Here is a 114,589-nt window from a genome sequence, read left to right as displayed (position 1 = left end):
TGTCAGTGCTGGGACTGACTGGCTGTGGGGACATGTCCCACTACCCTTAAAATCTTCTGTTGTAAATAACAGATCTCTGACTGCAAACTCACATTTGAGGAACATATACATATTGTACATATAATGAAAATATACCAGAGTGTTAAGTATGCTGCATAGTAGAGAAAACAAAAATACCCTGCTGCTGTTAAATGAGGAACGGGACTTTATAGATGTTTGTTTGTCTTGGCTCATGATCAAACAAATGACATTTTCTAGACAAATAAGTTAGCTCATGGTCAATCCATTCTTTAAAAGTGACAGGAACAAAGGGGAATCAAGGCAAGATTGACCTGAAATACAGGGTAACTTCACACAGCTCAGTCTGCAGAAAGAGACAGCTGGCAGCAGAGTCTCTTTTGCTAGAGGTTGATAGCCTGGATGCCAAATGTGTAACACAATGTGGCTGCAAATAGAGAGTCATGGAAACAGGCACCAGGGACAAAGATTATTTCATATTGGAAGGCAAGATCAGTATTTAGAGATACCTACAGGAAAACCATTCTGTTTTTGTAATACTTATTGAGTCTTGCAACTGAAAACTTAAAATCTAAGGGGCTGTGATTGTGATACCACCAAGGCCAGCAATGGATATTGCCTTTGGTCTGTGCCAGGCACATCCAGACAGCAGTAGCAAGTGCCTGGGAGCCACCAACCTCTGTCCAGCAATGCCACCATGGGGCCTGTCTCCATCTGCCCATGGCTCTGCCCTGCTGGGGAGGTGCCCAGCGCACATGGCTGGGACTGCAGACATTTGCAGGCTTTAGGAAGATACAAGCAGCCCCAACACACCAACACATTTTTTTTTCCTCCAGGACAAAGAGCAACCTGAATTTTCAATTGTTGTTCCACCCTCAACTCCCCTTCCTCCCAGCACTGCAAAGAAACATAAAATGTAACAGAAACAGCACTAAGATAAACCATCTTTTGTTTGGTTAAGTTTTATTCATGTGTAGGGGGGGTAGTATCAGCTTTAGCAATCCAAACAAACCCAATGGGTAGAATTTCGGTGAATCTTTTGCCAAATCAGCACAGCTACCTGTGGCTGTTTCATCTGAAACTCCTGCCACTGCTGACAAGTGGCTGAGCAAGGGGCAGCAGATGTGTAGCGCTGGTGCATGGGTCCCACAACTCATCTGAGGTGGAGGAACACTGCATGGGCTGCAGTCTGGGTTTCTAATGTGAATGGATGCTGCTCCAGCTGCTCACACTGCCGAGGGGGAGAGGAGTCAGGCACTAAAGGCAGCATCTGACCTAAGGCACGGACGTCAAATGCCGAGACCCAAAAAAGGAGAATTACCAAGGTATAATGAATCCCAGGGAAAAAGCAAGTTTGAGAGGTGGTGCAAGGAACAGTAGGTGAAATTAGTGGCCACACAGGCATCAGTCAAATTCCCTTTTATATAAGCTGGTTGGAGCAAGCTAATTTAAAGAGAATTTCCATGGCACTCAGGAAACAAAGTTTAACAAAACCCAAACCATGGAAAATAATGATGGAAAGGAAAACTGTAGGAAATGAGGTGGAAACAAGCACACAAGAAGAAAAAAAGATAGCCAGACCAGGCATGATAAAAACTGTAGGAAACAAGCACACAAGAAGAAAAAAAGATAGCCAGACAGGCATGATTAGGATTAGTTTTCCCCACACACAACTGCTATCTTTTCAGCCTGGCGCAGTTGAGCATTTTTATTCTTCCTGATCTTTTGCAAATCTGAGTGCTGAGCTGCTCTGCTGCTTTATCCTGAGAGCTGCAGTGTCCATGAACTATTCAGGAAAAATTGTTTCACCAATGTAAACATATAAATATTTAACCAAACTATATCATCTGGGACAAGGATCACTGCAAAGTCCTTAAAACTTAGAGAGGAACAACACAATGTCATTTAGGTCCAGAGTTGCAGTAAAAGGTCTTCTTCACACATGTGTTGAAGATCATTACATTAACTTAAGACAGAATAAATCCTATTACAGCTCAGTAGTAATCCTTTCTGTGAACAGCTTTTGCAAATCCCACTCTGTCATTCCCACGGTCAAAAATACAGTAAAATGCAGACATGAAGACATCTCCTAAAATCCAGAGCGAGCCCGTGCGAGTGGGGATGTCGAGAGACTGAAAGCCGCTCATGCAGAAGGTTTGGTCATCAATAGACTCCTGGAAGGGAAAGCACATGTGCCTGCAGCAGCCTGCTCCATCCCCAGCCCGGGGAGTGAGGAGCAGGGAAGCTGCAGACGCACACCTTTATGATGTAGTGCTCTGCTGCCAGCTTGTATTCGCGGTGTCCGATCGTGAAGCTAATGTGAGGCAAGCTCGACAGTCTTCTGCAGTCTACGAGAAACTGGAAACAATGCACTGACTGAGGTGGGATCGCTTTGTCTTTCTGCAAGTACTGCTCTTGGAATTCAAGGCTTTTGGAGTAGGTAATAGTGAATTTACTACAGAGAAACAGCATCAGGCTGGCTTACAGCCTAACAGTGCCCTCCAGCTTTCCTGTACTCAGTCAAACCAGCCTAGCAGCCCAGACCACTGCACCCCAGGGACCCTGGGCTGATGAAAATCCTTGCAAGTCCCAAAATAAAGGAGGTGAAGGGGCTCTGATATCCTCCCTGTGTGACTCAAAGGCAAAACTAAGCATGTGAGCCCCAGCCAGCCTACATCAGCAAGGTCTGCTGAGCAAAAGTTCTCCAAAGCTCTGGCCTTGACAGGGCAGAGGGAGCTGCTCCAGCCACAGATGGAGCAGCCTATGGGTGCAGCTCACCCCAGGTCCTCCCATAATACCATCATTTCAGGGGAAAAAAAAAGCTAGTGAGGAGCACAGCACTTTATGCTTATACTTTGCCCTGAAGTGGGATTTAAAGAGTTTAGTAGAAGGACTAAACTCTGGAATGGTCATTATTGTACCTAAATAATATATTCAGTTACAGTAATGGAGAAGATAATTTCCTGGCCTTTCTAGTTATTTCATGAAACAACTGGTGTGGGAAATGGAACTGCAGAATGCTCCAAGTCCCAGAGGAACCTTTGCTGTAAACTGTAGTGTTTTAAGTCATTTTTTAGAGGCTTCCTACAAGGAAAAATCTGCTTTTTGCTGTTTTTCAATCTATTTTATGAAAACATAACCCTACATCTTGTGTGCACTTACCAACTGTCATACCATTAGAACAAAACAAATCATGGGACAAGGGTACAAAAAGCCAGTAAAATGATTTGTAGGATTCAAGAAGCAAGACATAACTCTTTTACATAGCTATTACAGAATAGTACATCCAGAACAAATCAATCCTTGCACTGAAAAGAGATAAAAAGAGGTAAAACCCAGGATGGATACACTCACTTTTACTGGGATAAATTTGAATCAATATGTGCAGTCTGTCTATGATTGCTAAAAATCAGTCACAGAAACTCTCATTTTCAGGATGCTTTTTTGTGAAATCTGAGATGCCAGATGAATGTTCTTAGATCAGCACTGGTGTATATATGAACCTACACAGAAATGACCCATTCCTTGTTTGTGTTAGGCTGGTATAAGTACATTGGAAATATGTATTTTATCTATGTACATTAGCATGAACCATTATAAAATCAACTTGTTATGAGAGCATACTCTTCGGCATGCATCTAAAAATTTGAACAAAATCAAGACTAAAGGTTTGACTGAGAAAGAATCAGGAGCCTCAGGAGTTACACAGAGGTCACTGCCAGTCCTCCTCCTACAAATGAAAGTGAATTAAGAGTCCACTTTTGTCTTTGCTCTTTGTCCAGGGCACTGGGCACCTGCAATACTATTAATTTTCTTCCAAGAGTAGCTTTGGGTCAGGATCAAGACAAACTGAGATCAGCTCAGTTGGTTAGAACATGGTGCTAAGAACACCAAGGTTTGATCCCTGTACAGGCCATTCGCCTGAGAGTTGGACTTGATGATCCTTGTGGGTCCCTTCCAATTCAGAATATTCTGTGAAATGCAAAGTTAACAAAAGCCACACACGGCTTGTTAACAAAGTTAACAAAAGCTCAGCTTTGCTTGAGCACTGGAGCTGTGGCAGTGTGCTGGTGCCCTGTGGGAGTGAGCCAAGGGTCAGCAATAGGCATGGTAAAATAAACTGCTCTTTCCCTGGAGGCAGGACAGGAAGGAGTGGTGAGCAAGGGAGATGCAGAAGACAGCAGCAGGGAAGAAAGAAAAACCAGCAAAGGGTCAGTGGAGTAAGGTTCAGGAGGAAGAGTAAGAGCCAGCAAGCCTTGTCCTGTACCCTGGAAGGAGCCAGCATTGTGAGTGACACTGATGTGCATCCTTCCCAGGAACTCTGGCATGTCACCAACTGCTCCACAGCAAGCTGACAGTGAGAGGCCCTGTCAGTGAAGCCACTATGGAGCTGTCATTAAAATACCATTCCCTTTCCATCTGATGCTGACATGGCTGGCCATCAGCACCAAATCCCTCCTGGCTTGGCAGAGCCAATATCTAGAGTTAGGGACCTCAAAAATCCTCGGAGCTTCCAAAAGAAAATTATCTCTCACGCAAAGTACAGATCAATTCCTCAAACAGATGTTCCCATTGCTTCTTTACACACCAGTACAGAAGATGAAGTGAAATTTGGGAAAAGGACTGGGACAAGGCATATAGGTCAAAAGCAGCTTGGCTCAGATCTCAGGAAATAAGTCTTTCTCTGACACCTGTCTAAGCCATCATTCCTGTTATTTTCCAACTCTTTGCACCATATCCCAGTTTCTCTTCCTCTCTAGCTGTTTTCTGGCTGCACAGTTTTTACCTCTCCAGTATCTGATGGACTTGCCCCAATATATGCCTGCAATCGCCTGATTTGTGAAGAGGGGCCGGTGATAAGAGAAGTGCCTGAGTCAACGATGGCCTCGCAGCCGTGGGAGCAAAATGCCACCCGGCCCTGGATCTTTATGCTGCAAATGAAAAAAGAAAAAGCAGCTTTAAGCAAATGGCATATACACTGTGACCAAAACACTGCATTATTGCTAGCTAAAGTACCAGAGTAATGACTGAAGTTCATCCCAGACAACAAGTGACAGGACAAGAGGAAAAGGCCTCAGGTTGCACCAGGGTAGATTTAGACTGGACATTAGGAAACATTTCTTCACAGAAAGCATTGCAAAGCATTGGAACAGGCTGCTCAGGGAAGTGGTAGGGTCACCATCCTTGAGAGTGTTCAAAAGGTGTGAATGGGGCTCTGGAGGACATGGTTTAGTGATGTACTTGGTAGTGGTGCTGGGTTGGCAGTTGTACTCAATGATCTTAAAGATCTTTTCCAACCCTAATGATTCTGTGTTTCTATGATCAAAACTAGCTTAGATTAAAACTTAGTAGATTAAAACTTAATAGATTAAAACTAGCCAGGCTTTGCTAAAGAAAGGAATGTCTGTGGACCCACTTTTCTCTCTCGAGACTCCTACAACTCTAATCATGTGCTTCCTGCTGATGAATTTGTCCTCACCCCCAGGTATGTGGTCTCATCAATTTAGGCAGTGTGCTAGAGGTGGGACAAAGGAACACTGGCTACTTTGACCAAAGTTAGCAGGGCAGATGAAAGCAGGATCCAGAGCTGGATTCTCTTCCTGGGTGCCTTAACCTCTTAACTGAACAGTCCACCAAGACCCATCTAGACCACGGGTGTATGATATTAAAGTATGATATGTCATACTAACATGCTCTCCCAGATACCAGCTACCCACATCACAGCAGATTTAGAGAACTAACAAACCCCAATCTCATCCTGGTGAACCCCTCTTTGAGGGGCACGGGGCTAGAACACTGCAGCTGAGCCCTCCTGCACCTGTGTCACCAGGTGTTCCTGTCTCTGGGGGCTTAGCTAGAGAGGTGAATTTCACCAGTTTTTTATACATACATACATACATACTTGTTCATGTGTATTTGCCAGTAGCTTTTCTCAGTGACTGGGACCCAGTGGATTGAACCTTTGTAGAGAGAGTGGTCTATTCCCCCCAGAATCAACTCACCACCATTCTCAGTGTCGTCTCCTCTGAAAGCAGAAAACAGGTTAACACAGACATGGGAGTGTGCCAGTATGCACCAATGAGGTTACACTTAAAAAGCAAAAGTCAAATCACAGGATTTAGGCCCTTTCTAAATTCAGATATGGATGGCTGAAAGGGATTATTACTAAATTATCACTGTATGTGTTCCAACCTAGACCCTCCAAACAATCTCTGAGAAGACTTAATGTTGACACCAAGGTAGGCATGGGGAGCAGGCTGAGCCAGCTGCTACTCTCATCTCAGAGGAAACAGTAAAGAAATAGGTGGAATTGCAGCTGGGTCCAGACTAGGGAACAGTATTTTTCTGAAATGTGGCTATTTGGGTGTAGCACATCACTTCTGCTCATCTACATGAGCCAGAGGGAAACCTCTGGCAACTGACATGGTGAGTCTGAGCTGGGAACTTTCATTTATGACCAGCTCCAACAAGAATAAATCTCTGTCCAAAAAGTCATGGTGCTCCCCATAACATTTTTTCTTTTCATGTCATAATCTTCAATGTCAAATTGAAAACAAAAAAAAAAAACAATACAAAGAAATTTTTTAATGGGGGAAATTTTTTTCTAGGGTTGAAGCTTTATACAGATGCATACAGTTGTTTCTATCAACAGTTAAAAAAAAATATTTACTTCTTTTTCAGCAATGTCATTTTAAAGACAGACCTTTTCAGATAGAAAGAGAAGACTGGCTCCTCTACCAGGTTCTGGTTCATGATGCTGTCAAACACAGGCAGAGCATTGCCCACTGCTAAGGAGGGGTAGCCTAAGCCCAGTACACCATCAAAGTGGGCAAGGACAAAAGTTGTTCCTGGCTCAAACACAGACTCGCCGAAGTCCTGTCCCTTGATGGAGATGTTACTTATCTGTTTGGTAAAAAAAGAAGGCAACAAACAACCAAGCAAAGAACAACCACAACTGAAAGTAATGACACCACCAATAAAAAGAAATTAGCCATGTTTCTGATCCATATCAATGGATTCATTCAGTTTATAAAGCCTGGCTATCTTTGTGTGACTTGCATCAACACAGCACATGCCCATTTGGCAGGTAGGCAGCACTGATTCCTTAGAATGCCTTAATTATGTGGCTGCTTCTTCATAAGCCCAGAAGAGGATCCAAGAAGACAAGTAGAAATGAAAATAAAATGTGAGGCATTTGTGTTGGTAGCCCAAAGCTGGAGCAGAACCCACACTTTTCAGCACTCAGCCTGGTGGGATCTCACCTTGCCCTTGCCTAAACCAGGCAAGGTTTTCCAGGGCAAGGCCAGTATCTGAAGTGCCCTGCAAACAGCTGATGTGGAGGCTGACACCCATTTTAGGCGAACACTCACCTGCAGTGTGTCTTTGCCAGCAATGCCCAGGAGATGTCCTGAGCCATACTGCAGGGAGAAGGCTTCCCCTCCGTGCTCATATGAATCTGACTTGAAGGACTTAAATTTCTGGTGCACCCCTACACAAAAAAAAATGACACCTCTACACTGAGGGGAGGTCCTGGCAACCCCCACTCCCCAATGCAGAATAAGATGAGATGTAGGAGAACCAGATTTTTGTTTCTCTCAAGAGAAAAGTGAAGAAGTACTGCAGGAACCTCAGTTTACCTGCAGACAGTTTTTCTGTACCTGAGAGATAATTTTGCATTTTAGAGAAAAAAAAACAGAACAGAAATGGGCATTTACAGCTGTGTTGTTATGTCTCCCAGGTCTATTTTCACACCTTTTACCTCAAGGTGCAGAGGGACTCTGGGCAGGTGCAGCCGGCGCCTGCCCTGGCTGCAGAGTGACATGAGGGACAGAGGAGCAAACTGGGGAGAGGAGAGCAGCCCTGAGGGAAGCTCCAAATCCTCCCCTTGCAGATCCCTGCTACACGCAAGCTTCTTGGGAAAGGAGAACTGGGCAAGCTCTCTGGCCCCAAGACAAGAGAAGCATCGGGAGAAGAACATTTCTTACTGCAGGCCTCGCTGATGCAGTACGCGGACGGGACCCAGAAGTTGGAGGAGCCGGTGTCAAAGACGACGGTGAACCGCTGGGGCGGGGTCCCCACGCTCACCACGCCGTAGTACTGCGCCTGTGCGAGGAACAGCGCGCTCAGCCCCGCGCGGCCTCCCGCCGGCCCCGCCCTGAGGAGCGGCCCTGACTGGGAGCGCGCCACAGCCCCTCAGCGGCTCCGTGCCGTTCCGTTTGAGCGGGAAGGCGCGCCGCAGGAACGTGTCTGGTTCCACCAGCGGCTTCAAGCACCAGGCTTTGCTCCAGCTGAATGAACAACGGTGTGCCATTTTAAAAGCCTTTTAAGCAAACGTTCAGTTGGGTTCCTGTTGTATTGCACTACATTTAGTTATTTAGTTATTTGCACTGGGTGTTTGGTAATTTTCACTGTTCACATGATTTGTATCCTGTCATCACACGGTCTTCCCCTTTCCCCCTGAGTGTCAGTGTGCTGGTCTCTCCCTGGTTTGTCCCTCCTCTCACCCCTCCTCACTGGTATCCCATGAGCTGTTGTCCCCTTCCTCCGCCTCCCTTCCCCTCAGCTCAAAATCTCCTCTTTTTTCCACCTGGGGAGTCACCTGGGCGATCTGGTGTCTCCTATCTGGGAAGTAAAATTAGGACTTTGTCCCCACGTGGGGAAGAGCTCTTCTCTTCTTTTGCCTTTTGTCCTGTGTAAGATCGTGTGGACTGGAGTCCATAGCTAGCCGGATTGGACCCGAACAGCCCGCCGGGCACGATTTCTTACACGTTCCCTATGGAGTCAACAATCCCTCTTGCACTGGCTTCAGAGGTGGCAAGGTCATCCTCAAGATGAAACTCACACATGCCCACACAGACCTTCAGGCTGTTCCTTGCTGATGTCAATAAGAAAACAGTGTTGCAAAGTCAGGATAACCTGCCTCTGCCAGCTTCAGAGGGCTCTGACCAGTGGCACAAACACTGTCTTATGTGGCTGCCCTTTTTCCTTTGTAATTAGCAGCTATTATAGCAAGTCAAAAAGTATTGTGTTGCACAAACTGTTCCTGATGTACTGGACAAAGTTCACCCAGCAGATGAAACCACTGGCCATCCCTGGATACCAATTGAGACTGAGATAATCTGTGAACACGTGAATGCTGGAGTGAAGTGCTTATCCACATCCCGAATACAAGTGTCTAAGTGCTCCTATCTGGCCCTGGAAGAGCACTTCAGCATTAAGAGACCTATTTTTAGGAGGAGGTATTCCTGGAATTCAACCACAGATAGAAAAGCAATAGCTAGTGCCAAACTTTTTTGAGCAATACAAGTATTTGAATATGTACCTTCAAGTGCATACTCGTTAATTAATAAACTGACGTTTCTGACAGTCTGAATGAGATAATCTTGAAAAGGCAAGAGAGCATTCCATTTAAGAGAATATCCAACTATACAGTAGGATTCTATTTCTTCCTGCATTAAACAAACCTAAGTGAAGTTCATTAAAAAAAAACGAAACAAAACCAAAAAACGTACACACTGCAATAAAACCATTCCTGGTGCTACCTGAAGATGCTGGGGAAGTGGGTTTTGCTTTGTTGTTTTGAGATTTTCATTTATCCCTCTTTGAAATAAGCTTTAGAGCAGGTTGAAGTGTTTCAGTGTCCTTTGTTCTTTTTCACATACTTATTTCTTTATGGCCCTCAAGTGTCAGTAAGTTCTTGCTGAATTAATTTGGCCTTCCCTTCGATTCCATTCCCTGTTCAGGTGAAGACTTCACAACATTTCTGCAGCTTAGTTTCCCTTCAGATAAGCATAGCAGAAAAACCAAATAAAACAGAAAACAGAGTCCATCCAAATGGACAAAATTCTAAAACCAGGAAAGACGGCTTACAAAATGGTAGACCTGCTGACTTGCCTGTCTGAGATCCAGAGAAATTAATATTTTTTTCCTTTTTCAGTTTGGATGGTAAATCCTCCCAGGTCAGTCTCTAATACCTAATACATATTAAACTCCAGAGATAAAAACAGAAAAATAAAAAACTCCACTTAAGTCTTTATCATCACTGATTTGTGACTCCACCTGATCAAATAAATGAGATTTGGAGGATTTTTTTATAATACAGAAGCATCCAAGTATCCAGTAAATAGAACATGACTAAATGAAGCAATCAGATTCTGCTGTGAAAAACCCTGTAGTTCGCCAAGACTGGTACAGGCAAACCTCCCATATTTCTTTGGGGACCCAACCGAGTCCACTACAGATCTATACAAAAGTAAAACTTGTCACAGGACTACCACTGCTACCCTACGTCAGCTTTCTACTCAGGTCCCGTGTTATCCTCGATCTAGACATGCTTTATTTTGCAGATTGCAACCTGGTTTTTTATGATCTAGTATTTATATCATAAAGCAACAAGACACCACAAGCCCTATAATTTCATTGTTCAAATGTGCTGGGAAAAAAACCCTGCCTCCATTAGAACAATGAGTCCTAATGATTGCATTACCAAAACTGTACTTACATTCATGTAATCATACAGCCTTTCTGAAGCAGTTCCTACTGATAAAGCAATATCTGCAGGGAAACAATGCAGATACCTCCGGGCAAATACATCAGGGTGGTGATTCCTCCAAAATTCCTCTAATTCTCCCTTTTCCTTCAGCTGTTTCTTGATAGATTTGAATCGAATCAAGGGGATTCTATGCAAAAAACAAAACAAAACAAAACAAAAAAAACCTGATTGTCCTTTCTAGAACTGTCATATAGTCCATTTTTTTTTAAAAGGTTTCTTTTTTGAGACCTCAAGTAGCAACAAGCACAGGTCATCCCATGAAGCCAGCTGAGATGTGTGCCAGTGAAGCCAGACGAGTTTTCTTACCGTTCCACAGCCACAATGAGCGGGATGTAAACCACAGCCAACAGTATTGCCCTCATGGCTCCAAGAGGTTCAGAGTCTAATGACACTCCTTTGCTCAGAAGTCCCTTTTTTATGACCTGTTGTCAGCTGAGGGCCGCTCGCCAGGTCAATCAATCGCAGGAGGTCAGTGCTTTGGCAGAAAACGGATTCATTTACTCTCAGACTAACCGCTGGTTTGTGCAAATAGTGGTGTCCAATGGAGCTACTCAGGCACAGATAACCAGGGCACAGTCTAGACCAAACAGACATTTAACTAACAACCCTTAATGTCTTTCACATAAATATGATATATGGGGTGAGCTTGGCTCCTGCTAGAATGAGAAAGAGGAAGCTGTCCAAGGACTTGCTGCTTTTCAAGCTTGCTTTAGTGAGATGTTGCTCAGAAGTGTTCAATGCAGAGAGAGAGGACATAATATATATCCATTTCCCTTTCGCATGGAGACATTTCAGCAGGGCTGAGACTTTTGGTGGGCTTGTGACAAGTCACCCCCTAACATATGAAATTTAATTCCCTATCTATGGGAGAGCTCCAGTCTAAACATAAATGTGACTGTCATGCCATAAAATGGATCTTCAAAATAAAAAACACAACAGTACAATAATGCAACATATAGTAAAAACCAGCAACAATTTTGCACACATTTCAGCAAGATATTTGGAAGAGCTCTCTTGGATTTACTTTCCTGCAAGTTTCCTGGGGTTAGTGGCTCCCACCCCTGCATGTGGGTTCAAGTCAAGCCTGCAGAGAAGTAATGGTGTCAAAAAGAGGCTGATTTGGCAGTGCACAGCCCCCATCAGCTGCCCAGGAGGAAGCAGAGCACTGAGTCTGCAGTTTACTTACAAGACTTTTGAATCTTTCTTCTGCACAAGAAAGAGCAACCACATACTGCAGCCTAGCATATATTAAAGCTAACTTTGAATAATCAGCCATTTTTGTTCAAAAGGCTATGGTAGGATGCTGGGAAAAGAGACACCACTTTTTTTTGCCTTGCAACACACCATGTATTTAAAATAAACTGCTCACTATGCAAAGGTGAACTGGAACTAAAGAATTCTCCCAAAAGAAAACAGATGTGCAACAGCACAGCCAGGAGCGAATGTCAAAGGACATGGAGGAGGCAGGAGTCGTCATCTTCGCTCCAGCAGGAATGTCAAGAAAAAACAGGAGAAAAACCCAATCACCCAGCATTTGTGAGCCAAGAAGGGGTTTAAATGCCCATCACAGAGTTCAAATAAATACAAAGCAAACAAAAATTGCTCCTTTAAGTCACTTCCCTTGCTATGTCAGACTGATTGAGGAGGGGTATGAGAGTCTTAAATCAATAAGTTTAGAGCTCTATTTATTAGTTCCCCCAGATTTTGAAATACAGTTTGCGTTTTCCAACATACCTCCAAAACTGTAAGGGCTAAAAAAATACAGCAAAAACTGAGCCTGGTGTCATCAGCTGCAGGCAGAGCTTTGGATCTGAAAAAGCACCAGCATCTCTATTATAACATCTTGTTTCATAAAATAATAGAATCTCAAAAATGCATCTTTTTAATTTATTTTTATTTTATTCTATTTTTTTTCAATTATCTGTCTCTCAGTAATATTCCCCATTTCTCCTGAACTCAGAGGTTTTACTCAAGTTATCAGCAAATGATCACATGTTCTGTCCCACAGTCATCCCAGCCACTGAGCTGCAAGATCTGGGTGCTGGAAATGGGAATGGTGAGCAAAGATGCAGCCATTTGGGAAATCTAGAAAGAAAAGGCATTTCTCAAGGAGCCCCCACCTGTCACTTGATGCACAGCAGAGCAGATGTCGTGCCCTTGGGTAGGGCAGTGTCGCTTTGACAAGAGCAAGACAATGCCTGTGCTGAGTGCCTTTATCACTTGAACTTTTCCTCAAATGCTACAAATGCTTCTGGGAAGTCGATAATGTTCCTGTTGGAGAGCACCATGGTAACTTTGAAGACATGAAGCTTTCAAAAGACCGCCTGTGTCTGCTGTGAGGACTGCCTTTGCCTTAGTGCCTCCACTGAGTGGCTGATTCTCAGAAAGAACGCGACTGTTCATTTTACTGCAAGTGTAGTCCTTCATTAATCCACACACAGAGGTTATTCTTTCCCACATTCTCTGATCTCACTCTGTGTTCCAAGCAGACATTAATTTAGCTAACAGAGGTACAAAATGCAGCAACAAAAAGTCATTGTGACCTTTTTTGATAAGCTGGAATAATCATTAAACTACAGTGCAGAGGATCCCTAAGAAATAGTTATCTGCAGTTTAAAAGTTCCATTAAGGAGAAATAATTCAAGTAGAAAAAAAAATCCTTATCTGTATCTTCAGACGTAAAGTACTTTGCTAAGTTATTTGTCTACATATGGATTATTGAGAAAAAATATGCCTAAACTGTACCATTAATATATTCTTAGCTATGCTCTTGTGTTGTTATGATTAGTAGGTTATCTGAAAAAATTTGTCTAAAAGACAAGACTTTGCTGTGGATGTATATTCATTATTAATTATGCCAAATGCATTTGGTTTTCCACGCCTGTAGTCTACAGTGCCTTAAGGGGAGGGACCCTCGCCTTCAAAAGGTGCCATGGCTGTTTAGAAATTAAAAACAAATACAACAACCTGCTGACACATTCCCCACCGTGGTCCTCTGACAGGGGACAGAGTATCAAAGCAGTAAAGAAGTGTCTAAAAGGAGATGCTCATACAGTGCAAGTTGGCTTCTTGCTTCTGGGATGCCATGCACAGCATGTCCCACCATCAGAGAGGGAACTTTCAGGCCCTCTATTCCACAGCACCACTACAGGTTACTGTGACATTGTCTTTGTTCTCCAGGCTTGATACTCTGCCCAGCTTCTCTATCCAAAACTTATTTTGTGGCACTCAGGTCTCAGCACTCACTGCTCTCCATCCTGCTGCAATACTCTTTCCCAGGTGTCCTCTCTATTGTTCTCCTCCGTACACTTTATAGCATCACTGCTGCATGGCACAGCCACTCATCTTGTGGGGAAAAGACTCATAAACAGCCTGTAGCCTATACTCAGTTGATAGCTAAGGGCTGCTTTACATTTGAAAGCAAGTGGTAGTAGAGAGTCTATATAACTAGATTTGACCAAGAAATCCAGAGGCCACCTTAAGTGGTGCCTTTTCCTCAATATTGTTTGTTCTGCCTTTTGTCTTTCAAGGGTGCGTGGCTCTCAGCAGTCATGGATTTTGGTAGTATAGCACCTAATACCCCAAAACTAATTGCAGATTGTTCAAAGAAAGTATTCTCCCTAAATTACAGTAAGTGTGGAAAATAACAGCAATGAGCTGTAGATATCAAAGCAAAAAGCCAGGTTTTTTTTTTTTAAAAAAGGCTATTTTACCTTAAAACACTCTGCCAACTTTCACATCCCAAGTTCATGGTAGAGCTATGGCCAACACAGAGGCAGGACAACCACAGAAAGGGTTGGGTTGGAAGGAATCTTAAAGATCATGTAGTTCCAACCTCCCTGACATGGGCAGGGACAAATATGAGTCCCCATATTCCAGGAAAGCCTGGAACAGCAGAAGCTCAACATGTCAAACTATGCAGATGTTCCTGTATACATAGGAATGCTCCTAGAAATTAGAACTGACTAGCAAAATGGATCATGATGTGACTAGAACAGTTTACACTGTCACATCTAAATAGCCGTAACTTTTCAAAATCAGACTTATTTCACTCATAACAAGTGAGAATCTTGATGGAATCCATGGGAGTTTCTTGACAGGTTTTGGTACAGACACAGGAACTGCAGCAGCACAGTTGGAAAGAGGGAGGGAGAACAACCTCGGCAATTTGTGATAGCATATTACCTTGGGATTCAGACAAGGAGTAAAACAATGAAATTAAAAAGGCCCTACAGACAAGAAGAAAAACGTAATGAAAAAGGTCCTACACAATCAAGAGTGCCAGAGGCTATAATAAATACCATTAAATTAGGAACATAAACAGTAGAACTGCTCAAGATAGCAGTTTGCCAAGTATTTGTGTTAAAGCTTTAAGATAAGTACTGGATGGCAAGTTACACTCTGAAATCCAAGTATTTGGCACCTTTCAAAATACATCCCTGAAAGTGCCACTCATTTTGAAAGTCAGTCATGTCTTGACAGGTATTTTAAACAACAATTTGATTATATCTGACATTTCTGCTGAAAGTTTCATGGAAGTTAAATATCTGAGCTTAAAACTTTGGTCTGCTGTGGTGTTTACTTTCCCAAGCCGATCCTTGCTGCCTGCATTGGCTACACTGACAGCACAGCTGCAGCAAGAAGTGAGGGGCTGGGGATTGGCATGACCCTAATTTTGTATGGGGCAAAATCAAAGAACATTTACAGTGTGCAAGAGGAGGAAAGAAGGAATGTTTTCAGGGGGAGGGCAAGCAAGTAGGAGTGTGGGTGAGAGAGGGAGCCCTGGGCCCTGAGTCGTCCTGTCCATAATCCCCATCACCAAACACTCATTCAGTTATCAGAAGCATTTCAGAGCCCTTGAGATTAATGGCTGGTACCATGTAAACAGAGCCTTATATTGGGAAGAACGAGTTACCAACAGGCCAGTGTGCAGCAGGAGACCAAGGCAGCCTCCTGTCCCTTGCAGTCCCAGCCATCCCAAAACAAAATCCTGAGATGGGCAACAGTCTGAAAGCCATACTTGCTTTTGTGCCCTCTAGCAAGTGCCAGAAGTACCTCCTAGAAGATCTAGAAGAGATGCCAGTGGATAAAATGGTCGATCTGAGTGGCAGGCAGATGAGGCGGCTGCCTGTGCACATTTGCTCTTTCAGGGAACTGGTTAAGCTGTACCTGAGTGACAACAACCTGAACCATCTGCCCCCCGAGCTGGAGCAGCTGCAAAACCTGCAAATCTTGGCACTGGACTTCAACAACTTCAAAGCACTGCCCCTAGTTGTGTGCACGCTGAAGCAGCTGTGCATCCTCTACCTGGGCAACAACAAGCTCTGCAGCCTGCCCCTGGAGCTCCGGCTCCTGCAGAACCTGAAGACCCTCTGGATCGAGTCCAACTGCCTGCAGTACCTGCCTGAGGTGGTGTGCGAGCTCAGCCTGCTCAAGACGCTGCATGCCGGCTCCAACGCCCTGCGCAGCCTCCCTCCCCAGCTGCAGTGCCTGCAGGAGCTGCGCACCATCTGGCTGTCAGGAAACCTGCTGTCCGAGTTCCCTGCCGTGCTCCTGGACATGCCCTTCCTGGAGGTGATCGACGTGGATCGCAATTCCATCCGCTTCTTCCCCAGCCTTGCTCACCTTCCTGGCCTGAAGCTGGTGATCTACGACCACAACCCCTGCAGGAATGCACCCAAGGTGGCCAAAGGGGTGCGCAGGGTGGGCAGATGGTCAGAGGAGAGCCCCGAGCCCCGCAAGCGATCCGGGGCAGTGATAGAAATCACGCTTGACGAGAAACCATTGCTACCTCCTGCCGCCAAGACTGAGCCAGAAGCCGAGCCCTGCTGACACTCAGCTGCCCCTTTTGGCCAAGGTGGCAGCACTCTCCCACTGCTGCCCAACCTCTACCTCTCCCGTGCTTGCTGGTGTCCAGGGAGCACCACGCCACCTGACAATCATTAGGAGTACGTGCACCAGCTTGGAGACAATGTGACAGCAAAACTCTTGTACAGACACCTGTCTGTGCAGCACCCAGCACTCTCCCTAGAACAGACTTCTTCCCTCTCCCGCTCCTCCCATGCTGGGACCACACACATTTCTCAACAAAGACTCAGTTTAGATGTTTGCCATGGGTGGTTTGCATGGAGCACACAGGGACTTGCTGCTCCTCACCTGTGGGCTCACTCTTCTCCCTTCCACCTTGCTGAGGTGTCCCAGCTCAGCTGGAAGCCACTGCTCAAGGTGATCACTGCTGAGACACACAGCTCCAAAGCAACCCACAGCACTGGTCTCAAATTACTTTATCTGAAATGCAGCAATACCTTGAAGGTTTCCCTGTCTGCTGAGTGGGAAGTTGTAGCAGATTGCCAGCTGCACTATCAAGGAAACAGCACATATGTACAGGGGGCTCTCCTCTTTCTTCCGGCAAAATTTGTGACAACTGTTTCATCACTGCTAAGCAGCATCCAGATGATGGTGAGGAAAGCTGTAGGCTTTGCTGCTGGGTTTTGTTACTGACAACACTGCCTCTGAGGGCAGCTGTACAGGACAAGCTTTCATGCAGACGCAAAGAAGAAAATCAAAGCCTGACTAAAAAGGAAAAGCCACAAGAGCTGCAGAGGTAAACTTGCATGAAAAAAATCCAGGGCTGTGAGCTGTCAATATAAACTTGCAAATAACCTGATGAGGCAAACTTCTCAGATTATTTCAGCTGGGTATTTCTCAAGCTTGCAACTTGGACCAATACAGATCCCCTTAAAAATGCACTTTCTTCCTAAGCTTTGCTTTAATTGAGTAACAGAAATCTGGCTCAAAGTGACATTTTAGACTCCATAGCATGGTTGAATTAGGTGGCAGGTTGTTTAACGAGGGTGGAAAGCCCCTGGTGGCACCCTCTTCAAGTAGAACTGTCTCACCAGCGCAGCCTCCAGAAGCAGCAGTTGACTTCCCAGAAAAGGTTTGATTCCATGCCAGTTCGTGACTGTTTAATGTCATCTACATGCTTGAAAAATTATCTGGAAATATATAGACTCTGCTAGCACTTGTTGTCTTGTAAAATGAAGTCCAAACTTGCATCTGGCTGGCACTCATGTAGTGTGCTCCTAGTGAAATTAAATAAAAGTATACTAGCATCTTGCCAGGTTAAAAAATGCTTCTTTGGAATTAACAGCAAATTCTTTATCTAGTCTTGTTCCAACAATTTCTTCCTACAGAAATGAAAGCAGGATGTGAGTTAGGGGTGCTATTTTAATCTCAGAGGTCAGTATTTTATATCCCACAGAACTGAGCTGGTACTGTATTTATCTGAGCGGATGGAGAAGAGCATGCTTTCACTGGCTTATCAATGGTCTGTGTTTCACTCAGCCCTCTCCATACAGCACTTCTGGAGAGCTGAAGTGTCTCTGTCAAGAGTTAAGGGGAGGATTCTGTAAGCAGATTCCCTTCATTTTAAGAAGTCTAAGGGGGAAAAACCTTTGCACACATACTTGCTTACTTCAACTTAATCATTCTGCTTTGGCAGACTTGTCCTGGTGTTTGTACACTTGCAAGGGCAAAAAAGGTCACAAGGCCTGACAGGCACCGTTCTGGGCTCCCACAGACAGGGCCCCTGCTTGTCTGTGCTTAGTCCTCACAGATCTGCATGCAGACTGCTGCAGGCATCACAGGCTTCCTTCCAACCTAGGCACAAAGATACCCATCCAGTCAAGAAACATGTTGCTTTCGCAGCAACTAATACAATAGGAAAGTGAATATAAAGACAGGATTCAACAGATGTGAAAGGGGTGGGGCAGAGAGGGCAGGAAGTGAATGTTATGGAGCCTGGCCTATTTTCTTCTAAGTGTCCACAATTATAAGTGTTTGTAAAGTCAGCCCAATACTTTACAGATCAACACTCAGACTGTTTGGTCCAGAATGTTGTTCTCTCTCCCAACCTGCACATTCCTCTCAACTCCCCTGAGCAAAATGTAAAATTTGTGGTGTAAAAGGCTGTAAGATCACTTAGTTGTAGTTCTGGGCATTGACTGAGGTTCCTCGCCCACTCTCTCTTCCATCATCAAAAAAAAAAAAAAAAAAAAGAAAAAAAAAAGAAAGAGTAATATTCCAGTATCACTAGAAAAAGATACCACCTAACTTCAGAGCCTATTTCTAGCACCCCAACTCAAAACCTATGCAGCCAGGACTGGAATACACATCTCATACTAACACAGCAGGTCAACACGATCCAGCGAGCCACAAGGGCTTAGTCACTCCCCAAAGTGAGGATGAGCCTGAGGATGTGCACCACAGCTCTCCTCGTGGATCTGCCCTTCCTGGTTCTACAGAAAGAATACAACTTTGGGGAATCTGAGTTATTTATTTTTTTTTTTTTTTATTTCTGTGTATTTTAAGTGGAACCTGGAAGGAACAGAATGAATAGGGTTGTATAAAACTCCTTGTTTATATACCCCTGAAAGTGAATTCTTCCACACAACACATAAAAGCTCCAGTAAGTAAAAACCAACTGAAGACAGTGCCATTGATGGAGATCTGTTTGTCTCAAGCTTCTGTTCCATAACCTCACAAAAACTAGACCATTAAAAAAAATTACTAGGTGAGATCTGGTCCACACATCCTCAGGTACTGAAGAAAATTTAACAGGGGCGATGGTCTGGTACACGTTTTCTGGGGAGAAAAAGAAAAATCAGAAAATTCCCAGCATGCTGATGTCCACCAGCCCCTCCTCACCCACTCCTATTTTTAATCTTTAGTTAGTATTTTGTGTTCAGTGACAGCTTTATCTCACAGCACAAAAACCAGTACCACCTCAAAGCTAACACACCACCCATGACACGCTAAAAAAAATCTTTTGATTCAAAAAGCAGTGAAAACTACCTGGTAGCAGGCCCGCAGGTCTGCCTATGAGTGCAATTCTTCTCAAACCTTTTAAGAAACATGTTTATGTTTTAGCTGCAGATTCTATCTCAGAAGCAGCTGGACATTTCACTACAATTCTTGCCAAAAGAAAAAAGAAAGCATGATCCCTTACATTTTGGTCAGGCACTTGTGCAGATGTTTCGTGGTGACCTAAGATTAACTAGGCAGTACTCAGGCACAGTAATTTAAGTTTGCTGATGGCTCTAAAGGCCTGATGATACTGCTAATGCAGTAAAATTATCTAATATGAACATCAGCATGTCACATGTCAGGTTCCCCTTCAAGTAAAGCATTTGTAGGCCAAGACTTTTCTGCACCCTAATTCTTCCACAGAAGGAGGTTTACTCTACACCACTGTGACTGACCATACCTTGGGGCTGCTTTAATGATGTCATCTACACGAAGAATCATTTCTGCTGCTTCAGCTGCACTCAGCAAAACTTGTCTCTTGACCTGGAAACTTTCTGTTACTCCCAAAAGTGACATGTCCCCAATGACACCCTCCTTCATATCTGGAAGAAGAAATAAATCAAGAGGTAGTTTTTTGGTTTTGTTTTTTTAACTCAGCAGCTTTTTAAGGAAATCACAAGAAGCTGAGAGCATAGCAACTCACCTGCTCAAATGAACTATACTGATGGTTAGGAAAATAAATCAAGTCTTCTACCTCAAGACTCATGATTTAAACCTAATGTTGCAATTACATAGAAACACTTGATGATAAAAACTTTATACACTGTGATGGGGAGACAAGATCCCAACAGGACATTAGCACTATGTCCTTGGGTACATTAACTTCAGGGCTCTTCTCCACAACTCTGTGGTTGTTGCTCGGTTGGGTTTTTTCTGGGGGGTGGGGGGAAAGGGGCCAAGGGAAGGATGTTTGGTTCTTCTGGTTCTGTTTTAGCTGGTTGCTGATTTTAAAACAATGTTTTTCTTTTTAAGCTTCCTATAACTAGACTCAGTGTAAGGGAAGTGGTTTTAGAGGTGAAAACCATCCATTTAAGAAACAAAGATTTTCACTCTATTGTCAAAAGCCTGGTAAAACAGAAAAGGAATGTAGTGCTGTACACCAAGTTCTACACAAAGCAAACAAATCAACATACTCAGTTCTCCCTGCTGAATATACGTGACAGACATACATGAACAACCTTAATGAGCCTAGAGGACCTGGCCAAACAGCAGTTCAAACACAGAAGTAAAACTGGTCCCCTTACCTAGTCCATAAGTAGTCTTCCCTTCACTATGAGCAGCTCTGAGCTGAGCAACCAAATCAGCACTGTCATAGCCAGCATTATCAGCTATTATTGTTGGGATCTAAGGGGATAAACACAGGTTATTTTTAATTAACATAGGGACTGATCGTTAGCAAACATGAAACATACTTTGATGTTTTAAAGATGCTTCAGAAACATGCCAGATGATCTGCTCCTGTGACAAGTAAAAAACCCAAACTACCTTTCTAAGAATTTCAAGACTCTATTGTAAGAAAGTACCTACGAGCACAGAAGCATGCTAGCAGAGTTGTACGCTCATTTTACATGGACAGAAGTAAAAAAAGAATCTTGTAATTTTATCATTTCAGACTACAGCTGGAGAAATGTTTTCATTTAAAAGCACAAGTCTGCTGGTAAGCATTAACTACCTGACCATTCTGTTCACTGTTTCCACGACAGCAGTGCAAACCTGCATGTGCTGACTGAAGAGGTAATGCCAAGTATTACTATGCTCTTGAATTTAATTTTGTTGGGAGAAAGGTTTTCCCTAATTCAAATTGCAGAAAGTCAATTTTTTCTCAACCTGACAGCCTGTTATCACAATTCTATTAATGTTTCTTGCAACACTCTCATTTCTATTAAGATGCAATCTCCAATGCAAGACCAGAAACTTGTAGCTAGTACTAGAGTATGAATATACCCAAACAGCACTAGAGCATTAATGGAACAGAAGGGCTGCTCTTTTCTAAATCAGCTGTCAACTACACAAGATGAGATTTTTATTTCTGCAGCACTTTTAACTAGCAGGTAAGGTGAGCAAGAAACAATTAGAGGAGGGTCAGCATATGACCATTTACAATTCTGTAACATGCAGAATTATTAAAACAGCAGTACTTTTTTCATAAGACAAAAAAACAATTTGCCCCCTTTGTTTATCCAAGCTGTGTTGCTAAACTTCATTTTTTTTACTTTGGACACGCAGAATTTTTAAAGTGAAGCAAATATCTGATGTCACAAGCTAGTAAACTTCATGGAACTTTGTCTCTTAGTCCAGCAGTATGATTAAATAAACCTACCATTCGTAAAGCCTTAGCAAAGGACTCCATTGCAACAGACTCTTTGCCAGGTGTTCTGACAGCAAGTTCTGCAACAGCATTAGCCATCAGCATCTCTGAACAACCTATTCATTGAAGACACACAGATGTTACATATCTAACTTTCAGTAATAGGAAATGTGCGACGTGTACAAATAATCTGATATTCACCTCCACCATACACAGTTCTTGTGTCCTTCACAGTCTGGGCCAGGACACACAGAGCATCATGCAGAGACCTTTCTGCTTCATCTAGAATCTGCTGTGTGGCTCCACGCAAAACTATGGTGCAAGCTTCACCTAGACAGCACAAATGTAAAAGGATTAAAAGGAGAAACCAGAACACAGAAATGGGCTGTCACAAAGCATTTACCATGGTTTTGCTATCGCTGCAGTCAAGTTCTCTATTACTTAATTTTGGGAGCAAAAGAAAGCATGATGACATTTCAAAGACAGAACAAAATTATGAGCACAGTGCTACTGCTTTGGTTCCACAACACCTTATTTAACTCAACAGAAAATTAGTATCACCTCAAAACTCCTTGAAAACTTAAGAGCACTGGATTTACCAGAACAAGCTCTTAAGTATGACATATTGATACTTTTCTTGTCAACTGAATTTCCCAAAGCAGAAACCTTGGTTCCATCCTTAAAAATTATTATATGTTTATTTATATAACGAAACATCCACAGTTTCAACCATGGAATTGTACAGGACTTTTACTGAAAAGCAAGGCCTTTATAGAAACAGTTATATAAATCATTACAGAATTCCTATGCCTCGCTGGAAACTGAACAGCATTAGCAGAGGGTTAACACAAATGTTACAATACACTGCTAGTGATAAAACACTTACCCATTGCTACTCCAGAGAAATGAATGAGTTTATCTTCTCCAATCATGACTTCTTCAATAAGCTTGCAGCTTCCTAGTTTTACTAGTTCAGGATGATCAAAGGTTGAAGCAATTTCACCACCTACAAGTGTAAGATCATAAAGAAATCAGAGCTTACAATGAAAACATCCTTTCAGGCAAGGTCTAACCAAGGGCAGTGGGTGGTGGGTGTGAAAAAATGGTCTTATAATTGCCCCAAAATAAATTTAAATTAACCATACTGATAAGCCAAGACTTTCTCATTTCAGCATGTGGTACAGAAACCTTTAACCAATGCTGAGAAATCCTTAAAACACCAATGTTTTGTTTCACATCACAAGGACTAAAATGCTTGTGAGTTGTTTATTCTGACAACAGAATAAACATGCATGTTTGCTAGCATTAAAATGTCAGTATGTTTTACGTTGTCACAGTATTTACTGATTAAGTATTTATAAAATACTAAATGAAGTCTCTTATGCTTTAAAACTTGAGCTTGTGATAGTATTCATTTTGCCTGCCTGATGACAGCTGAGAACCAGCGGCCATCATTCTATTCTCCTGCACCCAAGTCTCATTCCATGCTGTAGCAGCAATACTGTGCACAATCTGTAAACTGCCATATCATAAACAAGTGCTACAAAGACCAAAATGTCTTTGAACACGACATCGTTCTAGTTCTTGTTCCAGGTCTTTCCTCTTCCTATTAGGAAACTCCTTACATGTATGCATTCCCAATGTGTGCCCAATTATCCCACAGTAGCTTGCAGCACTGTGTAGTTGCAGCACCACAAGAAAAACCAAGACTTGTAGCAGAGTTTGTGTACATTAACAACTTGTCCTTTTTTCAGCTATACTACTCAAACCAGTGTGATCTGGTGATAAGGGCCATTTGCTCTGCATAGAAAGTCTGCTTTCAATTTGTTCCAGAATCTCAGCCATGATGTTTCTCTCAATCATTTATTTGCCTGTGTCTATGTGCCTACTGATAGTTACAAGCAATTGCTACTTCAGTTTTGCTAAGATAAGCAAGTCAGTGTCTTTTTCTTTCGCCTGCAAAGCAAATTCATCCTCCTGATCACTTTCAAAATCAACTATGATGTCCCAGTTAACTATCTATGACTTCAGCAATGAGAATTATCTGTAGCATTCCAGAGGTTTCATTTTCATTAGTTACTAGAATCCCATTTATACTGACCACTACTTAAAATATCCAGGTTGTTCAGGCTATTTGAGATCCGCCTCAAGTCAACAACTCAGGCCCACATTTTTAACAAAGGATGACTCTTTAGTCTTCTCTATCATTACAGTCAAACAACAGCCATTTAAACAAATCGTTATCACAGAATCAAGAACTGTTAGTATTAACTTGTAGACTTTTTCTTTCTGTGGCTAGGTTTCATCTTTTCCTTAGAAAACAAACGTATTAAAATCTTATCAAGCAAGAACTGAAAATATTTTTAAAATATGGAAGAAAATTACTAACTGGCAATAAATTGCTAAATTATATCCCATGTTTTGCATTACGATCCTTTATTCACAGATGCTGAAGCAGTATGTTTAAGTAAGTTTACTGTTTACCAATGATGAAACAAATAACGTGCCCCTCCAAGTTTCATACAACAAAATACTCTACACACCTGTGACAAGAGCCAGACGCTCTACACCAGCAAAGTCTGCATGTTCAATAGCCATGACACCAGCAGCTCCAAAGAGATGTTCAGGGTAGTTGTAGATCAGCTGTCTAAAATTAAAACACATCTCACCATCACATACAGGACAAACCTTTAAAAATAACACAGTAACAAAAGACACCAGATACTCAGTTGCATGGACACAGGACAGATTTCTGAAAGCTACTGAAGCAGTCAATGGATGAGGCATCTGCTACACATGGAATGTTACACAACACAGAAGAAAACATACTAACAGGAAAACATGCAAAGCTAAGGAAAAAAAAAATCAAACTATGATGTTTTTTGAAATATCCTTTCTCTGAAGAAACTAAGCACAGGCAGCCATATGCTTTAAGGTCTAAGTCCTTTGATCCTAAGTGCCTGCTGGACACTTAACTGCCTGTTCTAGCAGAGTGAACTAGAACATGGAAAGTAACGTAACTTTCCCTTTTTCCAAGAAATATGTACCTGTTAATAAAGCAATTTATCCCATGTTTAAGAATACGATCCACTTTCTCCTTCATTTTTTCTTTTTCTGCCTGTTCTATTTCTGCCACTTTTGCTGTGGAGTCCACTCTAACACGAGAGCCAAAAATCTAAATCAAAGAGAAAAGAGCTCAGTCTCAAAATTCAATTTACAAAAATACAGTTTCTCAACAGCAGTTCTGTCACATACCTTAATCTTGTCTGTATCCATACCAGTATTTGCAATAAGAATCTTTGCATTTTCAATTCTTTTTGGCTGATTTACACCAATCTTCTTGTCAAGCAAAAAGCCTGTAGTAACAGAAAGGTCTTGTAAACTTTGAATTAAAAGTAGAGCAATTACTAGTTATTACGAAATCCCCCATCTTTAGTATTCAATTTAATAACAACAACGTAACAGTGTTTCCTATAACAAATTTCCACAGATGCGTAACCTTTAGCAGCTTTATTTCTCAAGTGCATACACAGTCAACACTCAAAGACTTACCTTCATCTAAGTAGGAATCAGCCAAACTTCCACCAAGTTTCTTAATGACATGGATAGCCTCCAAATTACCAGAACCTTTCAACCTAAGAACAGCTTCCACAGCTAGCTTGACAAAGTGATCCTTATGGTGAGTAAGTAATTTTGATGAAAGAGTTGTTCCCGCAATGTTCATCAAGTCTTCACGGAACTTCACTTCATCATTACTAAAATAAAGACAGTTCAGTTAAAGTGGAAAGTCTGAAAGCCTTAACTACCACTAGCTACCACCAGGAGTCTCTGCCCACTTCTTCTAGCCTGTATCTATATGTGCCATATTTTCTTCTGAGGAACGCTGCACAGAATCCCTCCTCTGTCCCAGAACACAACCTTCTATTTGAAATACAAGTATTGTTAGGAGAATTTTTGCATTCAGCTTTAGAAAGTTTGTGCTCTCAAAGTGCTGGGCATGGGAAATAGTTATATTTAAAATGTGAGTACAAAATCTGAAATAACAGCTCAGATCTTTGGGCCAGCGAGCAAATTACAGCTTGCATTTCATTTCTGCACATAAGGAATTTTAAAGCTTCTTTAACTCATTTGAAAAAATTCCCAGTATTTTTTCTCACCTGTTAAAATTCAGGAACTCAGCCTTCACACTGCTTTAATAAGAGTGAAGAATTTACCAATGGACTGCAATTTGCATTGATGTTTTGATCTTGAGTAGTTTTTTACAAAGAGTTACAGCAAGACAGCAAGAGTTACACTACTAACCCATGATCCACAGCTGCTTTCAGAAGTGCCTCTCTTGAAGCCTTTGTGGCTGCTCTCCAGCCTGCAATGATGGTTTGAGGATGAATCTTCCTCGCAATCAGTAATTCTGCCTCCTATTTAAATGAAACCAATAATTATTTCCCCAAAAAAAGTATAGTTACACTAACTAGAAAAGACATGTTCATTTATGGATGCAACTTAAAGAGTAGTTGAAAAAAGCTATCTTCATTTTTCTGTGGAACTTGGTAAGCTGACATTCCTCAAGATGCTCTGCATTCCAGTTACTGGACCTGAGATGGTCACTTTCTGACACAGCTCTGCAAGGAAGAATTACTCATTTCTCTTTCACAGTAATTTCAGGTTTAGAGTATTGCAGCGTAAATTTTTCCATAAGCATAAGTTCCATACAGAGTTTAAAGGAACAGTATGAATTCACATCTTGAACAAAGAACAGAATTTAGCAGGATTTTTTTTCTACGGTAACGGATTTCAGAGGACTGAGCCTCACAACTAAGCAGTGCTGCATGCTGCTCAGTGCAATAGCCAGGAAGTGAGCTGTAAGAGTTGACTTAGAATACTTGAGAGTTTATAAAAAATAATATAAGGACCAATAATGTAAAATAATACCCCCAAAAAATTATGATGCAATACCTAAGGGTTGTTTTTTTTCCCCCTACCAATTTCAACAGCAACAGAGCAAGCTATTCCTTTCTAGGCTTTGGGAGCCCTTTCACAAACACAGGATAACACACCTCCTACTGGTGGCACCACAGAACATGTCACTGACAAACATCTGAAAAAACAGAATACATCACCCTCAGTAGTTCAGCTGCCAACACTGTGACAGATGTAGTTCCATCGCCAACTTCATCATCTTGAACCTTTGACATATCTGAAGAAGGAAAACACAGCATTAATGCTATTTTTCTCATGCATTAATTTCAACAAGAAAAACAGACCTTACTCTTTGTGTAAAGAGGGAACTCTAAAAAAAAAAAAACAAACCAGGAAAACAAGAGATGCAAATTAAATTCGGCATTCCTCAAACTCCTGCTCTTCATCTGCAACCTAGAGACCATTTCAGCCTGGTGATGGTCAGGATCCTCCCCTCTGTTCCCCATCCTGATAATGGTTATCAAAAGAACAGCTGGATAGAAGCTCTAAGGTACAGATACAGGTTCAGAGACTATAATAACCAGGTCTGCTGCATGAACTGCTGATAAAATGGGGCACAGCAAACACAAATCATTAGGAAACCTGACACCCAAAAGTTCAGGCTCCTGCTTGTCACTAGTAATGGACCACTGGCACAGCAGAACAGTCACTCACAATGGTAAACTCTGTACAGAAGTACAGTGCTCACTGAGTGACAGAGATTTCAATCTGGGAGAAACAGACAGAACTTCTGCTGCTGCACAGATTTCTGTTCCAAATTTTATCACTGCAAAATGAGGAGTATACAGCTGTCTTTTGTCCCTTCTGACTCCTGGAACAAAGCAGGGTTAAGAGAAAAGAAAATAAAAAAAAACAGTTTTGAAGAGCAGCACACACCATAATTTTACTTTTGCAGAATGCCACAACTCTTGCAGTACCCTGCCCTTCTTACTTCAGGATTTCTGCCCCTCCTCCCTTCAATTTTTCACAGTATTTCAAGAACACTTTTCTAAGAACAAATAAAAACACCACAACAGAGTTACAAATTAAGAAATATCAAGCCTTTAAGAACTCACCAACCAAGACCTTGGCAGCTGGGTTGTCAACTCCAATAGCTTTCAGGATAGTTGCACCATCGTTGGTAACTGTGACAGAGCTGTCTCTCCCGGAACTTAAAAGAATCTTGTCCTACAAGATGGGAGATTTAGTGTACTGCTTGAAAAGGCACTGTGACTATTAAAGCTGAATTAATGGGCATGGCTCCTGAGAGCCTGCCGCTGACTTACCATGCCTTTAGGCCCCAGGGTGCTCTTGACCAGGTCACCAATGGCAATGGCACCAACAAAGGATGACTGAAATGAAAATAAGCATACCTCAGGGAACAATTTATTTCTACTCTAGTACAAGAATTATACACTATCCTATAGCTTCCCACACTTTAACCAACCCTTCCACCTTGTTCAATGGTGGCTTAACTGAACTTAAGGCAAGTTTCCTAACTGCTAAATTTTGACAAGCAGTTCAAATATACTTAAATCTCCCAGAAACCGTAAGTCTGTCTCAAAGCCAGAAGAAATGCCACCCAATAAACACCAATCTTCTGAGCTTCAGTAGAGGTACATTGGTTTTGACAATGAAGATTTTCTCTAATTTTTAGTATAAACAAAACTCCCTTCTGCTCACAGACATACAAGAAGAACAGCCAGTTAGAGACAGAAGCTCCATATCACGATATAGTGAAAGTATTTTTAGTAGTAGAAAAGACAAAGTTTAATTACCTCAAGTAGTACCAGTTTCTTAGAGAATTAAACTTACCAACCGAGCTGTTTCTGCCTTCTCTTCATCTGCACCTGCCTTGAAAATGTTCACAGGAGCAAGGGAAATAGATGCCTACAACACAGTTAATGTAAAAATATTATTCTAGCTTCAGTAAAACTATGTGTTCTAAAAGCAAATCCCTGACCCTAACAACTTAAAACAATGTTATTTTAAATAAAATTACTTCCATACCCCATTTTGTTGTGGTAACAGGTATATTTCAGAAATAGTCAAGGTTCTTAAAAAATCTGTGCTGCAATCTCAGAGCCCCGTGAGGGATGACAAGGCGGGGTGCAGCTGCTCGCAGACTGCAGCGCCCACAGGGCCCCGAGCAGCACATCCCCTCATGGCTGCTGCTCTGCCCTGCGCTACAGCCCGACGGCACACACACCAGCAGAACCAAAAGAAGTCTATTTACTGACCATACTGAGCCTTTAGCATTTTGATACCCGAGCCGAACTCGCTTTTTTTTTTTTTTTTTTTCATATCAATGCAAATTAATCATAGCGGTAACCAATACCCGCTTTTAAGGACCAACATTTGCAGAGCACCCAAGGCCTTAAATGAAGAAGGATCAAACACCCGAACACAGGTACCAGCGCTCTCGGAGTCGCCCCGCCCCGCCCCAGCTCTCCAGAACCTTCGGGGCCTCCCCGCCGCCCGCAGCCCCCGGCAGCACTGCGCGGGGAAACGCAGGGCGCGGCCTCCAGGCCTCGCGCGCCCGCCCGCCCGCCTGGAGCGCAGCCCCGCCCGGCCTCGCCGCTCCCGGCCCGGCCCTGGGCCAAGCCGCCGCCGCCGCCCCGCCGCTCACCATGGTGCCGGTGCCGCCGGGACCCGCCGTCCGCCCTCCCTCCCTCCCTCAGCAGAGAAGCAGCGCCGCGCCGCAGCCCCACGAGCTCCTCCGGAATGGCGTCACAGCGGCCGCCGCTTCCGGCCGCGCGCGGCCTGCTGGGAGCCGCAGTCCGGCCTCGCGCCCTCAGCGGCCGCGGCGCCGCCTCGGGGGCCGGCGTGGGCTCTGTGGCTGCGAGCCCGGTTAGGGAGAAATTCCTTACGCGGGGCGGAGAGGCACTGGAACAGTTTGCCCAGAGAAAGTGTGCGTGCCCTGTCCCTGGCAGTGTCCAGGATGGGACTCTGAGCAGCCTGGTCGAGTGGAAGGTGTCCCTGCCCATGGCAGGGGTTTGGGGCCAAATGATTGTTAAGGTCCCTTCCAACTCAAAGCTGTTTTATGATTCTGCGGTTCTCTGGTATTCCTGGAGGTCAATTTTCAGACAGGCCAAAAGCAATTTTAGTTAGTGCTTGTGGTCTCCAGAGCGCTTGCCAGCCCATCCCCGGGGCTGCCCTGAGGCCAGATCCAGTGACAGCCGTGAGCAGGAGGTGCCCAGCGCAGTCCCACCAATACACTGCAATTCAATGCAGAAAAATTGGTGACTATTCCCCTGGCAGCTTTTAACCTTAAACTTAAACCTTGCTTTGTCACTGCTTTTCCTCTACACAAAAAGCCCGTTACCTGGTCATAGAAAAAAAAAAAAACAAACACACAAACAAAACCAACCACCAACCTGCATTATTTTGTATGACTCGTCTTCAAGAATTAATTCCAGCTGGTATCCCTCTTCTTGCTGCTAGGTACTAAACTCTTGGGATATATGGAAAGTTGTTCTAGATTCAAACTGGCCAGAGACAGAAATCCATCCCAATGGAGACAGCAAAAAAAACCATGACTAAAATTCTGCCAACTCTCACCTGTATTGCTAATTTTGTCAATACCTGGTTAGTATTAGTTCTTGAGTATGTTAGGCCTTTCGTCCTCTTTTCTTCAGAGTTAGATGCACTTCCTTCCACAACCCAGTTCTGAAACTAGACTACTAATTTAATTTAAATATCTTTAGTTTTCGTCACAGTTACACCAAAAACTATTTAAGTTTTGGCTAGGGAAAATAATACAACTAAAACAATGTAAACAACTTCTCTCAGAATCACAGCTTTCATAAAGATATGCACTGAAGTAATAATTCATTTTAGTTCATGTTTGCTGCTACTGTGGTGAGTTGGGAGAAAAAATCAGACTTATCCAAGTGATGGCCTTTGAAAGATCCAACAGTCACAGAAAAACTACAGCAAACTAGTAAATTGGGTTTAAGGGGCTTTTGACCATTGCTAAGCAAAGGTGTGACAGAAAACCAGCAGAAATGAAACAAGATCTTGGAGATGAATTTACAGACTTCAGATCACCATGATCAGTTTTGGGAGCTTTTTTACTACTGAGTAGTGAGTGGAATAGGGAGGAGGGCAGAGAGAGGTACAGGAAGCAATGATTTAAAGAAAAGCAAAAAAGATTATACAAACGAAACACAATACAGTGACACTAACACTGCAAACTACTGAAGCAATCCACAGACAACTCTTAATGTAAAATCAATAGTTTATTGCCATGCTACAATTTTTTTTTTTTCCAAATGAAGTTGGCACTGGTAAGGGGGAAAATGTACATAACACATTTTTTTTAAAAATGCACATTTGGTAAGCTTTCTCTATAACAACAGCTTAAAAGAAGTGAAATTATTTTTTAAGATTAATGTGGAATGGCATAAAAATACACTCTTTCTGCATAGTATAAGAAATACGGAATGTTTGTAAAAACAAATTCATTGAACAGGGAAAATTACTTGAAATTTTATAAACAATTTGGCAATGGTACTCCCACTGTTTAGACTTTTTTATATAAAAGAAATAAAAATCTAGAAAGCTACCTTTATACAAAGTTGCTATATTTATGCCTTTAAGTAGGAAAAAACATTTTATAATGCAAATTAGGACATACAATAATCTTACAATATGATACAATGTAATGACAAGAAAGGAACATACAACATAAGGTTTTGGCCTTTGTAGAAATGTCTATTTCTGCATTTAATGAACGCATTTGTGGCACACTGGTGACTGCTGTATCTGCACTAGCAGTCAGCGTTGGCGCTGGTGCGGTGCGCAGCTGGCCTGCGGTGTGGCTGGCACACAGACTGCTTTCCAGGAGACCAAAGGTGATGCTGCAGTGAAGCGAGATGTGAAAAAGGCAACGTGCCTGCTGGTCGAGCCATCTGGACTGTGGGACACCATACAACACTCTTTCCTCTCATACCAGAGCATTTCTTATACATTCAGTTATTGAGTACCAAAGTCTTACAAGTGAGAACATCCGTGTTTGCGATTTGGCAAAATTTCAAAATACAAAGTTAGTACCAAATATATAATATATTATATATAAAATGTGGGTGTATGATATACACACATATTCCAATGCAAAAAAACCTGCATTATTATGGAGTTAAATTCACTGACATCCATTCCTAAATAACATTATCATTAAAAAACAGGTAATCCTGATCTTTCACACATTTTAGAATCACTTCCTCTTTCATACACAACAGTTAAAGCAATATATATGCAACTATGACTAAGAAATCAAAATTCCCATAATTATCTGAACTCTGACCACAACAAATAGGATTTGGTTTTCAGTACATGTAATTAAATATATTTATATTTTTACATCTTTTTAGACCATTCCTGAAGAACTTGACCAAGCATGTCCTCAGGTGTAACAGAGCTGTTACGCCCGCAGTACTTGATCTTGCAGGAACACATCCAGTGGCCCTTGAAGTCAACAGGAATTATTTCTTCGTCTTCAAAGGACACTGCATGCAGACCGAACAAGCTCTGGAAGGGTCACCTCGCTAACAAGGAAAATTTCCTGATGACATCAAAGTCCTTGTCAGACTTCCTTTCAAGTGCCAGGGGGAAGGAGCAGAGCAAAGGACACTCTGGGCTGTCTGGGTCGCTTGGCAGGCGGTGCTGGGAACAGCCGTACACGGCACAGCCCCAGCACCAGGGACTGGCAGGGTGAGCTTCACGGCACCTTTCACACTAAGGCTTCTCATGGAAAGCAGGCAGCTGCTTCCCCCACACTCCTCACTTGGCAATTCAGTCACTACAGGTCTCAGACAGGAGCTCTGGCTGGGACCCCAAGGCATTTAGTACTTTGTAGACACAGAGGAAGACGGTCCCTGTTCTGAAGGGCTTGAGACTATTTTTTTAATCATAGTTTTTACATAATCTCCTTTCTATATACACATATTTGCTACATAAAATAGAATTACACCAAAGTAATGGATATAGTGGAAAACATTGTCACAATATATGTATATTACCACACTAAATAATCACTAAAACTGCAAGAAAAATTTCAAAAATGCCCTTCATAATGTATAAAAATATAGAAATGTCCAACACTTGTTTCATCAACCTTATTTCTCATATTCTATTTCTACCTGTACACCTACATACTTCCAAACAAAATACTGCGTTAATCTGGAGTAAACACCGTGTTAGGAAATATCCTCATAAGACATCTGACAGACTTACTCACATACCTTACAGCACAGCACAAGAAATAATGTATACATGGTCAGAGTTGCAGATGCTAAGTTGCTCTTTTTTTTTCTTCTTATTCACTCATCTTGTCCAAAAGAGGAAGTAATTCCTAAAGATCGTGAAAGAACCTCAACATGATTTCCTTTTTTCATAATCTTCTGTACGAAGGACATCAGCAAACCTGACTCCATCTTAACGCAGTTTTTTGTGGTGGAATTTCTTCTGGATTTTTTTTTCTTGGAGTGTATATGAATTAAAAATAAAGATATAATAAATGAACTTAGGTTTATATTAAGTAAATACTGTCAAATATAAATGCCTGAATTGCTGCCTCAAGGAAGAGATGGGAAAGATCATGTCATTAAATTCCAAAAATACCTAGCTCTATCTATCACAATGAAGGACAAGACTCCTTTAGGGGAAATAGGAGAATTTCAGTTTTAAGTCCACTACTAGTTCCTACTCCATTAGTTTCATCTTATTTGCAGCCATTAAATAAATTAGTACAGTGCAGAAATGGAATTTCATCATTGATCTCACCTTACATGAAGCGAGGAATACTGCTTAAAAATAGACATCAAATCAGATACATCATTGTATGCTCAAACTAGTAACTGACATGAATCAGAATTTCCACTTTTACTTCACTGACAGTGAATAAGAACAATCTGCTCTCTCTTGAATCTCTCTCATTGAGAAGCGGAGAAATATAAAACAAAAACAAGAACAGCCAGATTTTGAGCCAATACACGGTGTTACAAAACCAGCAAAATCAGCTGCTGATCCATCACCTATAAAAAGCAGCCCTGTTTTGACATTGGTTTGGACTTTGTACACTTTACACATTTCCGTGATCCTTTTTACACCCAAGCTCTAGTCAGAGGTGCAAACACACACAAATATCCAAACATCGGGTAGGGGGGGTGGTTGGGGGAAGAACATTTCATCAATTTATTATATGAACTTTCTACTTCAACACTTATATTTTCTATAAAAGCTCTGAAGACTTTAATAGGAATAGTGCTTCAATGCACATCATCAGATTCAACCCCTGTTAAATGTAGAACATAATTATTGGGAGAAACAAAAGATGTTCTAATGAGTGTCATGGTTTTCAGAATGGTCTTTTTCAATATTGTTTTAGGAACTTAGCAAAAAACACCACAAAAATTAAAACAATTGGTCCTCCTTCTGACATTATTTTGAGGAAAAGATTATTTTCCTGATATAACAATGGAATAAATTCTCATTCCCTGTATTTCTAGCACAATATTATGTACTTTTGGTCACTTTTTTGTGTTCTTGAACAACTCCATTTCCTTGTTTAAAAGATACAGTAATGTATGTCTTTCCCAAATCATTGCACTAAAGGAATACCTACAATTAAAGGTTTCCCCTTGTCAAATGTGTTTGAAGGGCAGCAACCGACTGCACATTATGGATGAAAAGTAGAATTGGATGGAGATACTACCATTTTTACAGGACCTAGTTTATGTAAACTTAACATGCCACATTTACTAAAGAAAATGGTTACATATTTCTACTTTCTCAGTCTATACACCTGTGGGTCCAAAATAAATATGATCTAAATACCATGGAGAGATTTCAGCTGAAAACTGAATCCTAGCTTACAGACACTAAATCTAACATCACAGCCTTTAAAAGAGACTGAATTGAAAAAATATTTACCAAGTCTCAAAGGGTAAAGTGCATTGCAACTGCGTCTACTTCAAGGGGCAGAAAATAAGGAATGCTAAAGACGAGTAGTGAGGGTGACAGGGACTACCCAGCATGTTTGCAGCGTACACAAAACGAGAAAGCATTATCCCACCTGTGAAACGTAACAGGTTAAAAAAGTAGTCCTGGAAAATATGTCATCAGACTTCTTAATATAATTAAGGCTACAGAAGGTTGAAATTTCAGTATGTTCTCAATTCTGGGGACCAGAGCTAAGAAAACATTGTGAAACTTGCAACAACGTAAAAAATTTGCTCAGATTATTCTTTTTATCTGAGACTATTTAAAATAAATGCATAGGACAGTGCACTGGAACTAAGGAGGGATATGGCTGGTTGCTGAAATTTCAGAAGGTCACTTAGGATCTACCCAAAGCCTCTGCTTCCCTATTTAGTAGTTAAGAATATTATTACTTCCCTGCCTCACAGGTGTGTTTTAAGGGTCCAGTTAATTAGTCCAAACTATACAGATGAGGACCATATATTGCTAAGCAGCTAGCTAGATCAAGCAGGTTTGCCTCAAAATATGCAGCTCACAAATTCAAGTGAGCTATACGCTAAGAACAAGAATCACACCAATATTATTAACCCAGTAAGTATTTTGCAATACATGGTAATTTCTCTTCAGTACAGACCAGGAGGTCCATAAGGTGAGGCAATGGCAAAGATGTGAGGGAGCAGTTACAGAATCACAGAATCAGTAGGCTTGGGAAAGACCTCTGAGACCATTGAAGCCAACTTCTGACCGAGCACCTCCCTGTCAACGAGACCATGGCACCAACTGCCATGTCCAGTCTTTCCTTGAACACCTCCAGGGACAGTGACTCCACCACCTCCCTGGGCAGCACACTCCAATGCCTAATCAGCCTTCCTGTGAAGAATTTCTTGCTAACATCTACCCAGCACAGCTTAAGCCCATGTCCTCTTGTCCTGTTGCTGGCTGACTGGGAGAAGAGACCAACACCCCACCTGGCTACAACCTTTAAAATACCTAGCTCTAGGTAGTCTTTACTTTCTTGAGTACCAAGGTCTCCTCACAAGTCAGCAAGTCTATCACAAGAGTATGCAGAAGCTGACCATGAAATAATTAATAAGGTTTTTTATAAAAAATCTCTTTTAAGTTCCTCACAATGGTCTCAATGGCTCCCATCTTTTACTTCAGCAAATTATGTTCTTTGTCCATCTGGTATTTCAGTACCATACAGTCTGTAAAGAACTGTATGGTACTGATAATGAAAGCCAGAGTGAAAAGGTGGCTTGATGCCACCTATTGGTATGGCCAGAGACATCTATTTCAGGTGCTGCTACTACTGCTTCACTACTAAATGAGAGAAGACCAAAGAAAAAAGTTGTAGGAACAGAAATACACACCAATTTAAAAGACAGAAAATAACTGTAGTTTGGTTTTTATAAAACTTCAATTCAAATATTGCATGGAGACCCTTAATGCTTTTACGATCTCCAAATGGCTTTTCTTACATGTTTTTCCTCACAGTTCAAGGGTTATTTTAACATCACACCAGTTCACACAAGTGTCAGTTCCTTTGCAATCACAGGCTCAAGAGCAATCTCTTCTGCTGCTAGTACCAAGGTGCACCTGCAATACTGCCAGAATTCTAAGATTATTCAGAGTATTAATAAACAAAACAGAAAAAAAAAAGTCTAAGGGTGCCTCTGGCATATTCAACAAACAGCATTCTACCTGGATGTACCTGTAACACTGAGCAGCCATCATTGTAACCAAATTCACCAACTGCAAAAGGAAAACAAGTATGCTCATAGATAATACTACCTTCAGATAATTTACTACGTATCTTTTTAAATTAAGTACACTATCACCTATGGATGCACATTGCTAGAACGTACAACTTCCTATAAAGATCTATCAAGTCCAGTACCCTGCCTCCCATGTAACCTGTGTTTGATGCTTTAGAGGAAGACAATAACTGCATAATAAACCTTTCCAGTTGTGCAATAATGCATGCTGCTGGAGAGCTGGGATATTTCTGTCAGGCATAAAAAAGTAGAACACTGGACGAAGACAACCATTTGACCTTCAAGAGTCTTGCTTTGTCAAATGCCGAGACTAAGACAAATACATAGATGATCCTGAACAATTAAAGCTATGTACAAAATTTTGACTTTTAAAACAAGACATTATGGAACAAATAAAAAGGAAACACACAAATGCAAAGAATAGAAGGCACACTGAACTAAGAAATGACAAGAGAGCCTTAATTCATACAGCCCACCTGTGAATTCCTTCACAAAAAACCCCAAAACTCTAATGAGATAAAAATTTTGTCAGATTTCAGAGGGAATTTGATATGTCACTTGGAATTCTATTCCAATGGAAGGAGCTTAAGGTTGGTTTTTGATGTGTTTATAGCTCTGATCAACAGCCATCAATGAGACCTCTCAAATATTACATAAGTTAAGAAAACTGTCAGGAATTAGGCCTTCTTGCCCACAGACAAAAAAGGTGTGGTGTTTATATTCCTTGAGATGAACCAATACATCCTGTGTATGTCAAACTGAGTGAATTAGCATATTACACACAATTCATTCTGGAGGAACCACTTCAATGAGGAATGAACGTCAGATATGTATATTGAAAGATTAAGTTTACCTGCTAATAATGCACATATCAAGAGGCTTTAAAAAGTGTTATAAATGCCATTAATGAGTATAGGCACCAGACCAGAATATTTATAAATTCAAAACTGGCATGTCACTCAGACTCTAATCAATTAAAGAGGCACTGTGAAAGGTGGCGATGCTGCTATGCAGTAATTACTTCTACTGTAGAATGAAATAGTGTTACCTAAAATGAATACTTGCTCTACATTAATTCCCTTTAGTAAGACAAGTACATGAAGTATGCAGAAAAAAGTTCTATTAGTCTATAAAAGGCGTTAGTGTTAAGAAATGCAAAGTACTCGCATCTTCAATTTTATAAACTTCACAAAAGGTGCAAATGATTCAATGCTCCCCAGGCTCACATAGGCAGATCAGTACTGTTATGTCTAGTTTTCCTAGAAGTACCATCATCTCGGGGCAGTGCTTTTTGCAAGCTTGACATAGCAGCAGTTCTTTCAATGTCTATCACAGCATACAGCTCTGTGCGCCTGGTTGGAGTTTGCGGAAGTGGAGTGGTGGGGGTTTTTGGAGTCTGAGGGTTGTCAGAGTCACTACCACCTTCCAAGTCAACCTGTATATAGTTGAGCTGCCTGTGTTCTAAACTGGGACGCCTAATGTCAAAGTTAAAGACTGTTGGGGTACAGTCCCGACGTCGTGTAAATTCTACTTTATGAGCACTTGCTGGTACTGTTACATTCTCTGTATTGACATAGTTATGCATTAGATCTAGGTTATTGTGGTAGCCATTCAGAGACGGGGTCTTTGGTCCTAAACTGTCATCTTCATCTCTGCTCAGCTTCCGGGCTTCCCAAACAGGAGGCAAGGATGGCAAGTTCTCATAGTTCAGCAGCGCAGTTCTCCTCTGAGCAGAGTTGTTAATGTTCTGGGTGTCTGAGGTACTGGTTGATGTCAAGCGACCTCTCCTGACCCCTGAGGCACTAGGAATTGATAACCTATTTATATTTTCATACACCAATTTATTACCAGATGGTGTCTCTCTACGTTCATCACTGTCATACCCAGTGTCCCATTCAGTGTTGTTTGTGCTGCTGCCACTAACTTGATCTCTCCCAAGTTGTTCCAGTTTCTCTCTTTCCATTAACTGCCTTTGAACAGGTGTTGGTCCTAAAACAAACTTCACTCCTTCAGGCTCCAGGAGAACCTGAGCATCTCTGTCATCAGTACACATCTGATCTTCTTTCACTTTAGTAGTTTCAGTGTTTGAAAGCTTTGATTCCAGTGGCACATGCACACTTGATCGATTCTTTCTTTCCTCTTGTACTCCAGTAGTGTTTACGTAAGTGTGCACCTACAACAGAAAGAAAAAAAAGAAATTCAAACACTATTGTGACTTCTCCCCACCAAATTTATTAGTTTCTTAACTCCCCACTTTTCTAACCAAAATATCTGAAAAGCAAAACTTGTGCTGGCAGGTGTTTAAGAGCAAAAGTCACCTCTCTTGCATTTTGTTGAACTGTAGTCAATTTTAGGTTTTTTCCCTGAAATTTTGTTATTAGTTATGTTAATGTTCCTCTAAAGAAAAAAGAGAATTTATATCTTACACTGATAATTATTTTTATTTGATGTTTTATCTCAGTTGTGCTGTAGTTCTAGAATTTGGCTCTAATCAAGGCCACCTTGGGCTGCTCCAACTTAGCTCACAACTTTACCTGGGCAGATCACTACTGAGATCACACAGAGCTCTACTTTGTTGTCCCTTATCAGTGACCAACAATTACTTTGGCTAAGTTTATGTTTGTAACTTCCACACTGCAAGGAAACCTACTGTCCCTACAAGGAAAAAAAACACCCAACCAAAAAGAAAACTACAGAGAGACCTAAGAAAACCCTTGGTCTCTTGCCTTGTACTACTCCAGGAACAAAAAGAGAGATTCAGTCTACAGGAAGAACTATCCATTCTTTCTTCAAGAGCCAACAGCCTCCTAAGAACAGGAACTTGTAGAAAAATATACAATTCCGTATGAAGTGTGGCATTCAGAATTAAAAAGAAGAGGAGTTGGCACTGTATGTCACTAAGAAAGGCAGAGATACCATCCTAGGTTATATCCCTCCAATTTCCACAGTGGACCAATACAAGGCTGAATGGGAAAAACTGGATTTCTTCTCTAAATTTTAATTCTATGTCTGGATACTCAAACAGCAAAAGTAGTATTTCACAGCAGCAGTCATGTAGCTTGCCAATCTCTCTGTCAGCTGAGGTGCCATTTACCAGATTACTTGACTCTTCCACTGGTTTTTTAAACTCACTCACTATTCAGTAACTCCAAAGACAACACCCGAGCTCTTCTGTAAGGGCTCCTAACAAATCCTTTCCCACAAGACAGTTCACAGCACTCTGCTCTGGCCACCTTCTCTGGTTTCCAACACTGTTTCTTGTCACACATGAAAGTCTTCCTAAACCACATGATATTTTTAAACTTGACTATCATTTTCATCAGCAACCTGAATGATGAGAGAGAAGATACCCTGAGAGCTTACAGTCTATCCAGACCGGCAGGGTTTCCACTGAGAGGGACCTCTACAGCCTGGAGAACTGACCTCACAGAAACCTTATGAAGTCCAGCAACAGCAAACAGAAAATACGGTGCTTGGTATGAAACAACACCAACAGTACAGGCTGGATACCAACTGTTTGAAAACAGCCTTGCAGCAAAACTTCAGGGGTCCAGGTGGATGGCAAGTTGAATGTGAGTCAGCAGTCTGCTCTTGCAGCAATGAAAACCAAACATGCACTGGTTTGTGCTAGCAATAGCACAGCCAGCAAGTTAAGGAAAGTCACTATTACCATTAATTCAGCTCTCACAAGACTGAGCCTGAGCTCCAGAGTACATGACAGACAGCACCATACTGAGGCTAGTCCAGTGGAGGGCTATGACTAGAGAGGAGCTGGAGCACATGACATACAAGGAGAAGCTGAGGACACCATCTTCGTTCCATTTTAAGAGAATGCAGTGAACCACCTAATAGGTATTTTCAACTACCTAACAGATAAAGCAAAGACACAGCCAGATCTTTTTTGAGGATGTTCAGCAAAAGGCCAACACCAGATGTAACAGGCAAAAATCTGGTAACACATTAGAAAAAAATGATTTCACAAGAGAAGTGGTGAAACACTAGAACACATGCCTCAGATTCTGAGGAATCCCTTTGCCTGTAGTATTCAAAACATGACCAGGACAATGCTCCGTGCAGCTGTCTCAAACTCAAAACTTTGATAGAGAGGACTGGAGGTCCTTTCTAACGTAAATTATTCCATTACTTCTATTTGGCAAATAGAAGACTTACATATAAAGAAGCTTTTTGACCAGGATCTCTCATTATAATGTAAAATTACTTATGTTTAAAAATAGCTACTGAAATTTTTGAAAAGAGTATAATGTAAACACATACCTTCTGTATCTTTATTTTTGTATAAAATACAAATTCCTCAGCAAGCCATTCTACAAAGCATCATTTTAAAGAGGAAGGCAAACACTTTTCTGAGGCAGTTAAAATACTTTAGGAATACATTACACCTGATACTGAAATGCAAGTGAAAGCCTACAGAACAATCATCAGAAAAATCTGAAGTAATGTAGAACCTCAGTGGTACAAAGGGAAAAAAACACCCACTTGCTCCTCTGCTACAAGTAAAGGATGTGTTGACTCTTCACCGACAGAGGGGAGGCGTGCGCTGCCGACAGAAGGATGTCTGCTGGAAGGGTGTGATGAAGCATCTCCAAAAGATGGGTATCTGGGATAGCCGTTGGGTAAACTTTGTGCATTGAATCCAGGAGCTGATTCAATTAGAAAACAGACAAAACCATATTAAAATAGAACACTTTAATGTATATGAATAAGATATAAAGTATTTTAAGTTTAATTTTCAAAAGAGAAAGTAAAATATGTAAAACAATATTAAATATTCACAAAGCTCAACTTTGCTTGCAGGAAAGAAATGGAAAACAGAACAGCATCCCAGTATTTAACCAGAACACATTTATAAAGCAACCACTGAAAACTAGGTGTATTACACACCCAGTAAAATCCCTCCAACTTCTCTTTCACCCATTAACATCTCCCCCTGACAAACTAGAGACTCCTTTATCTAAGCTTCCATTTCTCTGAAATCATCAATAAACTGGAATTCCTAGATTCAAATATCAAGCCATCTGCCTGAGATTTCAAAAATACCAGAAAATCTTAGGTAAATACTTCACTCATCCATTCACCTACTCGTAGCAAAAGAAAGATTCCAAATGAACTGCACATGTGATTTAAACATTATTTTTTTCCCTTAATAAAAAGTTTGAAATATTTCTCAACGTTAACATTTTTCTGAAATGCTACAGGTAATCAGGTAAATCATATCATAAAGCAATTCAACAGGTGCATTCATAAGTGTTCTTATGCATCAACTAAGTTCCCAAAATTTACTTCTTGAAGATAATCCTCAGCAAGTACCTTGAGAGAATGCATTACTAGTAACTAGCCTCTCAGCTTTAAATTAGCCTTCTTTTTAATTACTTGAAGATTAAATTCAAATCAAATGCTATTTTCAGTTAAGTACCACATTACACTCAGGTATGTGATCTGACAGTAGAACCATACTTACTGGTAGGTGTTCGAGGGGTTCTTGGTACTTCCAACTCAGTTTGATGATTATTCCTTTCTACTACTGGCTCTTCTACCACATTAATGCTATTATTCTGCATTATCTCTTGTAACATGTTAAATAGCTCTTCTGCCCGGGCGCACTTAAAGGCAAAGATTCCTATAAATACATGCAAAAAAAAAAAATCAAAATCCTGTAACTCAGAAACATGCCTTACAATATATATAACTCCCAAGAAATAGAACTGGAATCCACATAATGAATGCCTGTTAAAGAAGCAAAAGTGTTATGAAATTTTTATTGCCCCAAAACACACAAAATTACTGTGACAACCTTTAAAGTGGTTATCTAATAGAAGAATAAACCCATGCACCAAAAGTTAAATTAGAACAGAAAACTGGTTCAGTTAGGAGCAAAACTAAGTCTTGAGCGCTAAATGAGGGGAAAAAAACAAGTTGGTTTTTTTGGTTTTAGCTAATATAAAGGATGCCTGTTAAATAAATATGTATTTTTAAAAATTAAATGAAACTACGGTGGTGCTACAAAGCTGTATATCCTAAATCAGACTTCTATTAAACTACCATAAAAATAAGATACCTGCACAACAGAAAAGGATTTAAGATACCTGCACAACAGAAAGGATTTAAACACTGGAAAGAAGTTGAGTTTCTTTCAGAAGACTAAAATGAAAAGCTAGGAAGACAAACTGTGTGAAACAGACAGTAACAAACTAATTGCTTTAGGCTAAAGGATAGACACAGAACACAAAGTTAGCAGCAATACCGTGTATTTTGCGTGTGTATTGTGCCACTTTGCCTTTGAACAGCAGGGAGTGTCCCAACTTACCCTCACCAGCAAAGTCGCAGCTTTGGATTATTCTTCCATTGAAAGCATGAAGTTAAAGTTGACACGCTTGTTAAACGTGGGTGCAGGTGCTCATTTTTTAAAGTGAGTATTACAATCTTAAAACACTCTTTACTGAAAACTACCTTTCTCTATAGCCACTTCTGTAAGTGCAGTTATGTGAATATGCTGGCAATTACTACCATCATATATTTATTTAGGGATGCAGAGCTGTGACAGATCAGAACCACCAGAAATGCTTCACATGGCAGAAATTCACACAACCCCAGCTGGGAATACACCAAATGGGCTACAAGGAATGATGCTTAGCTATCAATATGCAGCTGCTGCACTGAATAAGCTTCATGTTTGCAACACTGCAGCTATATAACTTCTACTACCATATGTCCCTGACCCCTAATCCAGGCATGTACAATAGTCCATGTTTAATATTTAGTGTATTTCTGAACATTCACACTGGATATTGAATCTTAATGGACAAAACACAGAATTTTTTTAAAAATCGAGGTTCACAAACTTTAAAAAGCTCCCAGTATGTTTCTGAGAAATCCAGCTGCCTTTAAACACATTCATATTAAATACAATGTGATCTGTCACACAACATGGTGACATACCAACTTCTCCAGGTTTTATATCCTGAATTATCTGTTAGATGTGCTCCCAAGACGTGTCTGGAAGGTTTTTAATACCTAGCACAAACTCAATGTCTCACCATCATTGCTTCTTACAACTTAACAATAGAAATAACTTGATATTAAAGGAAAAACAGAAACAAGAATACTGACTAATGCAAGAAGTTGCTGGGAAGTATTCAGGGAATTCTCAAATGAAAAACTTCTTGGTCATCCCATGAAGCGAAGATGAAGTTTTGCAACTGTGCCCACAAAACCCACTGTAGTTCTCAGGAACAATATTCCATTGCAAAAGGGCAGCAGAGAACATTTTCTGCCAGATTTCTTTTCCCCCCAATATTCACAGTATTTTAGTATTACACAAAGAAGGCAAGAAACAAAAGAGGGAGGAAAGGGTTGCTGCTTACACAGCCTGCTTAATCTTGTTTATAAAAAAAGAAAAATTAGAAGGAAAGCAGAGAAGTCAATTAGACTTGGTGTAAGATTTTGCAGACTTGCTAATAGATTGCAGAGAACAACCCTCTAATTAGTATTTCAATTAAGTATTATTAGTATCTGTTTTCAATGCTCAGAAGAAACAGTAAATTCAACTGCAAAACCTATTAAAGTTATTATCTTCAAAACAAAGTTTATTACTTTAAAAATTATGAAAATTTGGTTTAGTATGGAGTATACTTCAATGTTTGAAAATATCTCCATTTCTCATTAGGAGATGAACTGAGAGTGCCTTTAAACTCTCATTAAAAAAAAAAAAACAAAAACTTGTCTTCCTTTACCTCTGCTTGGACAATGAACATGGACTAGGTTTATATGTGATCCAAGTCTTCCATCTTTCTGACTTTTTAACAGTGAAATTAAAAAAAAAACCTGTGATTTCTAAATGTCTAAAATTATTGATAAGAACACTGGTAAATGCCAAAAATCCAGAAGAACATTGGAACTTAACTTCACAACATATGAATTCCAACCACATACAGCTATTTCAAAGTAGGAAGATGCAAAACAAGGCTGAGAGCTCAACAGAAACAGCTGTTTCCTCAGGGACTGCTGCAGGGAAAAGTGAAACACCTGAATATTCTCAGAGGGAACCAACCCTGGCCAAGGCATGGTCTGGGTATTGGAAAGGTAACCCTCTTTTTCTTATGAAAGCCATTCAAAAAATAACTGAGCACAGCTGAAGTATACACACCTCATACAAAAATGTCAGAATTTGAGAATTATGTAATTAATATTAATGAAAGTGGTATTTGCTTTAGGAAGAGGATGAAATACAAGTACATTACTGAAGACAATAATAAGCTGGGGACATCCTGTTTATATCAGTGCTCCAGGCTTTTAAAACTTTAAAAACAGAGAATTCGTTGAATTCTGAGGGGATTCCTCCACAGTTTCTGATTCTACTGCCTCCCCCTGAAAGTCAAGTCAACCTCTGAGGCAGGAGAATTTCCCTGTGAAAACCACCTCCTAAGTTGACCAAAAGAATACTCACACAGAAGCTTGAAGTCCTCCAGACCTACAAATGCCAAAAACTATGTGCAACTCAAATCCTCATTCTACCAGAAGACCATTCCTCATAAGGTATTTTTTTCCATAAACCACATTCAGATACAGATCTTTGTAACTCTTGCCAAAGGACTGGCAAATATCTTCCACCATCAAATAAATTTCCAAAAAGCTTTATATACAACATTTCCACATACCTTGTCCAGTTTGACACCTTCGACCACTTTCAAAAGAGAAAAGATTTGAGTCATAGCCATAGCGACGGAGACAGAGGTAGTGCCATTTTACAGAGTCCCTTTTACGGGTGTACAAAACTAGTTCTGTATCTGTAAGTTCCATTATGCCAGAACCCAGTTCATTACCATCATCATCCACATTAATAACCTATAAAAAAGAAATTAAAAAGCATTAGGTAATTACTCTTTTGAGAAACAACACCACTTTTAATAGTCTTAATGCCTGGCTGGTAGACTCCATCTGTGCTATTGTATTAGTTAAAATCCTTGAAGTGAATGTTTAAAAAAAAAACAAAAAAAGAACTTAACAAACTAGTTTCTGTGCTACCCTACCCAGAATTTAAAAAATTAAAATACTTATTTAAAAACAATACAAATGAGGCTGCCTAACATTACTGTAAAATCTGATGAGAAATTTAAAGTAGAAGAGATTTGTAAGTTAAATATTTTTTTAAACTGGTTTTATGTACATATTCTAGTATTCCCACAAGGATAAGGCATACCCCAGATAATGGAATCTTTCAGAGCCCCATTTCTAAAAAAAAAATATTTGCTTTGTCATCTAACCCTGCTTACAGTTGGGAAAAGGAATGAGAAAGGGTAAGTGGCTCCAAGATAAAGCTTCCTTCACATACATGTATAGTCTTGCACTGTGCTGAATCACCCAACAGTTTTAGACATTTTACTGCCTTTTTTAAGTCAACAAACAATTCAAATACCTTATAGTTATCTTGTGTGAAAAGATGTGTATAAAGCTAAACTCTTGCTCTTTCTGCTTTTAAGCCAGTTTTGAGATCATCTGCATTCTTTATAGAATTTGGACAATATATCTTTTCCCTCTATTTTACCTCACAATGCTGCTTTTAGTAGGATTCTTTCTTAATCAATAAAAAAGCTACCAAAAAAAATCCCTACAAAATTAATGTTACTCCTTAAAAAATACATTTTCAACTTGAAATCTAGTCAATTGAAAAGAATTAGGAATCGTTTCATCTGCCTGTGAGGCTTATGCCCATTTCCTCATTTTGCAGATTACATTCCTTCACCTCTCCCTCCCCCACCCCTCCTGCTAAACAAACAATAGAGAAATTCTACAAGGAGAAAAACAGGAACTAATTACACAAAGTGATGCATAAAGAGCAAGAAAACAGAAAAATATTTTATCCTTCAGCTTTCTTAACTGATAATATTAAACATTTCCAGAAATTCCCATGGCTTTAAAGCTCATTTCATTGTTGCCCTAAGGCAACACTTGAATCAATTTTCACTACGGAAGCATTACATTCTTTTGTCAACTCAGAGACAGTTTGGAGCACAGAAGCAAATCTGACTTGTGTGACCTATGCAAAGGTATGTTGACTTACAGTCACTGACTTCAGCTGCTTCATGCTTAGCATGTCAAACACATGAACGAGTGTTCACAGGCTTATAAATTCCAGAGATTTTTGAGACAAAAGAGCACTTAGAAATAAAATTTCTCCACATAAAGGACAAAAGTTTTCAAAATGTATAATCAGTGGCAATCTTCAAGTAAAATCAGCAGTCCTAAAATTTTCTAGTGATGACTCCACATTCAGGTTCTTAATCAGACTTCCCCAAAAGCTATTTATTCCCTTATGCCAAGGACTCCATCCCTAACATAACCTTCTATAACCTTCCATAGACAACACCCCTTAACTGGGTTCTACCAATTGAAATGGAGATGCATGAAAATCACAGGCTCCTTCTTTTTCCTGAAGATCCAAACTGTCCTAAAAAGCCTACCCTGTCTAGGGACCGCTGAGAAGAGAGGGTCTCTCAAAGGCGCAAGAGAAACCTGTAGCCACAGCACCTGCAACTCTGCAGTGTTTCAACTGGTCAGAAATTTGCACTCTGTTTTCATTACTTTTTTTTTTTAATCACAGACCTAGTCTGTAAGAAAGCAACAAAATAGTTCACAGCACATCACACCAGCTGCATACCTTAAACTTGTTTCGGTGGTTATCTGGGACAGTTTCTTTATCTGGACAGCTACAACAGCTACCCATGACTTCTTTAGAAGACCATCTGATCTCTAAAGGGAAAAAAAAAAACAAAAACCAACCAATAAAATGATCATTTAGTTGAAGTAAAAATGAAGTAACATCAACAAACAACCCAATTCAAATTAGTCTGACATACAATTCTTCATAATGAATCTTCTAATGACATTTAATAAAAAAGTCAATGTAGATACTACAAATATGATAGTTAATTTGGATTTGACAGTAAGGAGTGGCAACACTGAGCTGTAAAAGTCCTACCAATAACTCAACTTGAGGTTACTACCAAACAGTCTCATTTGATTTGTCACCTTAATTCCCACGGTAGCAGCTTGGGGGAAAACAAAACCCAGCCACTTATTGTGTGAGATTTTCATTTCCTAAACCAGGCTTTTACACATGGCAGCTATCTGGATGCCAGTTCCATCTATATGAGCACTCCTTGGCTCAGGAGCACAGCACTAGAGACAGCCCTAGAAGCCCTGGGCGGTAGCAGGTTACCAGGCACAGGCAACACAAAGAGCCCATATGGCAGTCCTGAAAGACTGCCCTGGCTCTGGCAGCTCCAGGGGCTCCGGGAGGGGTGCCAGGCCTGCAGGCAGCCCTCTGCTGGCAGCCACGCAGTGAGGCTCTGTGCTTCCAATTTAGAATATTTCCCATGTGGCAGTGTATATCAAACGATGTAATCAAAGACAAGGGAAGGAAAAAAAACCACGTTCAACACAAATATTTTAAAACTTGGGGTTTCCTTATTTCTACTAAGTTCCATTTGGAATAAATTGTGTTACACATTCGTGTTAAAACAGTAAAATACTCAAGTAACACTGAACAGCATAGCTAAAGGAATGAAACAAAAAAAAACTACCTTGATATTTTTGGTCTTTTCATTTAAAGATTTCTGTGTGTATGGCAAAACTTTCACAAAACGGTTTAATAAAATGTTCACAGAATGAAGTCTCACAACTTGCTGTTTCATGCTCTGCCACCATGAAAAAAGGGTTGTCTCTGTTCTTAAATGCAAGAAAGTCTGACAACAGAAAAACTTAACCCATTCACATCATCTTTATATTGGATAAGAACTAAAATTTCCACTACACAAATGAAAAATGGCACAAAATCCTGGAAGAGAGCTATTAAGTCAACAAGAGATATAACATTAGAAATCAATGTTATATCAATCAAACAAAAGAAGAAAGAAGACAGTATGGGCTGATAAGTTTTCCTGACTAGAGGAAAAAAATCCAATGCCATCATCTTAAGAAAACCATGACTTGGTTTCTAGACAGGCATTTGTATTAGTATGCAGCAGTAGCTTCCATGTAGCTCTTTAGCCTGCTAAGGGATAAGATGCAAAGAATACAATGAAGAGCAGCTAACTCTTCTTCCACTTTTTTTCATCAGAAAAGCCACTCTAAAGAGATATTCCTACTCTACTGTACAAATCAGCCACCAAGAATCCCCTGCAGAGGTAACAACACTGCTCCAATTAATTCATTGATAAAGAAGCAAAATACCAGACACCTAATCAAAATCATTAATTCTTTAATGTAATTTCTGGCCGTAAAATGAAAACATGCATTATATTGACAAAGACTTTTTTCCCAACTCAAAATTAAACTGGGTGTTGCTTGTTTGCTTCTATTGCTGCAGAGAGAAGCTGGGCTACACACAACCTTTTTTTTTTTTCCCCCACTGTGAAGTTTTAAAATTTTTATAATAGTAGTAGCAGTAGTTGTAGTAGTTCTTCCTCTTCTGTTCAGAAAGGGAGTTACAGGTGATAACACCTGATTCTGGTTTCCTACCCTGGCACCCCTCAGTGCCTCACTACAGTAATGTTCAGATATTGTTCTTGTCAGCCTGCTACCACTTTAGCCTGAGAATGCCCTGCTATGAAGGGCCACAGGTGACAATAGCCTCAGTGCAGATTCACAGTGAATACTCCATACAATGTAGCTGCACACGCCTCAAGCAGCCTTCGGGCACAAATGCATGCACTTAATAAAGCCCAGACTTAGACCTCCTCAAATGTTTTTCGTAGTGCAAGCAGAACTACATAGCTGCATGCTGCTAGTATCAGACTTTCAATGCATTCTGCATGAAATAGCTGACCAAGTCTGTTGACTACAGGTGCCTGCTTCTTTAAAAAACTTTTTAAAAACCCCAGAACTTAAAATGCAAAGCACTTTGGAGAAAAAAAAAAATCACTAGAGTTGCAAGGAGAAAGCTGTAGTATATTGTGTATATCAAGATGTTTGAAGCACTGCCTCTATACCTCAGGAACAACAAAGAGTATATAATCAATAATCATACAAGCTTGATATTTTGTCTCAAGTATGCTCTAATATTAATATTTCAGAAAACCAAGAAATGAAATGCAGCTTCAAAGGACAGATGTGAACCAAGGCTATGAGGAAGAAATTAAACAGCTAAGGAACTGGCAGAATTAAAATCACTCACCTAGATTTGGCCATTAATATTCCCAGCCTCTGCTGCAGCATCAGGGCTTCTGTCATACTCAAAGTGTCATGCTGTCTTGTCACAGAACTAATCATTGGACCTAGAACTAGAAGGGTAAATTAAAATAACATTTTTTCCTTGTTTTTAAGATGCCAGTTAGTAAACTAACAAAAATACATGCTTTTGTTTATAATTATTTTGTGAGTATTATGTCAAGCAAGGTCTTAATGATGTTTTAGATAAAACTGACCTCTGAGTTGCCCTGCCATTTCAATGCTATGGAAGAAAATAATCTGGCATTCCTTTCTGCAATGTAGCCTGTCACACTGGGGACTCCATTCATTCTCCACTCACTGTACCCAGTTCACTGTGGAAATGACAGATGTGAAGCTCCTGTTATCCTCAGTGCATACCAAACCAAACCAAACCAAACCAAACCAAACCACAGCAGACAAACAGAGGAACATGTACAACTCACTCTATTTAACTCCCTCTTGCTTATCCTACTGAACATACACAAATGCTGACTTGTATGGCTAACACATCACCCTTTCTCTGCTTCTCTCATGATTCTTGCTCCATGACATTAACCATAAATTGCTTGCTTTTACTTCCCCATCCCCTGGATTATTCTCACACTAGCTATGCACTCACATTTAACACCTAAAGCTAACTGCTGCTTCCATCACGCTAACAGCTGGCAGTCTCTGTTCTCAGTTTGTAAAACTGCCAAACAAGCACTTGATGTTTCCTTTGATGCTGCTTATTAAACTCAAGAGAAGAGCTAATTTCTCAGAATAATACTTTATGTCTATGCAAACTTCTTTGAGACCACTGCAGCTCTGCTTATACATTTTTTGCTGCAATTCTTTGTACTCATCAGCTGTCCCCTGTATTGCCCTTGGATTAAAATCATCTTGGCAACCAAAGCACTCTGATTCTTGCATAATATCACCTGTAATGTAGTCCTAATTTCATCCCAGGTCCTCGCATGACTGTATCAGTTGCAGAACCCTCTTACTTGTGAAGAAATTGTGCAAGAGATTACCAGAAATTCAACACTGGCAAATGCAAAAATAACACTCTTAGCAAAGGAGCTCTATCTGTTAGGAAAGATCAGTCACACAGTCATGCAGTCCAACACAAATTCTAGCTGGCCAGCTATCATAAAGCAAATGAAACATAACTGTGTGGAAACACTTGAAAGTACCAAACCAAAAATACAATTCTATTGTATGAATCCATAGCGTACCCACAGATGTAGTAATGCATGCCATCACACCTCCCCTCGCAAAAAGGACACAGTAAAAGCAGAAATGTGCTACTTAGACAACTCGGCCTGAAAAAAGGAGCACACACAGCATGAGTACAGAATTCTAAGTGACTAAGAGAGAATAAATAAATCACAATTATTTTCCAAATGCAACCATTAGGGAACAGCAGTTGACATGATTAAGGGGGGTTCAAACACATAAAAGTTCTTTTTTGCACATGGTCTGCAGCTAAGCTTTGTGATCTGCAATGTCTTGTGAGAATGAGTTCCAAAATGTTAAATATTCAGAAAGTAAATTGGACAAATGCAAGCTCCACAAAGAACTTTAAAACTCAACAATGTCATAAAAAAGTCAAAAGTACTTCTTGCTCAAAAAGTCTCTAAGGTGCAGATACTTAGAAGGGTGTTAAGGAATGATCATAAAATGCTCCTTCTTACTACTTCCTTCCCTATATATTTACTACTGGCTCTCAGAATTTACTATTTACTGTCAGAAACAGGATACTGGACAAACTGATACTTCAAGTGTGACCCAATAAAGCCATTCTGATTAACATATATGGATGATATCAACTCAGCATAAATTTGTGAGTGCTCTGCAATAAGACATTTAAAAAAAGGAAATCATTAACAACTTATATTTAAGTTGAAACTAAACCCTAGATTTCACAAAGGTACCGAAAGGTAAACTTACTGAACTGCTTGACAGAGATGTACTTTTGCATACAGTTGTGTACCTATCCCTCTGCAAGGTCAAGCTTTGGTTATGGGATGACCCTACCCAATCTAGCTGGAATTATTAAACTGAGATTTTGGTCGGGTTCGATTTCTGCTGGCTTAGCGTACCAAACCAGCTAGCAGAGAGTCTAGCAAGTACCAGAGCCAGCTGGGGACAGAATCACAGCCTTAGCCACATCCACACAGTTTTCAGAAAAATTAGCCACTTTACTAACTACTGGGATTGAAGTTTACCAAATCCTCTACTAAAATTTTCAGAACAGGCGAATGGAAAGAGGAAGCAGAAAACCTGACCCACCCACTCTGGTGAAATCTTAGGAGGAAGTCATTAGAAAAATAATTAAAATAAAAATTTTCACAGGCAAACTATCCTAATACAGGTATGTTTGCACTGGTCTTTACCTTGGTATTTTTCTAGCACAGTTTTAAGCCTTTTATATGGTTTGGCTACCTAAAGCAGAGTAGCCTATTTCAGTTACCTAAGAATGATTCTTAAACAATCTAAACAGAGTTTTATAATGGATTAAAGAAAGCACACAAACTTGCAGCACCTAACTTCTTTTAAATGTAAAGCAATAACAAAATTCTCCAAAAAGCTCCTTGCAATCACAAGTTGGCTGTTTATTCAGTTCAGGACTTTTAAAAATTTTCCCAGATTGCAAAATATTTACCCAAACTTAAACATACAAGAAGAAGCAGACATTTCCAAGTCACAACCCTAAGTTATGTCTACAATGTCAAATTTAGTAGCTGTAATTTCCCACTCACAAAGCATCAGTGATGGCTGGGTGCACTCCTGCAAGGAGGGTGAAAGGGATGGAGGGTATCTTCTGCTTGTCCCTAACTCATTCATTACTGCATGGCAAAGGAAAAAATTCCAGGCAAGGCAAACCAGGACCAGCACTCATCTAAACCTTGTTAATGGGAGTGAAAGGTAGGAACTGCTGTAGCTTCACTAAGATTTATTACTTGTCTTTGCGAAGTAAAATGTGGCTCTTTCCCTCACAGATCAAGCAGGGCCAACAAATTATGCTAATCTCTCAGAAGTCGAGGAAGACAAGGCATCAGTGTAAACAAGAGTGGCTACTTTAAAAAGAACAACACAGCCCAAAGCTTGCAGATATTCTAACATTTGCAATTCTGCAGTCTCTCCAGGCTGGGAATGATCCGAACAAGGTGTGTATTCCCCTTGCACAAGGAAGGCCACAGTAGTCACCCCATTTAAGTCAGCTCATGGCTGCAAAGCTGATCTAAAAGCTGGTTTTAACTTAGTTCTGCATGCTTTGGTTGCAGAATCGAACATTAACTTCAGGAGGTATTTTTCACAGAGATAAATTTCTCTCACAAACCTCCTAAAAATCAGGGAGAGAAAAAACCCCAAACCACAGCACACCTCAGAAGAGGCAGGGAGAAGCAAGGGTGCTTTGTGTGTTAACCCATTTTTGCACAGTCTTTTCAAAGGAAAAAGTGGCCTTCCAAAGCACTAGCTTGCCACAGTGCTAGGTCCTCTGCTATGTCTTTCCATTTAGTGTGTAAGAAACAGAGTCCAAACGTTGGTTGTCTAAATTGCATCTAAACTAGACACTAGGAGTAAATGTCACAAATAATGCGCTAGACAATTGAACACACTGAAAGAGGCAAAACTAACTTGGATAACTTCCTGCCAAAGTCAAAATTCCTGGCTCTCAAGAATTTGGATGTTGACATTTCTAGAGGAATTCAGAGAAGAACCCCAAATTTAGTATTACGGTGAGCTTCAGCACACCTGCTCATCCTGCAATCTCACATGCAAATAGGAAATACTCGAAGAAATCACAGCCAAATCCCTACAGATACATTCTAACTCGTTTTCTCAGTTTCTGAGCACTTGTTGATGTCAATGGCTTTTCTACAGCAGGTGATAATTTCACCTGGAAGGTGTTGCCTCAGAGATTAAACTGAAACTGAGAGTATAAACCTGATCATTTCAGGTTATACATAGAAAATTTCTAAATAACTCATTACACCCTCTCCTCATTAACCGGAGTAGTCGGCAAAGCACCTTTTAGCTTTCCATACAAAAGAAACTTTGTATGAAAGTGTAAGACAGAAGACAAATAAGAGAAACCAAGTTCACATGCAAGAAAAATGTTATTTAGCAAGACAATGACTGTTTTATTGGCATGCTATTAATTTCAAAATATAGGTGAAGGATGCTGAATGGTACTGCAGTCAGTCTTTTGAATTTTGCTGGTAGCTGAAAACTGCCCATTTCACAACTGGCTAGTGCAACAGATGAAATGGATAACCTCTGTACCTAATGTGATATATCCTACGTCTTTAGAGTTGTGATGTAATCCATGCTGGCAAATTCTACATGATTTAAGAATCCTGGTATCCTACTCAGACTTAAAATAACCTATACTTTGACCTTCTGTTTATTTTGGCTAGCATGTCTTCACTGCCATGAAGCCAAGTTTTTCAATTGGAAAACAAAATGTTTCTGGTACACGGGACTCCCACGTACCAGACCTCACATGCACATAAGAGATGAAGCAATAAAATAAAGCTAGTAATCACTGAGTGTGGCCTTAAAATCCAAGAGCTTTATTTCCCCAATGGTCAAAAAAAGAACTTCTTTGCTTTATAATTACCAAAAAGAAAAAAAGTAAAATCTGTACATCAGCAAAGACTGACTTGAATGTTTGGAGTCACAACAGACAAAAGAGGTGCCAAAGCTGGAATGTTGTCCCATGGAAACACAGGGATTTAATGGCATATGAGTGTTTAGAAGAACAGGAAGAAACCCCATGAGAAATACAGCAAAAGAAGCACAAAATGTTCTCCTTGCCTGGCCACACCTGCCACCATCATTCAAACCTACTCATCTTCTTTCAGGTGTTCTGGAAGGCTCCTGCCTTGCACAGTCTGACAAACAACAACGTAACAACAATTCACACCCGAGAAGCAAACGTGTTTTGGGAAGAAGGCACCTTGATAGTAAAGCAAACTGAACCAGGGTCAGACACAGTCCTTGCCCTTCATCCACTTGGCAACGATTACTAAGAAAATTAATATTGAAGGTGCCTCAGTACCTTAGAAGGATGAAAAAAGCAGTAGTAACAAACCATAGCAGAGTTTAAAACTACAGTGAAGGAGATCCAAGAAGAAACTAAACATGCTGAGAAATAGTTTGATGCCGCTGGCTGCAATTAGGGAAAACAAAGTACTAAGGGTTGAGGTGAAGTTGCAGAATCTAGGTTATAACTTTGCTTATTCTAACAGGTGGAGTTTTCACTCAATATTTTTATTAAATGAGCATGTTGTCAGACTTATGATTAAAACACAGCAATAAATGTACACCCTTTCTCTCTTTAGCCCTTTCCAAAGGAAAAAAACAAAAACAAAACAACAAAACTGACATAACCCAAGCTAAACTATAAAAGCTTTCTGGCTCCAATGAAAACAAAATTATTGCAACCACACACCAGCTTGAGCAGACCAGCTTGCCATTTCAGTGCAGTGCCCTCAGAGCCTCTCTGAACACGCCCTGAGGAGGCTGATGCAGGATCACACCAGAACTCGCCCTCTCAGCAGCATTCCTTCGCTGGCACCTTCTGCTGCTGCCAACTGCCTGCTCTTCAAACTCTGAGGAGACTTTTTTTCCCTTACTCTTGCTTTTTAACACTCAGATCACTTCACAACTTGGCCTGTTTTGCTGTATATGTTTCCATATATTTGGATTCAAAATGAACAACTTTTTATTTCATATTTATTAGTGCCATATAAAAATAGCCAATATAATTTAATAAAACTAAAATTGAATAAAATGAAACGCTGGAGCCTTGTTGTTTGTTTAAATTCAGAACTAGCAACTGATCTTGAAGAGTCATTATGCAAAAATTTGAAACGGTATGCTACTATTAAATTAATTCTCTACAGTCCTCCTTAAAAGTGATAATTTCAGCAAAATGCTCAAATTTAGGTGAGATAGCTAAACATTTGCAGGAACACTGTTCAACAGTAATTCCTTAAAAAAACACATGCTCATTCTGACAGAAAAGCTTTTATATTCACCACAATTACCACAGAAGTGAAGATTAAAGACCAGGTCAAGTAGCTGAGCTCAGATGAGCAGAGAAAGAACTGCAGCAGGCAGCAATGTTGTGCCAACCCTAAATACCTGAAGGCGTTTAAGACCAATATACGTAACACCAATCCTACAATTCTCCACTTTGCTCTAGCATGACATTCTAAGAACTGCATTCCCTTACCCTCAGATGTGATACCCCCATACTTTGGCCTGTCCCAATGCAATATAAAGGGTAATCACACTTTTCCTTTCAGGTACTAGGTTGGTACAACTGTTCTATTCAACAAGTACACACAGACACACATACACATACAGCCTTAAACGGAGTTTCAAATTTTTACCTCAGTGCATTTTGAAAACTCTAGGTCTTTAATGAACATGAACCTTGAACAGGAGCAAACGCTGTTTGCTTCACCATCCCCATTAGCCCCTCTGAGGATGTGGGACATCGTTACTTGTTCTGCTCTTTAATCGCTCTCCAAAAAATGATCCTCTTACACTAAACTTCCAGAGAAACAAGACTTATGTTTTACTTGGTATCATTTTTAAAACAACTTACACACATGCAAATATTATTCAATTTCTTAGTAAAACAATTTCTCCACGTCCACACCACCATATTGTTTTCTGTGAATGTCTGCCAGATTAACTGCATCCTTTTAAAAGGAATAGCAGAACATCAAACTCCAAACCATGACATTACGTTAAACAAGCAAGCGTTATAAATTATTTTATCCTCGGAAAATCTGAATCTCTTTTAAAACGTCCTCTAAGAAACAGCATATACTGAAAGCATCATTTTTACACAACAATAAACCAGCAAAAATGGGACTGAAGTTTTAAGAGCTGTGCTGTGGAAATGCTTTTTGGATACAGGATCAAGGAGTAAGGCAAGGAGATGGGAAAATATAGTGGAAGGCTACAAAAATTAAGTAATGGGGCCAAGGAAGAAGAGAGAATCTAACTTAATTCTTGAAAAGGAAGCCTGACTTGAAATTGTTTAAATAGTGAGTCAGTTCTCCAATATTTAACCACAAATGCCTCGTACAACTTGAGGCCTGCTGCTCTTGCCAAGTTTTCAAAAGCCAGTAAAGTGCCAAATCTTGTCATTAAGTAAATGGCATTGAGTTTATATTTTGCAATATTTTAATCCTTGAAATATTGTTTGTTCAAACATTTCAGGAAGGGTTAAGTTCTGCTTTCATGTTTTTGACATGTTTTACACACAATTTTCTAATACATTAATAGAAACTACTCTGGAAAGCCTACAAGGTCTTTCTTACTGAAATATTAAGCCGGTTCAGTAAGAAGTTATCAAAACTGAGACCATGCCACTGTGTTTTATTTAAATAAATAAATAAACAAACACAGTTTGTATATCATTTTAGTATGTATTCTCAATATGTGCTCTTCTTCATCTAGCCATTGCTTCCACTATCAGCAAGTTCTCAGCACTTGGATACGGGGAATCTGGCCTTACCTGAACATCAAGCTTTTATATATGGTTTTTATTTCTTGGAAAACTGACAACCAAATCCTCCCAAGATCTCATTAAAGCTATTAAAAAATAGCTTGCCTTCTTTAATTACCATTTTTCCATTTTCCACACAGAACTCTTCCCATCACTTTTGAAAGGCTCACGATTTTCTTAGTTCTGTTTACATATCTCCTCATGTGCTTCTTGTACATATTTTTCTTCCAACTTTAAGGAGACATTCCTAATAATCATTTAAACTTACCTACCCTGTGGCCCCAAATCATTGCATAAAAGGGAAAGATTAACAACAGCTCTAAATCTCAGCACCTCTAAATCAAAACTATGATTGGTCACTGAAGCAAAATCCACAGTCTTAGGCTATCTTTTGTCACCACTGAACTACAGCTGCCAAAAAACAGTTTTAAATTAAATTTATTTTCTTTGCATTCACAGTGAAGAAGAGCATAAAAACACTTAGTTAATGTGGCTGATTTACTAAATCATGGTAACTTGATTGCATAGACGTCTGTCTGTGCTTTGGGCTACACCAACTCATTAAAATTCTCATTATTAGGACGTGCATGGCAGATTTAAGTAAACCCGGTTATAATCACATTTTTGCATCCAAGCAATTACTTTCTCCTTTTCACTGTTGAATCTCTTACAGTCAATTTTATGTCATTAAACAACTACATCTTTGAGTACTTCTTTGTTAGTGATTTAACACCCTCCCCACTAGCCTAGTTGATCCATGCCCTAAAAATTATTTTTCTATTTGAGATGGAAGCTACTAGTATTTTAAAAAGCTATAAAAGTAGTACTAGGAGAACACGTATCAATAGAAATGTGGATGTCAGCACGTGCATGTCAATATCCATACACCAGAACAAGGAGCAGGACAAAGATTAAAGCTCAGCTTGCCCAGATAAAGAAGAACACCGTTCCCACAGGAGTGCTCCCAGCAGCAAGGCCTGATCACAACAGCCACCAGTGGAGGAGCCTGCAGCCTAACACGAGTTTGCATCTTCCTGTGTATATTGTTCCTTTTCCTGCTACCGCATCCCCAAAACAGACTACTGACACATAGTTAAGACATATGAAATAAATAAAACAGAAAATTAACAGATGCCCCTCCTGTGCCTCATGGAAGCTGAAGATTGAGAAAAGCATATCACAACATCTCATGACGATTAAAACACTTATAAAAGATCATGCAAAAATCATTTTGACATTACCAGTCAATAAGGATGCCAGAGATGCCATTAAGATTTTACAGCTTTTTTCTTGTCCTGTGTCACTCACAAGGGATGCTGACTAAACCACTTTGGCACAAGTCTGGCTGCAAGTGGACACAAGAGTGCAAGCAAATTAAATCTGTCAGAGAATGCATCTCAGGTAACTTGAAAATCAGAGAAAGAAATATCACCTTGCCCTGCCATAGGGTCTTGTACTGAATTTTGTTATGCCATTCTTCCTAAAAAGATAAAACTAATTATCTGATTCTTATGGTAAAATAACTATCATAGAACCGTTGGTTTCACTACAAAGTTAGCCTGAGTAACCACTTGCTCTATTTTATTTTTTCAACATAATGAATTGTAATATAAGAATGAACTTACAGCTTGCAAATGCAGCCACTATTTAGAATTCCTCAATACCATCAGCTGTGGACCTCATTATTTGCTACTATTTACGAAATTAATTTTTTTTCCCTGGGTCAGCTTTTCGAATTTCTGTTACCAACTCTATTTCCTGGAAGAGTATGGCCTGGGATGACAGGATTTGAGATGGTGGGAAAAGGGAGGGAAAAAACCAATCTGATTTTCTTCTTTTTTATGAAAAATTTAACTCATCCCAAGACATTACTGCAGCTTAATCTTCAGGCATTTTACTGTCCCACACATTTAGATTGGAAGACTGTTTGTAGAGTGAAGGTGCCCATTTTGAAGAAAGGATGTTTTTAGAAGCACTGGTACATTTGACTACACAGAAAAATCATATTCTCTTTCTTGCACTGAAATTGTCTCCTATTGTCATAAGTGGCAGATATTTAAGGATAAAAAATTACCTTTCAAGATTTTAATTTTTGTAACACATGCATGTTCTCTAATCAACAACTATGATGCCAGAATGTGTGCATTACATGCTCTCACAAAGCAGTCATATCCAAGATTCGGATTTATAATTTCCTATGAAGACAAAATAAGCAAGAGTGACACAACTAGGTTAAAAAAGGAAAAAAAAACCAACCTCCTATGTGAAAGGCCTAAAGAAGTGCCCTGAACTTTCCCAGCGCAGGCACAGTAGCCTTAAGTTTCAGCTTCAGACAAACTTCACACACCTTCTCTCCTCCTTGGCCATGGGGAATTCCAAGCACTGCAGAGTGTCAAATAGCACCTGAAACACTGTAGCCCTCAAAGCCTGCATACAGATGTTTTGTTTCTCTACAACTGCATTCAGTGGTGATCTTTAGGTACCAGTTCACGCTGCTATATGTTTCTGTACTATTTTGTGACTCAATCTTTTGAGCTGCAAATTTCTGTAAGTTCTAGATAATAAGAAAGAGGTTGATGTAGTTTAAATACCACACTAAAACTCCAAACCCTTTTGCATATGGAAAATAAACTGATTTGATTTATAGCTAGCATGAACGAGCTTGCCCTTGCCCATCTATTTTGTTAGCATCTGATGGCTATATTGAAGGCCCATTTTCTCTCATGAAGAATTAATTCTACAAACTGCTGAAGATGCCAAAACTTTACTACCATTACTAACCATGACTACATCAAAGCAGCACCCACAGCACTCTTTGAAAATGCTATCAATTACACAACAGGGTCTTGTCTTTACTTGGAACTGAAGCCTTCAAAATTTACCCTCCAAAGCTACACAGTTTGTGCTTTTTTTCTGATGAACTTCCACAGTGGAAAACACACATATTTGAAGGTAGGGGGACCAGCATGCGTTGAGTACTCTACATTAATTCTTCATATTTATATAATTTTCTCTTTCACAAATCACTATTCAAACTGATCACACTCTGTGATACTGTATGCCAGCGTGCCATTTAATAGTGAAGTAGTACCCCTTGGCAGAGATCATTAGCTTATAAGGTCCAAAGAGTAGCTCTGCTGTTAATCTTTTATTATTAAACTTCAAAAAGGCCTTGCAAGCAAGAAACCAAAACAAACAGAATACTGAAACTCTGCAAATCCTGCAGCCCTCCATGTGAGTTGTGGATTCTGAGGCAGTATTGGCTAAAGCAGATGAGTTGTCTCCTTTATGAAGAGTCCCTATTCATAAGTTAGCCACCATCTCCTAAACCAGCCATCTTCAAAATGAAGCTCGCAATCTCAAGGTTCATTTCATCTTCCCATCCCTCTTCTTCTCTCCTGCAGTTCAAGCAGCTCTTTGCAGGAGGCAGTGGAGAATTGCAATGAGATAAACTGACTTATGTTCCTCCTCCAGCTAATACATCTCTACCTAAATGTATGTAAAATACCATTTATTTCTACTGAGAAATGAAATACAAAATAATAAAATCCCATAACTCCCTGAATTCCAGCTGTCTCAGGTCTTCCTTTCTAGAAATATTTTTTCAGTTATCCATCACTTCCAAACATCAGCAGGTCACTCATAACTCACAACTGCTCATTGTTTTCCTTGCTCAGCTATTTTTTTTAACCTGGACTAGCTTCCTGATCAGGTTCACCACATTCAAAGTTCATCACAAGTCAGGGGCTTGCACTGTTTACACCAACAGCCACAAAGAGAAATGCTCTTTGAAACCCTACCTACAGATACATCTTTGTAGTTACTTATTCCATGTTCCAGTTAAGTAATCAGTCACACCTTACTGTCAATGAAAAGTCACAGAAAACCTGAAAGAAAGGACAGAATAAAGAAGAATTCGGATTTAGGCAGGTTCTTTTAAACAGAATAATGAAAAGAAAGTTATGGTTCTGACCAATCCATGGGATTTGGAGCTTAATTTTAAAGCAGTTACAACAAACAAAATGGATACCACTCCAACACAACGATTTTCCAGAAGAGGACAGGTAAGTTTAGTTAGATAGTTCAATCAGCCAATTTGCTGTTTCAGAGTATTAAAGTCTGCCCAGAAAGGACACAAAACCTAGTCATTTGCAGATGCTGAAAGTACAGCCCTTTGTGGGTAAAAACTCTGCAGTCTCTAGCAAACCAGCACCACTTGTTTAAAAACATGAAATACAATATGACTTGGCACAAATCCCATTTAAATAACAAACCCATAAAGCCTGCTGGCACTTACTTAGAAAGGAGTGGAAAAAAACCAAAATCTATTCTAATTCACTCAATTCTAAGAACTAGATTCATATTTTAAATGTAGTATTTATACATGACTCAACATCTTAAACTAGACTTCAAGTAGAGAGGAATGCAAGTTAAAAACCAAATCCAACAGATAACTGACTTACTAAGCCCCTTCTAGATTTACTCTCTAGGTGAAAATTCAAAGCAGTAACACATATAAAGTACTGATTTCCTCTCTTAAATTTCTCTACTCCAGCTTATTAGCATTTCTGCAGTGAACTATATATTTTACCAGCTTTTTTTGAAATAAGGGAAATTGCTTCTTACCACTGTTAATATTCAAAATCCTGTAAAGTAGTTACAGCATCTTCTCACTCCCTACGGCACATTTCAACTGCTCAGGGAAGTCCAAGGAATGAAACACAGAAAGTCTAAACCAGCTAAAGTGAACTACCACTGTCCACAGAAGAGACTGGCTTTTACTAGTTACCATAAAAAAATACAGTAATTTAAAAGTAATTTCTGCTGATACCCATGTATTTTATGTGTGAAGAAATGCAGTTATTTTTGAGGTGCTCTCTTGTGTATAAGAGACATGGGATATTACCAGATTCCTGAGCTGTTTTATCTTAAACAAGTTCTAGGATTAGAAGTTATAGTTAATAAATATTTACACACAAAAATTATTGGCTACATGGAAAAAAGTCTATATTTCAAGATGAAATAACTTGATAAAATGTTTGAAAATGAAAAAAACCTTTTAAACCCATTAATAATAAAAACTACCAAATAATTAAACACAGAATAAATACATGGTAATTAATGTCTGCAATAAGATGACAAGAAAACTGGTGGAGCTTTGATGTCTTGAAGAGCTCCAAGATCAAGGTTAAAAAACTTCCTGGAATACATAATTAGGCAGAAAGTTAACAGGTTGCAATAAATGGGTGAGATGTAGTGTCTTACCAGAACACAGAGGAGTCAAGATAGGTTCATGCAGGCTAGTCTTAAGCAACTTATAATAAAGAATAAACACTGGCATTAAAAAATGCAACCAAACAAGAAAAAAAATCCCTTTCTCCAATACTTATTGATTTTCAAAAGAAGTTTCAGAATAAAAACTACATTTGAACTTTGTGCTGAAATATACTCCTGGCAAGAACTAAATTCTAGCATAAAACCATGTGACATACTAGACTGACATAAATGACCGAATTACTGAAGATCTTAAAAAATGGAACCATAGAAATAAAACCAATAAACAGCAATACTTCGAAAGTATGTAGATGTTTGGATAGAAAAATGACAATGTTTGCTATATAGCAAAGCTACAAAGTCTGAAATGTAAACTTTAAGGTTTCATTAATGTAACTGGTACTGTTAATCTTTTGTAATTACTTTCTCTGGTATATTTTAGAATGACTTTCACCTACTCATTAAAGGAGAAAATGTCACTGGACTCTTCAAGATGAGGTTTTAACAACAGCAAACAGTTCAGGTAAGATTTTTATCTGACAGCCGATTCATAAAACGTGACTACTGAACACAGTGTTTGTTCTTTTTCTGTCTACCTCAGCTACTTCTTCCTGTCTTTTCTATAGCACTTCGTCTCCACATACACCTCTGCTGGCAAACACCCTGAAAATAACGACTGACTCTTTTGCACCAGCCTAGGGGGGGGTTTAGTAAATCAGTAGGGTGATCAGTAATAATGACCACACTGCCAGTTATTCTGTCCAGTGGAGACAGCATCAGATGGAGCCAGGTGGCAGGACCAGAGGCAACTAAGGCCATGACCTTTTGCTTCCAGGACACCAGAAAGAATCTCTGTACAGCTCACTGATGGTCTTTCCTATGTTGTTGAGAGGGTTTTTTTTTTCTGTTACAGTCCTCATCTCAATTCCTTGCACCCACTCCTCTCAGGAAACCTCATCTCAGTTATCTGCCTCTTCCTCCATTTTCTTTGTTCAGCTCATATTCAGGAATTTGCTACCACCATTGCTGTCAATCTATAATCACTTACATAATGTAGTTTTCTTGTTTTGCATGCCTGTCTTACCCATTTAGACTCTAAAAAACAGTTGGTAATACCTGCCCTAATACTTACACTGCAGCTGTCACAGGAGATGTGATTGCAGGTGATCATTACACACCGTGTAACAGACACAAAAACTCTCAAGTCCAGCATCAGCTCCTTGGCAGGAACACCTCTACCAATCTAAACTGGTATCCCCATTTTATGGCACAGCTATCTTGCTTTTGTCTGTTCCCACGCAATGAAAATACTCTGCATCCAAGAACTGGCAATGAGCAGATTCATTTCAACTATCCTAAAACACTGTTATGTTTATAATACAGTTTAAGTGCCTTGTACTTCATCCTTAATTTGTGTACAAGTTATGAGGGGGTTTCATGTGCAATTCTACACTTACAGAGGTATTACCTGATATTGTACTGCTTATAACCCTTCTAACCCTAAACCGTGAAGACACCAAACACACATTTGATGGTACAGGCTTTTAAAAGGGAAAGTGTACAGTTTGTCACTAAACTTGGCTTAAACAAAGCTTCCTAAGAAACTACAGCTACACCTTATTTACGGTCCGCACAGTGATGACAAATCCACTCTTTTATTTTTATTTTTAAAAACTTTATCTGCAATAGTTCAAGAGACAAAGAAAACATAATGGTGGAAGACCTTGAAATAAAGAAACTTTCAAGACATGCTGTACCAATTAGCTTACTTTTCTTACAGTAACTGTGTTCTTGGCGATCATAGAACTACCAAGTCCAAAGGTCCATATTTAGGAAACTCAAGCATGTCCTAAATATTAAATATTTTAATGTTACATATTAATAAAGTATTTAAAATGTTTTCTGTAACCGTTTTTAGAGTTTTGCTCATACATACTAAGGTAAAAGAGGTGCCCTGTTACAAAGTCTCACCTTTCCCTTACAATCTGAATGCTGTATAAAAGAAAGTCTATGTGGTAAAGAGAAAAGGTGAGTGAAGAGAACATGTACTCATCAAACATTTCAAAAAACTTTCTGCCTGGCAGTTGAGACCTAATCAGTATGGATTACACTGTAAATAACCAGTGAAAACTTTAATGAATAAATAGTCTTTAGGAGGACTTGTTTTTATCAAATGCACAAAAATTGTCTCATCAATCTGCCCAAGTGGTCCAACAAACTTGCAATTTTGGATATAGGCATGTTTTGGAAACACACTGGCAAGTATACTTGACTGGTTAAAAAAACTTTGATCATTACTTGTATTGAAATATCCATTAATTACCTACTCCCAAAATACACAGAATTACTCCAGTTAACAGCCTCTAAAGCAAGAAGTTCAATCTTTACCCAAACTACACAATAAACTAGCAGAAAGACATTATCATTAGTACTCATCAGCATGGTGATACAGATGCAGAGTCCCTGAGCACGTAGTTTCTCTTTTCCAAAGCCTTACTACACACCAGAACCCACAGTTACCCAGTGTCACTAAATTTAAGCAGGGCAGATTTTATGTATGGTCTCACCATACATAAATCCAGTATTTGCTCTCCTAACTCTGAAATAGCTTGTTGGTCTTCACTTCATAAAAAGGAATAGCCTCTTTGATCTTTCTATAAACTTCAAGGCACGAACTGCCTGCCTGCGCCTCTATCTCACTACTGCTACTGCTGCCTGTGCTAGCTAGAAAAATCCTCCTACCTGAAAATATCAGCATGGATCCCCAGAAAGTTGCACCAGATCTGTAAGAACTAAGAGAAAGATTTTCACTTTGCACTAAGAGATGGTCCCCTCAAGCCACCACTTAAAAACAACCAGACAAATTAACAATAGCACAGCCACGTCTATCACACTCTGCATTTTCCCATAAAAATTTACATACATACACAATATGAACCATTAAAGGATGCAATTAAAATTTAAACGTATTTTCCAAGTCATCCCTTAAATTTATTCTTTAAAGTATTTTCCAAGTCACTCCTTAAAAGCCACATCTTCAATTACCAGAAACTGATGCTTCCAAATTCAAAATACTGAAGTGATCTTGCTTATTTAGTCTATCCAGAAAAAGAGAGGAGTACAAATAGCAAAGCCAGATGTTGTTAATAACATCTAATTAACACCACAAGGTTCCTACTGATTCACTGCAACCCCAGAAACCTGGGGTTTCTGGTGTTTTCATGCAACCAGGATAGATAGGGTGTTTCTGGGAAGAACAGAGAAAATAAGTGAACAGCTGTGTCTAATAACCACTCACAGTCAGTAAAGCTACAAGTTAATATTAAAAGTTTAAGTTTCTTGTAGTAATATTTCAATCATTCTGAATTTAAAAGTCAGGAAAAATCCCAAATAATTTTGCATTTTAATATATTCTGCACATCCAAGGACAATACTAATCTAGGCAGAATGTACCCAAAAAGTCCAATTACTTTGCAGGTAGCAACAAGTACATAACATGAAAAGGAAATATACGAAGGTTAAAAGAAAAGTGTGCCTTTTCTTACTCCTATAAGCTCATGTTAATAAGGGCCATCTTTTATGACAAAGATTTGAACAGCCAGACACCTTTCAAACAGCTGAAACTGTGAAAGCTCTTTTGACCTTATACTCAAGATTAAAGCTAAACTTCCAGAAATTTTGAGTTTCTTTTAAATATTCTCTTTCATATTTAAAAAAAGAAAATCCCACACATGACATTAAATGTGTCCCAGAAGCCATATTTAAGTACATGTGATACAGGAATGAATGGGAGGTAGGAAGAAGGACGTAAAAAAAAATCCATAAACAGAAAAAATTCAGTTGTATTCTACTGAATATAATTTTCATTACAAGAAGTACTTTAACCACAGTGTTTGATTTTAGTTATGAAAAGGGAGTAACTTAAGATGACTGTACAACTTTTAAAAAAAAAAAGGCCAAAACAGTGAATATTGGCAAACAGTTGTATAACAGTCACTAAAGATTAAGTTGGACTGCTCCACAAATTTTTACATGGCCAACCTCTGCTTGTTTGCCTGAAACAAAAAAAAACTAATTTCTTACTGCTGTTATGAAATTACAGGGAAGTCCAAATGACTCAATACTAATATTTACATACTTGTGTCCTACTCCACTTGTTCTTCTTTATATGTTGACATTGAAGCCCAAAAATGCCAAAACCAATTATTTTTAAAATTTCTAAGTTTCTCTACAGCAGTTATGTCTACTAGAATTGACATAATAAGAAGTAAGAGGTAATAACAAAACCCATCTCTTTCAAAGCCAATTCTATGTTTCTGAGGTAATACAAAGTCAGTTTCTAACAAGGGTGTAGCATTTCCTCACATGTATAGAAAATAGCTGTATTTTTATCAAGTAGTGTGAAGCTTTCCTTTTGTAAATTAAAAAGTCATTGTGAGGTGGGACATATTAAATCAACTGCTTTTCTTTCTCAGAATGCTATTTTGTGTTCCCCTCAGCTAATTTAAAGGTGACAGCAGCTAAAAGACATGATCTTTCCTGCTCTGGCCATATTCTAGTTAGCCAGACAAGCTTCAATCCCAACTACTGCACTGGTCTTGCAGATCAAATGACCACACTGTGACCAGTGCCAACAAAAGGAAGGCTGGACCATGATGCCTAAGGAGAAATCAGATCTTTCTTTTTTCAGAGCTGGTTACACTTCAACCATCCTAAAGTCCTCATGAAAATAAATCTTCATTATAATCTAAGATGATACCACCGGAATTTGCTAAAATAAATTAATCTGTATATCACTTCTACAGAACCCTACAGAAAATCTAAGGGAAAAGGAATAAATCCGTAGCCTCTGAAACTGATTTCTTTTAACATAGGTTATGCAAAGCTAAGTTCATAAAAAGGCAAAGTTATGTGCAAAGTGTAAATCTGCTTAAAAGTTGGGAAGAGTTTTAGACATACAAAGTACAGCATTTCAGTTGCAACATCATTAATTGTATTGATATGGCTTATTAAATCTAGACTTATACACACAGCTTCTTGGTATTCTACAGCTTCTAACAGTGCTATTTCTAACTTCCATTTACATTGCAGTGTAAGTGTCAAAAATTCTGCACAAATACAGCTTCAAAAATTCCTAAATATTTAAGATCAGGATTAGTGACAATTTAGCCAGTACAGATTTTGTTTTCTTACAGAAGTGCACTTAATTTTGCATTTTGTTTAAAATAAGAACACAAAACCTCATTTAAGTGTACAAGTTAAGATTAAGCTCCTGACAGTTAAGCTGTTTCAGCTGATTAATAGAAGTCATTCCCATCATTTCTCAATATCAGAAAATATCAGCTTTTAAATTATATTTTTTAATTATACTTTTAAATTATACTTTACATAAACACTCAGCATGAAACCTTTAGAAGTTTGTCATAAAAACCTGATCACTAAAGTATTCAGCAAGCATAGCTACAAACTGAAAGATTTTTGTCCTCCCATCTGCAAAAGATAAATAGGAGAAAAATTAATTCATACCAAGAAGAAACTTTAAGCTTTCACATTTCACATCTGATTTCTAATGACAGTGCAAGATAAATTATTTGCTTTCACCTTACACTTACTACTGTCCTAGTTTACTGAATACCAGTTTAAAAACTTATACTATTTGGCTTTTAACTTTCAAGTTAAAAGGATATCTTTGAAATTATAACTACGTATTGTCTGAAAATATTTTGGCATTGGCACAGAATCTGCAAAGAATAGCCCAAGCTTTAACTTAATTATCCTTTTACAAGAACTGTGGTTTGAGAAAATACAACAACTTCGTAAACATAATAATCACTAAGAGTAATTGCCTTTGGCAGTAGTGTCCCATAGCAAGTTTGGATATCCAAGATAAACCATGATTCCTATTCTTTCCCTCTGTACTTTTCAGTTAATATAAAAATTCAAAAGCAAATTAAAATAGTGCGTCTAACACTGTGCAAGCAAACAAAACACAAGTTTCTGTCAGAGCAACATATTACCATCAATAAATAATGAAATCAGTCAACAAGAGTATGTTACAGAAACTGCAACCCAACAATAAAATCTGCCAAATTTACATTATTTTCTAGAACAGAAATAGAAAGGAACTGATGGAAGTTTAGATACAGTTACAGAAGCAGCGTGAAATAATCATTATGCTACTTACAGTGTACTTTAATCCCAGATACACTATCCACTTACTGCAACCCCTTTGAACATAGTGGAAGACACCCAAAAGCACAGAAGCCACTTATCCCTGCCTAAAAATATTGCAGGGATTTTGAAAGTAATTTAGAACAAAGAAACATGATAATTAGTTGACGTTAAGACAGTAAAACACCATAATTCAAATTCTGTATGTAACAGGCAAGATTAGGATAAATTAAAGCAAGCACACAAAATTCCCAAAAATCAAGCTTCTTCCTAACTGATTTCAAGTCCCCTTCCTTTATCAGTTTCCATACAATTCCCTGTGCTGATTCACTGCCTTACCTTATCTTGCCCAGCTCCTAGAACTGTTTTAACCCACCAGCCTTCAGGCTGCTCACCTGTGCAAAACACTGCAAGTTTTCACAAGTCCAGTTCTACATCTGAATTGGATGTATTCCCTCTAATAGCTGATCATTAAAAGAAGTGAATTATTATTGTGTTTGTAAACATATGTCCTTTGATACCACTGTACAACTCTAAGTAAATTACTTGACCCTGAACATTTTCAATATTAGTAAACTAACATCTCTACACTCCTTCATAAATTCCAACCCATTTATGTTGACTATCTGAATATGCAGCTCAATTTCTGTACATTACCCCCTAAACTACAGCAGAAGAAAACTGTTCAGTTTAGTTGGAAGTCAATACTGTTTAACAAGGAGGAGTTTTAATTTACATTATTTCAGTCATCCTATATACACCTGTAACGTCTCAAGTGAGAGGGATGCAAAATGTAGTGTAGAAGGGAAAAGAAACAGTTAGAAAACCATAACAAGATTATATTCATACCTTGCTCCTGCTGTGCCAGCAAGTAAAAGCCTGTAGTATGATGCAAGGAGGGTTGCGGTCAAATTCTGAAACCTGCCTAGTGCTGCAGGCTGATACAAATTCTCCTACTGCAGCAGTGACTTCTGCAGGCAGCCCTATGACACCTTCAAACACGACCATGAGCATGTTAATTTTGCCCTTTCTAACAGCCCCACACAACAGTAGCCTGAATCAATTAAATCCAGCAGTGTAATTTTTCTGTTATTCAACCTAAATTGCATTAATATTTGACTGCTGAGGCAATACATTTTGTCCATTATATTCACTGAACTACGACCAAACTGGATAGGACTAATTTGTATGGGTATGTTAATGCCATTTTTGTAACTTACTATGTATTGAAGCAAGAGCTGAGTTCTTTAACCTCTAGCAAATCTAGGCTTCCTTGATGGTCATCAGATTGCTTCTGGTTCCTTAGGCTATCAGAGGATTCTAAGAACTCAGTCTGCTACTTGTGTGGTACTGTACATGACTCACTTGAGAGTTTCCCTAGGGAATCTTCTAAAGTGGACACTTATCAGAAGTTTCATTACATTTTGAAGTGTTTAAAATCTCTGCCAAGTCACTACTATAGACTTATGCCATCAATTGTGAAATATGACCTTAATTGAAGCACATCTAATAGCTTTGTTAGTTGAAAAAAGTACTAAAACAGATTTATAAATAATGCTTAAAATCCATATGAAAAGCAGCAAAAGCAGCAAGAAAAGCACCACAAAATCCACCAGCACAATTCATTACATTAGTCACAGGTCTAACAAATGCACATGCTTCACAGAGAAGCATTTACAGTTTTCTTATAAATAAAATGTAGTTCTGGGAAGTAGCAACCACCATCACCAAAAAGGCAGCCGATAAATTCACTGTACTCACTAGGTGCCAGCCCCCCACCAAAATCCCCATCTTATTTGGGAGACAAACACTGAGCCACTCACAAATCAGCTGCTAAACTGCTGCAGTTTATACCATGGCCTCTTAAAGCAAACAAACAAAAATATACCATAAGGCCATACTGTAAACTCATTTACAAATAGTTTAATCATGCGTGTGCAAGAGGATTGCAAAACAAACTACAGAAGAAAGTGCACTACCTGCCTCCAGATATGCCACCACCATTTCTGACTTAAAAACCCAAACCTACTGATATCCAGCTTAACTATTACCGCTTCACCCAAGTGTACAGCTGCTGGGCAGAAACGTGCTATTCAAACAAATTCAAAATGTATTTAGAGAAAGGGGGAATGATCTACTCACTGCCCCAGTACAAAACTTTCAAGCCTTGGAAATAAAGTGTTTCTATTAAAATAGAAAAAAAAAAAAAAAAAAAAAAAAAAAGGCAAAGTCCCTGGTTCCAAATTATACAATATTTAGCAATGACCAAATGAAATCGAGCTTCTAGATTTCTGTGATTTTTGCCAAATTTCCACTTAACAATAGTTTTACTTTCACCACTAACCTAAGAGTAATATATTCACAAATACAGTTTTGAAGCCCAAAAAAAGTTTAAATAAACTCTGTTATTAGGATTAGCCTATCAGCAGCTCAGCAGATAGCTTTTAACATAAAAAATTTAACATCAAACATTTTTGGTTACAACTCTAGACTTTTATTTCAAAGACAACACTCCTTATTCCTTCTAGTTTTACATTATTTTTACCTGTCACTATGTAGTTACAAAATTTCCTACAACTACCCACTTCAAAACAGTTCATTCACACTGGAAGGTAATCAGTGATGTGACTCCATTGAAATACTCTGGTATTGGAATTAAATCATAGAAAGCCTTTGCAATGAATGTCAACCAAGATCTCTCAGAAATCGCTGTCAGACCACAGTATCTAGTGTTCGAAGTATACATAAAAAAAACACTTCTACTGTTCACCACTGCAAGACTTTATTATTCCATCATCAGAAGTATTCTGTGATACTTCCTTGTTTGAAGTCGTGATTATGGAAAGTACATTTCCCTGGTACAGCACACTCAATAAATAATATTTCATACAGAGTAAACCTGAAGTGTAGCTACTTTAAAAGCTCACTAATACAGTATGATAGGACACTACTGATAAGAATCCAGTGCACCCTCCTTAATGCACTGCTCACTTTAGCACCAGTGAAATAGTACCACTGCATCCAGTCATCAATGCAAGAGCTGTCTGACATGTCTCATAACAACTGATTCCATCTCTACTTATCAGCATAAAGTATCTCCTGGTAGTCAACATTTAATCATTTATTTGGAGCTTTCCCCAGAGTACACCACTTATCATTAACTACTTTAGCCTGTCCTCAAGGCCTCAGCTGAACATGTTTCTTCTCTTCAGACATCATTCCACAACTTCAAAAAAAAATCCTTCCTATGGAGAGCTTATAACCAGTAAAGCTAAACTGATATGGTAATGGCACAATCAAACCTTCAGAGAGGTAGTTTTAATTTGATACTACTGACAACGTTAAACTGCTTTTCACTTTAATATGAAACTTTTTTAAAACTATACCATTTACAATTAGTAAGTTACATCCATTTAACAAATAGAATTCTATACTACAGCTGAAATAAGAAATACAAATTCTTCAAGAGAAATAAATTTAAATTTAGCAGACGTACGTGAAGTTGTGCTCTATGCGGCTAGTGAATAGGGACTTAAGAGAATAATGAACTCTAAAAGAAAGAAATAAATATTTATTAAGTGAACGTACTGACACTTAGGGACAAAAATCATTATAAAAGAAAACACATTTGTGAAGGTCAGATGATAAACATAACACTGTAGGCAGAGAAAATCCAAGACAAATAACTTGAACTTTAGATTTTGAAGGGCACTTTGTTGCACTTTACTAGTAGAAATATTTCAAGACCCTAAGTGGCCATAAGTATCTAAAAATAAGAGTCATAATGTACACTTAAACCCAAAGAGTCCTACAGAAACTAGAAGCTTATCTAAGTTTCTGGTATATGTTGTACCTCTGAGACAACACACACATTGCTCTAGAACTAAAGAGCCACAGGACAAGCTGGAAATGCTCTCCAAAGCTCTGTTATCAGAAAAAGTTCTGGAACTTAGGGAGGGAGAATATAAGTACCGCACAAGAAAGGTTCACCTCTCTACTGAAAAAAAAAAAAAGGAAGAGGAAAGAAAACACAAAAAAATAAAATAGCTTGTCTGAGGTCTATGTGGCACCTTCTCTTTTTAATTTCCTCTATACATTCTTTTCTACTCCAGCAATTTTTAGGAATGGAGTAGCAGGACTGACCAGTTGGCATATATTACTCAGAATTTCTCTACAGGGACAACAATATTGTTAATATAATACTTATAACATAAGTAATAAATAAGTATATAAGTATTATTATATATTATATATATTATAAAAGTAATAAATACCACAAAGCTCAAACTTAGAGAACAATTTATTGGACTGGATTTAATATTAGCTTGTTTGTTCTTTATAAGATCTAAAAAGTAATAACTAAATACCTTTTAACAGCAAAAATTAACATAATGTCATCCTTCCTAGCAAAGCTGCAAGCACAGTGGAAGCTGTCTCAGGAACCGAATACCATCACCTAAAACCTGTACAGCAAACGAAGAAAGAGATGGCTATCAGAGAGTTAAGAAGGCAAGCATTCAAATTCATACTGAGATCTGAATATCTGCCAATTAAATGTTTTTTGTAGCCTAAAGTAGCGGACAATTATTTAAGAATTTAAGACTTCGTCCAGTCTGGCTGCACAAATGCTGTATAGTCTGACAGGAAATATCCAGCTTACTTTAGTATTAACCTGAGAGAATTAACACTAACTACCACTGCCCTAGTCCTTTTACATTTTGGCAATACAAATTGATGAGCAACACATACACTACATTCTCTATTTTGAGCTATGAAAGCCTACTCAGCAGATCTTAAGAGAAGAAAACATAAGGCAGCTGCCATGCCACAGAAGAGATTCACAACGATTTAACTGTACTATCCTAAAACATTTCTAAGACACATACAGCAAGCTATGCATTAAAATTTATTATTTCATCTATTATAACTAGTTTACTTTTTCATTATATTACCAGCCAAAAAGCCTCAAATTACAAGTAGCCACAGAAGTTTACCCTTCTCCAAAGAAAACCCCCCAAAAAATCACAAACAAAATGCAAAACACAAGCCACAGAAACCTTGGGACCAAAGCTTCATGAAACATGAAAAAAATATTTAAGAGTGACTTGGCTTTCCTTAATTATAACAAAAAAAAAAAAAGTATTACCTCTGTTAATATTAGCATTAGCTCTACATTAAATCAAGTAAATGACATAGCACTTAATACTGCTCTGATTGCCGGTTTAATTCAGTTCTTGTATTATTTCAATAAAAGCTGCAGATTACATCTGCCTCACCAAAGAAACCTGCAAAGTGCAGAAAACAATATTTACTAACTGAAATCACATATGACACTAAATGTCCACAAAATATGACATTGTATTTATTCACACAACAGATTTTAAGGCATGCCACTGGTGCACCTTACTCCAAAGTAAAATCAATGGACAAATAAATCAGATTTAAAAAACATACAGCAATATACATTTCCTGAGTACCTATAAGAAAAGATCTACAGGTAACATGTATTCCTGTCCCCTTACATAGTTTAAAATGTTGTTTATCTGTATAAGCAAAGAGACAACAGGAAATTCTAATATCCAAGAAGAAAGGTCAGAGGTGCAGTCATTTTCTCTTGTAATAGTATTAAGATATATAACATCTCAGAAGTTTTGTAAATCAAAGTATATGACATGAAACACACGTAAAGACATGGGGGGGAGGGGGGGGGGAAGGGGGAAGAAAAAAGATTCAAGTGCCAAAAGTAGCAAGGAAAAAGACTATGATGCTGAAATATGAGACATGGGTCTTTGAATTCAAAGACAGTAAGTGAGCTTCAGCTAGATGAGGAAAGTAACAGACTACTGAAAAATGGTAGCAGCTGTATTTTGAACAGATTGCAGAAATAGGAATATCAGCAGAGGGAGAAGGTACTTGAAGTACTCCAGATGGCAGATATAGAAACTTCATTTGCAAAGACAGAAAAAGAAAATGTGGTCTTGAAAATGTTATTTGGACAAGGAAGGAGTATATTAATAAAACATGACTGTGGACTCAAGGAGAAGAAGAAAGGGCTATTCCCAAACAAGTGCCCTCCCTGCCTGAGGGAGGATTACTACACTGTCAGCACACTGCAAACGGCAGGCAAATGAGTTAAGTTTAAAGGAGAAGATAAAGAGCTCTGAAACACTCAAAATATTTATGATTATTGAAAACACTTAAACGAAATTAAGGACTGAATGAAGACACATAAAGAGCCACGAAACTCTACAAAGTTTACAGCAACCTAAATATAGGAGATGCAGAGATTTCTACGAACGTTGCACGCTTTGGGGTCAGTGGGAAGAGGGTACAGAAGTGGCAAGATGCTTGCAGCAAGCAGCACCACAAAGGCAGGAGAGGGTCAAGGCTGTGACAGCCAGGCAAGTTTCCCTACATCATACGTCCTCTCACTCCCACAAACCTAAAACAGCTTAGTTATGTGTTTTATAAAAAGCCCAATAACACTTTGAAAATTTAAATAATTTTTAATTGTGTTATTGTACCACCTGACAGATGCACAACAGCAACTACCTTCAATTACAATTTTTGTGGTGATTTAAAAGCAAGACTTTCTTTTATTTAACCTAAAATTTGTGCTCTAACTACATGTTTCAATCAAGTGTGGGAGTTACTGAAAAATACAGACAGCTACAAAGTAGTCTAATACCCTCTACTTGTAATGGTTGCCTGAAAAGACTAAACGTGTTGAGTGACATCAAGGGGGAAAAAAGGTCCCCTTATGTTTCAATAAGATTTTCTTAAAAGAAAAACAACAACTGTGCTTTAAAGGAGAAATTCAAAGAGATTAAAAAAAAAAAAAAAAAGAAAATAACAAGCCCTACAACAAAAGCTAAGATGTCAGAAGAATCTTAACATACTTCCCCGAAGAAGTAGCCCTCCCTCTGTTGGCTTGGTATCTTAATTTGCCTTGGGTTTCAAAACCCTAGGCTTGCCAAGAGCTATTCCATTCAAAACCTCAGGAATTCCATTACTAGTTTTCAGCTAAATTAAAGGAAAATAGAAGCATTCAATGCATGGCAAAAGTATGCACAAAGTGTTTGTTGATACTCATAAACAGACTGAAAAATGTAGCCATGTCTGAAGGATAACTGCTGCATAGTCAACTCAGTTTTGCTCTGCCATGCTGCCAAGCAAAAAGCTAGTCAGTTCAGACAAGCTCAGCCTAAGATTGATACATTTTTACCAAGACTGAACACAGCACTGGATCATTCATTTCTCACTTCAAGTTTAAATACAAACTGAAGTTTGCATTTCTGTAGGAGAAAAAAAGGAAACAGTGAGAGTTCTCTCTTCAAAGCAACTGCTTCAACATCTCCATTAGGGAAAAAATGTCACACTATCCTAAGGCATGGCAAAATCAGTCAACTCTCCACCCTGTCAAACATCTTGCAAGTAATGAAATATAGACATTTCATCTCAGAAATTCGTCTAGTACTGTGCTGATGAATATCTTTCCAACGTCCACACAATTGGGTCTCTTCCAAATCATGGTATTTTATGATTCTCAGCAAGCAATATTACTCAATCACATTTGCCCAATAAATAATGGTAAGAATGAAATGTCCCCACCTGCATATTGTGCCAGGTGTCATACTATCACACATGAAGGTAATATCCCTGAGCAAAGCATGGAAGAAAATCTTCAGGAAAGACAAATGCTCCATCTGTGTCAAGGTGTGCAATCCCAGCAGACACAAATGAGTATGCAGTTTAACTTCTTTGGCAGTAGTGACAGGAGAGCAGTGAAAATATCAACACACTATTTTAAACTGCAGCTCCCATGAGAGACCAAAGATCTGTATCTTGCATTAAAAACACAGAAATCCGGGTATATGGGATAGAGAGTTTATTTTACCCTTCGAAAGGCAGGAAATTAAAGCAACTTTTCACCATTGAGTCAGCAGCACCCAGTTCGGATCAGGGGTTTACAGTAACCATCACCACTGTGTGAATGACAGCAGCAGCACTTCAACCCTGCCAGGACCAAAACCACTGTGAAGAAAAGCCAAGCAAAGAGTCAGTTCTTCAGACTGACAACATGGGGCTCTAGTCTATCCTGACTTGGGCACACATACAGGAAAACTATCACTATCTCAGATATGCCAACTGCCCACAGTATTTCACATTTGCTACAAGCACAGACAATTAATACGGTATTTGTGAACTAGATTTTTCTCAACAGAAAAGTAACAAACACACGTACAAGAAACAGCTGAATAGCAAGATATCCTTGAGCATCTTTTCCATAAGTTTAAAACTTACATTTGGGGTAGTTTTTAAATCCTGGTCCAAAAATGTACCAACACAGAGATGTTTCTATCTACAGCCGAAACAGAACCTAAACAACTATTTCATTTAAAAAAAAAAAAAAACAAACAAACAAAAAAAAAACAAACCTAGAACCTAAACAACTATTTCATTTAAACAAACAAACAAACAAACAAACAAAAAAAAAACAAACCCAAGAACACAAAACCAAACAATAACAAAATAAAAATAAACAAAAAAAGTCCCAGTTCTGTGAGAAGAAACAGCAGGTCTAGTAACTGGCTGATTCTAGAAGTTGAAGTAAATAAAGGCCATCCAGCATGGTCAGGTATGATTGCAATGCCATGCAACACAAGGATTTTAGATTTGCAGTATCTGAGAGGAACACACCGCCTAACACAGATATTAGTACGACTTTGTTGACTGAGATTCAAGCAAAAAGTTCAGGGATTACCCTGGACCGCCTGAGAAGTCAGTGCCAGATTGCATATCACTCCTGTGACAAGGAGCTTCTCATCTCACTACCCCGCATATGGATGTAAAAGCATTTTAGCAAAAGAACAAAATAAAACATGGAATTAAAATACTCTAAGACATGAGAAGGAAACATTCAGTAATCACAATGCCATTTCTACTAATTAGAAAAGAATGCATATAGTCAGTCCCAAGCATGCAATAATCATGAATTTTTATTGTATAAACATCAGAAATAAGTTATTAGTTCTTTTTATTTAAGCCAAGAGGTAATTATTTCTGTTGTCATTTGAAGCTTGAGGGGAAAACTGAAATTGTGGAGAATCCCATGGTTGCAGGAAGAGGGAACTCAATAAAGAGTGAACTAAATTCGCCATCATGACTGTTGACATCCTGCCAGATGCAGTGAAGATGAAGCTTCGAAAAGTACACTGTAGTTGGAGAATACATGACATACATACTCAGACATTTGTACGCACACATACTTGTATGAGAAAGCACCACACACCTGTTTATCTCCAGTTCAAGTTTAAAAAGAATCGTCACATGTAGCACTGATTACACAGAAGGGCCAACAAAAGAAGATGATGTTTAAGAACAGAAAACTGAAGGTCTATTACAACTGCTGTTCTACAACTCATACACAACCAAAAAACCATCTGCATGCCCTACATGAAATTACACACCTCTGAACAGCAGTTTTCAGCCAACAATTCCTCAAAATCGTTTTGATGAAAAAACAGTAGCAGACAAAAATAAAACCCGTTACATTTTTACAGAAAATGTTACTTAAGAGCTGCAGATAGGTCATCTCTTCCAGCAGCACCTACTGCTCAGTTACTCATCACCGCTGAGCAAAAGGAGACTACCACCCCTACAGACTTGCACCAGAGCGAATCATGTAAGAGCACACTTATCCACTATGGGAAAAATTAATCAAGGTAACTGACCAGTGAAAGTAGGCTGAGCTAATACTGTCCACTTAATGGCTGATTATGCCTAAAGCATGTAACACTGCATATGGATTCTCTGGTGGAAAGGATTATTACACATGGTAATCCATGGCAGAGAAGGAGAGACAAATGCATGTGGGACACTCTGTAATTTTCGCAGGTATTAGGGGAGGAAAAAAAAATAAAAATCAGTGCCTATCCATATCCTGAAACATTAACTACAACCTCTACGATAGGCTGAATAAGACAGATTTTGAAAACCACTAACTACTACAGTTACTTTGGAAGAGAAGTCACAGACTGCCTCCCCAGAATCTGTGTGAAGTTATAATGTGTATCTTACATCAGCCGTATAATCTTCATAGATTTGTTCTGTCTCTTTAGCTACTTGTTACTGCAAAATAAGCTGCCATTTTCTTAGTGGACACACTGATCACTAACTTTCCTTATTTAAGTCTTTTAAATTTAAAAAAATCAATATACATGCCAAACAAATTCATTTGTGCAGTAATTTGATGAACATCAGTTATATGAAACAATAGGTACCAAATAATTTTTTTAAAATTAGTTACTATACAAAAGGCCAGATTCCTTCAAAGCACAAAATCAAATCAGACACATACTACCCTGTTTTAAGGGGTCTTAAATGTAAATATTCCCAGGGACCATAACCAAATGATGTCTTGAAACCCTAAATGCTATACCGTCTTAATTTCACAGAATTAGGCCAGTATCAAATATACTTTAAACTGGCATCATGTGTCACTGTCACCAAAAGAAACAGACACACCCTGCTCCCCTTACTGCTTGCTTCCATCCCCATCTCTGCGTCAGCACAAATGTTTGTGCAACAAACTGATCCAGCTCCAAGAGAACCCTTCCCTGCCTGCCTGTCCCTCCCCCAGGTTAGTTCAACCCTCAGCCCAGCTCACCACATAACCATAGATGCATTTCCTGCACAAAGGAGGAAGCAGCAGGGCAGGGTGGAAGCAAACAGGACCATGTTTTTCAATGGTGGAGCTGGTCTGTGCCAGCTGTATGCCAACGCAAAGCAGCAGTAGCAGGTTGAAGGCTGGAGTCCTGCAACACCGACAGATGTGTGTGCAGCACAGCTCGGGGCCTGCGGTGTGCCACTCCTGCCCTTCCTCTCTGGGATCCCACTCCTCCGCTCACACAGCCGCTGACAGCTGTGCAACTGCCGGGTGAGTCGGGTCAGGGTGCCAAGTCAACTGAAAAATAATTCTACCAAGAAAAAAAAAGTAGCTAATTTTCAGCCAGTACAGGTTCGTGAAGCAGTTCCCAGTGCAATCCTTACCAGCACAAGGAAGGAAGAGAAGGAAGGAGCTGGGAAGGTGGGAGGTCCAATTTTTATCAGCTTCGAATGCTGTGGAAACACTCAGACACCACCACATTTTAAATTTCAACTTGCCTGCACAGCTGAATGTGACTATTTTAATAATTTTTTTCCTAAGATTAAACGCTATTCCAAACTTTGCAGGAGCCTAAGCAGCCATAGTCTACTTGGGCACAAGAAGCAATAAGTGAGGCCAGTTCACTACATTAACCACTTTTACCCTTCATATTCAATACAAAAAAGAGGGAGATTTAGTTTCTTGAACTTAATGATAATTTTACCAGATAATTGTTTTAAACATCACTGATAAAGTGACCTCAGATATTTGCATAAGAAGAACATACATGGCAAAAAACATTTGCAGTCATGTTAAGTATTATCTTAACCACAATTTAGTACTTTCAAGGAATTAAAATGGTTCTGGTAATTAAAACCATCTAACAAACCTCTCTACTCAGAAGTGAATTTCATCCATTATTCAAAAAGTTGTTTTGCTTAAACTACAAGTCCCAGTGATCACAGAAATGAACAAAATCAATTTCAATGAGGTCATAATCAGACACCTAATAAACATGTAGCTATTTTCAAGCTACCTTTTGAACAACAAAGCATCGTAAGTAGGAATATAGACTGTTAGCAACAATCTTTTTAACTTATAAACAATGGGATTTATAGCTGAATTGTTAAATTTAGCAGAAACTATTTCTATGCAAAGTAAATGTATGTTTATGTTCATCCAGTTAACAAAGAAAATATAATCATATAAACTCGAAAGATAAGACCTAGCACCATTACAGTTCAAGAACTGAAGTGCAGAATCAGATGCTTTTTCCTGAAAACCAGTCCTCCCAAGTGCCATACATTATATTTCTCCAATTAATGAAACTCTCTTAGAAAGCTAGATTCTTCTACAGACCACCACCTGCCTATAGCAGCATTTTATAAGATAACTGACCTTGTCTTTAACATAAATTTCTTGTATAATGAAAAAGTGTTCCAAAGTACTCTGCCTATAAAAATTTTAGCGAAATAAGAACAGTTCATTTTTACTACAATTCACCATCAACTCTTGAGAGAAGACACTGAACTGGAAAGTGGGCAAAACCCTGAAAAGCTATTTATGTATTCATACAACCGCTGGCACACTGTTTCAACAAGCATTCTCAAAGTATTCTTGGCATGGAAGTAAATAAACTCAGGGACTCTCCGTCAAGGAATAAGGTTCTTAATTTCATTCCCTTTATCAGTACTTGGACCTGAACTGGTGATTTATACTGATACAGGTTTTTTGTGCTGTTCAAATGCACTTGCTAACGAAGGAAAACACAATGAATTTCCCTGGCAGTTCTGCTGATTTCAACCAAAAAAAACAGAATGCTTATTGGATCTGAATCCATATATCTTAATACCACGCCACTTTTAACAGAGCAATAAGTCTTTAAAAATTAGTTTTTCATTTCATTAAATACAAATACACTGTAGAATTAGCAGAACAGATTAAATGACAAGTTCATGATATGAAATTACTGCTAATGTTAACACCATTAAAGATTTACTCAGAGAACTCTTTTTGCTCATTACACTAAACATCATTTTGTCACTAGGCCTTAAAGTTAAAAAGAAAATTCCAGAAATATTTAAAAGTCACAAATAAAATGCTTATTAAAAATATTAGTATCAAAGCACAGTTGGCAATTTTTTCAAAAAAATTACTAAAATCTATCTTGATTTCTACTATATTTCTTCATTGCAATAATAGCATTACTTTCAACTCACAATCCAACAACATCCCTAGTGATTTCTAATTATGATTATCGCATCTTATGCAATGACTTTGAGCAAGATGCAGTGACCTGTAAGATAAAAAACCATGCATTTTTCTTTCCAAATTTCAAGTTTAGATGAGCACTCAAGCCAAATCAGTGCTGAGACACTTTTTGATGTCTGTGTGTCTTCAGATCTATCCCTGCTGCATTTACATGCAGCGCTGTGTCACAGGAAGGGCAGTTGAAAATGACGAGGAAGCGAGCTCGGTATCGCTTTCATTCATATGCACAGCACCCCCTGCAAGGGCCGCGGGGCCCCCTCCCCTGGCAGGCTCTGTGCGCGGCTCCCACCCACCGACCCGACAGAGCTCTCCACGACTCTCGGGGGTTCGCACTTCGGACGCCCCCCGGGTTTGCTCAGAGACGTGGAACAGCAAACGTACTTGTCCCGGCAGGCATGTGACGGACACAGCTGACCTAGAGGAAGGTGCGAGGGCTTGACAGGTGGCACGAGATGAGACACAACCATCAGACACGCCGAGCAACGAGGAGGCGCTCAGGCAGCCGGGACCGCTCCCCGCGCCAGACCTGCCTCCAACACAGCCACAGCAGGGACAATTTATCGCCTCGTCTTTTGTTTCTAAACTCGCACTCCGCTCGTCCACTCCCGCTCCCGCCCCAGCCCCAGAGTAAGGCAGCGATCCCCCTCCGTGCCCGGCCTTCCCGGCCCAGAAGCAGCCCCGGGCCGGAGCCCTCCGTGCCCGCGGGGGCCCAGCCGCCACCGAGCTCCCGCGCCCCGACCCGCGCGGAAGGAGAAGCGGGTCCTACCGCGGGGCACGTCCCAGCCCGGCTCCCGGGGAGGAAGCCAGAGAAGAGGCTGCTCCGGGGCCCGGGGGGCTCCACTGGGAGGGGGCGGCAGCGGAGCCGGCCAGGCACCCCGCGGGAAGGAGTCGGGGGAGGGGGCGAGGACCAGCACCCACCTGGGCCATGAGCCCCGCGCTGGCCGCCGCGCCGGGCCGCCTGTGACGGGCGAGACGGCGGCCCCGCGTCGGGCCGGGGCACAGCTGCGCCTCCGACCGCGGCAGCGACAGGGCCGCGCTCTGGGCCAGACCCTGCCCGGCTCCGCTTCCGGAGCGCGGCACGATCGCCTTCCGGGGCAGCGCCCGGGGAGCCGCGGAGCGGGCGGGGCGGGGGTCCCGGCAGCGACAGCGGCGCTGGCACCGCCCGGGCGGCGGGGCGGCCGGTAACTACACGCACAGCTCTGGGAAGAATTGGCTCGGTTTGCGCTAGCTGTTGTAGCACTCGGTGTCTCGCTGCTACTTTGGGCGCTGCCGCGGTGACTCCTCAGCCACAGCTGTGGGCGCTGGGCTGTGTTAGTAGGGTTGCACTACACGGGACTGAACGCAAAGGCTGGCGCTGTGCACGTTACAAACAAAGATAGAGCACAACTGATGCGGGAAACAAGAACCAGAGGAGGTGCCACACCTCTGCAGGTTTGTGGAAACGCTTAACACTCCTGTTAGCCAGTGGAAAAAGCCCACACTTTGGATCTTGCTCTCGCTACCTCCGTGTCGCCGTGTCTCTTCCCTCTTTACAGACCGATACGTGTGACAGGTCCTGGACCAGAAGACACTGTGATCTACAATGAATCTTGAATGTGTAGGTTTTGCCCCAACATACACAGAAACACACTGCTCACTCTGAGCAGCCTGCATAAAATTCAGCTTTGTCTCTTCAGGCTATGCACCTCCTTTGGCTGTAATCGAACTTCTGAACTCTTCACCAAACAATGCCTTGCACCACAGAACAGGTCTGTCTATGTCTCTGACTTTCTCAGGAGTTGTGCACCTCCTCTTTTGACTCTATTTCAGTCAGCTCATGATAAGGAGAATAGAAAATGTTGTTCTCACAGTTGCTCACTTTCTTCCCTTCCCTGGACAGTTACTGCTTTGTAGCAGAAATGTTGAAAGTAAATGGATCACAGTACTCCACTATCCTAAGATTCATTTAATCTGTAGGTTATGTGAGGGCTGAAAAAGCTGAAGTACATGCAGAAATTTTCTTCAGATGGACATGCTAGAAAGGTGTTATAGTACATATAACACCTGGAAAGAAAGGGGTGGAGAGAGCACAACTGTGGTTTAGCATTTGTACCACCACAGCTGTTGGCTCCTGTGCATGTGAGTCAGGACCCAGAGGACTAGATGGATAAAGCAGAGCAAATGGGATTTTCCTATGCCTGAGTCATGTAGTAGGTGAAGTCATGTAGCAAACACTGTCATCTAACATACGGTATGCACTCATATGCCATAAACATAATATACCAATGGGCTACAAAGCAATAGGCTGTTCTTAAACATCTGCAGGATTCCTTGTGACCTTCCAGTCACAGAACTTGCCTTAAAGTCTGTTCAGATGCAGTTGTTGATCCCGATCTGTGAGTGCACATTCAACTAAGTGTTATGCCTTGCAATTTTTTCCCTAGTCTTTTCAGCAGTGTCTGGATGAGCAAGGAACAAAGTTTTGACGTGTCTCTTCTTCTGGGTCGTTTATTTATTTTCTCCTCCCTCTAGCCTTCACCACACCTTCGCCAGTTCATTTAAATGGCTGCACTTAAATTGTGTCAGGATTTGTATTAAATTAGGATAGCACAGTGTCTCTTTGACAGTCAAGTTCAACATCTTCGTCAAAGGTGAAGTGCTGTGTTTGTTCATGTGTGAAATTGGTCATCCTTACTGTTTACCTGAGCGTTACCTGACCCAGCTCACTCAGATTTACTGACAGACCAATTCAATATTTAGATACTGGAGCTGCACTTTGTGGCTGTCATAGATCTTTCTCCAGGGCATTTTCTTGCTTCTTGAGACCTTGCTGTGTTGCAATTGTGAAATTCCTGGTGGGAATTTCTGTTCTGTTGTTGCACCTTCTCATTCTCACTACATAGATGTTTTGGATCCATGGCATATTTGCTGCTGCTGCTATCTAGAATAATTTCTATCATCCCAAAATGAGATTACTGCAGCTCTGTCCAATTACAAGTCTTTCAAAGATTACACAGCTACTTACAGACTTTTGTAAATTATGAATTTTTATTGCTTTAAGTCCTTTGATGGCACCTTCATTTCTATTAGATCTTGCTGAACTTTATTTATGTCAACTTTGAAGTCAAAAGCCTTCTGTGTTGTTTCACTGTAGCTCACATTCTCTCTTTTTAAAAATTAGTTGTTGTTACTATCTTTAAAGCTTTTCCATAAATATTTCATCCGTAGATAAAATTTGTAAAATTATTATTTTAATAATTAAGTAACTAAACTTTTCAAATTGTTTGCTTCAGCATTTCTTTGTATGGTATTATACAGCCACTACAGGGAGTGCTAAATGAGTGGCTTTTCTGAGGCAACAGAATTTAAAAATTAGGACATATAAGTATTTTGGAAAGATTCTTAGTATTTTAGGAGGGAATAAATTTGAACTGCATCAGATATATGATAAATTGTATTTCCAGAAGTTCTTATGGCACTGTCCTAAAGTATTTCCCTGTTGATTCATAGACCGCTCTTGTTCCAGATCCTGAATTCTTACAAGATGATACCTGAGATGTTTTGGTGCCTTTTATAATGAAATTTGGACTCTGCAGATCAAGTGCTTTTGCCCTTGGCCTGTGTTGATTTAGGCAGTATTCAGTTCTGTAAGCAGGAGCACAGTCCAGTCACACACATTTTAACAACAGATTTTTTCCCCTGTACAGATTTTTCCCCTGCACTGATGAGGCTTTCCCTCAAGTCCTGTGCCTGTTCTGGGCCCCTCACTGCAAGACAGGCTTGAGATGCTGGAGTGTGTCCAGAGAAGGGCAACAGAGCTGGGCAATGGTCTAGAGGGTAAGTCATTTGAGGGGCAGCTGAAGGGGCTGAGGTTGTTTAGCCTGGAAAAAAAGGAGACTCAGGGGAGACCTTATTGTTCTCCACCACCACATGAAAAGAGGCTGTAGTAAGGTGGGAGTCATCCTCTTTTCCCATGCAACTGGCAGCAGGACAAAAGGAATTGGCCTCAAGCTCCACCAGGGGAGGTTCAGGTTGGACACCAGGAATTTCTTCATGGAAAGGGTTGGTAACCATTGGAACGGGCTGGCCAGGGAAGGTGGTGGGGTCACCAGTGCTGGAGTTCAAGAAGTGACTGCTCTCTGTGCCGTGGTCTGGTTGACATGGTGGTGATTGGTTACAGGTTGGACTGTGATCTTAGAGGTCTTTTCCAACCTAATTGAATCTGATTTAAACTGTTTTCTTATTTATTTTGTATTCTTCCTTAATATCTGGACCTGACAAAAACAGGACTCTTGGGGAATAGAATACCATATTCTACATTCTGTTTCTGCAGTTTCTTTTCATATGCTGTTCAGAGATTCATGGCAACAAACTTCTCAAAGCCATGAAGTGGAGACTTATATCTCTTTTTTTCAAGAACTTTGGAACCTTTTGCATTTCATGTATAGTTTGTCTTATCCTGTCTCTGAGGATAAGTCTTTTCTGACCAGTATGAGATATGTCTACACCAGCACAAAGCCTGGATGTGTTTTTGGAGATGAATATGGACTCAGATCCTTAATGTTTCAACTATAACTTCTACTCTTGCAGTAAACATAGGAGAGTATACAGTTTCTTTTAAAAGTTATTTTAAAAATAAAATCATAGCAACAGCCTCATGACAAATCACAGAAGTTTGCAGTCGCTTTGTTTTGTAATACAGAAGGCTTTTGACATTCCTGTAGGCACCACCTAACATAGCTATAGGTGAGGGCTGTACTATAAACACTCTTTCTTGGTTTATAACTGCTGTGGAAGCAGGTTTCTGGTTGAAATGCAGTGCAGAAGCTTGTGCACTTTCTCTGCTACCTACAGTAATTGTATTCTGACCCACACTTTCCAAAATCCATTTGACAAACCCTTCTTTTTAAAAATTAAAACCCACACATTCAGACTATGAAAACATTTCAGAAGCTGGACAAAATTTACAAAGGGATAAAGGTGGGCTTAGTGTGCTAGCTGAATGGAATAACTCCAGTCACGTCACATTCTGTGTCCCCTCATGTGTGGCATGGTAAGTAGAATAACCCTTTGTATATCACATCAAGAAAAGTTTTTGTTTTCACAACCAAACAAACCCCCTGCATACAGTAAGGGCCATACAGCAGCTACTTATAGACAGATCCTGCCCATCTTATGAAAGCACACCTCCACAGTACAGTTAATATTTCGGTTTTTTTTTTCAGAAGGAAGTGCAAGGTTGAGCTAGTTTAAACTAGTAGTTTACTGCTTCATTGAGTATTGTATTGTCATTAGTTGTGATTTCACTTAAAAGTGAAAAAGAAAGTATAAATTCAATAGTAAATAAAGGTGTCTTCCGGCTGGACATTTTAATTCACAATGTGAAATTTTTCCTGAAATGACTGCTGGAATGTGACAAACTTTCTGCTCTCACAGGGAAAAGTGGAGCAGACCTGGTCATTTAGGAATTCTTCTCATGGCTGTTTGTACTGTAATTTGGTTTTCCTCAGTTTTATAAATTGTCTTGTCCTTGTACCAATAAACCGCTGACAAAGTTAAAGGATCCATGTGTTCTAAGTAATATTCTGCAAAGGACAGGGTAGTTGTGGTCAGTAAACTTTTAAAGATAATACAATGAGTTGCAAATATGTGTTTTAAACTTAGGTATCTCCTCTGACCTCATTTCAGTCTGAGCTTGCTCTCTGAGGTATTATGTGTTTTATTCTTAGAGATGCTAGATATTTGGTCCTTTATCCTTTGAATATTGAGAGCCTGAAAAACATCATTGCAAGTGAAGCTGCTTTTTGGGCCTCACAAGTATATATACTAATTCATTTCTGCTCAGAAGTTAATGTTCTGTGTAACCAAATTGAACAGGTGTCATTTTCCTAAAAAAGGCTGTCATATGCATATCCTGTAACTTCTTGGTGATTGTTTCCCTGGAGAACCATCAGTTTGTTGAATGTGCACCTGTCTCTTTCCAGGTTATTACACTTGTAATAAACAAGTGGGATATAAATCTAATTAAGAGCCTCAGAACTGTGTACACTTGGCTATGTGCTATGTACAAAACAGTGTCCAAAGAACACCATCACAATGGCAGACTTTTAAAAATCAGGCAAATTGTGCAGCTGTGTTTTTGACTTCCTTGTGGGCACCAAGTATGATAGAATTAGGTTGCCTATCATACGGCATTTTTCTATTTTGTGCCTTTTAGGGGACAGAATGGAGGCCTCTCACAGGAGGAAACAGCTGGTTATTTTAAATCTCTGCATGCAGCAAGTGCCCTTTGCCTTACTCATTTAGTGAGTAAATACTTGGATATTTTTAGGGCATTTGTCATTGTGTTAGTTGATACTTCATTATCATTAGTGAAATTATGCTCGTGCTTCTTTGGCAAGAGAAGCAATAGAGTTTCATTTTGCTGACAAGGAAATGTGGGTTAGGTCTGCAGCAGGTTTTGGTATTGCACAGCTCAGATTTGTGGGAGTTTACATTGAATAACCTTGGTGCTGGGTGAATTCAATTGCATCTGGTTCTCTGTCCAGGTTTCCTATGTGGTTTGTGAGGGACAAACAGGATCACTTGGGATCCACTCTGAAAAAGATGCTGGCTAAACTTTTCACTGAGAAATGACATCTATATGACTGAAGTCACAATGACTGAGGAATAGTGCTAAATAATCTTGGCAAATGCTGGGCTTGTGTCAGTTGTCCCCCATAAGCCAGTATTACGACTGCTATTGGAAAACTTGTGGGTGGACTGTGCACCTTTGCCTCAGCCATGACAGTGCTAATTCAGGAATGTTCAGTTAAGTCCACACTGAAGTTCATAACCAGGACACTGACAAACACTCAATTTTGCCAACACAGCAAGTGTTTCAGTGCAGAGGCAGAACAGACAGGCACATACAGATGCAAAATTTAAAAGCGTCCCTCAAAATCCTCAAAATAACAGAGTTGGAAGGAGCTGCTTGCTCCACTTGGAGTTCATGTCAGTGAATTTTTTTTGCTAGACACCTTTTATGCAGAATGTGCATATTCAAGGCTGGAGGAAGCCACCCTGTCCTTTTCCTGTAGTTCAGTGATTAGAAAGTCTGAAATTCACCTGTGGGCCATGTGGAGTTCATTTCATCCTCAATCTGTGAACTTATAAATTAGCATTTTCCACATACTCAGGGTGTGCTACAGCCATCATAGAGTTATTACTGCTTCCTTCAGCTCTGAAATCAATCCACTGAAATTGTTTAATTGATCATGTGGGCTGGACTTTTAGGAATAGAATTAGCTTGCTGGGAGGTACATGTGAAAGCAGTCAGAGGTGTTTTGGGAACATAACCGAAGAAAGAATTTATGGAATGTAAGCACCTTCATAGCTGGAAAACAACTGAGTGAGAATTTTTGAGACAGTAGTTTCAGATTTAAGGAACATAAGTATTCATTTTCAGCATCTGAGCCCTCTTGTTGGAATAGTCAGCAAGACTTGTCTCAGGTCACAGAAGCTAACCAGTGACAGAGAGGTGGGGTGAGGCTTTAGCATACAGACAAATACGTCAGACTGTGGAAAAATCAACATGGGTTTTCGTAGATAGAGGAGCTTTGTCATAATTATGAAGTTCTTTGACAAAATCAACAAACTGATAAACCAGGGTGATACATTCATTGTAGTGATTTCAAAAGAGCCTCTGGCACAGTCTCTCAGCAGTGCTGCTAAACAGTAGTGGCTGTCACAGGCTAGGAAGGAAGCCTCTCCTGTGAATTAGTAACTAGCTGAAAGAGAAGGGTTAACAAGGTAGCGATAAATAGTCATTTTTTACAATGTGGGAGAGTAGATTGTACTCCCACAGGGATTCATGCAGGGACCTGCACTAGTTAGCATACTCAGAAATGGTCTTGGAAAAGATTTGAGCGAAAGCAGCAGCACAGTTTGCTGCTGATGCAAAATCCTGTGCAGTAGTCCACTACGAAGCTGACAGCAAGGAGCTTCGAAAGGATCTCCTTCTGCTGAACAGAATGGGTGTTGGACTAGAAGTGGAAATTTGGTCTAAATGTAAAGTAATGCAGGCAAAACAGATAAAGGAAATAAAAGCAAAGCAGTGCATTAGCAACTAGTAAATTGAATGGAATACAGTGGCCTTTGGTTCTGGCTTTCCCTAGCCAATGATTTACAAAATGCTGAATATATATCAAAAAGGAGTGCTGTACCTGACCTGTTCTTTCTACCCTTGACTGTTTAGTTCTGGTCATTAAGTCCAGAAGCGAGATAGGGATGCTTGTGTAGCCTGATGCAGTATGGCCATTTGGCAGCTAATATAGGACAGAGACACTGAGATGGTCAGAGGGCTGGAAAAATGGTATATTGCTTCAAGGAGGCAGCTACAGGAAGAACTTACTGCTTACTGCTGTTGCCCTCATGGAAAAATGTGCCAGATTCTTCTCAGAGATGCACAGTAATAATCTGAGAGGGAATGGACACATCCTGCTAAATTCTGCTTAGATTCAGAGATTTATTTCTTTCTCTTTCTTGCTTTCTTTCTCTCTTTCAGTTTCTCTGTCTCTCTTTCTGTCTCTTTCTTTCTTTCTGTCATGAAGGTGATCAAATGTCATAAGGTGTTGCCAAGAGAGGCATGTGACCTCCTTCCAGGGAGATACCCAGTCTGACTAGACATGTTCCTGAGCAATCTGGGCTGACTGGCCCCACTTTGGGCAGTAGCTTGTCCTAAGTGGCCTCCAGAGGCCCATTGCAACCTATGGCTTCTGGCTTCTGAAGATGGGATCTTATCATGTGCTTTTGCCCTAACTATACATTATTTCAGATGGCATATGCGTGACAAAAGTGGAATGTATTTGCTCCAGGTTAACAGCTACATATTAAAACTCAATTCAAGAACATTGTGGGGCTAAGACCCTTTGGGGCATGAACAAAGCAAGAGTCAGCTGTGGTGCTTTCTGTCTAGTGGCTTGACAAAGTATTAAAATACTCTGTAAAATGTCAACAAGAGGAATTGATTGTCAGGGTGCAGCTATAGCAGGAGTCAATCAGTGGTACTGTTTGTCCGTTCTGAAGGTTTCTACTTCCAGTGTCTTCTTTAAACAAATGACATAATTCATTTGTTAGACACTGAATGATGGGGGAGAGTTAACCTTCATGTCACATGTCACATGTGCTGCCATGTGACATGATGTGTTTCTATAGGTACACATTGGATCAAACCTGTCTCCAGAAAGAAAGTCAGTAAAAAGATGTTCTTCACCCTGATATGTCTAACTAGGGTCAGTGCTTCTTAGTACTTGGGCTAAGATCTTTGAAAGGTGAGATAATGCTGTTTGTGGCTGACTGCTTCTGTTCAACACCTGGAACACATGGCATGAGCAATCAATTCAGACTGCAGCAGCACTCAAAACTGCCCATCACTGTTTTCTCCTGTAACAAGAACTTTTATTTGTAAGCTGAAGATCCTGCCACAGCTCAGCAACTTAACAACCGTGTGTTCATCAGCAATACTTATGGAATAAGCTGAGTCCTGTAGTTTTAAAGAACAAATGTACTTCAACTTAATTACAGTCAGGCCTGAATAAAAATTAAAGGGTTTGCATGTTTGTTAGTCTGTATGTGGGTAGAAAGGCAGTGAGGTTAAGATAATAGTCTCAAAAATGTATTCTCAGAAAACATTTGAAACCACAGCAGGGTGTGATTGTATGCAAATAAGTATTTTTGCAATAGCAGATTAAACACCTTATGGAATTTGTATGGAAAACTGCATGCTTGTACTTGATGTAAAGTATGATTAAGCACCAGTGTGTGGAGTTTTTGCCTTTGGTCAAAAATTAAGGCAGATTTAAATCAATCAATGGGGGTTTTTTCAGTCTTTTCACAGTGTATGTTATAAGTTATGAATGGTGACTACTAGAGAGAAAACACAACTTTCTCCTTGGGTCTGCATTGTTACAGTATGTCCTGCTACGGGTTCCAATCAGTAAATGCAGGGCAGTAGCAGAAAGCCTGGTGATAACATGGCAATGTGTAGGATCTGAGACAGGGAGGGAAGAAAATTGGCAAATGGATGTAAACTTTTACTAGAATAGCTCTTACTGTATGTATTTTGCATCAGCTTACAGGCAGCTTTTTATGAATGGGTGAATGAAGCATTTCAGGTTCCAGAACTACATTTGAATAAACTTTTTTCATGTTCAAAGATGGTTGAAATGACCCTCAGGCAACCCGGTGCCTTTAGGGGCAGCAGGTACCTTCTCAAAAAGCTATCCTTGGCAGTAGTGGAAGGACCTGCATTGTCACAACAGATAATCACTGCTCTACTTGGTCATTTGCATAGCTAAGGGACATTAAAATAGTCTTCAGTGTTAAATTCTAATCTACATTACATACCAGAGCTGTGTATCTGCCTTCCTGAAACTCCTTTCTCTTACACAGAAATTAGTGTGTCCTGTGCAATGAGAGTGATACCATAGCTTTTCCTAGAAAATTGCCCTTTGCTATGCTCAGGAAGAAGTTTAAAGGAACATTTAAAGTTGCAACCTGAATTTTTTTCTCCTAGCAGTGATAGAAATGATTTAGTAAAATCAGATACAGTGGTGATTGTTTTAATCCCGTTTTTCCTATCTGGAGTAGAAAAAATAAAATACATTACTTCAAAATAACTTTTTTTTATAAATAGTGACATAAATTGGACTCATGTCGATATGCAGTTTCTCTGGGCTGGATATAGTACTTCAGGAAAAACTTCTGAAGAAGTCAAATTATCATGCTGAGAAACAGTAAAACACACTCTCTGTCTTCCACAACAATTTTGCCTACTCAGCAGTAAATCTTCAGAGGGAACCCAAGCTCACACTGCCAGGATTACGCTTCTGCCTCTTAATCATAATTTGCTAGTGAAAGCAGTGGTCAAAGGAAGTGCAGGGTCAGCTCTTCTGAGCACTGGTAGAGCAGGCTTCACTCTCCCTCATTCATGTGCCGTTATCCCACAGACTCCAAAATCACATCTGGACATGAGTAGATGAGCAGATAACCAAGCATTGTGATTTATACAGACAGGTGAAAATTGGAGCACTCTGAAAGGTATCACCTACCCTCCCCTGGAAGGGTCTCAGCCCTGCTTAGGGAAAGGCTCAGTTTTTGAGGCTGTTGCTAAGTACTGATCATACCCTGATGTTTTAAGAGAAGAAAAGCATAAATGGCAGGTTGGGATTTTGTTTGTTTTTTTTTTTTCATTTCTGCCCATCATATTAGGAGTGGGCTTCTTCAGGAAAAAAAGAACCTTATTACCATGTGGGCAGAAACCCTCAAGTGAAGGTAATGGGCCATCCAAAGTGATGAACCACTCCAAGCCCTTAATAAAATAACTTGTAAAGTTAGAGTTGAGACAGCCAGTGTAAAAGTCTGTGGAAATAACTTTGGGCATGTTCCCTCAGAAGAGGCATAGAAGAAGAAAAGGTGACTTGTGGCAAAGCAGAATTGTTGGTAATGAAATGTAAAGCTGTTTTTACACTGCCTCATTTTGCAGCCAGCATATTATTCCTCTCTTTTAGCACTGCCTAAGTTCACACATAAGCCAGTGGAAGCAAACTACATAATTGCCTGAAACAAGGGAAATAAAAGCAAAGTTGTTAACGTAATGATATTTTAAGCAATAATTATTGCAAGCAGAAATAATTAGATTTCCCTTCAGTAGCATATAATAGCTTACATTTTAAGGCAATTTAGGGACAAAATCAAAATATATACCAGCATTATTCCCTCATGCAGAAACAAGTACGGGGAAGAGTCTGAAGGATGGAGACCAAGGAAGCCTTGCTCACAAGACTTTTTCTGAAGCAGTTTGGTTCAGGTGGGACTAACTCTATTAATAGAGATTTGCCCAGTTGTGTTTGTCATTCCCCACTGCTTCGGTGCTTGCAGGAGGAGGGAAAGATGACAGAACAGTTTTTCCTTTAATAAAGCATTTTAAAAAAAAGTCTGGTGTTTACATCAAAGAACCCCAAAGAAACAGGTCTTCAAGATGAAGTGAGAAAAGGTGAAGTTTATGAGCCTGCCTCTTGAGGAAGTTCATTGCACTGCTAAGAAAACTTCTGCCCCTCATGACAGAGAGTTGCGTTATGTCAGGAGAGCCAAACTGGTAACTGTGGATCATAGATGCTCCTTTGATGGGCTTTTCCTTCTCTCTCTGTCACACTCTTGGCCTTTCCTGAGATGTTCCATTAGTTGCTGTTTGTGTCAGAGCTCAGGGCAGACCGCATATCCTGGTTTTAAATGAGACCCACTGGTCAGTGCAGACCTCTGTGAAGCAGCCTGAAGTATTTGGGGTTTTTGTTCTGCTTTCAAAATTGGTGGGTACGGGATTATGTTGTCAAAGTATGAAGCAAGATGCTTAGAGTTTTTGTTCTTAAGTTTTTTTTCCCAAGGCTACTTAATTCTGTACCAAGCGTGTACCCACTTCAACCCTTGAACAGCCTCTTTGCTAGAAATGGCAGATTTTCAGAGTATTTTTGCTCTTTTTCAATCTCTCTTTTTTTAAAGCCATAAGAACATTTTTCATGCAAGTGACTTCCTGGAATACTACTTCTTTTAAAATAAGTGATTTGTTAAAGATGGTGAATTCATGGACAGCAGTTGCTTCTCTTAGCCACTACAGTCAGACTGGGTTGTGCTGCCACAGGATGAGAACTCATCTGTACTGAATGCTTCTTCAGATCAAAGTGGATGACGGGTATAATTTTAGAGCTGAAAGACATTACTTACATTTCGAGTAAAGAACTGCAATTTATTATACCACCCATCCTATATTGCCCATTCAGATTGCAGGCCTTCAGGCTGGAGCTCTGCCTGTGCGTTTTACATGTGCAGTGTTCTCAGGATACAATATAAATAATAATATATCATCAGTGAAGGGAAGAGCCCAGTGGAGCAATCCACAACTGAGTGAACCTTTCAGAGATTGTGGAACACGGCCAGCATTACTTCAAAAACATTTCTTTTTTCACAAAGTCAGTCAAATGCCTAAATTAAAATCCCACTCAATTGCTTTGGTCTTATCTGATAAAGTATCTGTGTGTTCATTTAATATGCCTCTCATGCATTTTATCTTTATGCTTCATTTAAATATGAGAAGCAAACACACTTTATATAGTTGTTATTCTCCAATTACTACAAAAGCTTCTTGGAATCTTTGATCATGAGAATGTTATTTCAAATCCAGTTCTGCTTCACAATTACAAAGTGTCTTCACTGAAGTTAGTTTGGATGCAATTCTAACCCCAGTAGAGTAAACCACAGTCAGTCCTCAAAAAACCAGGTATGACTATGGAGCAGTAAAGAGATCAGAATGAACCCAAATAACTGAGTTGATTTATGTGGCGGTGCGGTTTTTTAGACAGAAATTCCAAACAAAGCTGTAATGATAACAAGAATCTGATGTGAAACATCAATGATTTAGCATTACATGGCATTTACAAAACATTATTATTAAAATACAGTAGATCAGCAAATTTTATTTTTTGTATAAGGGATACTAGGAGAGAGGTTCAGTCCCAGAGTTTTGGTTTCTTATTTTTACACAAGGCCAGAGAAGTGATGCAGGTATATAATGGCTGCTAACCAAGTTCAGCAGGCTGGAGTGCACATCTGTTCAATGATCACAGTGTATTCAGAGTTGTCACACGAACTGTCTCTAGATTTAAGTAAGACTGAAGCTAGCACTCTACAGCATCAGTGTCAGATAAAGCTCAGGAAGTAACAACAGCAGCAAAATCAAGTTACACTGCTTTTTGTCCTATAGATCGTTTCTCTAGTATTTATTGAGTGGTGAAGTAGCTGTAGCATAGAACTGAGGAGAATGACAGAACTTATAGAGGGCAAATCTTTTGGTAAATGTGTAAAATACAGTGCAAAAAATATTTTACTGCAAAGTCAACAAGAGGGCATGCAGTAGCAATGGCTAGGTGACAAACTGGCAAGTGGTTTGTTTAAATTTGTGTCTAAATTTGTGCATAGGATATCTTTGGTTTCCAAAAGCCTTAGCTTAATACCTGTGAAGTCTTAACTATCATGAAATATAAAACATTACTAAAGTGTCCTTTCTACTATTAAAATGTGGCTTTTTCTTTAATAAATTTACTGATTTATTACCTTCATTCACCAGAGGTCTGATAGAAATTCACTCACTTCACAGGGATTGAAGGTCAGGTTTATTTAATGAAGGACCAAGCATTTCCATCTCCAAACACAGAGGCAGAGCAATTGCAACGTTTAGTACCATATGGAGTCAGATTAAACTATGAACAAAGTATTTTCAGACAGTCAATCCATGAAGAGTTTTACTGCTTTTCCATTTTAAAATACACATATTGTGTCAGCCTTTCCAAAAAGCAATGATTTTGTTTCTGTCTTTTGTCCCTGAGGGGAAAAAGAATACTAGAAAGAATTCATAGCCTTAGAAAAGTATCTTCTTTGTTCTCAGCAAAATGCACAAAAATTAGGACTAATTTCTTACTTACTAATAAAAACCAAGCAAAACTCACAGCACAGTTTAGTTTAAATTCAGCTCGACTGTGTTTACTATTTGAAATTGTAGACTCCTGACTACTAAATAATGTGGAGTGAGTCTCTCGGGAGGCAGGACTAGCAGAGCCATCAGTGACGAGATGCTCCAAGAGTACAAAATACTCTTACTCCACCCAAGAGGAGCAGCCTTGTGGTTGGTGACTTGCAGGCCTGGCAGCTGAGTGCACACCAAATCAGCCGTGCCCTCTGACATGGGCCACGATTTTCTGTCCTGATCCCAGGCAATGCCCATCTTCATCCAACACCTCACCTCCTGCCTGTTGCTCTTAAGGACTATTCAAAGAAGATTCAGAGCAACCACAAAGCTTTGCAAAGCAGCAGGAGATTGGATCATTTTAAACACTCTGTACTGGGTGCTAGAGTTCAGTCTGTCTAGTTTAGTCCTGTGTCTTTCTTCACCATGCAAATATACTTAACCTGTAGCAAGAAGGAAAAATACCAGTTCCAGTTGTCCAATACCTTTACATACATATTTATTCTACAGTCACTAAAAAGTTGTATAACTTCCAAAGGTAACAGGAAAATTATTCCATCTAATTTAGGATGCAACTAACTAAGGATGCAGCTCTTTCCTGAGATGGTGGGTTTTTTCAGTTTGAAAAAAAGCACTCCATTTGTTTTCTCTAATGCCCTAAGCACTACATGAAGTTATGCTTTTTCTTGCCTGTTCCCTGCCAGTCTTAGAGAAGTCCTGCAGAGCTGACTGTCCACAGCTCACTGAGGGCAGCAGCACAGGAGTACTCTCATGACCTCATGGTGAAAAACTAAAACTGCCTGATGCCGTTTTCCTCAGGAATATTTAGCTTACCAAGTAAATACTTTACCTACTACATAATCTTCCATAAAGAAACCAAGAAATAACATCAAAAGTTAACTGCAAGCTCCTCAAACATAACTTCTCAACACTCTCCTTTTTTCCTGCTCAGAGTTCAGGTGGATTGGGACCTGAATAGAGCTGTAGGTGGAACACAGTTATTACTCTACTCAGGACAGTAATTAAAACAAAAATAACCTGGATTAATTCTTACTTTAAAAACATAGAGTTTTTTTTTTAACATTCTAGATCAGAGGTTAAATAAAATGTTCAATTTGAAAAAAGCTGGTCTGTGGACTGAAAAAAAAGTGAGATTTGCCCGGCATTGCAGAATTAAGATATTAAGAAGAAAATAAGGTATTGGTCCCTCCAGGTGAAAGTACTTGCAAAGCAGAAGCCAGTAGTAGATCAGATAAAATTGGTTTTCTGTCCTAAAGTACAGAATTCCCCACAAGTGTGGGGGAATGAACACCTAATATAACAAATGAACACCTTAAAAATGCAGTCATAATTAGGGGCAGAGTAGGACAAATACAGTATATTGCAATGTTAGTGAAGTTCTTTTTGTGGCCTAATCACTGACATTTAAGAGATTTTTCCTATGAAAATCAAGATGTAAATTTTAATTTTGGATATGTATTAGCTATTTGTGTAGGCAAGAGTTTCACTAGAAACTTACATGACTTCATGTGCTAGCTTAAAACATTTTAAAATGGAAATAGTATGAATGTATCATAAGCGAATGTTACATAAATCCCAACTAAATATATATATAACATTAATTTCTCATTGCTGCTATTCTTTTCTGCCATCCTCTTTTTCCTCCCTCTTAAGTGAAATTGTTCTTCCCTGCAGTATGCAAGCAAAGTATGCAGTCCACTAGAGTGCCTGAGTTATGTTTCGTGCACTCATATTATCACACAATCTTGGCCTGAAAAAGGAAAAAAAAAGATAACAACTAAAAGCAACCCCAGAGATCTGTATTTTGAAAGCTCCTTCCCTTCCCAAATAGAGAAAAATTCTAAACACTCATGCTTTATTTTGTGCTTCCTGGCATGGCACACTTGATTTGTTGACAAGGCTGCTGAACAGTTCTTTAACAGGCAAGAGATCATTTTGTCACCTCTACAGAAACAAATATAGGTGTTCTCATCAGATGACCAAGTCTCAAAGCAAATGAAATTAACCAAAGATATCACAGATCTACCAAAATCCCAGTAATTAAGCTGCTGTAGAGAGTGGAGAATATTTTGGGCATACCTGCCACCTGGTGTTGGAAAACATCATGTCAGAAAACAACCTGAAATGCTCTTAAATCTGTATTCTCATTAGGACACAAACACACATTGATGTATTTTATATGGATGAAATGCATAAGCAGTGAAAGGTTGGTGTTATTACCAGCATCTATCTAGAAAGAAAATGAAGACCGTGCTTTAATGTTGCTTCCAGCTCCATCTCTACTGACTACAAAAATTCTTTAAGTGAATCTACACATCTCCTGTCACATAATGGCACTTCTGGGGAGAAACATCCTGAGCAATAGCCTTATAGTACTTCACAGTCTGACTGTAAACTACAGTGTGCCAAACCCAAAGGAAAGAACGGAGTTATATGAGATGGAGCTGGGTAAGAAAAGGACTAGTGATATATAATACTGGCTACTGAGTAATGAGTCATTGTCTGAAATTACTGTGATGAGTATTAATTTGTCTTATCTAAAACATTTAAAATGCCCAAGTCTTTATAGTGGAAGTGGCAATGAGACTAACAGTTTTGCATACTTGATATTGATGCTCACTGGTAAAACTCAAAACAGTAAGCATGTAAACTGAGATAAACCATGTTTATCTTTACCTAGCAAAAGGTTACCTCGAGTGGTTGCTAAAGCTTCAGTGCAGGCAACTGAACAAATCACTGTGCAGTTCAGTGATATCAAACTGTACCTATAGCACAGTGAGATTTTTTTTCTGCTCCTCTGCAAAGCAAGATTTAAATACAACTGTGTTTCCCAATGATAACTCTGGATGAAGCCACAGTCTAAGGTCAGTCTCAGTAATATAAACAGCATTTAAGTTTGCACCCTGGCAAGCACAAACTGAAACTATTTTTCTGGATTTGCATCTTAGGGCTGCCAAAAATGAAGCCAAGTGCAGCATTTGGGTTTGTCTTTTTCTTCCAGGTGATGGAGGTCAAATGCAATTGTGTCCTGAGGTGCCCCACTCCATTTCCGTTTCTAATGACTTTGAAAATGATACGCACTAGAAGATCAACACTGTAAATGTACTGTGTACACACACACACTCTCGGGTGTTTGCATCAATAACTTTTAACTGCAGAGCACATGGGAACAAGCACAACCTCTCAACTAGCTGAGATCCATGCAGTTCCTGAGGATGGCCTGTGCACAGCCAGGAGCTGGACTCCATCCTTGTGGCTCCCATCCAACTCAGGATACTCTATGACCAAGTCTATGATTAATTGTCGTTAACTTCTCCTAGAATTCAGTTACTGTCTAATACAGGGCTCGGTTGCTTTCTCAGCACCTGAAAAAAGTGTTTTCTAATGAAAACACAGATCCTAATGTGGAACATTGTAAAGCAGAAGGTGCTCTCCCTGTTGTCTATTGACAGTGACTACTTAGCAGACAGCTGTGTTAGCAAATTAGGAATATTTTCCTTATTGAGAGAGGAGTCTAATGACTCTTCTAGGATCTTTGCAGAGTGCAAAGGAGAAGAAAAAAAAATACAAAAAGTTGAAAGAAAAACTGAAGAAAAAAGACCATTAACTCCAAACAGAAATTACATCAGTGGTTTAGCATGCTGATGGCTACTAGCAGTGGAGCCAAGATCATTGCTCCTGTATCCTAGGACACTAGGCTGTTTATTGGATGCAAACAAAAAAATATTTCAGCTCCCACAAAGAAGTTGGATTCAAAAGGTACGTCTCCATTATTTTTTGGTCTGTTCAAGTCTGTTTTGGCAGACCTGTTCATGTTAGTCACAGCTCCTCTTTAATATTCAGTTTGAGGTGGTCATCATTACTATAATTTCAACTGACAAATATGAAAATAACATTGTTGTATACACCAAAAATTGTGCTTTCCAGTCCCATTTTTGTTTCAGCACGCATAACATACTGTGGCTCATGCAAGTCTTAGTGCACAGCTCAGAAAATGGCATTCTTCAGCTGCTGCTTAGAAGAAAATTGGCTACTGAATAAAGAAACCAAAGCACTTAGGTAATCAAAAACTGACAAATTTGGATATTCTGCATTACTAGAAAGAATCTGTGTGGATACCACAGTACAAGCTGTTCCTCAACCTATGTGTATTCATAATACCATAAACCAAGTATGCCAAGTTGGTGTTCTTAATGAAAACCCTACATATATACTGAGTGATTAAACTTTCACTTTACCAAGCCATGTAAAAGCCCATCAATCATCAGTTGTTTCAAACATGATGAAATTAGCGCTTTGTTCTTAAAGGATTGATGAAATCATGTACTGATTTTTCAGGGGAACACTTTCAAGTGACTTAAGAATTATGTGACAAGGCTTGGGTAGTGAGGGGGCTCTAGGGGTGGCTTCTGTGAGAAGCTGCCAGAAAGGTTCCCCTGTGCCCACCAGAGCCAATGCCAGACGGCTCCAGGATAGACCTGCCACTGGCCAAGGCTGAGCCCAACAGTTGCTGATTTAAAAAGGGAAAAAAAACCTGCTTGGGCAGGGAGAACAGGAGCAGAGAGAGCAGTGAGAATATGTGAGGAACAGCCCTGCAGGCACCATGGACAGTGAGGAAGGAGATGCTCCAGGTGCTGGAGCAGGGATCCACTTGCAGCCTGCAGAAGACCTCACACCAGAGCAAAAGGATGCCCAAAAGAGACTGTGATCCCATGGGAAGCCTGCATTCCACACAGGAACTGGCTCCTGTGGCCCCTTGGAAAGGAGTCCACACTGGTGCAGTTTGCTGGCAGGACTTGTGAGCCCATGAGGGACTTCATGCTGTGTGAAGAAATGTAGCCTATGAGAAGCTCTCCCACTGGAGGAATTCATGGAAGAATGTCTCTTGTGGGAGGGACACCAGGCTGGATCAGGGGAAGAGTGAGAGGAGGAAGAAGTGGCAGAGACAATATTTGAAGTGACTGTAGTACAGTACAAATATGAAACAAAATCCTACAACATAGTACTGGAACACTTTGCTTTTTCTGAGCACAGTCTGTAGCATTGATGCATTTGTATGTGCTAAAGCAGCTTTGGCACTAGAAACTAACTCACACAAGTTATTTAAAATCCTGTTTTCAGAAAGTGTTTTCATTGTGCTGATAACAGAGAGCCATGCCAAAAATCACTGTAACCAGACTTAAATAACTTGCATACCTTTGTATTTCAACCTCTGCCTGAAATCAGAGTATGCTACTCACAGCAGCATACTTACAGTTGTTCTTGAAGCCCACAGCTGGACAGAGACAAAAAACATTAAAATAAAAAACTGCATATTTTATTTTTAGCTTTAAAGATGCATGACTAAACAATCAGTAGAAAAAAAAAAAAGTAAAAAAAGTAAACACCAGCATTTTGTAAAATCACATTGAACTAATACAAGACTTAATACAAAGTTTTCATACATGACTCAAATGCAGTTTTCAAAGAAAAAGTAGTCTGGTCTTCAAGACCACTTCCACTTGAAAGAAAACTGTTAAGTACCCACAGATTTTAACTATAAAACAAGGATACATTCTTTCTTTTTTCTCTTCCATTTATGGAGTTGATTGCCACAAACTTCAATCATTTGCCAGTGAAATTCTCATAGTCTCAGTTACAGAACTGAAGAGAACTCATACAATTCCATGACTGAAGTCTTTCCATTTTCAGTACACACTCAAGTCAGCACTTGTCACATATCTTTAGACTGATCATCTTCTTCAAGTTTTCTGATTTCATTCTTTAAACAGTTGATGGTTTCACGACTTGCCTTTAGTCTTTCTTTAAGCTCAGCAATTTCAAAACTAGTCTTCTTTTTGGCAGCTTCAAGCTTCTCCCTGGTTTTCACTTCAAGATCTGCAACTGTGGCAGTGATAAAGAAAAAAAAATATTTTAAGTGCCATGAAATTTGCTTTTTTTTTTTAATTGATCAGTAATTTGGATAGCATTTGTCCTGAAAAAAAATCTGTTACTGTTAGCCTTACACTCAATGGTTGTAATCAAAATGGTATCCACATAAGAATCTGGATTAAAAAAAAAAAAAAAGAAGCTTGTTTGCAGCCTCATTCAGCCCTCAGCCCATCAGTTTTGCAGAGAGGTACACAATTCATAAAATAATTTTCTACATTTTTTTAAAGATTAGGTGAAGAAAATAAAATCTGACATGGTGACAGCAAATACATGGGAAATTACAGAGAACTGTGAATATGTGGTGCCCAGTGACAGCACATGAGGCCACAGGCAGAAACTGAAAGATGGGCAAAACTGAAAGATTCCCTGTGAACATCAGGAAACTTTTCCTGTGAAAGTGACCAAGTGGTGGCACAGGTTGCCTAGAAAGGTTGTGGAATCCCCATCATTGGACATATTTAGAAGCCATCTGGATACAGTCCTGGGGAACCAGCTGTAGGTGGCCCTGCTAGGGCAGGGGGTGGGCATGATGCATCCAGAGGTCCTTTCAAGCCTCCACCATTCTGTGGTTCCTTCTCCATGTACTGTAATCATTTTCTATGTCTCACTGGAGTTTAATCCTATGGATCTGAAAGTTTCGGTTATGCTGCCCTGCTTTAGCGAGTATCTGACATCAAGTACCTATTTTTTACTATTTTTTCATGCACAAGTTTTAAGACAAAGATGGTAAAGCCAACAAGTCTATGAAGGCTGCAGAGATCACTTATATCCCAGATATTACATAACTGTGGGCAGTGGCAAATATTATCTGCTTCATTAGCACATTTTAATGAAGTATTTATACAGAGAAACCACCCTGAAAGTGTCTACCTACTGTCTGGAGAAATATCCAAAAAATTTAAATGAAAAAATTCTAAATTTGGATGTTTTTATCCATCATATTATTAAACATTTTCTAAACAAAAGCTGTAACATGCAACAATAACAAAAATCCACCTCAAGACTGGCTGAACTAAGGCAGGAAATACAAGTAGCTCACACATCCACACAGCCAAGCAGACATAAGGCAAATAGGAACCCTAACTCTGAAGAGCTTCAAACTCATAATCACTCACCACTCTTAGCTCTAGGTGTCTGCTGACCAAAAAATACATGACATTTGTTGTCAGGTGAACATAAGGCTAAGTGAGGTGGATTACAATGGATTAAGGTTTGTAATTAATAGGGCAGGATTTTGGCTCAATAAATACTACATCTTCTACTCTGAGAAAGCAAGTAACAGATGAAATACAGAAGATCAGAACAGAAATAATCACTAAATGCATTACAATTTATGAATCAATGGATCTTTAATTTAGTTTCCTTAGTTCCCTTAATATTTTTGCTTATATTTGGAGACAAACTGGATAAAAAGGACACAAAAACCATTATGCTATAATTAAGAAGTATGTTATGAAATTACCTACAGTTAAAGAAGTAGAAGGGAAAAAAGAGCTTTCAGACACGACTCTATCCACAAAGGGTTGCTGCTTTGACTTAAACATCAGTGACTGTTCAGTACTTCAGGCCTTCTGTTCAGCACTGCCTTTGCTTGCAGTGCTGAACAGAACTGTACCATAGGGTGGCCTTCCTTTATCCTCTGTTTTAATTCATTTCAAAGATGTCAGACTAGGTGTAGTTCATGCCATCACTCTTCATACCAAGTAATTCCTAATTCCTTTTTTTTTTAGCAGCCATAGGGATAAGAAAATCTTAGAAGTTTTCAGGTAAGTATTAATACCCTTGCAAAAGCTGAATTTAAATTTAATGCAAAATTACCACATTTTGCAGCATCCAAATCCATTGTACTGTTACAGCCCCCCACCCCCCAAAAAAACCACATTAAAAGCAAATCCAACTATTGTTATTTCTAAAGTTTAAAATATTTTAATTTTCAACTTACACTCTGTTTCATGTTTATAAGCACCTAGTGTTAGTTGACGAGACGTTGTTAGCAGCTGCTGCATCATTGCAGTAGGATCTTGAAATATCTAAGGAAGGAGAAAAATACTCTATCACTAATACTCTCCAAATAAAGTGAGGATTACATTAAGAACGTTCATACCATTTCATCATAGAATTCAGAAACTACAGTTTTCTTCCCCAGGATGGCATTGGTATCCGACTGAAAAAGCTTCAGCAAGTGATATAAAGTTACCTATGCAAAAGACAGAATTTTATTAGCTTAAAATTTGCAGTGAAATAGAAATCTTGTTCTAGATATCAACAAGTAGTATTTGTTCCTACAAAATAACTGCATATGATTTTAAAATGTTTTAGGAATGCAAATATAAATGTCATATAGCTTCAGTAGAATTACTTTGAATTTAACATTAACTGTTAAAACGTGCCAGCTATCTAAGGGCCTCTTGAGACTTTAAAAATGTCTGGGAAAGTGGTTTAGGACTGGTATATAAAAAATACTAATACCACCTTTTCTGAAACATTTCCCAACGGGTGATTTCATTCAAATTGACTTTCTCAATTAATCAGTTAGAAAGTGCTCTCTGTGACCTTATCTGTTCTTGAGAAAACGAAGCACCAGGGAAGCTGTGAATCGCTTTTCACTGAAATCTCTCTTCCTGGGGTTACTCTTCCATGCCTGCACTGCAAATGGCAGGGTGGGGAGAGGACTGGAAGCCCTCCGTGCAGCCCTGAGGAGCCACTGACCACCTGGCCTGGGAAGAGCACACACAGCCCACACTTGTCCCCTTCCACAAACAGGCCCAGGAGCCGGGGTGAACAGCAGTACCTGACTCCCCTCGGAACTTCCTGGAAAGGAAGAACGGGACAGGCTCCCTAACAGCCTTCCAAGAAGAGCAGCAAAGAAAAAATACCCAGCCAACCTTAGGACAGCTTGGTCAAGCTGTGAACGGACTTAATACACGTCAGGATGCCACCAAGCCCAACAGCACAGGAAACCCATTGTTACCCATTGCCATGTATTCAAGAAAAACATAAAATTCAGTTTCACTCTCAGCAAAAAATGGATTAAAAAAAGGATTGTTCATGTGACAGAAGGAACTCAATCCTTCCAGAACATCCTTTTCCCAGAGTAATCAAGTTTCCTACTAAACCTGAATAAACAAACCCACAAGATATGTCTAAAACATAGGAATGGAAGAAAGAAATTAATTTCAGTACTTTATGCAACTAGAGTTGTTTTAACCTGGTCTTCTTAGGCAAAGACTTATGCTAGCATAGTAGCCCTGCTGCTTTTTGACTGATTTTGATAAGACAGAAAAAATAAAAATTAAAATACTCAAATATCCTAGAATTTGGAAGCTACGTGGAAGAAAAATCCTCAGCGTGTGCTCAGCCCAGGTAAGGTGTAATATGTGGTCACATATTAGTAAATGTCAGAGAAGCCAAGCACAGGAAAAGCAGTCATAAATAGCAGGAGGGTAGCACAGAAAGAGGAAAATGTGACCAACTCTTAAAATAATTTTCTACAATAAGAGACTTTTATTACTTCCATGGCCAATGAGACTTATTTTGACCAGCAATTTCCCAGAGCTGTAGGCCACCATAATTAATTATTTAAGCTTTGTTAAAAATTCAGTGTACTTACAGGTCTTTCATTTGGATCAATGAAAAATATCTTAATGATTATTTCAAATTCACCCCAGCCTGTTTCGGTGATTTCATATGGTGGTTTGGTAACAACTGCAATAGGCAACATAGAAGTGTTAATCCCATGATAAAGCCAGAACAAAAGCCCAGTTCTAGGAACAACTGCCGAAATGCAAAACCCACCTCTTAAAGGATTACCGTAGCTTTCATGCAACTTGAATTGAATTTTTTTCACATATGCAGACATGTCCTAAAACAGAAACATTGTTATTTCTGATTATTCAGCACACCAAGCTACTATTCAGTCATCTATCCTACGTGACTACATTACTTCTGATTTTAAATAGTATTTCTTCAGACTTGAAGCACAGAAGGAAAGCAAAGTGGTAAATCCAAAAATTAGTTCTTGCACACAGGTCTCTCAGTACTTCATCCCTATGAACGTTCTCCAGTCTTCCCCTACACTGGAAAGATCACTCCAGAAAACATAAACGGAAGCATGCCTTTGCCATGGTTTTCCTTTTTGGAAACCCACCAGCCTATGTTTTCTCGGGTTACAGCCAAAGACCCTCCTGCCCTCTCATCTAATCCCGGTTTTTCAAACCCCCACGTCCCGGCGCTGCTCGGCTGGAAAAGACCTCTAACATCACTGAGTCCAACCCTTAACCCAATGCCACCACTAAGCCACGACCCCAAGCGCCACATCCCCAGGAGTTTTGCTCCTTTCCATGGATGGCAGTTCCCTGGTTTCCCAGACCGCCTGTTCCGAAGCCTGACCAGCCTTTCGGGAAGCGGCTCTGCTGTACCTCGTTCCGGTACGGCTTCACATACACCGTCCACTGGTGAGTGTGACCATCCTCCTCTCTCTTCTTCCCAAAATACCGCGCGACGTTCCCGTACACGATCGGCTTCACGATGGTAACGCCCTTAAAGAAAAGGAACACAAGCGGACAGGGCGCGTTCAGAGAGGCGCTGCCGTACCGCGCCGCCCCCGCGGCCCGAGCCCGGCCGTACCTTCACCCTGCCGCCGGAGTCAGGCCCGAACTCTGCCATTCTCTTGAACATATTGCCCGGGGGCGCCGCCCGCCGCCGCCGCTGCCGCCGCCGGCCGGGGCGGAACGGAGCGCCGGGGAGCGGGCCCGGCCTGCGCCGCGCGAAACGCACACGGCCATGCACGGGACCGCAAAGGGCGCCCCGGCTCCACGCCCCGCGCCCAGCACAGGGACACCTTCTACTGCACCAGGGTGCTCAAAGCCTCCTGCAGCCTGGCCTTGGAACACTGCCAGTGATGGGGCATCCACGGCTGCCCTGGCAACCTGTTCCAGTGCCTCAGCACCCTCACAGGGAAGAATTTCTTCCCAATATCAATTTAAAATCTGTCCTCTTTCAGTTTTAAAGCCATTCCCCCTCGGCCTGTCACTAAATGCCTTCGCAAAAAGTCCCTCTCCAGCTCTCTCACAGGCCCCCTTAGGCAGTGGAAATCTGCTCTGAGGCCGCCAGAGCCTCCTCCAAGCTGACCCCAGCTCTTGAGATGAGTCTGAGGGGGCTGTTCCTTTGTGGTGTTTCTTTGGGGAGTTGCTCCGTGCCTCGGCCGCACCCTCTGGTCAGCCCAGCTCTGTCCCTGTGAAGGACAGGAGAACTCGGTGGACTCCTCTAGGGAGCTGCAGCCAGACCCTGCCTACAAACCATTCTCCAGAGCATCCCCCCACCTCCCGTGGCCGTCGAATGCCTGTGACGTGCTGGGACTCCTGGCAGACAAGAAGACAGTGAACATCATGCTTAACCCTTTCCCGGAAGGTAAAGATTTCCTACCCTCTTCCTTGTGTGAACAGCACTGTTCAGCTCTGAAATGTTACAGCTGTTTTTATTAAAGCAAGTTGGCAAGACTGGCAGCTGGGCCAGTCTTTTACAAGTGGTCAAGTTCTGTCTTCCAAGAAAAATTGTCTAAGGTTAATCTAATTAATAATTGGCTTCTGTGGAAGACTCTTTATTCCAATAATAAGATGAACAAGAAGTGAATGGTGCAGTTCCTGATCTAAAGAAACCTTTTCCTCCGATGCGCTCATGACTACTCTACAGATCTCCCTTTGGGACAGCAGGCTCGAACATTTCTGCTTTGGGTTTTGAAGACAGAGATGTAACCAACCTTTGTTAATCTGTCAGAGAACAGGACTTAAGAGCATCAAAAACTTCATCAGAAGCTATCATACAAACCCTGTTAAGACCCCATGTGGAAAAGAGTGCACTGTTCTGTTAAAAGAGTCTATAATAAAATGGGTTGGGTTGGGTTGGGAGGAGCCTTAAAGACCATCTAGTTCTTGCCCTTGCCCCTGCTGTGGGCAGGGACACCTTCCACCAGACCAGGCTGCTCAGAGTCCCATGCACCTTGGTCTTGAACACTTCCAGGGCTGGGGCATCCAGAACTTTTCTGGGCAACCCACTGCACTACATCACCACTCTCATAGTAGAAAATTTCTTAATATCTAGTATTATCTCCTGTTATAGAAAAAAAAAACCTGAAAGGCAAATACACAAGAACAGGGCAAACTGGTGTAAACACCATGTGCCCTAAGGAAGGCCAGAACCTCCTTAAACACATTTGTAAAAATAAAGGTAGAGAAAGTATTAACTAGATGTTGCAAATGCCTGAGGGGGTTAAGTAATATGGGAAGGGAAATAACAAGAAGGCAAGCAGTATCAGCACAAAAATGAGATTAATAAAATCTAGCCAAGAAACAGCTCAGGCAGCAATTTGCTTTTGTAACCCCTGGAGCACGGGAGGAGCAGGACACTCGTCCTGTAAGAAGTGCAGAGGAGCAAACACCCCAGACAGACCCTATGAGGTTTTAAGATAAATCGTGGAAGAAGTTAAATGATGCAGTTGCCTGCCCCAGGACAAGACTGAGCTTCATATCTCAAGCAGCATTTTCCAGTCTTTCTTGCTATTTTGCTTTCTTGTGTGGCCTTGCAATGGAAGGCTAAAACACACCCACAGCATTCCCAAACTGTTTTTTGCCTATAAGTATGGCAAATCACAGAGATAGGGGTTGATGGAAAAAATAATTACATTCCTTTTTTAAACCTGATACAAAGATTTGTTCACCAAAAGAATGGTTAATGCATTTATTATCTAAATATTCACAGGCTTGAATGTTATTACCAAGATGGAAGCACATTTAAGAAAAGAAGTGGCAGAACTGGAGAAACTGGCACTGGATGTGTACTCTGTGCCAACTGAAATAAAGGAAGTCATCTCAAATGCAGAAAGCTTTAAGACAGTCACTGAATTTCAGAGTCAGATTGTGGCTATGGAGGGAAAACCTGTTTTTGGAACATGTGGAATGAGAAGAATCTGCATAACAAGATGACATAGGAAAGACTGGAAGTGGATGGGATTGTTTGAACTAGACCACGTTAGGCAGGTTCCTGGCTGTAGCAAAGGCCTGGCAGCACCCTGAAGAATATAAGTGCTGAAATCTGCTTCTACCAACCTGTTTTTGGGAGCTGCTGCACATGATCTGCCACCATGCTGTAACTGTTGAGCCCAGCCTGTGTCCAAGTTTGCAGCTTAGGCGAAGATTTTTCATATGCCACTGTTGTGAAAGGAAAGAGCCACATACTGGGAGCTGGCTGCTCCTCAGAGAGGCTTAAATTTTATTTCTAAATTCTTTTTGATTAAAAGGCATAAAACTAATTTTAAAATATACTTAACTAAATGGAACAGGCAGGGGATAACTAGGAATTAAGAGGGCACAGAAGGAATCCTATATGACAAAATAAGTTAGTTTTCTGAAGTATCATACTGTTACCACTGTGAAATTAACACCAAGAAAATTTTCCTGGACTCCTGCTGAGATGGAAGCCAGCAAACAGATAGTTTTAGTCTTATGGAGAATTTATACTTACATAGAGAAGCTCAAAATACAGCTTTTTAGAGCATTGGCCTTCTCTGACTCTTTTTATTAAAAGTACTTTATGTACTCAAAAAAAGAACCCACCAAACAATTTAGACATTATATTCAATAGTTATCTTCTGCAGGGTTCTGTTAGCCATTCTACACTATTCACCATTTTTTTCAATACCCTTACACTACAGGTCTTGGAGAAAGTAGGGGCTATGAACCTTCATCTTGCAAATAATCCAGGCTAAATCACTTTCAGGAAAGTGAGAACTGCAGTTTTAATTACATATGGGCTCCAATTAACTTTTTGAGGTGGGAGCCCAAGTTCCTTACAACTTGACCCATGAATAAGGATTCTGTTTGGCATGAATGGTCTCTGTTTCTATCCCCTCCCACCAGTGTGGAGCTAAAACACATCCAAGCAGAGCCATATATATTTTTAAGAGAAGCACAGTCTGCAGATTGTAAAAGGTGGCAAGGGTAGCTACCTGTCAAATAAGTAAATGGCTAACAGGGAAATGGGACACCAGCGAGCCTCAGAAATCAGTTTTAAGTATAAGAGTAACCATTCTGAATTGCAGCAGCTCCACAGAGCTCACTGCTCCTTCAGAGGCAAATGCTGCCTGTTCCACAGGGGAACCCACCCATCTTCAGAAGGGTTTGAGATGCAAGCCACTACAGGCAACATTTTATCTCCCTGTATGGACAATATCTTTTTCCATTGTCTTTAGCATCAAAGGTTAGAAAGGTTTCTAAGCCTTAGTACCAGTGTATCATATAGGGAAATAGACACAGGAATTTGAGAGCAGTGCACTCAAAAGGCATTCAGATAATAAACAGGGATTTGGATTTTTTTGTGAGGTGTCAAGGCACTTTTTACTCCCCTTCTGCCCCTGTGGAAAAGGGGAGTAAAAAGTGACTGCTATCTTCTTAAATTTAGGACAGTTGAGGATTATTACACCTGGTTCTGCTGACAATGCAGACACAATTAATGAGATTATTAATAAAATGAATAGGATTGGGTTTTTTTTTTGTGCCACTAGATGGCAGAAAGAGCTCTTTTACACTCCTTGATCACATCTACACCATTTTGAACATACCCTTACAGGACACCTAGGGGCCTATCTTCACCACTAAGATGCAGGATAAAAGAAAAAATCTACTCAATGACTGCCAGTGCTAAGTAGGTGAAAGCAGTTTTGGAAAAAAATGTTCAGCAATATATAATTTTTTTAACCATCTGTTTATACTGGGTTATTTCTGTAAAGCTGAGAAGCCTTGTTTGAGAAGAAATTAATTTTACTTCCCACTTACACCACGTGCACAGGATTTACAAGACTTCCAGCAGTCTGATGGGAAGCAAACTGCTAAAAATTTTCTGCAAATTGTTCACAAGAGATGCATAACAGGTTCAGACGGAATTAACTGAAAGGAATAGCAATCTTCTATCTGCAGCAAAGAGCTCTGTTTCTACTGGGCTGCATTTGTTTTTCACACTGTCTCTTGAGGAACAGAAAGAATGGAGAAAAAAGCTAGGAAATTTTTGATCAGTTATTTGAACACCATACACTGTTATGTTTCAGCGTTAAGAGCGTGAACTGATCTGCATCTGTTTTCTATATTACACATTATGTTACACTATGTCACTTCTGTGATTCACTTCAGGCTCAAACTTAGTCATTAAAAATCTGTCCAGCAGAAGAGCTTAACTGCACCAGGCTTTCTGCATCCCTCATCCCAAGGACGGCACCGCATCTCTCAAGCTCACAACATCCTTGACAAATGTGCTTCATTCCCCAGCGGTCACTCCACAGCTCTGCTTCTGCACCTTTCACAAACACCTCCTTTCTCCCCCAGGCTAAGAAAGGAAATATATTCCCACCTCACTCTTACTTTGGTCTCTCTGTTGTCTCTTTTGTACATCTCCCAGCAAGTTACTTTTCCTGGACCCAAAGCAGGCTTATCATCTCCCCATTCCCAGCCGTTTACTTACATTTTACAGAAGCCATCACTTGATTTTGTATCTTCCAAGAGATAAAATAGCTAAAAATTCAATGTGACAGGTAAGTTCTCCTCCTTATGCAGTTCCAGTTCATCTTTCCATCTATTGTGTTACAAAATCTCCTGAGCAGCTGCAGCCTTACCTATACTCACAGAACATGAATGTGCATTAAGTCATAAATTCTTCACTATGTCTGGAGCAATCTCTGTTGTTAGTCAAGATACATGCATGAAGTAGTGTCATGCTTTAAGAACTTTAGGATGTGCTAAACCCACTGAAGTGTTGAGTGTGTAGGCTACATTCCTTTAACAAATATGCTATGCTGACCAGGAGGTTACAAAAATGCTAACTGGGCAAACCTCCTTTCTCAATTGACTACTTTATATCTAGGAGCAGGATACTGCAGGCCTTCCAGGGGACTCAGCTAAATCCCAATGCAAAACAGAGGTCCTGGCCCCAAAATTATTAGACCAGTTTTTCCTCACCTTGTGTGTCCTGATTTGTTATAGTCCAGAATTTCAGGGTACAGACACTCAGGCGCCTGCACCCAAACTTCATGTAATAATGTTTGTAAAAAAGGCATCTTTGTGATCATGAACTGCACACATACCTCTGTCTTCCTTTACTCAGTCTGCATTGGACAAACTTACCTTTTCTACCTTCATAGACTTTGCTCTGCTCATTTGGGTGTTTGATTTGCTTTCTGCTGCTCCTCTCTTTTGCAGCTTACCATTTTTCCTGGACAAGGTGCAGTATTATGAAATTGTCTGAATTATGAAACCAGGAGAAAATTAAAAGGCAGAGAATAGCACTAATACTCCAAACCTGAACATCTCTTTCCAGCACCAACAAGGGTTAAAAAAAACACTTCCAACTCCTTGCTCAGTGCCTGCTTCCCTGAAGGTGGTCAAGATGTCTCACTTCCATGGACAAATTTTTAAAATAAAGCCTCTCTATTGACAGTAAATGAAGCAAAATGCCAGCTTCGCAAGAGAAGAAACTTCAGTAGTGCTTTCAGTGAGGCTGGTGCTGAAAAGGCGCAGCAGCAAAAGGAAGACTTGTTCCTGTAAAAACCTCTGGAGAACTCAGCTGTCCCACTGCCTGGCACGCAAAACCCTCAGCAGATGTTCGCAGGAACTGCAGCACTTCCTCACAGAAAAAGTTTCTACAGTCCAATAGTCTCCCTTCAATTGCCATTAGTGTAACAACAGAAGGCTTACAGAACTGTTTTAGGCTCCCCTGCCTAACCTCACAAATGCCTTCCACCTCCCTCTCCTCCCAAATCACTAACAGTCAATAATAAGGGCCACACAGTGAGGTTACTCAGCCAACTGCAGCCATGTTCAGGAACAGGTTTATCCTGGTGTAGGTGATTTTGGGTTTTTGGCATTTTATCTTGTTTCCAACTATCACAGGACATAATAGATGGCAAGAGTTAGTTCTCTGCTGAGGTGGCAAAGAGGAGGCTTCTGCACCAGCTTCCACATTGCTAAGCACTGGGGACTCTCCAGTCAGAGAGAAACAAGCAAGGACAATAATCTGAAGCCCGAACTCTACCAGGATCTCTCCCTAGAGCTCATATAGGCCTCTGGGCCTTTCAATCTGCAGTAGTTATGAAGATCCTGAGACAGGTTGGAGGCAAGGTTCTAACAAGCAGAATTAAGCAAGAACATTTTCCTAGTAAGCATTATCAAATTATTTCTATGTCTACAACTCAAAGGACAATATTTTCCCTAGGGAACTCTCAAGGAAGAAAACAAAGCCCATGCTTGTTATATTACCTTCCCATTCTCCAATACCATTTCAAAGCATACCTTGACGATCCTGCATCCTGGTTAGTTGACCTATGCTTGAACACCTCCACAACGAATTCATCCACGTACTACTGAATCCTCACTGTGTTTATCTTAGAGTATACATCCCATGTTTTGGGGGACAGGATGCTTTACACTTGTCTCACATTTCAGCAATTGGAACTGCTGAACACCCTAACCTGGAGGAAAATTGCAGGAAGACACTTTCAAAATCAAGAGTTCACAATGATTTCCCCCTCTGCTCTTAACCCAGAAGAAAGCCTGGAGTCCCCTAAACCCCACCAGCCACAGCCCAACACCATTTCCATCTCTGTATGAATTTTCAATGTGTGTTGTAGCCTGGTCAATGAAACGAGGCTACAGCACACAATCACGTTAAGAACTCGGGTTGTTATGGCACAGGACAGTAAACTGACACAGGACAGTAAACTCAGTGGCCAAGTTGGATTTGCTATTCTATTGTTTAATATTTGGACAAATAACATCTGAACCCTTTAGAGCAAGTAAATGTTATTTCCATTACTGCAGGTTTGGAGTGCTACCCCAAGAAATTCAGGTTAATTTTCTAATGAGCATTTTGTTTCCTCTACAGAGACCTGTACAGTTACCCACTGGGTTTAAATACAGTCATGAATGTTGTGTTCTTCCAATTAGATTAAATTTTAGACTTTTTTTTGGAAACTATAATTTTTTTTTTTAAAGGAACACCAGCATTCTCACACAGTACTACCATTGTGAAATGGCAGAGGCTCATCACAGGCCAAAGGTGGAGCCAACAGCACCAGTAATCTAAGATGGTACAATGGATCTAGCTCATTTTGTGCCAGTGAATGAACTTTGACAAGTATTATGAACTATGGAAGTTCACCAGTAGAATGGCACAGTATGGCAATGCAAGTGGTTGTGTATGTAGGCAGTGATGTGTTTCATGTAACACAATGTTCAGCTTTAGCAGTTAAAATGTTTGCCCGTGTAACTCCCCTACCAAAAGTAGTTTTAAATTATCAGGATCGATACTCTCATTGGTACCAAACCAATATTTTGCATGAAATGAGCTGACATCAGTTCAACCTGCCATACAGCTGTTTTACAGCTGCTGCATTTAACACTCACATGCTTGGCAATGATTAACATTTGCTAGATTTAGTCAAAGCAAGAAACCAGATTTAAAAGTTCTATCATCAGCAGTTTAATGCCTCCTATA

The 114,589-nt window shown here is 39.9% G+C and overlaps 5 protein-coding genes across 7 annotated transcripts; 1 reads left to right on the top strand and 4 right to left on the bottom strand.

The window, feature by feature from the left end:
- Positions 1-1,615: 1,615 nt before the first annotated feature.
- Positions 1,616-10,932, bottom strand: LOC121352500 (cathepsin E-like). The gene is made up of 10 exons (XM_041465505.1): positions 10,877-10,932; positions 10,520-10,697; positions 9,341-9,467; positions 8,004-8,210; positions 7,389-7,507; positions 6,722-6,921; positions 5,921-6,043; positions 4,805-4,949; positions 2,278-2,376; positions 1,616-2,192 (listed from the first exon to the last, which is right to left on the bottom strand). Exons 1-10 carry the CDS (start codon positions 10,930-10,932, stop codon positions 2,013-2,015), a joined length of 1,434 nt encoding a protein of 477 aa, XP_041321439.1. The 3' UTR covers positions 1,616-2,012.
- A 4,575-nt stretch (positions 10,933-15,507) lies between these two features.
- Positions 15,508-17,685, top strand: LRRC10 (leucine rich repeat containing 10). The gene has a single exon (XM_041465684.1). It carries the CDS (start codon positions 15,566-15,568, stop codon positions 16,400-16,402), a length of 837 nt encoding a protein of 278 aa, XP_041321618.1. The 5' UTR covers positions 15,508-15,565; the 3' UTR covers positions 16,403-17,685.
- A 1,202-nt stretch (positions 17,686-18,887) lies between these two features.
- On the bottom strand, positions 18,888-29,424 carry CCT2 (chaperonin containing TCP1 subunit 2). Its single transcript, XM_041465524.1, has 16 exons — positions 29,332-29,424; positions 28,518-28,592; positions 27,989-28,054; positions 27,779-27,890; positions 26,864-26,940; positions 26,049-26,161; positions 25,299-25,501; positions 25,002-25,102; positions 24,794-24,921; positions 24,290-24,393; positions 22,633-22,752; positions 21,948-22,076; positions 21,759-21,862; positions 20,683-20,782; positions 19,839-19,980; positions 18,888-19,216 (listed from the first exon to the last, which is right to left on the bottom strand). Exons 1-16 carry the CDS (start codon positions 29,332-29,334, stop codon positions 19,186-19,188), a joined length of 1,608 nt encoding a protein of 535 aa, XP_041321458.1. The 5' UTR covers positions 29,335-29,424; the 3' UTR covers positions 18,888-19,185.
- A 1,503-nt stretch (positions 29,425-30,927) lies between these two features.
- FRS2 (fibroblast growth factor receptor substrate 2) lies at positions 30,928-82,644 on the bottom strand. Of its 3 annotated transcripts, XM_041465526.1 has the most exons (8): positions 82,489-82,644; positions 49,903-50,019; positions 49,653-49,758; positions 47,136-47,227; positions 45,136-45,322; positions 41,940-42,098; positions 40,958-41,121; positions 30,928-38,633 (listed from the first exon to the last, which is right to left on the bottom strand). In XM_041465526.1, exons 4-8 carry the CDS (start codon positions 47,199-47,201, stop codon positions 37,683-37,685), a joined length of 1,527 nt encoding a protein of 508 aa, XP_041321460.1. In that variant the 5' UTR covers positions 47,202-47,227; positions 49,653-49,758; positions 49,903-50,019; positions 82,489-82,644; the 3' UTR covers positions 30,928-37,682. The 3 variants fall into 3 exon arrangements, with proteins under 3 accessions (XP_041321460.1, XP_041321459.1, XP_041321461.1); XM_041465525.1 differs by lacking the exon at positions 49,903-50,019; XM_041465527.1 differs by lacking the exons at positions 49,653-49,758; positions 49,903-50,019.
- Positions 82,645-101,408: 18,764 nt separating this feature from the next.
- Positions 101,409-106,773, bottom strand: YEATS4 (YEATS domain containing 4). Its single transcript, XM_041465696.1, has 7 exons — positions 106,682-106,773; positions 106,474-106,593; positions 105,851-105,917; positions 105,666-105,760; positions 104,160-104,252; positions 103,998-104,085; positions 101,409-102,007 (listed from the first exon to the last, which is right to left on the bottom strand). The coding sequence occupies exons 1-7, from the start codon at positions 106,730-106,732 to the stop codon at positions 101,838-101,840; spliced, it is 684 nt and encodes a 227-aa protein (XP_041321630.1). The 5' UTR covers positions 106,733-106,773; the 3' UTR covers positions 101,409-101,837.
- Positions 106,774-114,589: the final 7,816 nt, after the last annotated feature.

This window comes from Pyrgilauda ruficollis, unplaced genomic scaffold (assembly GCF_017590135.1).
Source record: "Pyrgilauda ruficollis isolate IOZ18807 unplaced genomic scaffold, ASM1759013v1 scaffold19, whole genome shotgun sequence".
Taxonomy (NCBI): Eukaryota; Metazoa; Chordata; class Aves; order Passeriformes; family Passeridae; genus Pyrgilauda; species Pyrgilauda ruficollis.
This window is presented reverse-complemented; position numbering and strand designations above follow the sequence as displayed.

Excerpts from the sequence above, each read along its gene's own strand:
- LOC121352500 (XM_041465505.1), bottom strand. The coding sequence starts at position 10,932 with ATGAGGGCAATACTGTTGGCTGTGGTTTACATCCCGCTCATTGTGGCT. Across the intron at positions 9,468-10,519 it reads GGCTGTATGATTACATGAAT|GAAGAAATAGAATCCTACTG; the intron begins GTAAGTACAGTT and ends TGTTTAATGCAG. Across the intron at positions 6,044-6,721 it reads TTCTCTTTCTATCTGAAAAG|AGGAGACGACACTGAGAATG; the intron begins GTCTGTCTTTAA and ends TTCTGCTTTCAG.
- LRRC10 (XM_041465684.1), top strand. The coding sequence starts at position 15,566 with ATGGGCAACAGTCTGAAAGCCATACTTGCTTTTGTGCCCTCTAGCAAG.
- CCT2 (XM_041465524.1), bottom strand. Across the intron at positions 28,055-28,517 it reads AGGCAGAAACAGCTCGGTTG|TCATCCTTTGTTGGTGCCAT; the intron begins GTAAGTTTAATT and ends TTTTCATTTCAG. Across the intron at positions 22,753-24,289 it reads GCGTCTGGCTCTTGTCACAG|GTGGTGAAATTGCTTCAACC; the intron begins GTGTGTAGAGTA and ends TTACACTTGTAG.
- FRS2 (XM_041465526.1), bottom strand. The coding sequence starts at position 47,201 with ATGGGTAGCTGTTGTAGCTGTCCAGATAAAGAAACTGTCCCAGATAAC. Across the intron at positions 42,099-45,135 it reads AAGGTGTCAAACTGGACAAG|GAATCTTTGCCTTTAAGTGC; the intron begins GTATGTGGAAAT and ends ATGTATTTATAG. Across the intron at positions 38,634-40,957 it reads TACTTGTAGCAGAGGAGCAA|GTGCACACTTACGTAAACAC; the intron begins GTGGGTGTTTTT and ends TTTCTGTTGTAG.
- YEATS4 (XM_041465696.1), bottom strand. The coding sequence starts at position 106,732 with ATGTTCAAGAGAATGGCAGAGTTCGGGCCTGACTCCGGCGGCAGGGTG. Across the intron at positions 106,594-106,681 it reads ACTCCGGCGGCAGGGTGAAG|GGCGTTACCATCGTGAAGCC; the intron begins GTACGGCCGGGC and ends CTTTTCTTTAAG. Across the intron at positions 105,761-105,850 it reads CTACGGTAATCCTTTAAGAG|TTGTTACCAAACCACCATAT; the intron begins GTGGGTTTTGCA and ends TGCCTATTGCAG.